General features: G+C 36.6%; 1 protein-coding gene and 1 pseudogene across 1 annotated transcript; one reads left to right on the forward strand and one right to left on the reverse strand.

The window, feature by feature from the left end:
- Nucleotides 1–18,949: 18,949 nt before the first annotated feature.
- On the forward strand, nucleotides 18,950–97,853 carry LOC105739567 (annotated as a pseudogene).
- An 11,789-nt stretch (nucleotides 97,854–109,642) lies between these two features.
- On the reverse strand, nucleotides 109,643–123,201 carry NMBR (neuromedin B receptor). Its single transcript, XM_003255801.4, has 3 exons — nucleotides 122,641–123,201; nucleotides 112,860–113,208; nucleotides 109,643–110,348 (listed from the first exon to the last, which is right to left on the reverse strand). The coding sequence occupies exons 1-3, from the start codon at nucleotides 123,060–123,062 to the stop codon at nucleotides 109,947–109,949; spliced, it is 1,173 nt and encodes a 390-aa protein (XP_003255849.1). The 5' UTR covers nucleotides 123,063–123,201; the 3' UTR covers nucleotides 109,643–109,946.
- Between the last annotated feature and the right edge of the window lie 20,978 nt (nucleotides 123,202–144,179).

Genomic DNA, 144,179 nt, shown 5'->3' on the forward strand with positions numbered 1-144,179 from the left:
GGAGAGCAAAGTGCTCTAGATTTACTTTAAAATGACTCCTATTCCTCTTCTCTTACCAGAAAGTGTGAGGCATTTTTTCCCTGATCTTCACAAGGCCTTAATGTGAGGTGTTGTATTTATCTGTCTAGAAGTTAGTCTATGTTTACTATTTTCTGTAGCTGTCATGTTAGAGGCTACATTCCCTCTAGTGTCCTTGTTTTTGTCTCCACTGTTGTCTTTGGGTTTCTGAGAACACTTCTGAGAACCTGATGGGGTTCCTAGAGTCAAAACTTATGAAAGGGCACTCTGCCTTCCCAAGTGAAAAGCTCAGGCCTCCAGGAGATTTTCTTCTCCCAAGCTAATCTAGACTCAGTCTTGTAGCCATTAGTCAATTACCCTTTAAGCATTACTATCAGGTCTGGCAGTGTATTCCGCAACCTGTAAACAGTATTCCCTGCGTTTGCTTGCCTCTCTTGTTTTGCAGGCAGTGGTTTTCCCTGTAATATCAATTCTCTAATGAATCTTAGAAGAGTTATTAACTTTCAGTTTGTTCAGCTTATATTATTGCGAGGATTTCTACAACCAAGCAGCTTGGCTTTAAAATCTATTTTGAAACTTGTTTTACCTTCTCTCTCATCTTAGACTTAAAATGTACTTTGAAACTCTTTGTTTCCCTCCCTTCCCACCAGGCACTCTTTTGCACTGCACTTGCTTATCTAAATATATGCTTGCTTGGAAATTTCAGGGGATAACCTTGAAATAAACCATGCAGGAAGACCAAGCAGCAGAATTCTCCCCAGCTAAGGATTACTTCAAGGCAATTAATCTACAACCTGGCCATTGTTAAGATGGTGCCAGCCCACACTCTAGTTGGACAATAACTCAAGGTAGCCATCGGAACAAGACACAGAAACCCTGTACCCTGCCCCACTCCCACATACTTCTGATGCCAAGTTTCTCTTCTTAAACCCACTCACTTGCCTACAATTTTGAAATTGTTTTGGACAATTTCAAAGACAATGGAAATGGCATGAGCCTGGCCATTTCCCAACTGCTAGCATTTGAATAAAGTTGCATTACTTTCACCACACCTCACTTTTTGTATTTTGCATTTCAAGCAGCAAGCAGCCAGACCTGAGTTCAACTACAAATTTGGTGACCTGTGTGAAGAGCTGTGCTTTCAGAATGGTTTAGCCTCCCCATGTGAAGAACTGTCTGCCTGGTTTCCAACAAATAGAGTAACTGGCTATGGCAGTGTGCCAGGGCTTACCCACTCATGCTACCAGGCGGAGTGACAGTTGCTCATAAATTCCAGCTACTTGTGGCTAGCTGATTCCGTGGCTGAAACTCCATGGAGCTCCTCAGCAGCTACCAAGAGGCTTTTGTCTTGGGGATCTTCCCATCTTCCTCCTTCACCCTACCCCCAGTGGCATCAGCTGCATATAATGCTGTACTGGTGCAGGAAAAATGACATCTGGGAAATCGATGGGCTTCAAGGCTTGGTAAGTCACCCAATGCACCTAGGAATCCTCTATCTCTGCCATGTGAACTTTTTTTGCTGTTTGGACCTAGTGTGGGTCATTCATAGTGCCATTTTTGGCTTGTATGCCACTTGGATTTTGCATGAGTCATCTGTCATGCCTTTTGGGCTTGGGACAAGATTTTAGAACTTCTCTCAATTTTTCCCTTTGTGGGAATTGGTTTAGGAGTACTCTAATTGAATTTAATTGTGTTTGTGTCTGCATTTGGATTTATGTCTGTTTCTATTTCTCTTTCTAAAAGTGATTGGTATGATCTTTATCCCATCTGCAGGTTCAGGTCCCATCAGAAAAAAATGAGCCTGATTTTCTGAAAGCAGCAAGGTAGGTCATGCCTCTCCTTGTTAGGAAAAGAACAGGTCTTACCATCCTGGCTCCTGATTTTGTTACCCTCTTTAGGACTTCAAAGTATTCCCCACACTTGTGTTACAGTTGGTGGGAGAGGAAGAGGAAATGTGTGAGCTTTCCTGCAGGCAATCTAGATGGGCCTGGAATCCTGCTGGTTGCTCTCTGTGTCACTTTAGGTAAGAAAACAGGATCCATAGCACCTGGGTCCAGTCCCTGCATGATCCTCACTCTAACCCATTTTCTTTTTGTTTGCTTAATTTGTCACCTTGTCTGTTGTCACTCTGTCTCATTTCACTGGGATTGCCAGGTCCGTAGGACTTAGACCTGGTATAAGACTGAATTATTAGGAAGGGCTGTGCAGACCATTGCTAACCCCTGGCCTACTTAAGGAACTCTGTCTTTGAAGTCTCTGGCTGTTGAGGCCATGTGGCAAAGCTTATACAAGCATTGCCCACTGAGACTGCAAATGGCATTATATACACAAGGAGTTCCAGACTAGGGGAGTTCATCCAGCCCCTGGGCCTTTGATTGAGGAGGAACTCAATATAGAGACAAAATTCGTGGCAACGTTTCCACTCCAACTGAAAACTCCCTGGGGCATATCCTGGCCAATTGGAAGGCCTGTAAAAATAAGCCTATGACTAGAAAGAAAATGATTTCTTATTATAATACCATCTGGCCTCTGTATAGGCTAGATGATGATGTGTATTGGCCTCTAAACTGAAGACTTCAATATTGTACCCTATTACAATTGGAGTTGTTCTGTCAGAGGTTTGAGAAATGGGAAGAAATATCTTATGTCCAGGCTTTCGTGTTATTACATAACCAGGACACATGTCATGAGAGGTGAGAGCAGATTGCTAGCTATCCAAAGAGACGAGAAGAAAGCCCTTTTCAAGTCAAACACAGAAATCAGGAAAAGGATGGTGAGGAGATGGGCCTCTTAAATGCTTTCAATCCCCTTCCTCCAGCCCAAGCCACTTAAGCAGCCACTCCAGCCTAAGCTGCCTTGGTGCCACCACTGGAGGCCCTGGACTAGGAAGGAGGGGCAACTGCCCTACCTCAGTAGAATGAAGGAATTGGAATGTTCTTCCCCTCCAAGACCTGACAGGGCATCCAATGGGCCTTACTGTGACTAGGGCAGGGCAATATCCAATGAAAGAATACCCACCCAACCACTCATTGGTGGAATAAAACAACAGGGCAGGCTGCTGGATATTATTGGACTTACAGCTTGTTCTCTGCCTCTGACTTGCTAAATTAGAAAAGCTCCAATCCACCCTCTAGAGATGACCCAGAGAAAATAACTAATCTCTTTGCCTGTGTCTTTGCTACCCACCAGCCCCCATTACAGGCCCTGTTAAACATGCTTTTGACTGTGGATGAGAGAAGGCTGGTGATAGATAAGGTAAATGAGGAGGCTCAGCACCTATATCAGAAAAATTCCAACAGAATTCCCAACCCCACATGGACAACTCCATTTTTGGATCTCAATTGGGACCCCAAAAATGGGGACATGGCCTAGCTGGATCATTATAAGACATGTATCCTGGAAGGACTTAAAAAGGAGGTGTCAAAACAGAAGAATCTGAGTAAAACTCTGGCAGCTATCCAAAAGAAAAATGAAGACCCATCTGATTTCTTACAGCTCATTTACAAAGCTTACAGTAAATATACAGATATTATATACAGATATAAACTAAGAGGCTCCCAAAAATTTGAGAATGATAAACATGACTTTCATTCAACAGAGTACCTCTGTCATAAAGAAGAAACTAGGGAAACAAGACAGGGCACTTGGAATAAACCCTCTGCATTAGGTTGCTCTTGCATTGCTATGAAGGAATACCTGAGACTGGGTAATTTACAAAGAAAAGAGGTTTCATTGGCTCATCCTTCCGTAGGCTGTACGAGCATGGCACTGGCATCTGCTGGCTTCTGGGGAGGCCTCAGGGAGCTTTTACTCATGGCACAAGGTGAAGCAGCAGCAGGCACATCAACACAGTGAAAGCAGGAGCAAGAGAGAGGTGGTAACTGCCACACACTTTAAACAACCAGATTATGTAAGAGCTCATTCTCTACCACAAGGACAGCACCAAGCCATGAAGGATTCGCTCCCATGACCCAAGCACCTCCCAATAGGCCCCACTTCCAACACTGTGGATTACATCTCTATATGAGATTTGGAGGGGACATCCAAGCCACATCACTCTCCTAGTTGCTTGATATTGCCTTCAGGGTATACAATACCAGGGAAACTAAAAGGCTAAAGCCAGCCACAATATATTTGAAAACTTTGGAGAAAAACTCATGCCAGACAAAAGAAGGGAGATGAAGTGGTCAGAGCATGGCCTTGGGTAGCAACCAATGTGCCAATTGTAAGGAAGGAGGCCACTGGAGATCTGACTGCCCCTAAACTAAAGAAAAGACAAAAGAAGGGGTTGCTAAGAATGCAGTTTGAAGTAGATGGTAGAACAGTACTATGCTTCCAATAATTAATGACAGTGCCTCTAAATCTTTCAGAGCCAGTTAAAATTTCCCCAAAGGATCCCTGGGTACAACAACAGTGGGGCACAAGCTGATTGATTTTCTTGTTGTTATGGGCACATATTATTCAGTTTTAAACACCCCAGAAGGAAAAAGCACAAAAGCAACAGTACTTGTGATGGGGGTTGCAAGCAGAATGCAGCAAAAGGTTTTCTTACAACCATTAGAATGCTAACTGGGGGATTTGCAGTTGAGGCACAGCTTCCTTTCTATGCTGGAATCCCCTATGCCATTGCTGGAATGAAACTTGCTTTGTAAATCAAATTCTTAAGTGACTTTTTCCCCAGAAAAGCAGCAGTTACACCTACAGGTCCCACCAAAACAAGCATTGCAGCTGCAGATACTACTCACTAATCCCAACAAAGAGAAGAAATCATTCCTCTGGAAAGCAACAAATGAGTGAGTAACTGCATATGGGCAGACAAAACCCTTGGCCAAGCTAAGAATGTGCTGCCTGTACATATAGAAATAAAAGAAGGAGTCAAAATACCTTGGAAAAAACAATATCCATTAAAATGAGAAGGCTTTGATGAGATTCAGCCTGTATTGCAAAAATTTATTTAAAAATGGGCTGATTCAACCCTGCAGATCTCCATATAACACTCCTCTACTGCCTATGAAAAATCCCCGCTTGAATGAATACCCTTTTATACAGAATTTAAGAGCTATTAATGAAATTGTCCAGTATATTCATCTGACTGCACCTAATACATACACCCTATTCACTGCCATTCCCAGAAACTATGGATGGTTTTCAGAATTGGACTTAAAGGATGCCTTCTTTGCATCCCATTTGAAGAAAAGGCCCAACAGCTATTTATATTTAAATGACAAGACCCAGAAACTAAAGCAACTTTTCAGCACTGTTGGATGGTGTTACTTCAAGGTTTTAAAAACCTGCCCACTCTTTCTAGTGAAATACTGGCAAGAAACTTAAAAAATTTGCAATTAGATGAGGAAGTTCTGCTACAGTATATAGATGGCTTGCTGCTAAAGCTCAAGCTATGATAAATGCCTGGCCAACACCATCTTGGTTTTAAACCACCTGGCACAATGTAGATATAAAGTGTCTCCTCAGAAGGCCCAAATCTGTAAACAAAAAGTGACATACCTAGGGTTTCCATTAAAACAGGGAAAAAGAAGCCTGATTTCAGACAGGAAACCAGGCAATAGCAGCCATAAAGGCCCCTGAAAACAGGAGGCAATTGTGGGGATTCTTGGGTATGGCAGGCTTTTGCCAAATTTTGATCCCCAGCTTCAGACTTGTGGCTAAGCCCCTCTATGAAACCCTGAAAAGATTAGACTTGAAAACCCTGCACTGGATAGCAGAATGTCAACAGACATTCAACACTGTATTAAAGAAAATCTAGTGTCAGCCCTGGATCTGGGATTGCCAAATCCCCAGAAGCCATTCAAGCTTTATGTACATGAAAAGCAGAATATAGGGCTAGGAATGCTATTCCAAATGTTGGGGGATACCTCACAACCTAGAGCACATTTTTCTAAACAATTGGATCAAATGACTGAAGAATGGGTCCCTTATCTCTGGGCAGTGGCTGCCACCTGTAAAATTCCACAGGAAGCAGAAAAGTTTACCCTAGGACAGTCCATCACCATATTTGTGCCTCATCAGGTGCTAACTTTGCTAGAAAAGAAGTGAGGCTACTGGCTTACTGCAGAGGAAATGGGTAAATAAATTAGGTCATCTTCTGGATGACCTAAATGTCACCTTATAAACCACCACAGCCTTAAACCCAGCCACCTTGCTTCCAGCCACTGATCCTGATCAAGAATTGAAACACAATTGTCTAGAAATCCTTAATGTGGCTTACTCTAAGAGGTGGACCTGTCAGATCGATTGATGATCACTCCAGACTGGGAGCTCTACACTGGTGGAAGCAGCTTCATAGAAGATAGACACCAAGCCAGGTATGTGATGGTGACCACAGGTAAGGTAATAGAGGCTCATGCCCTTCCTGCTAGCACTACAGCACAAAAAGCTGAGCTGATTGCTCTCACCAGAGCTTTAGAATTGTCCCAGAGGAAGTGAGTAAACACTTACATTGGCCCCAAATAGGTCTTTATGATGGTATATGCCCATGGGCTATTTGGAAAGAACAAGTCCTCTTGGCCTCAGGAAATAAGAACATTAAGCATCTAGTGGAAATCCTTGCCCTGCTGGAAGCAGTCACTCCACCTGCTCAAGTCACCATAATGCAATGCCCAGGGCATCAAAAAGGGAACCAAGCAGCCAACAAAGACACATATTTGGCTGCCTGGGAAGCACAGGTGCTTGAGGGCTGTCATACCTCTTTGGACTTACCAGACTCGAGCCTTGCTATACTGAGGAGGATGAAGAGTGTGCCCACGATTGAGGGTTAACTAATGCAGACCCTAGTTCATCTTGGAAGACTACACTCATGGGATCTTTGGCTCCAGAGACTTTGGTTTGTTCAATTCTCAAACATTTACATGAAGGAACCCACTATGATACCCTAGTTGACTTAATACAGCCCTACCTCAGAGGGCCACACATTTGGAGAACCATCCAGAAAATCACACAAGGATTCTACCTGTGTGCAAAAAGTAATCCCAAAACTGAACATAGTCCACCCAAGAAAGGAGTACAACACCAAAGGCTGAGTCCATATAAAGACTGGCAGGTTGACTTCACACAGAGGCCCAGAGCCAGTGAAAACTATAAATTTCTACTTAGTATTTGTAGACATGTTCTCAGGATAGATTGAAGGATACTCCCACTGAGTCTGTAAAGGCCATAGAAGTAGCAAAAGCTTTGCTAAATGAAATAACTCCTCGTTTTGCACTTCCTTGCTCTGTACAAAGTGACAGTGGTTCTTCTTTTGTTTCCGAGGTTACCGGGAAGACAAGTCAAGCATTACAGATGAAATGGAAATTGCATTCATCATGGTGTCCATAGTCAATAGGAACGACAGAAAAAATAAACCAAACTTTGAAAAAGGTAGTGGCTAATCTCCATCAGGAAATGGATTTAAGTTGGGAAAGGGTCATACCCATTGCCTTTATCAGAGTAGTGCCCTGAAGCAGTCTAGGGTTAACCCCTTTAAAAATTATTTATAGGTGATCCTTCCAAAACTCCTCCCTGGGAATCCCACCTTCAGTCTAGTAGGTGAACCAAGAATGAAACAACATAAACAACAATTAGGGCAGACATTACTAACTATGCATCAGTTTTCCCTTTCCAGGTCCGCATATCCCACAGACAAGCCTCTTCACCCTTTCTACCCAGGAGATAAAGTGCTGCTGAAGTCTTGGGAAAACAAAGGACAAGACCAACAGCTGCTGAAAAGTGGACAGGATATCAATGAACTGCTAACCACCCACTCATTAGTGAAGCTGTCTGGCGTTAAGCCATGGATATATCATACTCAGGTGAAGGCTGTCCCTTCTCCACCTCAGATAACCAACCTGCCTGGACCTGTGAATCAGAGAGAGACCTAAATTGTTTCTTTAAAAGAATCTTGACAATAAGTAGAAACTTCTTTCTTTGCTCTCATAATATAGAGCTCTTATTAGTTTTTATCATAATAAATACGTTTTTTGTGCTCACTAAAACTAATAATTTTTTTGCTGTAGTAGGCACAGCACTATGCACAGTTTACAATAAGAAAATTTGCTGAATCTGTGGTCAATAACTTTTTTCCAACACCTCTGGCCTGCCTTAGTAGGTTTTACCTATGCAGGGAAATGACTGGCAGTATCTGAAAACATTCATTAAAATTCTGAAACAATATGCCGGGCACTGTAGCTCACGCTTATAATCCCAACACTTTGGGAGGACAAGGTGGGAAAACTGCTTGAGCCCCAGAGTTCAAGTGCAGCCTGTGCAACATGGCAAGACCCCGTCTCCACAAAAAAAATTTAAAAATTAGCCAGGCAAGGTGGTGCATGCCAGCTGTTGTCCCAGCTACTCAGGAACCTAAGGCAGGAGCCTAAGGCTCCCTGAGCCAGGGAGGTTGAGGTTTCAGTGAGCTATAGTCACATCACTGCACTTCAGCCTAGGTGACAGAGTGAGACCCTGACTCAAAAAACAAAAATTTTTAAACAATAGGGTGGTGTGATGGCTTACACAACCAGGAGCAATGTGATCAACTGGCCAATTAATAAAACTCTCAGTGATTCCAGACATGGGAAGCCTTGCTCAATGAATATCACATGAGAATATGTGAATAGCTATAACCAATCTGCAACTAAGTCCTAAGATAAAATCTAGCAATTCTCACTGTAAAGAAGTTTTTCTTCATATTTGGGATGGTTTCATTTGGTTGACATCAACTGCAGGGCAGTTGAGTCAAGTAGCTCCTCTATACTGGAAGCATCAAAATGACACTTGTGGCTCCTCACCCAATCTTATTTGAATAATGAGCTTGATTTCCCAAGAACACTGTCAGCATACCATAGTTTTGCAAGCCATAGATTTGTTTGCCACAGATTGGTCTCAGTGTTCCGGCTTAAACTGGTATTATTCCAACAGCACTGAATGGCTGTGTGGCCCTAATCTCTCACCTTGCTTGCCAATTGGAATGACTAGAACAGTGTACTTTAGGTTTCCCATGGGTGCAAGGGCAATGGAAAAAGTACATTCACAAATTTGCTAATCCCCCACACCTAATTAAGACATGGACCAGATCCATTTCTCACTGGCATGACTATTTGGCTTCAATCCTTATGCCATTAGCAGGGATTGAAGATGTCATCCAATATGTAGAAACCCTTGCAAATTATACCCAGTGGGTTCTCAATGACAGCCTCCAAAGTATCTCCTTAGTAAACTCTGGGATGACCTACATGCAAGAAGCTGTTCTGAAGAACTGCACGGCTTTGGATATCTTTGCTGCACAAAGGGGACCTTGTGTCTTGTGCCATTATTAAAACTGAATATTGTATATATATTCCAGGTAACTAAGGGAACATTTCTATCCTTCTAGGATACACACAAACAGATTAATGCTATGTCTGACCCTATGATGTCACTAGACCAATGGCTATCTTATTTGTTTGGGCCTGGAACTTCTTGGTGGAAAAAGCTGCTCATAATTCTAGCGATGATTTTAGAAATAGGTGTGCTTCTTTGCCGGGGATTATACTATTGCCATACATTCTGTATGAATGTGAGGGCTCCTGAGCCCTCCAACAGATCTCTCCTATAAGTCCAGGTATTCAGGAATATTTTCAAATCCACGTAGACTGGTTACATTCCCTGAACATCTCCATCCAGGAGGAAGTAGCTAGATTGAATACATCACCCACCTTCTAAAGAAATAAAATGGAAGTTGACAGTGGGGAGTTGTAATTGAGTGGCTTGACTTTAAAATGCATTTTAAAAATTATTTTTCCTTCTCTCTAATCTTAGCCTTCAAATGTACTTTGAAACTGTTTCTCTCCTTTCTCACCAGGCAGTCCCTTGCACTGCATTCATGTATCTAATTAAGTGCTTGCTTAGAAATTCCAGGAGCTAATCTTGAAATAAAACAGGCAGGAAGAGCCAGCAGCAGAATTCTCTCTCCCCATCTAAGGGTTACCCATAGCAATTAATCTACAACCTGGCCATTGTTAAGATGGTGCCAGCCCACACTCCAGGTGGACAATTTCCTACGATAGCCATCAGAACCAGACACAGACACCCTGTACGCTGCCCCACACCTGCATACCTCTCATGCCAAGTTTCTCTTCTGAAACTCACTCGCTTACCTACAGTTTTGAAATGGCTTATGGAGGCATAAGCCCGGCCATTTCCCAACTTCCAGCATTTGAATAAAGTTGCTTTCCCTTCACCACATCTCACTTCTTGTATTTTGGCTTTCCAGTGATGGGCAGCTGGACTTGAGTTCAGTTACATTTCTATTTCTGGCTCAGACCTCTCTCCACCCTCTTTCACTGACATCTCAAATTGAACATGCTTCAAACTTAACTCTTGATATTTCTCCCCAGAATCTGTTCTGCCCACAGTGTTCTCCATTTAATTTATTTTTGTTGTTCCAACCAAAAACTCTGAAACCATTCTTTACTCTTTTATTTTTCTCAGATATCACACAAATTAATCAAGAAATCTTTCGGATTATTTTAAAAAACATATCCAAAATGGACCATTTATCACGTCTGTTGCCACTAGCCTGATGTGAGTGGCCAGTATCAGTCTTGTTGACATTTCTTTAGTAGCCTCTTAACTGATATATCTGACTATATTTTTGCCACCTTCCCCACCCTCATCACCATACTCTCATAGAGTCTATTCTTGACACTGTAGCCAGGTTCCTGTATAAAAACATTTCATATGGTAAAGATGGCTGTATTAGTTTCTTTTCACACTGCTGATAAAGACATACCTAAGACTGGGCAATTTACAAAAGAAAGAGGTTTAATGGACTCACAGTTCCACGTGGCTAGGGAGGCCTCACAATTCATGGCAGAAGGCAAAAGGCACTTTTTCCATGGCAGCAGCAAGAGACAGAATGACAGCCAAGTGAAGCAGGTTTCCCCCTCTCAAACCATCAAATCTCATGGACATATTCACTAGCAGGAGAACAGTATGGGAGAATCCTCCCACATGGTTCAATTATCTCCCCATGGGTCCATCCCACAGTATGTGAGAATTATGGGAGTAAAATTCAAGATGTTATTTCGGTGTGGACACAGCCAAACCGTATGATTCTGCCCCTGGCCCCTCCCAAATCTCATGTCCTCACATTCCGAAACCAATCATGCCTTTCCAACGGTCCCCCAAAGTCTTAACTCATTTCAGCATTAACTTAAAAGTCCACAGTCCAAAGTCTCACCTGAAACAAGGCAAGTCCCTTCTGCCTATGAGCTGTAAAATCAAAAGCAAGTTACTTCCTAGATACAATATGGGGCTACAGGCATTGGGTAAACACACCAGTTCCAAATGGGAGAAACTGGCCAAGACAAAGGGACTACAGGCCTCATGCAAGTCCAAAATCCAATGGGGCAGTCACATCTTTTCTTTTTTTTTTTTTTTTTTTTTTTTTAGAGACGGAGTCTTGCTCTGTCGCCCAGGCTGGCTGGAGTGCAGTGGAGCAATCTCGGCTCACTGCAAGCTCTGCCTCCCAGGTTCACGCCATTCTCCTGCTTCAGCCTCCCGAGTAGCTGGGACTACAGGTAGATGCCACCTTGCCTGGCTAATTTTTTGTATTTTTAGTAGAGACGGGGTTTCACCGTATTAGCCAGGATGGCCTCGATCTCCTGACCTTGTGATCCACCCGCCTCAGCCTCCCAAAGTGCTAGGATTACAGGCATGAGCCACCACTCCCGGCCATGGGGCAGTCAAATCTTAATGCTCCAAAATGATCTTCTTTGACTCCATGTCTCACATCCAGGTCACACTGATTCAAGAGGTAGGCTCCCATGGTCTTGGGCAGCTCTGCCTCTGTGGCTTCACATGGTACAGCCTCCCTCCTGGCTGCGTTCACAGGCTGGTGTTGAGTGTCTGTAGCTTTTCCAGGCACACAGTGCAAGCTGTCAGTGGATCTACCATTCTGGGGTCTAGAGGATGGTGGCCCTCTTCTCACAGCTCCACTAGGCAGTGCCCCAGTAGACACTCTGTGTGGGGGCTCTGACCCCACATTTCCCTTCTGCACTGCCCTAGCACAGGTTCTCCATGAGAGCCCTGCCCCTGTGGCAAACTTCTGCCTGAACATCCAGGCATTTCCATATATCCTCTGAAATCTAGGCGGAAGTTCCCAAACCTCAATTCTTGACTTCTGTGCACCTGCAGGCTCAACACCATATGGAAGCTGCAAGGCTTGTTGCTTGAACCCTCTGACATCATGGCCCCAGCTACACCTTGGCCACTTTTAGACTGGAGTGGCTGAGATAAAGGCATCAAGTCCCTGTACTGCACATAGCACAGGGACCCTGGGCCAGGTCCACGAAACGACTTTTCCCTCCTATTTTCCAGGCTGTGATGGGAAGGGCTGCAATGAAGACCTCTAATATGTCCTGGAGACTTTTTCCCCATTGTCTTGGGAATTAACATTCAGCTTCTTGTTACTTATGCAAATTTCTGCTGCTGGCTTGAATTTCTGCTCAGAAAATGGTATTTTCTTTTCTATTGCGTTGTCAGGCTGCAAATTTTCCAAACTTTTATACTCTGCTTCCTTTATAAACCTGAATGCTTTTAACAGCACCCAAGTCACATCTTGAATCCCTTGATGCTTAGAACTTTCTTCTCCTGCATACCCTAAATCATCTCTCTCAAATTCAGCTTCCAGAAATCTAGGACAGGGGCAAAATGCCACCAGTCTCTGTGCTAAAACATAACAAGTGTCACATTTGCTCCAGTTCCCAACAAGTTCCTCGTCTCCATCTGAGATGACCTCAGCCTTGACCTTATCGTTCATATCACTATCAGCATTTTGGTCAAGGCCATTCAACAAGTCTCTAGGAAGTTCCAAACTTTCCCACATTTTCCCATCATCTTCTGAGCCCTCCAAACTATTCCAACCTCTGTCTGTTACCCAGTTCCAAAGTTGTTTCCACATTTTCAGGTATCTTTTCAGCAGCACCCCACTGTACTGGTACCAGTTTACTGTATTAGTCTGCTTTCACTCTGGTGATAAAGACATATCTGGGACTGGGCAATTTACGAAAGAAAGAGATTTAATGGACTTACAGGCTAGGGAGGCCTCACAATCATGGTGGAAGGCAAAAGGTACTTCTTACATGATGGAGGCAGGAGAGACAATGAGAGCTGAGCAAAACAGACTTCATATTTCCCATTATCAAACCATCAGATCTCATGAGACTTATTCATGACCAGGAGAACAGTATGAGAAAAACCACCCCCATGATTCAATTATCTCCCACAGGGTCCCTCCCACAACACATGGGAATTATGGGAATACAATTCAAAATGAGATTTGAGTGAGGATACAGCCAACCCAAATCAATGGCAATTCTTCACAAAATAATCTATGAATTTAATGCAATTTTAGTTAAAATTTCACATAGCTTATTTATGGAAAGCTTATCAAAAAATTTCATAGAAATATAAAATTCCCAAGAATAGCTGAGATGGTTAATACTAGATGTCAATTTGATTGGATTGAAGGATGCCTAGATAGCCGGAAAAGTATTGTTTATGGGTGTATCTGTTAGGATTTTGTCAGAGAAGATTGACATTTGAGTCAGTGGACTAGGAGAGGGAGACCAACTCTCAATGTGGGTGGGCATCATCCAATCAACTGCTAGCACAGCTAGAACAAAGCAGACAGAAGAAGGTGGAATGAGCTGGCTTGCTGAGTCTTCTGGCTTTCATCTTTCTCCCATGCTGGCTGCTTCCTTCCTGCCCTTGGACATCAGACTCCAGGTTCTTCTAACTTTGAACTCTTGGACTTACACCAGTGGTTTGTCAAGGGCTCTCGGACCTTTGCTCACAGACTGAAAGCTGCCCTGTTGGCTTCCCTGTTTACGAATCTTTTGGACTTGGACTATGCCACTCCCAACTTCTTTCTTCCTCAGCTTGCAGACAGTCTAATGTGGGACTTCACCTTATGATCGTGTTAGCCAATTCTCCCTAATAAACTCCCTTTTATATATACATATATCCCATTTGTTCTGTCCCTCTAGAGAACCCTGACTAATACAGATTTTAGCCAAGGATATCTTGAAGAAACAGAAAGAGGAAGAGAAGGGGGAGGACAAAGAGGTGGAGGAAAAGTAGGGGGCAGGGGAATGCAGCAATGATTGAGGAGAAAAAAATGGGAAAGAAGGAAGGAAGGAAGGAAGGAAGGAAGGAAGGAAGGAAGGAAGGAAGGAAGGGAAGGAAGATTGCCAGCCATCATTCCAGAGGTCACAAGATATGCTACTTCCCCAATTACTCCTGCAGAATACATCACTATTACAGAACCTAAAATTGGCTTTTGAGATATCTTTTCAGATTTTTTGCATGCCTGACACATATGATGACTCAACCTGGACCCACCTGCTGCTTCTGAGGCCCCACCCAGAAGTGATTCAGAGCAAAGGAGAATCATTTCCCATACTCCTATGATTGCACCCCCCAACCAATCAGCAACAGGCATCCATTGTCTAGCCATCCCCACCCCGTTCCACAAACTACCTTTGAAAAACTCCTAACCTACAAGCTTTCAATGAGATTGATTTGAGTAATAACTCCATCTCCCATATGGTGTAGCCAGAGTCATGTCTATTAAATTATTTATTTACTGCAATGCCATGGTCTTTGTGCAGTGTGCAGCAAGAACCTGTTGGGCAGTTACATTATATAGATCAATAAAAAAGATAAGTGTTTCTGTCAAAAACAACTTTCTGAAAGTTTAGGAGAGACCTCAAAAACTCAAGTCCCTGAAATGTACTGTCAAATTGAACATAAAATACAGCAAAAAAAAAAAAAAACACTGAGATAATTCTGCAATAATTTCTACATGTGCACATTTTCAGGAAATTTCTTACAAAAGTCAAACTGAATGCAAAAAACCAGTGGCTTATGCAAAAGACGATGGCATAGGAATTTGATTAGTGTTGGCCCAATGTATTAAGTGACTTTGCATTTACAAATTAGTGTCTTTATGCTATATTCTTATAATTCTTCAATTTAACTATCTTTGGATTATCCAACCTCAAATTCTAACTGTATTGGGTAAAACCATTGCACTTACATGCACAAGTATTTATCGTACCATAGTCGTAACAAGAAGCTGGATTCAAAATTAATGAAATGCCTCTATACCATAACAGTAAAAAGGATCAGAGTTATATGCAGTATGAGGAAAATATATCCAAAATAAATTGCTAATTAGAAGCCAAAAAACTTTGTAAAATATTATATAGAACATGTCTCCAATTTTTTATTTGGAGAAAATGGTGTTCAAATATAGAAGGAACAAAAGAAAATTAAATAGAATAAAAGATTGAAAAAATGAATCGAACTATAAATAGTGGTTTGTCTTGTTCCTATTTCTTTTCTTTTGATGTGCTTTACTCTGTAAATATAGCCTGAGTACCCCTTATCCAAAATGTATGGGAACAGAAATGTTTTGGATTTCAGATGTTTTCAGATTTTGGAATTTTTGCATTATACGTACTCACTGGTGGAACAAAAGCAAGCAGTATTTTCTCTGGACATTATGTTGAAGCTCAAAAAATTTTGGATTTTGCAGCATTTTGGATTCTCAGTTTTGGAATGATAATCTAGTGTATGATTTATTTTTAAAAAATTACTATTTGTTTTTAAATAATCCACACCCATTTATAATCCAACTTGCCCTTTTTGGTTTTTCTAAAAATGCTTTATACAACAGATATTCTATTTGTGTCAAACTAATGAAATACATTTCAAATAAATGATATTTTCTTTCTCTACCCTCTTTGCCTCTGGAGACTAATCCCAGAGCACTAAGTTGTATGGCAGGGATTTAGACTTTAAACAACCTGTCAGTCATTTAAATTGCTGATTAATTTTGGCTTGGCACCACTTATGATCTTAGATCAAGTGTTTGATGAAATAATCAGTCATCTGTGCCTGCTTTGAAAAATTAGCACGCATGTTTATTTGTCAAAATGTCAAAGTGAGTCTAATTTTTAAGTACTGTCCTGTGCAGCATATGTCAACATTTCTCAACATGAAGAGGGTAATTCTCTCCAGGCAACAACCATGACTCTTGTAGCAAGACCACCTCTGTAAACTTTCCTCACATATTTTTCATTAGAAAAGCTACGTAGAGCTAGAGCTACAGACTGGGGAAATTAGTTCTTCAAAGTTTTTTTGTTTTTTTTTGAGACGGAGTCTCTCGCTCTGTCGCCCAGGCTGGAGTGCAGTGGCGCGATCTTGGCTCACTGCAAGCTCCGCCTCCCGGGTTCGCGCCATTCTCCTGTAGGCGCCTGCCACCACGCCCTGCTAATTTTTGTATTTTTAGTAGAGATGGGGTTTCAGCGTGTTAGCCAGGATGGTCTCGATCTCCTGACCTCGTGATCCACCCGCCTCGGCCTCCCAAAGTGCTGGGATTACAGGCATGAGCCACCGCGCCCGGCCCAAAGTTTTTATCAGTACCCATATTAAAACTAAACTTTTTTTCCTTTTTTGTTTAAAGAAAGAGCTATGGACTTTCATTTATTTCATAGAGTTATTAAATGGAAAGCAAAGTCTATTCTAGGTGTTGGGAAAATAATCCAGGAGTTATTCCTATGGGAAAGGGTGCTGAGAAATTTGATATCATACCAATTCAGTATTTATGCATTAATATTTATTGAGATCACTATGTGTGTAAAACTTTATCTCTAAAATTACAGAGAACGACAATGACAGAAGAACACAGAATTGGCAGTCACAAATTACAGTCAATCAATGTCAAACATCAAGGTATTATTACTTGAAAAGAATGAGGTCATTAACCCAAAAACAGTAGAATCTAGGGCTCCATTCACACTTTTCTAATAGAAGATAGAATCTATGTTGATACAATGCATTCTTCTAAGAATAGTTCTATCATAAAACTTATATTTTTATTCAACTATATGTCTGTGGTAAACTAGTAAAAATTTACTATTCTCTTAATTTTGTTACCTGTGTCTTAAATATCCTTTTCTTTTACTTTTTTAAATTTTATTTATTTATTTATTTTATTTTTATTTATTTATTTTTTTTGAGATGGAGTCTTTCTCCCCCAGGCTGGAGTGCAGTGGCACGATCTCGGCTCACTTCAAGCTCCGCCTCCCGGGTTCACGCCATTCTCCTGCCTCAGCCTCTCCGAGTAGCTGGGACTACAGACGCCCGCCAACACGCCCGGCTAATTTTTTGTATTTTTAGTAGAGACAGGGTTTCACCGTGTTAGCCAGGATGGTCTCGATCTCCTGACCTCGTGATTCACCCGCCTCGGCCTCCCAAAGTGCTGGGATTACAGGTGTGAGGCACTACACCCTGCCTTAAATACTCTTTTCATAATAATATATGTAGATAATGTAAAAATGAAGCTAAACAGGAATCGTTAATAATTATTTGAAAATAAATTAATATGCTTCTGTAGAGGAAAACAAAAAGAAATACACTTGAAAAGAAATTATCACTCTCTTGATTGGGAAATGTAATGTCAATCCCAAAAATAAGAGATAGCCATTTCATAGTTTCTAACTTTTGCACATTTTATAAGGAAAATAAACAGGAAAAAGTTGGCTAAGAATGAATATAAAGAGTTGTAAAGTGTCAGCAAGAAGTGACACATAAAGAAGGTTGATTCCATAAATAAATATTTATTAAACACCTATTATGTTGCAGATACCTGAATGACCAGTGAATAAGATAGACACTTTCATGAAATTCACTAACGTAAGCATCAAAAATTACAAATATTCGTCTATGAATATTTGTAATGGCTATCTCTTATTTTGGGGATTGACATTATATTTCCCAATCAAGAGAGTGATAATTTCTTTTCAAGCGTATTTCTTTTTGTTTTCCTCTACAGAAGCATATTAATTTATTTTCAAATAATTATTAACAATTCCTGTTTAGCTTCATTTTTACATTATCTACATATATTATTATGAAAAGGGTATGTTAAATATGTTTTAGCTATATTCCAAAATTTAATGTGTATTTTTATTATCATCTAGTTTAAATATTTTTAGCTTTCCATGTAACTTATTACTTTACCCATGATTCTTTAGAAATAATCTGCTTAATTTCCAAATATTTATAAGTATGTAAATATATGTAATTTTTAATTTTACATATATATGATTTCATAGTGATCAGAAAATATATTTTGCATAATTTCAATCCTTTTAAATTTGTTTAGATATTTGTATGGCCCATACCATGGTCTATCTATCTTCATAAATGAACCATATACCTTGAACTGCAGTTGCTGAGTGAAAGAATTTGATTGTTAATTGGTTGAAGAGGGTGAGGATGAACCAGGGAAATACCACATTTCTTTTCCTGGATGAGATTGCCACTCACAAAAGTAAAAAACAAACAAATAAAAAACATGCAGAAGTAAGATCAAAAGTGTGAGGTGTGGGTGTTAGTGAATTTATGGGGCACATAGGCAAGCATGCTAGAGAAGACAAGATGGTGAGCAGAGATCATACATGTCTTGGATATGCTGAATATCAGCCAACTAAGAAACCCAAGTATGGCCAGTGATAATTCACTATATATTATAGATACATCATTCAGATGAGAAGTTTAAAACAGCAATATTATAAAAAGTAAAGTCAAGCATATCCAAATGGGGCTATACATGTTTAAAACAAAACAAAAACTAAAGCAAGGGAAAGGTTATGTTTTCTGGCTCAAATTTAAAAGTTTTGTTTTTACAATTTATATGACACTGAGCCGTTCTGGCATAATTTTTCTGATCTTTGTCAGTATTGGCATAGAATAGTAAACCACTAAGGGAAAAGAGTTAATGTCAAGTAAACTCTAATAAATTTACAATTTAAACTCAGACAATTATCTGAGTTTAAAAATGTACCTCCAACCTACACACGTACACACACACAAACACACTTTAAAAAAAATGGCAAATCTATTTAGCCAGAGCATCATACTTCCAAAGGCTTTCCATTCTAGAGGTATCAAAAAGCAGAACTCCTCTAATGGAGAAGGTCTTTACTCTCAGAAGAAACAAATAGGGGACTCTGTGAAGGAAGGAGATGTCCACATAGCCATCCAGATGAGTCAATCAGCTCGGTGCTCAGCGGAGCACAGAGGCCACAGGTACACATCTCCAAGTCCCTTACACAAAGGTTATAGAAACTTATCTCTTTAAAATCATGGCTATGAATAATTTTTCCAGGAAAATAAGAAGCATTAGTCATAGCCTACTTAAGCAAATATGCTTAAAGGCCTTGAAATCACAAGGCAATTACTCTGGGCTTGGGAATAGTGACATCTAATTAAAATGTTAAATTAAGTTCAGTAGTGATACCAACTTGTTTACACATTCAAACTAATTTCAGTAAAGTAAATTTAGCCTACAGAGATCATTTACTTTGGCACCATCCATTATAATAAAATTATGAATGAGATTTTGAGATTAAATGATGGCTAGATAACTCCTCAAATTTCCCATTGAAAGATTCATTGAGGGGGAGGAGGAAAGGAGGAGGGGGAAGAGGAGAGGAGGAGAGGAGAGGGGAGAGGAAGGAGAAGAGAAGGAAAGGGAGGATGGACAGGTGGATGAAAACCTGTACACCAAGAAATTGAAACTTTTAACTTCCTTGGCAGGCAGCAATATTCATCAATGCCTTGTCAGGCCTCAGAAAAAATTTCCACTAAACAAAGAATAGTTGAGTTCCTGAAAACAACCTAGCAGAGCCTTACACATACTCCTACCACAGTGATAGAGAACACTCACAGTCCAAAAAGTCCTGGTAGTCAACCTTCATGTACCGCATGCCCCTTTCTAAAGAATTTTTTTTTCTTATCTTCATGGCGAGAGACCTATGCATGCACCAGCTTGAATGTGCTAATCAGTACTAATACTTCGTACTTTTACAACATAGACAGGGCTTATCTTGATCTTTTTGCAAAGGGAACACCAAAATGTGAATTAAAGAATAAATTAAAAACAAAAGAAAACTCAGTACCATTTTAGTGTGGAGATTAAGATACTTGGTAAGAGTGTGAAATTGAATATATTTCTGGGAACTCTGAGGTTGGCGTACTATGTAAAGCGGAGTCACGTGAATCAATGTAGGTAATTCCCAAACACAGAAATAAGTAAACCCAAGGAGGGATATTGTGCTGAGTTCTCCCCACTAGTATTTACCAGTGGAGGAAAATAGTACTGCTGATTCCTGAAAAGAAATCAGAGAGCCCTAGGGCAGTATTAAAGGAAGCTCCATTGAGAGGTTTTTCAATGAGCTAGGATTCTAAGATTGGTAATGCACTGAGGCCAAAGAGACATCATGTGACCAGCTATTTGTAATGAGCTGGTGTGTTGAGTTGAAGACTACACCTCCAAGGTTGAATGGTCCCCAAGATTTCTCTATCCACTGCCTAAGTTAGAGTCTTTACTGGAAAAACTACTACCATCATGCAATCTTACCATATTAACCTCACCTAAAAGTGTGCTTTCCTGTCTGTAGCAGCTGAACTCAGGAAATGCAAATTCCAGTGAGCAATCTCCGCCTTCTTCAGTCCTCAAGTCTGGGAGAAATCCCGTTTCCACTATGGAAAAGAAGAAATTTTAACAAGTTTGGTTCAGGCAGTTACTTGTCAATTCCCTTACTCCATTTAAATATGATTATCTAACTACATAGTGATAGAATGTTCACTCTTTATATAGTATTTATATCTCTTCGAAGATAAATGCATACTCAGTGAAAGATGACTTCTTGGTCTCTGGATATTACCATTCTCCTTAATCAACAGGACTGTATAGCAGGATTGTGTGACTTTTCCGAGTTCAAAATGTTGGTAAGTGGTAGAACTGGTATACAAATTCAGATGCAAAAACCCAAATTCTCAACTACAACTTCAATTATCTTGGTTACCATAGGAATTGGAGTTACAAATAATTCTAATATAGTGTTGCATTTTAATCATTTTGGGGCCTTACAAATTTTACATGTTTTCCTACTTGATGCTTTCTTGATCTTAACAAAAACTGTGATAAGCCTTTTTTTATATATATTTCCACCTTATCTACTACCTTTTTAAAAGTCTCCACATAGAATACTGAGACTAAGAGGGTCTTCAAGTGATACTATTTATCAATATATCCTAAAATATAAGAATATGTTTCATTTTTAAACAGATTCAGATACAGAGACTGAATCTTTTCCTATTCAGCAGAAAGTCATATTATTATTATGTAAGTAAAGTATACTTGTGTATTTCTTCTTATACCAGTATCAATACAAAATACTTGGTCGATGTCAATGCCATCTACACAATACTGTAATCATATGAGAGCCCAACCTTAAGTAAATTTATGGTGTTTATGGGGTTTGTTTTAGGTTATCAAGTTCCTTAATTCTACACAACTTTCACAGATTTACCTTGCAGGTTGCAACACTCTCCTTTATCCTCACTGAAACTTATTTGTTCAGGGCATCCTAACAAACATCCTAAAATTCCAGCCTTTTAGGACAGTCAACTGCCAAGAATGAAATGACTTCATTGTAGAGTAATTAATGTATATCATTCCTTGTCGAAGATATCCTAAGGGATAGTATTATATAAGGTAGACACAATGAGTATGGCCACAATGAGCCACGGAGAATGTTTAGAAGACAGAGTGAAATGTTATGGCTGAATTTTGACAGAGGGATGAAGTTAAGAAAATCCAAAGAATTAATCCCTACCTACAAGTGCAAGCTTTGGAGGACCTCAGATCTCAAAGACAGAGCATAAAAAATCCAAAGAAGCAATAAGAAAATGAATCCATGACTCATTGAAACAGAACTTTAGAAAGGAAAATAGTTCTACTATAAATATGGTCAAATTGTGATACAGTGATAAATATATAGGCCACCACAATCTTTAAATGTTTTACTATTACTTGGCAAAGCAAGATATTCTCATCTTCTTTATTGAGTTTGTTTCCCCCCTCCCTAATTGTAACATTCTTAATTGTACCCACCCATGTTAAATTCTGACCATTGGTTTGATTACTGAAAGAACACTATACTTTTTCTTCCTTCTGTCTTGCACCATGATCTTATTCATCAGGAAAAGTGATTAGATCTCAGGCAAGTGCAGAAGCGCTCTCAAAAGCAAGAAAAAATTACTCTTTGGCTGGATTTTTTTCTCTTCCTCTAAGTCACTTTATGTGTCTGAAAAACAAAACAAGTTTTATTGTTAATAAAACACTGGTCAATAAATTCTCCTCTCTCACTTAAGACTTCCTTGCCCTACTGTGAAAACTATTTTTAATAAGAAGAAGTAAAAACTTGATGTTGGGTTAAACATGTTATTTCCTTTTATTACCAATAGAAGTAATATTGGAAGTGAAACTAAACAGCAAATAGCATGATTTCTACTTTTTTATTCCCTTGTAATTCTGAAGACAATTGTCACACAAGTGGTGTTTTTTCTACTAAGCAAAACATCTTGACTTGTATAAACTCACTAAGAGGCTGTGAATGATTCAAATAAATTATGTTTTTCAGTGCTAAAAAAACATCAATAGCGGGTGAAAGAGGGAAATAAATGGTTGAGGGTATGCACAAGACTGTCCTGTTCAGGAGGCTGGTGGGTGGTTAGACTCATCATAGAGCATCAGAACTAGAAACAAGGCTATGAATAGAGTCAGTAAGTATTTGAATAATATCAAGGGGAAAGGAAAGTAAATCTGTTGTGACAAAGAAAATTCTCTCCAGCCACAGCAGGGATTCATGCATATGTAGGGATAGTTCATACTTGGCATGGTTTACTAGAGAACTGCCTCAATTTCATATCCTCCAAGGGATAAACCCCTTGAGAATCCATGGGTTATTGGAACCTCCTAGGTTTTTCTAGGTATTTTTTTCTCAGCCTGCTGCTGGCCTTTTGCTTCTCTGGTACAGATCAGTTCATTCCATCTGTCTCTCTTCTGTCCTGTATTCAAGCCTTACCTATTTCTCCCAGGGAATGTTCTCCCAGGACAAAGCTTATGAAATCTCAATGACTAAATATTAAAAGTGCCTTTAACCAAAGAAAAGGTTTAAAAAGGTGAGGGAGGAGAGGAGGGAAGGGTGAGAAGGAATATAGAAATGAACCATCTGGGGAAAGAAAGAATTTGGAGAATAAAAAGAAAAAAAGAATAAGAAGTTGTGTAGATACCATGATACACCTTCCCCAAGGGGTATGGGGATGAGGATATGGCCAAAAGTAATTAACCTTTAGGTTTGAGACTGAATTCTTTTTTTTTTTTTTTTTTTTTTTTTTTTTGAGACGGAGTCTCGCTCTGTCGCCCAGGCTGGAGTGCAGTGGCGCGATCTCGGCTCACTGCAAGCTCCGCCTCCCGGGTTCACGCCATTCTCCTGCCTCAGCCTCTCCGAGTAGCTGGGACTACAGGCGCCCGCCACTACGCCCGGCTAATTTTTTGTATTTTTAGTAGAGACAGGGTTTCACCGTGGTCTCGATCTCCTGACCTCGTGATCCGCCCGCCTCGGCCTCCCAAAGTGCTGGGATTACAAGCGTGAGCCACCGCGCCCGGCCGAGACTGAATTCTACTAGTAACCTATTTCTTATCTAAAAGTTTAGAATCACTTCATCAAATCTCGTTGGCATTTTTATTAGAATTTCCATATGAAGTAATATATTTCATTGTTTAAGACCATTTGAGTGGAGTCTTTAGCTCACTGCAGCTGAATAAAGGAACAAAAAAATGTTTTTAAATATATTACAATTTTCCTAACCATTAGTTAGCAAAAGCAAATCCTACATACAAAAGAATCAGTGGGTAGCCTGTCAGGCTTCCAGATCGATTCTTTGAAATTCACTTTTTCCTACTTTTTCCTAATTTCTTCTTCATGGTTGAAGAAAAGAAAAGCTACAATTGTGTCTGTTTAGAGCCTTCTTCACAATTTTAATTGTCCTTCTGACTTGAAGTTTTGCATGGAGAGAGAGAAAATTGACCTACTGCCCCGACAAACGTACTGCTGTGAAATGCTATCTCCTTGGCATGCTCTGGTCATTCTCAATGCTGTTGACAGTTTCTCTTAACTGTTTTCATTGCAAAATAAACTTCAGTAAACCAGCTGTAGTGCCTCCTCTTTGCTGGACCCAAGTGTTCTTAATCCCTAAATTGATACCTTGCTTTCCCCAAGATCTCCCTAATCAGGTGCCCTCCCGATCAGATTTGGTGATAATTTATACTTTGTAATTTCACTTGACTTACTTTTCCCCATCCCAATCCTCTTAAACCACTTCTCCAAATGGATCAAGGTCAGTTCCAAACCTGCACCAGAAGCAGCTTCTTCACTGTCCCTTCAGGATCATCTGTTTCCACTATTTTTTCTACAGCAGTTTGAAAATATATAATAGTTTAAATCTATACTATCTCCATTCTTTACTTCAAGACATGTAATATTCTATGGTAACTATGTTAATGACCATCTAGTATATTAAAATGAGACCCCAACTCAATCTTTCAGCAAATATGTATTGAATACTTTCTGTGTTTTAGACCTTATGTTGAAAAGCACTAAATGTTGAAAATACTATTATCTAAAATTATGCAAAAAATCTACCTTTTCATGACAATAATATGGAATGTCATAGCTTCAACTATGTGTTATTACCTATATTCAACATAAGACTTGTTAAAATGTGCAGACATTACTTGCTTCAGTCATACCTTACTTTCTCTAGTTTGAGATAATTTATTCAATAATTAATGTATTATATTGTGCATAGTTACATATTATTTAGAGCTAATATTTTTCTTTTCTTAGGAAAGTAGAACACTTTACCTATTAATTTAATGATACATGTACCTGTTAAAAAGAAGTAAATATTAATCCTATGATAAGCTAATCTTCTAAAATATACCAACAAGTATTACATCTCTATAAATATATTATCATCTCTAATATCTGGAGTTTTTTCTTTAAAGATTACAAATTATGTGTTTGCTGTCTGGACTGCAGAATTTCTAGTATCATAAAAAGTAAAAGCATCGTTTTATCTCTGCAAATTAGTATCCCTTATTTCTCTGTAAAGGAATTAGGGAAAAATGATTAAAGCATGAGAGTGATCAGCATTCAAATGTGAAAAAGAAAATATCCCATAGCATTTTCCCTTTCTTTCCAATTAATCCTTTAACCTAAATTCCTAGGTTCCATTATGAGAAAACCTTTTCTTGTTCTCTTCTAAGGTCACTTATATAAGCCATCCCACACCCTATCTTTTTTTTGGGGGGGGGAGCGGGACAACAAAGTCTTACTCTGTCACCAGGCTGGAATGCAGTGGCCCAATCTTGGCTCACTACAACCTCCACCTCCCAGGTTCAAGCTATTCTCCTGCCTCAGCCTCCCGAGTAGCTGGGACTACAGGCAGGAACCACCACGCCCAGCTAATTTTTGTATTTTTAGTAGAGACGTGGTTCCACCATGTTGACCAGGATGGTCTCGATCTCCTGACCTTGTGATCCGCCCACCTAAGCCTACCAAAGTGCTGCGATTACAGGCATGAGCCACTGTGCCCGGCCCCACACCACATCTTAATTCCTTGGTCAAGGAAATTATGAGTCACACATGCATTTAAAGCAAAATTCAAGGAATCAAAAGAGAAAAGTTTTTATTTTTCTATTACCTACAACTAAGAATGTAGTAGCTCCTGGTTGTGAGATGTCACATGTTTCTTTGTGGATAGATAATTACAAAAATTATCACTTTGCTTCTGCTGAGAGCTGCCTGCTACCTTAATACACAGTGAAGTGAAAATTTTGTAATTGTCGCTATTTTAAAAGGTGATAATTTAAATAGCTACCCAGAGGCATCATGTGATCCTATCACTTGGCAAGATGTGATACCAGTGCACACCTCAGGATGAATACAGAGGTTGTCATGGCAACACTGAAATTTGGGAACTGCTCAAAAAGCTCTAGTGTTCTTGTGAATCCCAGGAATGCATGTGAATGTGTGGTTTCTACTTGTACGCCTTACTGACGGACCGCCTGGTCAGAGTGTTGTAAGCAAGGTGCAATCAGGTTTACAGCTGTGCCTTTGGTTCTCCTGGCTTACAGCTCTCTGCTCCTTTGACCCACTGGGGCTTTGCATCACTCCCTTCACCACTACTGCTTTGAACACTTGGAAAATATGTACCATCCAGTCAATATCAAGATGGATTTTTAATTTAAGTTTTAGCAGTAGGAAATTTGAAAAAATATATAACAATTTAACCACCAATGCAGTAAAATCTGGAATGTATAAGGAATACAGAAATTGATTCCAAAGTTTACTCTAATTGAAAAATAATTGGCCTCCCCCCACCTTCCCCCAGAGAATGAGGAATACAGGTAAGACGTTTTATGTTGCCATCACATTTTAGAGCTGTGGCCAAAAATGTATTAATTGTTGATCTCACATCTAAACGAATGCATACTTACAAATCAATGTGAATGGCCCTGAAAAGCAAAGATTTAACTTTCTTTGCTCCAAAACAGAAGAGTAAAACACTTCATAGAGGTTCAATTAGCATGACAACATAGTTTATGCACCTTATTTAATAATTTCTAGCTGTTTCCAGAATAAAATTTTACAATGCTTATTTAGAGCTTTTGAGATTATTGATCATATTGAATTTTCTTATCAAACTATCTCCCCAAATACCTCCAAACAAGAAGCCCTGAATGTTGACTAAGAGTAAATGTGTGTGACTACCCTGTTTGATTTTGTTTTATTTATGTCTTCAGAAAACAAAATCAAACAGGGTAGTCACACACATTCATTCCAACAAATCTTGTGGCATACAAAGGTATTATACTAAAATATTTGTATTTTACTACATTGTGCAGTAGTTGATCCTTATTTGGAGAAGGGAAGGCAAGATGCAGACAAATTGGGAAACGTGAACATAAAGGCAAAATAGAGGAGGAGCAATGCTTGAGAAACAGCCTGCTAAGGAGTACAGGGCTGTTGACCATAAGGCCTGGGTGGGGAGTTTCTGGAAATGAGCATAGCGACAGAGGTTTCAACCATGTAATGAAAGGCATGGAAGGTTTTAAGAAAATATGTGATATAATAATATTCATATCTCTGATGTTTATGTGAAAATAGATTGAAATACAGAAGATCAGAGCTGAGGAGACCAGGCAAAAGAAAATGAATAAGGTCAGAGCCAATAGGGATGAAGAAAAGGAAACTTGACTATTACAACTTTGATGAACACTATTTTCCAGGAGCCTAGTGCACAGTTTCAAGCCAACTGCTTTTCAAAACAATGTCTTATTTCACCTGCCCTAGATGCTCCTCAAGCTCTATTATACTCCCCTATTTATAGACGAGAAAACTGAGCATGAAAAGTAAAAGAATTTCCTCCAAGGTCACACAACAGATAAAGAGATTTTGAATCAAATCTAATTTTGGAGGCACACTCATTGAATAACGATAAAGAGGGAGAAGAGGAAAATGAGTTAATGGTTTTCTTAGCTGCAAATCTATCCTCTAAATCTCTACTTTCTATATTCAGTACCACTTTCATTAAAGTAAAAAAAGGTAATGAATTCTTTGCATTGCTTTTAATTAACTTCATAGGATAATAAAGAAATCACGATGCAGTAAAATGGAGATTCATTAACAAGTATTATAATATTATACCATTTTAGAGTCTGAGAAAGATTCATAAAGTATAATGTTTCTTTCTAATTTTATCTTCTCATTCCAAATACCTAGTACAGTGGACCAGGTGAACGCACAATATATTGCTTAATGGAGAGGCTTAAATATCAACTATGCCAATCTCCTCATTTATAAATGAGTAACCTGAGATCCAGCTAAATCCTGTGACTTGATAAAGCAGGCATAAAAATCACATCTTCTGACTTCAGTGAGTCCAATATCATTTTTATAAATAGTTGATTTATCTTAATAGAATCATTACTGGGATAGCATAATCAACATTACAAATATGTACTTTCATGTATAAGAACTCAATTAGAAAAGTATAGTCAATGGATAAAATGTACTTGATAATAAGTCTGTAAAAACCATTTAGTTGCCACTATAAGAAATTTGCTTGGTTTTAAAATATCCAAAAGCAGGCATTATCCAGAACAATTGAACAAATTTATTTATACTTCATTTAATGTATAATTTCCGACACCTGTTTACTGAAACATTTTAACTTGCCTTAGTTCTTTATGGTCATATATGTATATTAAAATTCACACACATGTGAAAATGGAAAAAGGAAATGACTTGCCGCTATCTGATTCTGCGGCCCATGTTTCCATTAATTATCATATAATTAGATAGCTTCTAACCCCATTGGGCCATAATGGGAACTACCAAGTTCCAACAGGAAGAATTCTGTTGTTTATTTGAGAATGAAATGTTCCCTCTCAGAGGATTTCAACACGTTCTCCACACAGAAAATATGCTAGTAGGAGACCTTTGAGCATAATTTTTACGCATTTACCTTAAGTAGCATATGGTTTGGTGTCTTTAAAGGGACCAACCAGACCCAGCCTCACCTTCCTCCTGTGTGGAGCTCCAACAGCAGTGTTCTACAAGCACAACTATAAAGCCCAAGCAATGTTTTTGCACCAGACCCCAGAAGTAAAGTTTATTAGTCAGTGGAATTCAGGTATTAGATTCCAGAAAACGCCGAACTACCAAACAAGAATGAGGTTCCTCCACCATTCCAGCAGAGGGCACACTCTTGGCAGCTTTTGTAGCTGGTTGCTTCCTGGATGTTTGAATACCAGTTGATTTGTCAGCAATGAGCCATTGTAGCAATGCAGTCAAAGTCTGGATCCCAGACTGGTGACTGCAAACTGTTTATTAACAGCTTGAAGCTCATTAAGGACATTGAGCCAGAATATAAGTCAACTGTGTCAATAACTGTGCTATTTAGCATAGCTGGCATTATGTGTGTTGTGGGAGAGGCAAGACTCTCACTGAAAGAGGCAGTACATTGATTTTCATTCTGATGTAAGCCATTTCACTTTTGATTGGGACTTCACAGAATTCTTTTCATAGCTGGCCTCTCTCCTCATTCTGATGGAAATCTGCAAGCTAAAGGCAGTCCTGATGATAGGAAGCAAAACAGTGACCTCAGAAGGATTTCAAAATGATTCATTTTCTTTACAAAAGTATATATCATTAGCCTAACATAAGTGTTGAATATTATAATCTTGAGAATGAAAAAGATATACCTTTAGTGTTGCTGTAACTGAAGATGACATTTGACCCTTTAAAATGCATTAAATTTCTTTCTATTGGCCTTTTATATCTTATTATTTCATCAATATTCATATGAAGAATTGAAAGTTAAGAATGTTCCACAGCTCCAAGAAGTTGCTATTAGGTGTGCGTACCAAGATGTTTTAAGGAGCTGATTATTATTGACTACATGTTCATGATTTCCAAGCCTGAAATTAACCTTTATATTACATGAGTAAAGGACATTTTGTTTTCAGATTTTCCATGGATATTAACCTTTGAGGAAAACCAAATTTTTCTTTCTTAATCTGGGCACAGTGGTAATTTTTTAATTATTCAATGTTCTAGATTGTCACTGATGCTAGCTATTTCAATACAACAGAGATGCAAGGCTTTAATGACCCTTATAAAATGAATTACATTTGCTTGGCCATTTCTTGGGTCTCAGACATATTTATTTTTATTTTCATGTTTATTTTCAAAAAGCAATTTAAAAACTAAAGTTAACATAGTATAAATAGTTTGCTTTCACATCAATTTCAAAGATAAAAGGGACCGTTCAATGGAGCGTGAGAAACAGCATCAGTTTTATAAAGACTTTTATTATCAGTGTGGAAGCTTTTAAGAACATTCCCTTGTAAAAAGAAAACAATATAAGAAAAATATTACAGTCAACACTTTTTCTGTTGTTTTAAAACTATTTGGCTGTCATGTTTTCCATACTATTCTAGATTAATCAACCATCTCAAAGGGCTATAAAATTGAAACAGAATACTAGCACCATTTTAGGACTCAGGAAGAACATTATGAAGTAATAACTTATTACACTTTGTGGTTATGTAGGTAAAGCTAGTTTTCCTCAAAAAGGCATGGGACTTCAAACTAATAAGCATGTTTCTTGTAGATTCTCTCAACCTTTCAATCAGATGCTAAACGGCTTGAAAGCAGAATGTTATTAATCAGAGAATAATATGCCAGCTCCTAAAAATGCAATCTATTTGAAACAGTAGTTTCTGTGGTTGGTTGCAGATCAACCATAGTGAGTTATGCAAATTCTAGAAGATTCTTAACATCAACTAAAATAATCAAATACACATTTGAGCAAGTTTCACACATTGACTACGTACACCACTGTAGAAATCATTAGCCACAGCATCTGTTAATAGTGGAAAACTAGCAATTTTATCTGTCTAAAGATAATAAAGTGTCTGAAAAATTTCTTCAATTAACAGTTGTTAATTAATTCCTCCAATTAACAGCAAATTATTTTATCTGTTGCATGTTGAGTTGCTTTGAATATTTTTTGAAATCTTTAAAATGAGCTTTTAATTGAGCAAAATAACAGTTTTTAATAACTTCACACATAAATAAATCTAGGTGGTATTACGATATGACTTGGAAAATGTATAAAGTCTAAAAAGAGCAACAATCAGTATCACAAGAGGCAAGGTTTTTACAGCTCTATCTAATTTTCATGAATATTTATTTATCAATTTTTTTCCTTTTATAGATTGTGCTTTTTGTGTCAAGCCTAAGAACACTTTGCCTAGCCTTAGATTCTGCATATTTTCTTCTCTGTTTTTTCTAAAAGTTTTATAGTTTTACATTTTACAACATTTCAGTTTAGAATTCATTCTGAGTTAATTTCTATATAAGGTATGACATTTAGGTCAAGATTTATTTTCTTGTCCATGGATATCCAATTGCTCTAGCACTATTTTTTCAATGTACTGTCCTTCCTCCATTGAATTGCTTTTGCAGTTTTGTCAAAAATCAGTTGAATATTTGTATGGGTCTATTTTGTGTTCTCCATTCTATTCTTTCTACCAATTTCACATATTTTGATTACTGTAGCTACATAGTAAGCCATAATATTGGGTAGAGTGATTCCTTGAGCTTTATTCTTCTTTGTCAGGATTGTATTATCAATTTCAGGATCTAAGCCTTTTGACATTATTTAAGAATAATTTTGTCTATGTCTACAAAAAAACCTTATGGAGATTTTGATGGGAATTACATTAAGCCTATAAATAAATTTAGGAAGAATAGATATCTTTATGATGTTAATCCTCCAATCCAAGAACACAGTCTGTCACTCCATTTATTTAGGGCTTCGATATTTTCCAACAACACTGGAAACTTTCAGCATGCATACCCTGTACATATTTTGTCTAAATGAATACCTTAATCCAATTTACCAGCTAATAGGCACTCATTCTTCAATTACTATATGGATTCTTTTTACATTTGCAATTATATATTTCATAATAATGACAACATTTCATAATCTGTTTGGAAATCTAAAATTCTACTTATTTCTGAGATATTCTCTCCTTTATTTTTGTTGACAAATCAGTTCTATATGGCGTGTTGCTCTCTAAAGCTTCAATTATGCTAAGATAAGCTATAAGACATGCTTTCTAAAATCATATTTTGATAGCCTGTGTTATTTTAAACAGACAAGGTTTCTAAACATGGTCATTTAGCAGAAATCATTTAAAGAATTAGCCAAAATGAGTTACTGTGCTTTAAGAAGATGGAATATAAATTTGTAATAACCATACTCAGAGAGGATAAATACAAAATAAAGTTTTGTGCTTATAGGTCTGATGTTTAATTGCTCTAGTCAAATAAATTAATAAAGAATGATATAGTCTGAAGATTCTTCCTGGATACTACCAATTTCAGCTAATCCTCTCTCCAAAGACATAAATTAATATATACATGCTTAATATTTGTACTGGCTTCAAAAAACTATATTTTTTGCTTTCCACTTTAAGTCAAGTCTCAACAGAATGTAAACATGACATTCCAGACTCTAGTTTCTTCCACTGATGTTTACTTTCCTTTCTTTTCAGTAGCTGATATAGTTTGGCTGTGTCCCCACCCAAGTTTCATCTTGAATTGTACTTCCATAATTTCCATGTGTTATGGGAGGGACCCAGTGGGAGATAATTTGAATCATGGGGGCAGTTTCCCCCATACTGTTCTCATGGTAGTGAATAAGTCTCACGAGATCTGATGGTTATATCAGGGGTTTCCGCTTTTGCATCTTTCTCGTTTTCTCTTGCCTCCTCCATGTAAGTAGTACCTTTCGCCTCCCACCATAATTCTGAGGCCTCCCCAGCCATGTGGAACTGTAAGTCAAATTAAACATTTTTTTCTTCCCAGTCTCGGGTATGTCTTTATCAGCAGCATGAAAACAGACTAATACAGTAAACTGGTACCAGTAGAGTGGGGCGTTGCTGAAAAAATACACCAAAATGTGGAAGCAACTTTGGTACTGGGTAACAGGCAGAGAATTGAACAGTTTGGAGGGCTCAGAAGAAGACAGGAAAATGTGGGCAAGTCTGGAACTTCCTAGAGACTTGTTGAATGGCTTTGACAAAAATGCTGATAATGATATGGATAATGAAATCCAGGCTGAAGTGGTCTTAGATGGAGATGAGGAACTTGGAAACTGGAGCAAAGGTGACTCTTGTTATGTTTATCAGGGGTTTCCACTTTTGCATCCTTCTGATTTTCTTTTGCCACCACCATGTAAGAAGTGCCTTTCACCTCCTGCCACGATTCTGAGGCTTCCCAAGACCTGTGGAACTATAAGTCCAATTAAACCTCTTTTTCTTCCCAGTCTCAGGTATGTCTTTATCAGCAGCGTGAAAACAGACTAATACAGTAGCATTCTTTTTTCTTGTCCTACAAGCAAGAAATATCTGATTTACCTTTATTTTTGGACTATTCTATGCTATCTAAATATGATTATGCTCCTTAGGAAGCTTCCTTAGGAGATTTCCAAAGTCTTCTTTTCTTTCTATAAACACATTGTCAACAAATAACCTATTTCACTGGCCTCCTGTGCTTCTGCCTCTTTCATTTGCACTTATTTCAAATATTATTGCTAGTTGTTAAAGTCCTCAAATTTGATTTGACCATTCTGTTATAATGAGATCTCATTGCCTTTAGGAGTTCTAATATGAATATCACTTATTCATTGATGGCATACTATGGATGCTGTGGCTTACACAAAGAAGTATACACAGGGGCTTCAAAATGGCTGACTAGAGGCATCTGGTACTTGCCTCCTCCACAAAGAAGAACCAAAATAGTGAGTAGATAAACACACTTCCAATAGATAATCTGAGGGAGAACACTAGACTTTCAACATAAAAGTGACAGGAAACACTTGAAGGGAAAATAAAGAGGAAAACAAGGTAGGCTACTTGGCCAGGATCAGCTGGGAGCCTACAAAGGCTCACCAATGTAGGGAAAGAGTAAGTGAGTGACTCCTGTAGTTCAAATTTCCACTATGACTCTTGCATGCTAACCACAGGAAAGACCCTAGAGCCTTAGGCCCCTAGACTAACATAGGGAGCGCCTGGGGACAGACCTGAAGAGAAAGCTCACAATGAGTGTCACACACACCTTGAGCCCTAACCATTTACAGCGAGGCACCATATTGAGAGACTAGATCACAACAGATTGCATCTTGTCTGGGTGCCCAACAGACCTTGCATATCCACATTTCTGGAGCCTCATTGACGTTTCCCACCAGCAGCCACTACCACGGCTGACTGCTGCCTCCATGACTGAAGCAAAAGCCACTGACAAAGGCCATAAGGCCTCCAGTAGAGAAGTTGCAGTACCTTTTCACAGGTTCCAAGGACAAACGTCCCTGCTCACAGCAGCTGCCACTTCAAGCTGCCACTTCAAGCTGCCACAACTGGGGCCAAAACACTTCTAAAGTGCTCACTCTCCAGCTGCTGCCTCCATGACTGAAGCACAAGTCATTGACAAAGGCCACACTGCCTCCAGTAGAGAAGCTGCAGTACATTTTCATGGGTTCCAAGGACAAACGTCCCTGCTCACAGTAGCTGCCACTTCAAGCTGCCACAACTGGGGCCAAAACACTTGTAAAGTGCTCACTGTCCAGCTGCCTGTATATGGTTGATGCCACTGAAAGCAACCCTTCCCTTCCCAGTAACATGGCTGGAGCACAGCCATTGCCATCTCCACCCAAGCATTACACTTTGGTCCTAGGAATTGTCCTACCCAAGCATACCACAGCCAATGCCTGAATTCACCACCAGTAGGCTTGAAAAAAAGTCTTCCCAGCCAAACTCTGGCTCTGCAGTGCCTGAACATACCTTCTGGGGGGGTCTGGGGAACATCCAGTCCAGGCAATCATTATTGGCACCAAAGAACTCCTCCCAGGGTTCTAGGTCAGGCCCACCCAACCTGCTACCACAACCACAGCAAGAACCCACCTGTAGGCCTGGGGACTGACCCATGCAACCTGTCACAGCCACTGCCAACACCAGTATGGACCACATGGGATGCAGAGGTTAGTCCCATCACTGCTACTACCATCTCCCATGCTACCCTCACTGCCCAGAGGATTGAACCCACCCACCTACTTGGCTTATTGCTGACACTACCAGCACCTGAGCAAGTCTCCAGGAGGTCCAAGCCTGCCTGCACCCTCTAACACTGGTGTACCCACCCTTGAGCCCAAGAACAGTCATGTTCAGCCCACTGCTGCCACAACTGGAGCCCAAGGACAGGCCCATCTGTCATCCCCATCTTCAGCAAAACTTCTCCACTGCCCCCACTAACAAATAAGAGAGAAAATAAGAAGGATGCAATAACCTAACCTACTGAGGAAATCACAAACAGCACTGATGCTGTGTACAGCAAAAAATTATATGGAGAGTATACTACTGCATGCACCCAGTATCAAAGCCAAAGTGTCCTGCCTAACATGATAGATACATCTTCAGTCCTTCCATACAAAAGCAAATCCAAAAAATTGAAACAAGCCACCATTATACCAGATGTGCAGATATCAATGTAAAGACACAGCATAAAAAACAAGGTAATATGACACCTCCAAAGGAATACAATAATACTCCAGCAATAGATTTCAATAAAAAATAAATTTATAAAATCCTAAATAAAGAATTCAAAATAATGATATTAAGGAAGCTCAGTGAGATACAAGAGAATACAAAAAAACAATAAAATTTAGCATATGAAAGAAAAATTTACCAAAGAGCTAGACATTATTTTTTTAAAAGAACCAAATAGAAATTCTGGAGCTGAAGAAGTCATTGAATGAAAAACAAAATACTTGCAAAAGTTTCAATAATAGACTAGATCAAGCAGAAGAAAGAATATCAGAACTTAAAGACAGGTCTTTCAAAATAACACAGTCAGAAACAAATAAACTTAAAAATAAATATATAAGAATAATAAAGTATATGTAACATAGGGGACATCTTAAAGCAACGAAATATCCAAACTATTGGTGTCCCAGAAGGCAAAGATAAATGAAGGGGTTAAAAAACCTATTTAACAAAATAATGGCTGAAAACTTCACAAATCTAGCAAGAGATTTAGACATCCAGATTCAGAAAGTTTAGAGATGTCCAAACAGATATACTACAAAAAGGGATTTTTCATGGTACATTATAGTCAAACTATCAAATGTTAAAGACAAAGATAATGCTAAAACAACAAGAGAAAAATATCTAGTCATTTATAAGGAACCCCCCTCAGACTAATAGTGGTTTCTCAGCAAAAACCTTACAGGCCAGGAAAGAATGTGATGATATATTCAAAGTGCTGGAAATAAAAACCAAAACTGCCACCCAACGATAGCATACCCAGCAAAGTTATCCTTTATAAATGAAGAAGAAATAAAATCTTTCCAAGAGAAGCAAAAGCTGAGGAAATTCATCACTAGTAGATCAATCCTACAATAAATGCTTTAAGAAGTCTTACATCTGAAAGTGAAAAGATTATATCTATTATCATGAAAACACATGAATGTTTAAAACCCACTGGTAGTGCAAACACATAAATAAAGAAGAGAAAGGATTCATATGTTACCACTACAGAAAACCACCAAGCCATAATGATAAACAATGAGAGAAGAAAGGAACAAAGGATATACGAACAACCAGAAATAAATTAATAAAATGACAGGAATAAGTCTTCAGATATCAATTATAACCTTAAATGTAAATGAATTAAAATTTCCACTTAAAAGATACAGGCTAGTTAAATTGAATAAAAATACATAACCCAACTATATGCTGCCTTCAAGAAACTAATCTCAGCTGTAAAGATACATATAGAGCAGGGGTGTCCAATCTTTTGGCTTCCCCAAGCCACATTGGAAGAAGAAGAATTGTCTTGGACCACACATAAAATACACTAACACTAATGATAGCTAATGAGCTTTAAAAAGAAAATCTCATAATGTTTTAAGAAAGCTTACAAATTTGTGCTGGGCCACATTCAAAGCCATCCTGGGCTGCATGCAGCCCACAGACTGTGGATTGGACAAGCTTGATATAGACTGAAAGTAAAGGGATGAAACAAAATATTCTATGCAAACAAAAGCCAAAAGCAAACAGAAGCAGCTATACTTATATCATATAAAACAGACTTTAAGTCAAAAATAGTAGAAAACAAAGGTAATTATATAACGATAAAGGAGTAAATTCAGCAAGATAATATGACTATTTTTTAAATATACACACCTAACACCAGAGCACCCAGATTACAAATCAAATCTTATTAGATCTAAAGGGAGAGGTAGACTCCAATACAATAATAGTTGGGTTGGAACTCTACCACTCCACTTTCAGCATTAGACAGATCATCTAGACAGAAAATCAACAAAGAAACATTAGATTCAAACTGCACATTAGACCAAAGGGACCTAAAAGACATTTACGCTTATAGAACATTTTATTTAACAGCTTTAGTATACACATTCTTCTTATCAGCACATGGAACATTCTCCAGAACAGACCATATGTTAGGACATAAATAAATTTTAACACATTTTTATATATTGAAATCATATTAAGTGTCTTCTCAGACCACAACAAATTAAAATTAGAAATTAACAACAAGAAGAACCTTGGACACTTAAAATTAAACAACATGCTCCTGCATGACCACTGGGTCAAGGAGGAAATTAAGGAGGTAATAAAAAATATTCTTAAAACAAATGAAAATAAAAAATACCTTGAAACCCAGCATACCAAGCCCTATGGGATACAGCAAAAGCAGTGCTATAAGGTAAATTCATAGCAATAAATGCCTACATCAAAAAAGAAGAAAGCTTCTAAACAAATAATCCAGGGATGGCGGCACCTTAAGGAGCTGGAAGAACATCAAGAAACCAAACCCAAAATAAGCAGATGGAAAGAAATAATAATAATCAGAGCAGAACTGAACAAAATCAAAATTTAAAAACTAATTCAAAAGATCAACAAAATGAAAAGTTTTTTTGAAAAAAACAAGCACAGTCAACAAACCTCTAGCTAGAATAACCCAGAAAAAAATGAGAAAAGACTCAAAACATAAAAACCAAAGTCAGAAATGAAAAAGGAAATATTAAAACTGATATCACAGAAATACCAAAGATCATCACAGACCATTATGATCAACTATATCATATGCTAACAAACTGGAAAACTTAGAGAAAATGGATAATTTCCTAGACACATACAACCTACTAAGATTGAATCAGAAAGAACTAGAAAGCCTGAACAGACCAATAATGAATAACAAGATTGAATTAGTAATAAAATGTCTCCCCAAAAAGAAAAGACCAGATGTCTTCACTGCTGAATTCTACCAAGCTTTCAAAGAAGAACACACACAGATTTTCCTCAAACTATTCCAAACAATTGAAGAGAAGGAAATTTCCCCTAACTCATTCTGTAAGCATTACCCTGATACCAAAGTCAGACAAGTATGAAACAAAAAAGAAAACTAAAGGCCAATATGCCTGATGAACACAGATGCAAAAATTGTCAACAACATACTAGCAAACCAAATTCAACATCACATAAAAAAAAAATGCACCATGATCAAGTAGAATTTATCCAAAGAATGTAAGGATGGCTGAAAATATAAAAATCAACAGATGTGACAGATTATATTAACAGACTAATGGGAAAAAAGCATATGATCATTCTAGGTGACATAAAAAAAGCATTTGATAAAATTCAACACTTCTTTATAATAAAAACTCTCCACAAGAGTGTTAAAGGAAAAATACCTCAATACGATAAAGACCATCTATGCCAAACCCACAGTTAACATGATACTGAATGGTAAAGCTGAAAGCCCTTCCTTTAAGAGCTGGAACAAGACAAGAATGTCTACTTTCATGACTCCTAAGCAACAGAGAACTGGAAGTCCTAGCCAGAGCAATTAGGCAAGAAAAAGAAATAGAAGGCATCCAAGAGGAAAGTCAAATTGTTTGACTTTACAGATCTAGAATGTTACATCTAGAAAAACTAAAGACTTCAACAAAACATTCTTAGATCTAATAAATAAATTCAGTAAAGTTGCAGGATATAAAATCAACCTGCAAAAATCAATGATAAAAATCAGTAATGTTTCTGTACACCAATAACAAACTAGCTGAGAAACATATCAAGAAAACAATTCCATTTACAATAGCTATAAAAAATAGCTAAGAATAAATTTAACCAAGGTGGCGAAAGATCTCTATAAGGAAAACTATGAAACACTGAGCAAAGAAAGTTAAGAGGACACAAAAAATGGAAAGATAGCCCATGATCGTGGATTAGAATAATTAATATAATTAAAATGATCATATGGCCCAAAGAAATCTGCAGATTCAATCTAATTTCTATCAAGTTGGCAATGTCATTTTTCACTGCAATAGAAAAAAAAAAAGCCCTAAAATTCATTTGATATGAAAAAAAGAGACTGAATAGCCAAAGCAATCCTAACAGTGGTAACGAAAACAATAATAGTATGGACATAAAAATAGTAATGAAAACAGCATGGTATTGGTATAAAAACAGACGCATGCAACAATGAAACAAAATGGAAAACCTAGTTATAAATCCATGCATTTATGATTAACCCATTTTCAATAAAGTCACCAAGAATGGACGCTGAGGAAAGGACACCCTCTTCAATAAATGGTTCTGAAAAACGTTGATATCCATATGCAGAAGAATGAACCTAGAGCCCGACTTCTCACTATATTCAAAAATCAAATCAAAATGGATTAAAAATTAAGCTGCAAGACCTGAAGCTGTAAAACTAGTAGAAGAAAACATAGGGAAAACACTTCAGGACATTGGTCTAGGCAAAGATTTTATGACTAAGATACCAAAAGCACACATGACAAAAATAAAAATAGACAAAAAGGAATACATTAAACTGAAAAGCTTCTGTATAAACAAAGAAAACAGTTCATAGAGTGAAGAGGCACCCTGATGAATGGGAGCAAGTATTTGCAAACTGTTCTTCCAGAATATACAAGGAATGCAAACAACTGAACAGTAAGAAAACAAATAATCTTATTAAAAGGTAGGAAAAGACATGAATAGGCATTTCTCAAAAGAAGAGATACAATGGGTACCAGACATATAAAAAACAAATCACTAATTATCAAGAAAATGCAAATCAAAACCAGTTAGATATCATCTTACCATAGTTAGAATGGCTATTACTAAAAAGACAAAAAAAAATCAGCCACTAGCAAGTATGTGGAAAAATGGGAATTCTTACAGAAAATCAACAAAGAAACATTAGATTCAAACAGCACATTAGACCAAAGGCACCTAAAAGACATTTACACTTATAGAACATTTTATTTAACAGCTATAGTATACATATTCTTCTTAGCACATGGAACATTCTCCAAAATAGACCATATGTTAGGACATAAAATAAATTTCAACAAATTTTTATAAATTGAAATCATATTGTCTTCTCATACCAAGACAAAATCAAATTAGAAATTAATAACGAGAGGAACTTGTTACTGTTGGTAAGAATGAAAATTAGTACAACACTATGAAAATAGCATGGAGATTTCTCAAAAACTTAAAAGTTGAAATGCCATATGCTCCAGCATTCCCACTATTGAATACAAGGGAAAAAAGATCAGTATATAAAAGGAATACCTGCACTCCCTTGTTTATTGCAGCACTATTTAATATAGCAAAGATATGGAATCAACCTAAGTGTCTATCGCCTGACAAATAGATAAGGAAAATGTGGTATACATACACAAAGGCACACTATTCAGCAATTAAAAAGAATGAAACCATGTCATTTGCAGCAACATGAGCAGAACTGGAGATCACTGAGTTATGTGACATAAGCCAGGCACGGAAAGACGAATATCGTATGTTCTCACTCATTTGCAGAAGCTAAAAGTTTGATTTCACGGAGGTAAAGAATAGAATGATAGATACCAGAAGCTGGGAAAGATGTATAGGTGACTGTGGAGTATAAAGAGAGGTGGGTTAGTGGGTATAAACATACATTAGACAGAGAAGATAAGTTCTAATGTTTGATAGTAAAGTAGGGTGACTATAGTTAACAACAATGTATTATATTTTTCAAAACAACTGGATAAGAGAACTCAAAATGTTCCCAATATATAGAAATAATAAATACTCAAGGCCATGGACACCTCAGTTACCCAGACTTCATCATTATATAGTCTGTGCATGTAAAAAATTATCACACGTACCCCATAAATAGCACAAATATTTGTATCTATTTTTAAAAGCATATAAGTGCACCTCTGTTATCAGAAATTACATTAATCTTAAGTGTCACATTATTTGGAATGGAAAAGTCAAATGACATCAAAATGTAAGATGTGATCTGAACAAAATGTGTATTGCCAGTTGCGCCCTGTACAAAGGTATCTGGCCAAATGCAGAGGGAGCTGCTAGAAGCGAAAATTTAGTTCGTGTTACACTTACTAAACCACAGGCTCTAGTTGCATTTGCCAAGGAGGGTACTGTTTTCTAATTCTCACAAGGTGCAATACAAGCAAATACTTGCTCTATGTAGCACATAAGACGTGGTGACAGTTCCTAGGTTTCCTTCTCTCAAAAAGTCTGAAATTCAGAGGAGGCAGCTATCATTGGAGATTCATGTGTTGGAACAAGGCTCCATGTATCATACAGAATGTGAACTGGGCCTCAAAAAATTGGTAAAATTTGGTTCAAAAGATTAGGTGGAAAACTGCTAATGAAAGAAGCATGAACATTTAATACCCAAAGATGAGAATGAACGTAATGTATTTAAGAAATGTAATTGTTCCTAGAAATCTGTAAATCCATATTTACATGGATATTTTTGTTACCCAGACATAAACATTAATTTATTGGTGTCCTTCTTCTTGGCCCTTTTTTGTGTGTGTACATGCATGGGACGTGCATGTGCACCTCTGGTTACTGTACTTGGGAAGAGAATAATGAAACCAAGAGAGGCTATAAAGATGGGAGAAGACCAGCCTGGCCAACATGGTGAAATACCGTCTCTACTAAAAAAAATACAAATATTAGCCAGGCGTTATGACAGGCGCCTATAATCCCAGCTATCCCAGAGGCTGAGGCAGGAGAATTGCTTGAACCTGGGTGGCAGAGGTTGCAGTGAGCCGAGATTGCTCCATTGCACTCCAGCCTGGGCAACAAGAGAGAAACTCCATCAAATAAATAAATAAATAAATGAGAAATACATTTATGGAGTTAACTTCTGTTTGACAAAAATAAAGATACAAAAGTAATATGATGGAAATACATACGAAGGAGATAGAAAGTGAAGGAGATAGACATCACAGAATAGCCAGCAAATTAGAAATAAAACCATGAGAATGATTTTCAGCAGTCCATAGTAAGAGAAAAGATTCGGTCAACAGTTCAATCAAGAAACATTTATTATTATTTACCCTATGCCAAACAGAGAGCTGAGGGTGAGAAAATATAAAGATGAGGAAAGGAAAGCTCCTGTTCTCAAGAAGCCCACAATCCAACAAAGACATAAGACAAGTGTATTAGTTCGTTTTCATGCTGCTGATAAAGACATACTCAAGACTGGGTAATTTATAAAGAAAAATAGGTTTAATGGACTCACAGTTTCACGTGGCTGGGGAGGCTTTACAATCACGGTGGAAGGTAAAAGGCATGTCTTACATTGGCGGCAGGCAAGAGAGAGAATGAAAACCAAGCAAAAGAGGTTTCCCCTTATAAAACCATCAGCTCTCATGAGACTTATTCACTACTATGAGAACAGTATGGGGAAACCACCCCCATGATTCAATTATCTCCCACTGGGTTCCTCCTACAACATGTGGGAATTAGGGGAGCTACAATTCAAGATGAGATTTGGGTGGGGACACAGCCAAACCATATCAAGGAGCATATCGATTGTGGTATTTCAAATCTAATAACCAGAGCCCTGATTAAGGAACATGATAAGACATCAGAGCCAGCTGGGAAATTAGAGCAGATTTCAGAGAAGACAGGGAAAGCACACTTTGAAGGATACACTGGACTCATGTATGTATAGATTAAGAGATAGGAAAGTAAACAGAATGCCTTAGAAATGGCTGAGAGTAAAAAGTTGGAGCCTGCCCAGATGGCAGCAAGCAAAGGAGGTAAGAAGACTAAAAGGGACAACTAAAACAAAGATGTTTTGGAAAGTTGAGTCAATGGAAGTACTATTTCCTTTGTAGATCTTTAAGCAGCAATATTTTTGTTTGTATATATACATACAAATAAATTTATATATTTATTTATATTACATATAAATATATATTTAGAATATATAAAGAATATATATTCTTAGAATGTCTTAGAAATAATATATATTCTTTCTAATAATATATATTTATATATTACCTATATATTCTTAGAATATAAAAGAAAGAATATATATAGAAATAGAGAAAGAATATATATTCTAAGACCACATATATGTTATATATGATATATATGTTTTATATAGAGAGATATAGAAAATGTATATGTTATATATAATATATACATGTTATATATATGATACATATGCTATTTATATATTATTTTATCTGCTAATCCTCCATGGGTGCTGATGTTTCCATTACTGATGTTATGAAGAAATTGCTATTCACACACACAAATAAATCAGCAATTATGGCATTTTCTGCTCAAGCACAGTTGATAATTTATGGAAAAAAATTAAAAATAAAAATTATGAGCATACTGCCTACCATGTTTGGCAACAATCCACAAGATTAACACCATTTTATGCTTCAGAGTTTTTTGCAAATATAAATGAATTTTTAGGCAAGAAACAATTTGAGAAACCACAGTATTCCCTAGCTCATCACTGGAAATGGTAATTAGCACATCAGTAAATCACCTGTAGAATTTTATTTCCATGAACAAGAAAATAATGTTATCTCACTCAGTGCAGCAGGCTGATGTGAGTTATGACTTTCAGAAAAATGACGCCTTATGATTAGCCACCAAAGGTGCAAATTTATGAAGATGATGTTGCTAGTACAACAACATATTATTCTGAAGCACAGAGTAATGCTCACAGAACATTCTAAAGAATTCCCTAGAATAGCTTAAGAGCACAAGTATGTCCTGCCCCATTTCCTTCCCCCTGAAATCAGAGTGCTGAACCTTTTTATTAATTATCTTTGTTTGGTTTGGTGCTCTTAAATACTCCAAGAAAGTTTCTTTGAATGTAGTATCTATAGCAAGTTGCTTTGTACTACAAATTCATTTCAGTAGTTACAATTTTAAGAAGAAAGCTGGTTAAAAGCTGATAAAATGATCTAGGCTATTATATAAATAACCGCTACCTGCACAGTATTTACGCATCACTTTAAAGCGCAATGTAGCTTGTAAGTTTTTTAACCTACTCGTTCCTTCATTTTTCAGTGATTACTTTTATTTTTGCATTATTACACAGTTCATAGAAAAAAGATGTGTGTTTCTTCTGTTTTTTGCTGAAAATTACTTAAGAGAAAATGTCTTATTAGATTGCTTTGAATTACTCATTTACTAATCTAGAACTCCCTATGACTAACAACATCACGAAAAAGAAATAATAAAATAATAGAATAAAAGCATGGAAATGGGACCTTGTAGATAATCTATGGATAATCTAAAGCAGCAATCTACAAGAATCCCACCAAAATATCTGTCCTGTGCATCCATAGCTTATTCATGGGGAACTTATCACCAGTGCATATTTAATCTTCATACACCGTGGCAGTTACTCTTTACATCTCCCATGGGTCTTCTCTGTTATTCTGCATTATACCTGTGTAAGATGAAATAAAATAAAGTCTGTTTGTATATTAGATTGCTTACATATTTTCAGAGAAAGATGGTAGAGTAAAATTGATTTTACCCTAATCCCTCTCAGCAATCAACTAAAAGCAATATTTAAATAATGAAAACAATTAAAAAGACAACTTCCATGGTGAAACCCCGTCTCTACTAAAAAAAAATACAAAAAATTAGCCGGGCGTGGTGGCGGGCGCCTGTAGTCCCAGCTACTCGGAGAGGCTGAGGCAGGAGAATGGCGTGAACCTGGGAGGCGGAGCTTGCAGTGAGCCGAGATTGCGCCACTGCACTCCAGCCTGGGCGACAGAGCGAGACTCTGTCTCAAAAAAAAAAAAAAAAAAGACAACTTCATCTCTAATAAAACAAAGAAGTAGTGACTACCTGATATCACAAATTATGATGATATATATCAAGTAAAGTAAATTTGGGTCAAATCATGAGATGATGGAGAAAGTAAATATAGATTTCAGGCAACAGTCTGAATTCTTCAAAACTGATGGAATTTTTTTAAGAACCCAAAAAAGGTTGTTATGTAGAAAAGCAGAGCCTGGGAGAGGATTTGAGTTATGACAGCAACCTGTGCCCACTTCATACTTGAGAGGGGAAAGAGAAATAGGGCTTATGAACAATCACCAAAAGGCACCACAATAAAAGTAACAAGGATAAACTATATAATAAAAAACCAAAGAATACCTAAGCAACTTTTCTGAAAAAAAAAAAAAAAAAAAAAAAAAAAAGAGAATCTATTGCCTATCAGAGTTTCTTAGAATAACATGTTGGAATAAGTGGATATTTGCTGAAGAAAATATGAGTTCTAATAACATCTCTACACTTCTAATTTTTCAGATAAATAGCAATATATTTGAAATATTCAATTATTAACACAATTTCTGACTGGTCATATCTTAAGGTATTATCATTTCAAATCCAATTTATTTCTAAATAATCTCTTATTTATCAAAAAAAGACAAAAGGGACACAGATTCTTCTTATGAACTAATGAAGAAGCAGAAAGAAATACTTAAATATAATAATGTTATGGTGATAAATGTCTTTAAAAATAAATAAGGTTCTATAAAATTCAACTAATAAGATTACATTCTATTTTTAAAACATCAAAATAAAGGCAGGAGTTTTCCTCGTTTCCTAAAAAAATCACCATCAAGCAGCAAAAATAAGAACCAGAAGCAATTATAATCATAAAAATGATAAATTCATTAAACAAACGTATATTATGTCCCTATATGGTACACATGTTGTACGAAGTACCCTGACATAAGTACAAAGACAGGTAAAGTAAACATAACTTTTGTTCACATGGAATTTACAGTCTACTGAGATATTCAAATCTACTAATATGTTCTACTGCTTTATCTTCAAATAATGAGAGAATTTAAGAATTGAGAAGAAATAACTAATTATGATAGGTGAAAATTAGTTAATGTTACTTCTAGTTTGATTGTGACAAAATAAATAAATGTGACAATGTTGATTTGGAGATGATTAAAATATAAACTAACATTTTTCCTAATTATTGTCACTGTCTTATTATGTGGAATGAATATTTTCCAAAGTCTAATTAACAAAATGTGTTTTGTGTCACATATAAAACAGAAAAATGTATTGTTATGATGCCAATTCCTTTCAATAAAAAATATTTGGCACTATAAATATATAATAACAAATAAAATGTATAAGTATTAAAGAAAATTATTAAAAATTATTATTTTATTCTTAATTACATATATGGGAAAAATATATTTATCACAAAATAGCTATTATGAGCCTACTATGCATAAAATCTCAATGTGCTATTATATATTTTAAGTCCAGCATTTTTACTTTTAAATAATCTCTATCAATTAAGAGAAAAAAGACAGTCTGCTTATTACTTAATAAAAAGTGAGATACTTCACTATAACGATTCATATAGTGACAAGTATCTTTAAAAGTGGATGAAATGCTGTAGGAATCTGAGTCATAAAATTAAATTTATAGTTATAAAAGGTGAGATAGAAGACAGGTGTTCTCCTTATCCCCTCAGCAAATCATCATTCCTTGGCAAAACCAAGAATCAGAAGCACAAACTCCAACCCTTTGGATTTCAGAAAAAGTTTACAGAGCACCTTTCTTGAAAATAAGTGGTATATGCAATTCTACATGCCATATTTATCTTGGAGGAAGACATACATCTCTTCAAGGAGCATTCTATTGGTGAAACTCAAAAAGGAAAAAAGCTGCATTGAGAGACATAACACTCTGTATTGAGATGTAAAACTCCAGTTATTCTGGTTAGCCTCTCATATAACTCTGGCCGCACTCCAGTCCTGTGAATCACTTACAAATGGCTGATCTAGGGGAAACTCATGTTATCAAATCCAAGTGAAAATTTTTAAATGGCCATTGTGTGTATCCAAGGATATTTAAAGAAAAAAAAAAGTTGAACACAGAGAACTTGGAAAAACAAATAGCAAATTAGGAGTATTCACTAGAAAAATATTGCCACAAAAACAGATAAAAAGATTGATTAACTATATTGCCACTAATGAGCAGCATTAATGAAGAAATCTTCTATATAGATCAAGAGCACAATGTCACAATACAAGAGTTTGGAAATAACAAGTCAAGACCTAAGATGTGATCATTTTGTTTACTCTTTGTTTACACTTTGTTTACTCTTCTACATTTCTTGAGAAGAAAGTACCCTATTTGTATTAGGGTGTTAATTTCAAAAATATCTGTGAAATCTGTATTTTTTATATTATACAGGTCTAGATCTTTATTATTTTTTATACACTTGACTTGACTTGGACTGAAAGTGATATATTTAAATATCTTACCATTCCAGTTTATCTGTAAATTTTATTTTGCATCTCATGTAGTTCCTGCCTTATGATGGATATTTGTTATAATATTTGGTATGCAGGTATTTAAAACTTCTGTATCTTCATGGTAAGTTGTAAACCTTCACATCATTAGTGTCCTACCTACCTACTTTTCAAGTTGAATTTTTCACTTTAGTACTCCTTAACCCTATGTATCCGCCATACCAAATATCTTACAGTTTCATTAATGAGTCATTCATTGTATCTCTCTCTGTCTCAGTGGAACAGGCTACCCCAATTAATTAGTTTACCTGGCACTTCAACAAGACTTTTTTGAAGGTTATGCTCTTTCCTTTTTCTCACTAGACCATATAAATATCTCTGTTACAGTATTAAAAATATAAGGCCAACTATTATTTTCCATTTATGTCCTCTTCTTCACTATAAACTTTTTAAGAATAGTTGCTCTGTGGATTTATCTCTGTGCCCTCAGGGCCTGCAGTGTAGCCAATGCTCAATGGGTGTTTATGATTTTAGTCAGTGTGATAAGATTAAAGCTTTATTCCAGGCATCAGTTAAAGTTATAAGAAAAAATATTTAGTTCTATGCAGAACAGCATTCAAGGTAAAGCTCTGGGCAAAATGTCATAGCCACAGCCAGATAGCCTGGGCTGATGGAGAGAAAAGATAAACGTATGACCTGGCACAACTTTTGGTTAAATAAAGTAGAGTTTAAGAGGAAAGATGGCTCCCATAAGTGTGGCATATAGATACACAGAAGGCCACCTCAGATACTGGAATCTGGACAAGTGTAGCAGGCAGAGTTTTGAGAAGATACTAAGACCCTTGGTTCCCGATATCTACTTGCCTTCCTCTAATTATTCAAACCAAATCTATGTGCTTCTGTGAAGGAATTTTGCGGTGTAGTTAGATCCTAGATCAGATGACTTTAATAAAGTTGACACAGGGAGTCTGATCTATTTATGTGAGCCATTAAAGGGGATGAGACTCTTCTTAACCAAAGAGATTTAAAGTATAAGAGGGACTCAATAAGGGCAATTGTTCATTGCTGGCTTCAAAGTTGGAGGGAAACATGTGCCAAAAGATTGAGAGTGGCCTCTTCCAGCTGAGATAAACTTTGACTGACAACCAGCAAGAGAGCCAGCCTCAGTCCTAAAATCACAAGAACTGAATTCTCCAACATGAATGAGCTTGAAATAGGACCCTAGGCTCCAGATATAAACACATCCAGCAGAAACCTTGATCTAGTATGTTCTCGACAGATGGGTTATATTATGCTTAAAGTTCTCACCTACAGAACTGTGAGCTATTAAGTGGCAGACTTAAGGTAACTTAAACATAAGGTATTAAATTTGTGGTAATACATTGTGTAGCAATGGAAAACTAATACAATAAGTAACTAATTGTATGTCCCAACCCCTTACTAATGAATGTAGTCAGAATTGTGTCAAAAGCCATGGGTGGGACTTAGCGCCTAGCTTGAAAGTCTTTGCCATATACTTCTAGACCACATTTAGGAGGGCAAGAGTGACGTTAGCAAGCTTTCTAGAGACTGGGTTCATCCCCCTGAAACTCAGTCCCCACTACTGGAATATAACTTTCTACTGCGGGAATGCTTGCTGCCTCCTGTGGCCTGCAACCAGAAAGCAATCTACTCAGATGGCTTTCAGATCCTACTCTACCATTTAATTGTTGAATAATCTTGGACAATATATTGAACTTAAATAAGCCTCTGTTTCCTCATCTATAAAATGGAGATTGGAGTAACCATTTTATAAGGTTATCGTGAGGATCAAATAACACTCTTAAGCTTTTAGCGCATTTTTGAGAATATAGTAAACACTCATACATATTAGTATTAATTCACTATCTCAGACAGATTTCTTTCCTTCTCTAATGTTCTTCCCTGGCCTAAAAAAACCACATATGCATGTATAACAGGTATAACGGCCAAGAATAAATACCCATATGTTCAGGATATAATATACAAAATTTTGTAAATAATGTCTCTTTGTAAATGTTAGAATATAAATGCAAATAAACACTTATCTGACTTCAACAGCAGGTGGATTTACATAAGCAGCACATAGTTAAATAGCTGGGACCATGTCAATTTTACCAATACATTTTGTAATATGCTGTCTACATTTTAATTGCAACACCTGCTCCTGATTCTGAAAGAAAAAAAGTTTGTTTATTTATCCTTTAATTAGGTTAGGTGAATAAATATTGCCATGTTTTAACCCATCATATATTATATAATTATTTATTATTCCTAGCAAAATATTTTCATTTTGAGTTCCAATAGTAAAAATTATCTGAAAAATTCTATCAAGCACTCTACGGATTCATGGTTAGTTAGTCTGTCTGAAGATATTAAAATGAAAAATCATTGCCCTGACTTGAAACTCAGGAGATACCAGAGTAAGAGAGACTGAATATAAAGCTACTGTAATAATTACTAACAGGAATAAGGAGGTGAAATAAGGAAATGTGAGCTGAAAGGAAAGGGAGATACTGATGTGAAAAGGAGATACTATTGCTGAGATAAAACAAAAGCATCTGGAAACTGACCAGTTGTGGAGAATGAAAAAGAATGAAGAGAGAAAATGTTTCTTTTTCATTTCTTAGTCCATAAACAATGAGTAAGCAAACCTTGTCAAGCCTATGTCCACGATTCTGAAATCAGAGATTAAAAAAAAAAACTACATTCCTTTTTAAGTTAGACAAACCCGAGTTTGAGTCTCAGTTCTATCATTTATTTTATTTTTATTTTATTATTATTAGTATTAGTATTAGTATTAGGTATTGCTCTGTCACCCAGTGCAGTGGCAGTGCAGTGGCACAATTACAGCTCACTGCAGCCTCTACCTCCTGGGCACCAGTGATCCACCAGCCTCAGCCTCCCAAATAGCCGGGATTACAGGCATCCACCATCATGCCCAGCTAATTTATTTAATTTTTTGTAGAGACAGAGCATCCCTATGTTGCCCAGGCTGGTCTCAAACTCCTGGACTCAAATAATCCTCCTGCCTCAGCCTCCCAAAATACTGGGATTACAGGCATGAGCCACCATGCCTGTCCAGTTCTTCCATTTATAACCACCATGACTGTTGGCAAATGTCTTAATTTCCTTGAGATTTGATCTTGTTGATGGTAAAATAGCAATGGTAAATGTCTTTGCTTATCTGTATCACTCAACTCTCTTGAAACTCAAACGAATGTGTGCAAAAGTCTCCTTAAGTTTTCTAAGACGATGATGTCATTGACTATGGTAGTTATCAGAGGTAGCAAAGCAGATTTCTGTTAGGCTCTGAGGAAGATAGGGAGTTCAGACCATAGCATTTTATAGATGAGAAAGCAGCAGCACATGCAAGTGTAAATTTCAAAATAGACATTTGGAGATACCTCTGGAACTTAGGAAAACAGTGAGGGCTAAACAAAAATACAAAAACAAAATTTATTTAAGAATCATCTCTGTAGTACTTACGGTTCAAACTGTGGGAGTATATCAGATGGTCAAAGAAGTTTAAAGATTTTACCATAGTATGAAAGAAGAGAATAAAGAAGTCACAACTACAGAGTTAAGCCATACATACAAAAGATGATTAGGATGCATTCTTTGCCTTTAAGAAGCTTATATTTTAAAGGCAGAATCACACCTGAGCACATATAATTTTAATTCAATACGGGTACTAATAGAGTATAGAGGCCTTATTTCTGAAGTTCCTTAGAGGCAAGAGAGGTCATCAGGGAAGTTACATGTCTGATGCTTGGGAAATTGAGGAGATTTGAATGAAATGAAAATGAAAAGAATATTGTGTTTCATACTTCGTTGACTCAAGTGGATTTTCCTCTTATTTGGTTTAAATTAGTAAAATGTTTCTGATATTTGCCAATCAATTCTCTGACAGGCAGCCACACAAAAAAGTGATCTTTTCTTTGTGTCCAAAAATATAAATCTGGCTCCGGATTTGTATCTTAGCCTCTTGCATTTGTTTAAACCAAATACTTTAATGACTGTCTTCCAACATCAAGCTCATAATTTGAGTTCACCATTCCGTGACCATATTCTTCCATCTAATCTGTTAGAAGGGTAGGCCTAGTGGCTACAACTATGAACTGCAAAATCTAGATAGAAAGGAAAATAAATACTAGAGGAAGATTTTTGAACACTTGACCCTCTAACATGGCACTTTATAATATAGAGAGTAGTATTTACTTTTTAAAACAAATCTTTCAAACCTTCTTTATAGTATGCATTCCACAACAATGTCTGTGAATTTCTATTTTGCTGTGCCCTCTACTATATGAAGAAACATCATTGTTGAAACTGTTGCTGATTTCTTAAAGAACACATTAAAAACTGGAATTTTATTATGTCTTTAATGCATTTATTATTGAGTTCAAATATATTTTCATATATTTATTTAAATTTTCTCTTTTGCCATTATCTAGTTGCATCCTTTGATGATACCTCAAATTATTAGGTATTATTTTACCTCTGATCCTCTCTCATCTCTCTCCTTGCTTCCCTCTTTTTTCTCTCTCTTTCTATCCTTTCTCTTCATATTCTTTTCTTATACTTTCCTTTAAACACTGGTTTCATAATAATAAGCAAAAAATATAATTACAGAAGAAGTAGTAGTAGAGTGAAAACATATACCACAAACAGGAAAATTTAGAAACTTTCTTCCCCCAAGCTAACCTTTCAGAAGTCACACACAGATTTGCCAAGCCCCAAGAATGTATTACTCACCCCTATTAAAGATTACTTTTGAAGAATATTCATTCTGGGAAACCACAAAACAACGAATAATGACTCAGAACTATAATTCTATTTGTGCAGATGACTCAACTGGCTTACTGAAATTTTCTTACTTCCTGTACTCTTTTATATAAAGAGCTGAGTATTTCAGAATCCCAGACTACTATATATGTGTGTGTGTATATATATGTATATATATATACACACACACACACAAATGCAAGATATATATATATATATATATATATATATATATATATATATATCTATGCACCAGGAATCAAGATTCTAAAGGAAATGGTAGAAGGGAGAACATGCAGAAAATGACAGAGGAAGCAGTTATTCAGTCTTCCACCAATAATTCCCAGAAAGTGGTAGGCAAATCCTCAGGTCCTATCTCCAAAAAAACTTAATCCTAATCCTGAAATCTGTGTTCAACATGTCCTCCAGAAGATGCTGATGCTTGCTCAAGTATAAGGGCTGTTGGTTTTGAGGACCATGTGACGACATGCCTACCCTGCCACCAAAATATTATTTACAGGTTACTCCAGTTTTTTCTTGGATCCCTTCACATTGCAGTTAGTTCATGCTCACCACTATGACTATGACACCTTCCGAGGGTGGGCATACAACTTAACAAGATTTTCAAAACAACATTTCTGCTGGAAGCTCAACTAAGTTTTAAGATTCACATTGGGCTTCCTGAGTCTTATCAGGCATTGGAACTTTAAAAGAAGGGAATGACTTTTTTTTCTTACCTCCACATCATTATCCACAGCCCTTCCCAGACAGATTCTCAGAGACCATTCACTCATGCATTCATTTGTGTGTTCATTCATGCTTGTGCTTTGTGCCTGGGCACATGCCTGCCGCTGGGATACAAAAGTTAACCAACAGATATGGGCCATGACCTCACAGGAGTTAGAAAAATGTCTTTTAAAATGTCTTAAAAAGATAATTGATGTGTATTATAAAGTCCCATGGGTATTTAATTTTAAACTCTGATCACAAAAGTACAGGAAACTATGAAAGAAAGAGGTTATAATTGTTAAATTCATAAAAAATTTTCCCAAAGAAATGACAACATAGGAAAATATCAAGGCCTTCCTTGTCCAAATGTTTGTCCATCCCCTCAGGGAATAATAGGACACTCAGCTGGAAAACTGGGTGTGGTAGTGAAAGGAGGGGCCAGCTGAGCTTCCTGGGTCCAGTAAGGACTCAGAAATCTGTGAAACTCACTCATTTCCTGCAGCAGGACTTACTTCGGTCCTGGATGAATAATACTGAACATACGTGCTTAAAATATTCCTAACACGAGGATTTGTGCATGTGTCTTCTTCCCCAAGAAAGCTATAAAGAGCGAAAATTTTGCTGTAAGCTTCCCTGTGTCCTCTCTCCCTTCCTCTTCCCCTAAAACTAAAAGGAATGTTAAAAGCCCCTTTTTCTGTGACTAGCAGACCTTATCTATGCTCCTCATTCCAATTCCTTGTAAACATCCTTTCTAAAGTCCTGTAAGATCCTGTCTCCTTTGCCATGCCATTGTAAGGTCATACAGTAGATAAAACCTAAGTTGCAATTCCGGTTTTCCTCAAGATCTAAAACGTGTCACAATGGTTAATTGTCTTTGTTTCTCCCTCTAGTAACATCTTCCCTCCACAGGTATTTCCCACCTTAAAGAGTTTAAAAGGCAACTGCATAATCTAACCCTGGCTACCCGTTCTGGCCCCCTTCTATGCTGTGGAAGCTTTGTACTGTCACTCTGTTCAATAAAGCCTACAGCTTTTTTTTTTATATATATATACTTTAAGTTTTAGGGTACATGTGCACAACGTGCAGGTTTGTTACACATGTATACATGTGCCATGTTGGTTTGCTGCACCCATTAACTCGTCATTTAGCATTAGGTATATCTCCTAATGCTATCCCTCCCCCTTCCCCCCACCCCACAACAGGCCCCGGTGTGTGATGTTCCACTTCCTGTGTCCATGTGTTCTCATTGTTCAATTCCCACCTATGAGTGAGAACATGCAGTGTTTGGTTTTTTGTCCTTGCAATAGTTTGCTGAGAATAATGGTTTCCAGCTTCATCCATGTCCCTACAAAGGACATGAACTCATCCTTTTTTATGGATGCATAGTATTCCATGGTGTATATGTGCCACATTTTCTTAATCCAGTCTATCGTTGTTGGACATTTGGGTTGGTTCCAAGTCTTTGCTATTGTGAATAGTGCCGCTATAAACATATGTGTGCATGTGTCTTCATAGAAGCATGATTTATAATCCTTTGGGTATATACCCAGTAATGGGATGGCTGGGTCAAATGGTAATTCTAGTTCTAAATCCCTGAGGAATCACCACACTGACTTCCACAATGGTTGAACTAGTTTACAGTCCCACCAACAGTGTAAAAGTGTTCCTATTTCTCCACATCCTCTCCAGCACCTGTTGTTTCCTGACTTTTTAATGATGGCCATTCTAACTGGTGTGAGATGGTATCCCCTTGTGGTTTTGATTTGCATTTCTCTGATGGCCAGTGATGATGAGCATTTTTGCATGTGTTTTTTGGCTGCATAAATGTCTTCTTTTGAGAAGTGTCTGTTCATATCCTTTGCCCACTTTTTGATGGGGTTGTTTGTTTTTTTCTTGTAAATTTGTTTGAGTTCATTGTAGATTCTGGATATTAGCCCTTTGTCAGATGAGTAGGTTGCAAAAATTTTCTCCCATTCTGTAGGTTGCCTGTTCACTCTGATGGTAGTTTCTTTTGCTGTGCAGAAGCTCTTTAGTTTAATTAGCTCCCATTTGTCAATTTTGGCTTTTGTTGTCATTGCTTTTGGTGTTTTAGACATGAAGTCCCTGCCCATGCCTATGTCCTGAATGGTATTGCCTAGGTTTTCTTCTAGGGTTTTTTATGGTTTTAGGTCTAACATTTAAGTCTTTAATCCATCTTGAATTAATTTTTGTATAAGGTGTAAGGAAGGGACCCAGTTTCAGCTTTCTACATATGGCTAGCCAGTTTTCCCAGCACCATTTATTAAATAGGGAATCCTTTCCCCATTTCTTGTTTTTGTCAGGTTTGTCAAAGATCAGATAGTTGTAGATATGCGGCATTATTTCTGAGGGCTCTGTTCTGTTCCATTGGTCTATATCTCTTCTTGGTACCAGTACCATGCTGTTTTGTTTACTGTAGCCTTGTAGTATAGTTTGAAGTCAGGTAGCATGATGCCTCCAGCTTTGTTCTTTTGGCTTAGGATTGACTTGGCAATGCAGGCTCTTTTTTGGTTCCATATGAACTTTAAAGTAGTTTTTTCCAATTCTGTGAAGAAAGTCATTGGTAGCTTGATGGGGATGGCATTGAATCTATAAATTACCCTGGGCAGTATGGCCATTTTCATGATATTGATTCTTCCTACCCATGAGCATGGAATGTTCTTCCATTTGTTTGTATCCTCTTTTATTTCATTGAGCAGTGGTTTATAGTTCTCCTTGAAGAGGTCCTTCACATCCCTTGTAAGTTGGATTCCTAGGTATTTTATTCTCTTTGAAGCACTTGTGAATGGGAGTTCACTCATGATTGGCTGTTTGTCTGTTACTGGTGAATAAGAATGCTTGTGATTTTTGCACATTGATTTTGTATCCTGAGACTTTGCTGAAGTTGCCTATCAGCTTAAGGAGATTTTGGGCTGAGACGATGGGGTTTTCTAGATATACAATCATGTCATCTACAAACAGGGACAATTTGACTTCCTCTTTTCCTGATTGAATACCCTTTATTTCTTTCTCCTGCCTGATTGCCCTGGCCAGAACTTCCAACACTAGGTTGAATAGGAGTGGTGAGAGAGGGCATCCCTGTCTTGTGCCAGTTTTTAAAGGGAATGCTTCCAGTTTTTGCCCATTCAGTATGATATTGGCTGTGGGTTTGTCATAGATAGCTCTTATTATTTTGAGATACGTCCCATCAATACCTAATTTATTGAGAGTTTTTAGCATGAAGCATTGTTGAATTTTGTCAAAGACCTTTTCTGCATCTATTGAGATAATCATGTGGTTTTTGTCATTGGTTCTGTTTATATGCTGGATTATGTTTATTGATTTGCGTATGTTGAACCAATCTTGCATCCCAGGGATGAAGCCCACTTGATCATGGTGGATAAGCTTTTTGATGTGCTACTGGATTTGATTTGCCAGTATTTTATTGAGGATTTTTGCATCAATGTTCGTCAGGGACATTGGTCTAAAATTCTCCTTTTTTGTTGTGTCTCTGCCAGGCTTTGGTATCAGGATGATGCTGGCCTCATAAAATGAGTTAGGGAGGATTCTCTCTTTTTCTATTGATTGGAATAGTTTCAGAAGGAATGGTACCAGTTCCTCCTTGTACCTCTGGTAGAATTTGGCTGTGAATCCATCTGGTCCTGGACTTTTTTTGGTTGGTAAGCTATTAATTATTGGCTGAATTTCAGAGCCTGTTATTGGTCTATTCAGAGATTCAACTTCTTCCTGGTTTGGTCTTGGGAGGGTGTGTGTGTCGAGGTATTTACCCATTTCTTCTAGATTTTCTAGTTTATTTGCATAGAGGTGGATTGCTTGAGCCCAGGGGTTCAAGACCAGCTTGGGCAATATGGCAAAACCCTCTCTCCCTGTCTCTGCCTGGCTAAAAAATTAGCTAGGGATGGTGGCATGTGCCTGTAGTTCCAGCTAATTAAAAGGCTGAACTGGGAGGGTCCCTTGTGCCTGAAAGGTTGACTCTACAGTGAGCCGTGATCAGATCACTACACTCCAGCTTGGGCAACAGAGGGAGACACTGTCTTCAAAACAAAAACAAAAACAAACAAACAAACAAAAAGTGGGTCTTCCCATTAAAGGTAAGCTCAAATGTTCAAGCATCCCAATGAATGCTTCGATGATCAATGATGACGATTAAGAATCCCAGGTGTCAAGAAAAAACATGATCATTAATTCCTAGGGACTGGTGAAGAAAGAAAGAACTCTAGGTCAACAGCCAGAGAGAATGGTCAGGAAGCAAAGGTGATCAACAATGATGAAATCCAATAAAGCAAGCTGTAGGAAGAGGAGCCTGAAATTATGACATAACAAGTGAATGGAACACAACCAAATTTTGATACCCAGTTCCTGCAGTTAGTTGAAGTGGAAGAACATGTTCAGAGTGGTTACAAATATCAAAATATTTATAGGGAAAGATTAACATGAGGATAAGAAAATGCCTTTTACTAGTCTATAATCGCTCTATGGTTTGTACAAAGGAAAGATTCTTCTGTGACCAGAGGGAAAAGAGTAATCTCACTCCGTGGAAAAATTTAGATGAAAGCCAGGGCTAATCTTATGAGCAAGCAAAATAGATTGCAATCTCTGCAGTGAGATATATTTGTCTACTTCTTCAATAGTTATAGTTTTATTCCATATTCTTCTTATTTTTTCACTTAATAATTAAATAGCTAGTGCATTTCACATGTTTCTAAAAATTAAAAATGTAAAGAAAAGTTATGAATAGGAAGGAATTCTCCCTGCCACTACTCTGCTCTGTTTGTTCAGCGCACCTCCCCCAACCATCCTCACCAGGTAACCACTTTATTGTGTATCTTTCCAAATTTCTTTCAAGCATATAAAATAAAAAAGCATACATTATTTTCTATATTTGTCTACCATTTATACACCAGGTCAGCATGCCACGCACACTGTTCTATGACTTATACTTTTCATTTAACAAAGTATTTGAATAATCTTTCCATAATATTACAGAAATTTGTTATATTTTACAGTTGGACAGCATTGCATTGTATTGAAAACTTATATTTCATAACTAGTACCCTTTTAGGGGACAATTAGGTTGTTCCCAAGCTTTTCCAACTACAAATAATTATCCAATTAATAGCCTTGTTTAAGAATGATATTTGGATGTGCAAGTATATCAGAGCAATAAAGTCCCAGAAGCCAATGAGTTAGTCAAATTCTATTTGTCTTTGTAATTTTGACAAGTATTAGCAAATTGCCATCCACAGAAATCGAACCAAGTTACACCCTCACCAGAAATGGATGAGAGAACCCATGTTCCCAGAGCCCAGCTCAAAATATCTCAGATTTTTCCATTTTTTGCTCACATGATAGATTAAAAATAGGCATTCAACAAACATTTGTTATGAAAGAGGTTGAGAATTTTCCTGTATGTTAAATATCCACTTTGCATTATTTTCTGTGAACTGTCTGTTCATATTATTTGTCCTTTTCTCTGCTGAGTTATTAGAAAGTTTGATATTCAAAAATTTTAACAATCAATTTGGCACGATTCCCAGCCAGTGGCAAAAGATGCCAGTGCAATTAGAAGGAGTGCCAGATGTAAACACCTGGCATGTCCAGAGCAACACATTCCAGTGGAAAATTAGGCCTGATGGTTGGTCTTTCTCTAGGTGTTTTCAGCATAGAAGAGCTGAAAATACTTTTTCCAAATTAATCATTTATATTTTGACTTTGCTTATGTTATTTTTTGAAAGGCAATTCACGTGTTTTAAATTTTAGATAATTAAATTTTCAAACCTCTTTTATGCCATCTGCATTTTCAATTAAAGTTTTCCACTCCAAATATTTTTAGCAAATTCTTTTATTTTGAGTACATATGATTTCAAATTTTTGCATGTAGTCTCTTAAGACATTTGGATGTCATCCTAGTAGACATTGTGAGATATAAATCCATCATTATTTTTATCAGATAGTTATTAGTTGTCCAGCTATCTCTATTATTAACCCTTCTTCTTCCCTAATGAAAACAATCTTACCCATATTCTAAATTTCCTTAAGTATTTTAACTTATTTCTGCACTTTCTATTCTATTTCATGGATCTCTATCACATTAATTTAATTAGTAAGTCTTTATAACGTTTTAAATCTTTTTTTTTTTTTTTTTTGAGACAGTGTCTCCCTCTGTCGCCCAGGCTGGAGTGCAGTGGCGCAATCTCGGCTCACTGCAAGCTCCGCCTCCCGGGTCACGCCATTCTCCTGCCTCAGCCTCTCCGAGTAGCTGGGACTACAGGCGTCCGCCACCACGCCCGGCTAATTTTTTGTATTTTTTTAGTATAGACAGGGTTTCACCGTGGTCTCGATCTCCTGACCTCGTGATCCGCCCGCCTCGGCCTCCCAAAGTGCTGGGATTACAAGCGTGAGCCACCGCGCCTGGCCGTTTTAAATCTTATATGTCTTATTCTATCCTTATTGCTCTTCTTTTACAAAGTTTTTCTATTTATTCTTCTTTATTTTCTTACATTAGATTTAGAGTCAGTTGGTATAGTTTCTTTCTTCAAAAAAGATGTAGGTGTCATTTTCACATACTTCGCATGAAAACAAAAAAATTTAGAGGGGAACTTAGTAATATCTAGCAAAATTGCATGTGCATTTTGCCTTTTGAACATGTCATTCTAATTCTAGAGACCTAGTCCAGATATTTATTAGCAAAAACATAAAAAGACATACGCACAAAACAATTCATTGTAGCACTGTTTATAATAGCAAAAAGCTGGAAAGCCTAAACTACTGTTGGTAGGAGGCCAGTTGAATAAAATATGTCTACTTACACAATGGAGTAAAGAGTAGTTGTTTGTATTGAGGATTATCTCTCTCTACTATTATGGAGTGATCTGAGTTAAGTGGTATCTAATGAGTTTTTAAATTTTCCTGTTTCTCTGAGCTTTACCTATTGTCACTTGTTTTTAGTGCATTTTGTTTTTTATTAGTGGATTAAATAGTGATTAATACCATTTTTTCTCAAAACAAACAGCTTTCATATTTATTTTACATTTTTCTGTATTTGAATGCATTTTGGGGTTATTTTATAATCTCTAGATTCAGATGCTTCATAACTTCATTTAAATTTTCTTTATTGTTATATAACTATTTAAGTCTGTGCATTTCTTTTTAGCACTCCTTCAGTGAATTCCATAGTTATTCATTGTAATGTTTTTATTGTTTTCTAGAAATTCTAGAGTTCCAGGTTGCATTGTATATTAATTCCAGAGAAGTTTAAAAGTTATTGCTTTGTTTGTTTGCTTATTTTAATTTCCAGACAGAAGTACCTTTTTATTTTCTGGTTTTGTTATATTTTCTATTTTTACCACGTATCAATCAGAGAAATTTTCTATACTATTTACATTTTCTGGAATGTCTTGAGGTTGCTTCATGAGCTTTTAAATGGTTAATTTTCATAAATGCAACAAGGACACTTAAAAAAATCCATTATTCTTATTTTTCAGGGATCAAAGTTTAGTACATACCAATCAAAGGAACTTTTAAAATTATGTTATTTCATCATAGCCTTAAATTTTGTCCAGTTTGGTCTGTCATAGACTAAGAAAAGTAAATTCATTCGCTTGCAGTAAGTGGATATTTTCTCCTTTCATCTTCTATATTTTCTCAGCTACGTCTGTGTATTTCCATTTTAAACTCCTCATATTAGCATTATAAAGGGGCCTTCTCTTCTTCTTTGAATAATTGATGGACTAAATTGCATTTTGTTTAATATCTTAAAGTCAAGATCTCCACATTATTTTTATTTGCATTTGGCCTGGAAATACATTTGCCCATTTCTCTCCCAGATTTTCTAGATTGCCTTGCTCACTGATCTGATTTTCAACCTAGAGTTAGTTTCGTTTATGGTCTAATGTGAAAATCCATTTCTTTTAATGGATGGAAAAGCCCATTAATATTTGCTGTTTGTAAGAATAAAATACCTAGGAATACAGGTAACTAGGCAGGCAAAAGATCTCTACAATGAGAACTACAAAACACTGCTCAAAGAAATCAGAGATGACACAAACAAATAGAAAAACATTCCATGCCCATGGATAGAAAGAATCAATATTGTTAAAGTGGCCATACTGTTCAAAGCAATTTATAGATTCAATGCTATTCCTATCAAACTACCACTGACATTTTTCACAGAACTAGAAAAAAAAATTTTTAATTCATATGTAACAAAAAAGGAGCCCAAATAGCCAATGCAATCCTAAGCAAAAAGAACAAAGCTGGAGGCATCATGCTACCCAACTTTAAACTGTACTACAGTGTTACGTTAACTAAAATAGCATGCTACTGGTACAAAAACAGGCACATAGACCAATGCAACAAAATACAGAGCCCAGAAATAAGGCTGCAAACCTACAGCCATCTGATCTTCAACAAAGCGGACAAAAACAAGCAATGGGAAAAGGACTCCTGATTTAATAAGTGGTGCTACGATAACTTCTTAGCCATATGCAGAAGATTGAAAATGGACCCCTTCCTTATGTTACAGAAAAGGGGTCCCAATCCAGAGCCCGCGGGAGGGTTCTCGGATCTGGCGCAAGAAAGAATTCAGGGTGAGTCCACAGTGCAAAGGAAAAGCAAGTTTATTAAGAAAGTAAAGTGGTGAAAGAACAGCTACTCCATAGAAAGAGTAGGGTGTTCTTGAAAGTAAGAGGAGAAATGCGTCCACCCAAAGTACACTACTCGTATATGTAGGATAAAAAAAAGATCGTGGAGAGATGTGCTGTGATACAAGCCTTTGTGATAAAGGATTAATTTTCTTAATACTATATTTTGCAAGAATTAATATTATTATCTTTAAAGCAAAATTAGGAATGCCTTTGTTCTTAAGATATTGGGATATTAGGACACTCCTAAGTCTGGATCTGTTTAGTAAACATTATCCATCTGCTCCCTTAACCATAAACACCTAGAGGCTAGGAATACCTAACTTTCTGGGAATGTAGCCTAGCAAGTCCCAGCCTCATTTTCCTGGCCCTCACTCAAGATAGAGTCATTCTGGTTTGAATGCCTCTGACACTTACGCCATATCCAAAAATCAACTGAAGATGAATGAAAGACTTAAATGTAAAATCCAAAGCTATAAAGTCCCTGGAAGCCAATCTAGACAGTACCACTCTAGACATAGGACCTGGCAAAGATTTCAAGTTGAAAACACCAAAAGCAATTGTAACAGAAGCAAAAATTGACAAATGGGATCTAATTAAACTAAAGAGCTTCTGCACAGTAAAAGAAACTATCACATAGTAAACAGAGACAACCTACAGAATGGGAGAAAATTTCTGCAAACTATGCATCTGATAATAGTCTAATATCCAGCATCTATAAGGAACTTAAATGTGCAAGAAAAAAAAAAACAACTAAGAAAAAAACAAACAACTCCGATATGGTTTGGCTGTGTCCCCACCCAAATCTCATATTGAATTCCCACGTGTTGTGGGAGAGACCTAGTGGGAGGTAATTGAATCATGGGGGCAGGACTTTCCCGTGCTGTTCTCATGCTGTTCTCATGATAGTGAATGAGTCTCATGAGACTTATGTTTTAAAGAGTCCCCCTGCACAAGCTGTCTTCTCTTGTCTGCTGCCATGCGAGATGTGCCTTTCACCTTCTGCCATGATTGTGAGACCTCTCCAGTCACATGAAACCCTAAGTCTAATAAACCTTTCTTTTGTAAATTGCCCAGTCTCAGGTATGTCTTTATAGCAGCATGAAAATGAACTAATACAAACCCCATTAAAAAATGGTAAAAGGACATGAACTTTTCAAAAGAAGACATATATGTGGCCAAGAAGCATAGGAAAAGAGCTCAACATCACTGATCATTAGAGAAATACAGATCAAAACCACAATGAGATACCATCTCATACCAGTCAGAATGGCTATTACTAAAAAGTCAAAAAATAACAGATGCTGGCAAGGTTGTTGAGATAAGGGAATACTTATATCCTGCTAGTGGGAGTGTAAATTAGTTCAACCATTGTGGAAAGCAGTGTGGTAATTCCTCAAAGAATTAAAAAGGGAACTACTATTTGACCCAGCAATCCCATTACTAGGTATATACCCAAAGGAATATAAATTGTTCTACCATAAAGATACATGCATGTGTATGCTCATTACAGCACTATTCACAATACAAAAGACATGGAATCAACCTAAATGACCATCAATGGTAGACTGGATAAAGAAACCGTGGTACACATACACAATGGAATACTATGCAGCCATAAAAATGAATGAGATCACGTGCCTTGCAAGGACGTGAATGGAGCTGGAAACCATTATCCTTAGCAAACTAATGCATGAACAGAAAACCAGCTACTTCATGTTCTCACTCATAAGTGGGCGCTAAAGGATAAGAACATATGGACACATAGAGGGAAACAACAGACACTGGGGCCGGAGGGTGAAGGGTGGGAGGAGGAAAAGGATCAGGAAAAATATCTAATGGGTACTAGGCTTAACACCTGGGTGACAAAATAATCTGTACAACAACCCCATGACATGAGTTTACCTATGTAAGAAACCTGTACATGTACCCCTGAACTTAAATATGTGTGTGTGTGTGCACGCGCGCATGTGTGTGTGTAATAGTTGCAATAAGTTATTTGGGCTTTTTAAATAGTTTCAACTATTATTTTAAATTTGGGGGTGCATATGCAGGTTTGTTACATGTGTGTATTGCATGATGCTGAGTTTTAGGGTACAAATGATCCCATCACCCAAGTAGTGAGCATAATACTTAGACAGGTCATTTTTCAGCCCTTGCCACCCTCCCTCTCTCCCCCTGCTAATTGTCCCCAGTGCCTATTATTTCCATCTTTAGCTCCATGTTTGCTCAGTGCTTAGCTCCCACTTGTAAGTAAGAACATGTGGTATTTGGTTTTCTGTTCTTGCATTACTTTGCATAGAATAATGGACTCCAGCTGCATTCATGTTGCAACAAAGGACATGGTTCCACTCTTTTTTTATGGCTGTGTAGTATTCCATGGTGTATATATACATTTTCTTTATCCAGTGCATCATTGATGGGCACCTAGGTTGATTCCATGTCTTTGCTATTGTTAACAGTGTTGTGATGAACATAGAAGTGCAGAGGTCTTTTTGGTAGAACGATTAAATTTCCTTTGGATATATATCCAGCAATGGGATTCCTAGGTCAAATGCTAGTCCTGTTTTAAGTTCTTTGAACAAATTTACATTCCCTCCAACAGTGTATAAGTGTTCCCTTTCTCCACAGCCTCACCACCATGTTACTTTTTGACATTTTAATAATGTCGATTCTGACTGATGTGACATTATTTGTTGACATGCAGATGCCAATAAACATTACCCTGCCAGAAATATCTATCTGTTGCACCACTTGGATGTGTGCTTTTAAGGGGATTTCCTCTCAAGTTGGAGATATTAGCTCTTCACCATGTCTTTATCTTTTCTGAGTATCTCTGTTGTACTCTGTACATCGTTCTCCCTGTGAGATCACATACACTGTCAGTAATTTGTTCCATAAAAATGCTTTTTAAATCTATGTAAGGTGTACATCAATCAGGTAATGAAACACATTCCTGTTTGATTTGTGAAATCACACTCAATGCTACATGGGACATTTACCCCTCTAATACTGGCCTCAAGGATACAGTCTTACATTTCCACTTTCCTTGGAGATATATTGAATATTCTGCCTTCGAATATAGCCAAAATAGAATTCAAAAATTTCTGCCAAATCACTGTTCTCCAATATGAACTCCATATTATCCTCAAAAAAATATGTAGTAAATTGACAGACCACTGTCCTTTTTCTCATTTCATTCCCCTTGCCTAGAAGGCTATATTCATGTATGGAGAGTTCACTCATCCTTTAAGATCCACCTTCAATTTGCCTCCCAGTTGAGCATATTCTCACCTTCTTTAGAACAAAATTTGTTTGGGATATACCACTGAGTTTTGCGTTTATAAAATTCATCATCGTCTTGTGAATTACTTTCCTACATGAACATTATTTTTGCAATTAAATTGAAATTATCTCAGAAAAATGGAACTTCCTTATAATTCTATAGACACATACTTGGCAGTACTATTCAACTGCAGAGATTAGACCTCATTAAGAGTTTGTTTATAATTATAGCATCTTAGTGTAATTCACCTATTCAGTTCACTGGTTTTAGAGTAATTCTGAAAGAAATCTTAATGGAGATATTCAGTGATGAGCAAAAAGCTCGTACGTACCTAGAAGCAAAGAAGAGGCAGAAAGAAAAGTGTATTAGGGTTCTCTAGAGGGACAGAACTAATAGGATAGATGTATATATGAAAGGGAGTTTTTAAGGAGAATTGACTCACACGCTCACAAGGTGAAGTCCCTCGATAGGCCGCGTGCAAGCTGAGGAGCAGGGAAGCCAGTAGTGGCTCTCAGTCCGAGTCCCAAAACCTCAAAAGCAGGGAAGCTGACAGTATAGCCTCCAGTCTGTGGCGGAAGACCTGAGAGCCCCAACAAACCACTGGTGTAAGTCCAAGAGTCCAGAAGCCAAAGAACTTGGAGTCTGATGTTCAAAGGCAGGAAGCAACCAGCACGGGAGAAAGATAAACGCCGGAAAACTCAGCAAGTCAGCTTCTTCCGCGTTCTTCTGTCTTAAAGCCAAGGTGACAGCTGATTGGATGGTGCCCACCCACATTGTGGGTGGGTCTTCCTCCCCCAGTCCACTGCCTGAAATGTTAGTCTCCTCTGGCAACACCCAGAAACACCCAGATACACCCAGAAACAATACTTTGCATCCTTTAATCCAAAGGATTAACCATCACAAAGAGCAAGAAAGAAAGAATGGTAGAAAAGAGAAGACAACATACTTTGTTTCACTCATATTTTTATTGGGGCAATCCCTTTTCCTGGGTCAAAATTTTTAGTAATAGAACATTTAATAAATCTTTGCACTTACAGATTTTTCCAAAATCTTATAAAAATCTTCAAATATGCAGCAAAGTTGAAAGAATTTTTTTTTTTTTTTTTTTCTTGAGACGCAGTCTCCTTCTGTCACGCAGGCTGGAGTGCAGTGGCGCAATCTCGGCTCACTGCAAGCTCCGCCTCCCAGGCTCACGCCATTCTCCTGCCTCAGCTTCTCCGAGTAGCTGGGACTACAGGCGCCCGCCACCACGCCCGGCTAATTTTTTGTATTTTTTAGTAGAGACGGGGTTTCACCGTGGTCTCGATCTCCTGACCTCGTGATCCGCCTGCCTCGGCCTCCCAAAGTTCTGGGATTACAAGCGTGAGCCACCGCGCCTGGCCAGTTGAAAGAATTTAAAATAAACACCAGCACATTCACTTCCTAAATTTACCACTAGTATTTTATTTATTTTTAACCCTGTATTTACTCATCTCCCCATCATCAAGCTCTGTTCGTTTTAAAGTAAATCACAGAATCTCTATTCTTCTGCTTAAGTACTTCAGAATGCATATTATAAACAAGAGTGCAATTTTTTTTTACAGTTTCTTTTCTTTTGATTTAAAATTTACTGCATACCATTATCTGACCATACCATTATGTGACAGCTACACTGGGACAGCTCTGTGCTTAACAACTGGAGATGCCTAGAAAAGTCTGTTACCAAGATAAAACAAGTGGGTTAACTAAAGATTAATAATGTGCTGTTTAATTTTCCCATTTTATACTTTACACCCAAGACCAACTTGTTTACTGATCACTTACACCTGGTGTAACTGGTTAAATGTTTACTAGCTTGGCAATGTGACTATCGGCATAAAAGATCTTGCTGGAAAGTTTTTCCTGGTCTCATGAAACTCATATTCTTCATTCCATATTGGTGGCTTATAATCCACAGACTAAGAGTGTTAGCTGTGCCCAGGAGTCTCTCTGGCCCCCAGGCTTGCATATACTTTATTTCTCCGGTTGTGCCATTCTTTTCGCCTTGATTCACGCCTTATATGAATATTCTCCATGAGGGTTTTTTAAAAATCTAATCTTGTAAACTTTTTGCATTTATATAGTATGAAATAAATAAAGTGAAGGAGAGATTTGAGTTTCAATAAATGGATATAGCTGGATAACCCAACTCCTTTCGAGACATAGGATATTATTTTTACCCCAGAATGTTCCCTTATGCCCCTTCCCAATCAATCTCTTAAATACTCCCAGAGACAACTCCTGTTCTCTTGGTTTGCTTTTTCTCGCTATACATTAGGTTTGCCTATTGCAGGACTTCATATACACGGAACAGTATGTGCTTTTATGGTTAGCTTCTTATGCTGAGCATAATGTTTTTGAGATTCATTCTTGTTGCTGTATCACTACGTTGCTGCTTTTCATTGTGGAAAAATATTTTCATGTATTAATATACCACATATTCATTCTTCTATTCATGTACTGCAAGGTTTTTTTTTTTTTTTTAACAGTTTAAAGCAATTCAGAAAAGAGCAGAATGATCATAATTATAAATTTCTTTGGGGTAAATACCAACGATAAAAAATGCTGGGTCTCATGGTAAGTATATGTAGAGTTTTATAAGAAACTGCCAATACTTTCTCCAAGTGGCTGCTGCATTTTACATTCCCATCAGTAATGTATGGGTTTCACTTACTCAATATCCTTATCCATATTTAATATTATCAGTCTATTTACTTTAGCCACTCACATGGATGTATAATGGTATCCTAGCATAGTTTTAATTTGTATTTTCTGATGACTAATGATACTGAGAAGTGTGACATATGCTAAAAGGACATTTGTACATGTTCTTTTGTCATATATATTTAAAATATTTTGCCAATTTTTAATTGAATTGTTTGCCTTTTCATTATTGAGTTATAGCATTTTATTATGTATTCTAGGTAACAGTCCTTTTGCAGTTATATGTTTTACAAACCTTGTCATCCATGCTGTGGCTTGCCTATACATATATTTAACTACAATGCCTTTTGGTGAACATAAGTATTTAACAATTTTTTAAAGCCTAGTTTATCAATTTAACCTGCAGAAGCATAAAAAGTAATAAATCATTGTTGTTTTAAACTGTAATTTTTGGGGTGGTTTGATATACAATAATAACACACTTGTCTGTATACATAGGTTAAAGGTAAAATTTAAAAAATAAGTTTAAAAAATGAGAGATTTGATTCAGTCTCACCCATCTAAAGGGTACTGAACTGATAAAAGCTGAACATTTTTATTACAGTAAATATAAATCATGACTTTCTTATATATTCCCCCATTCAGTCATGAATACTAAGGAATTCAAATTCTTCATGCATTATGCAAAGACTGACACAGAAACTCTTGAAATCTCACAAGAATGGAGCTCCACTTTAAAATTTTGATTGGTACTTTTTTTAAGTGCTAGCTCTTGATAATTTGTTTGATGTAGCCATTAACACTTCTTCAATGTGAAAAATCAGTCAACTAAAATTATTTGAACCACAAAAAATTGGAGATGAGATTTATATAGTTATGGTTGTCCTGGTTATAATGTAAAACAATCAATTAAAAAGATTGTAACAGTGCCTGTCCTCATTTACAGCAGGGGATAATAATAATATGATATGCTCTTCTTGAGGGTATTAACTAACTAATGTCAATAAGGATTGTGGGTGTCTTTTTTTTCTTGAGAAGACAATTACAAACTTTAAAGCTGTGTTTGACTCACTTATATTTTAATGCAAAGAGATTAACAAAATCAAAAATATTTTGTAAATAAATTATATTATTTTGTGTTTTAAAATTTCATGTGTCTCTGGAAAAGAGTAGTTTTAAAACCTTAAGAACAGTATAGCCATCTAAATTTGGGGGAGATACGGAAAAAGTACATTCTCTAAAATATTTTCTTTAATTTGAAATCACAAAAATGTACAGCCTAATAATGAAATGATTATATTATGTTTGGGATAAGTTATTAAAGAATATTCCTTTACTCGGGTTATATTGGGTTAAGACTTGGTTTTTATCTGAAAGTGTATACTAGGATCCATGTCCATTCATTCACTCCACAAATATTTATTAAATACCCAACTTTATGCCAGGTGTTGTTAAGAGCTCTGCAAATACAAAAATGAGCAAAATTAAAAAGTTTTTACCCTCATGGAGCTGACTTTATAATGAGAAGAAGGAATTCTTAACTAAATTATATAGTGGAAATAAGTACTCTCGAGACAAATAAAACAGGTTAAAGTGTTGGTGAGTGGTGAAAGAAGAGGGAACACTATGTGCTAGGGAAAGACCTATTTGATAGATGATGCTCAAGGAGATAATTGAAGGGCATGAGAGAGCCAGCCATTTAGCTTGCTGGAGGAGGAAAAGTGGTCCAAGAAAAGGAAGAGAAAGGGCAAAAACCTCGGAACAAAACTATGTGCCTATCTTCCAGAAATCCAATATGGCTGGCACAGAGTGACATTGGGGATATGTAGCTGGGGTCAAACTGTATCATATCTCTTAGGGTACTGTGGACTTCTTTTTTTTTTTTTTCCCTGACTGAGAAGGTAAACCACTGGATGACTTTGAGTAGAGAAGCGACATAATCTAACTCTTTTATAATTCACCCTTTCTGCTCCATAGAGCAAACATCAAGGTTAAGAGTGGAAAGTGTCACAGCAATTAGGAGACTAGACAGTTACCCACTTAAGAGATGTTTGTGCCTTGGACCAGCAGGGCTAGCACTGGACATGACCGTAATGTGGCTGGATAAACAAGTCTGGAGTTCAAGAGAGAAGACTTGGTTGGAGTTCTAAATTTGAGGGACCATACCATGTAAGTGGTATTTAAAGCTCAAAATTGGATGATACCTCTTTCTAAGTGGATATGGTTAGAAAATAAAGTGTTGAGGGAGACAGAGGAAGAACAAGTTAAGAAACTGTGAAATAAAACCAGGGAGGTTGGAGGTAAAACAGGCAAATGCTATGTATCCGAAACTAAGTAAAGAAAGTGTACTAAGAAGGAAGGAGAGTCATCTACTGTGTCAAATGATGCTAGTAGATTTAGCAAGGTGAGGTCTGAGAAATGACTGTTGGATTTGTCAATATGAGTGAAAGGCACTGGTGAAAGGAAAAATTTTGATTGTGTTGGGGTAAATGCTTAGGGGATAGACCATTCTTCCTTAGACTTTTGGGTAAGAGGGGACTGAGAAATGGAGATGACAATTGTAGCAGAAAAATTGGCCAGAAGAAGGATTTTTTAATGTAAGAAATCACAACACCTTTATAAGCAGCTAGAAATGATGCAATGGAGAAAAAGAAAAACTGATGACCTATGTAAGAAGAACCTGATAGTAAAACATCATGGAACGTTTCTTTAGATTCACCCAATCCCTATGTTCTGTCTTTGGAGCTAACTCTTGCTCTTCCTTCTGCTGCCACTTTCGTGGAATTACTTCTTTTTAAATTTTATTTAATTTTATTTATTTTTTGAGACAGAGTCTTGCTCTGTCACCAAGGCTGAAGTGCAGTGGCACAATCTCAGCTCACTGCAACCTCCGCCTCCCGGGTTCAAGCAATTCTCCTGCCTCATCCTCCCCAAGTAGCTGGGACTACAGGCATGCACCACCACACTCAGCTAATTTTTGTATTTTTAGTGCAGATGGGGTTTTGCCATGTTGGCCAGGCTGGTCTGGAACTCCTCACCTCAGGCGATCCACTCGCCTCAGCCTCCAAAAGTGCTGGGATTACAGGCATGAGCTACTGCGCCAGGCCCTGTGGAATGACTTCTGAAGCCTCATTAGTTGCTTCTAGCTCTTCATCTCTGGTTCCATTCTCCAGAAATCTATGCCTCAGTCCTCCTCTCTTGTCTCAGTAAAGCATGCCCTCATCCTTCATTAGACAAGTTTAAAATGTTTTCACTTTACTTTCCGAATGTATCCTACACCTATTTTGAATCTAATAGTCTTAAATAGTTTAGCAAGAGGCATTTGGTATGTGGGTGCATACTTTTGCAATATTTATAAGAAAATGTTCAGTTTTATTCCCGCTAACTTTAGAGCCAAGCAAAGAACATTTATTTCTTTATTAGAAAATTCTGAAACGTGGGGATATAGTTTGGATATTTGTCCCTGCCTAAATCTCATGTTGAAATGTAGCACCCAGTATTAGAGATAGGGCCTGGTGGAAGGTATTTGGCTCTAGGAGCAGATCCTTCATGAATGGCTTAGGCTATCCCCTTGGTGATGAGTGAGCTCTCGCTCTGAATTCACAGGAGATCTAGTCATTTAAAAGTCTGTGGCACCTCCCCCACTTCTGCTCAGTCTCCCTCATTTGCTCCTACTTTCATCATGTGAGATGTCTGCTCCTCCTTCACTTTCCACCATGATTGGAAGCTTCCTGAGACTTCCCTAAAAGCCTAGCAGATGCCAGCACCATGCTTCCTGTAAAACTTGCAGAACCACGAGCCAATTAAACCTTTTTTCTTTATAAATTACCCAGTTTTAGGTACTTAATTATACCAATGCAAGAACAGACTAAGGCACCTAGTATATCATCTTTGGGAATACTCACTAGATTGCTCAAGTTTCCTTGATACAATTTCTCCAACAGGAGGTAATCATTCCCATGAGGAGGTAATATTCACTTCTCTCCATTTTGTCACCCACTCCATCCCTTGTTTTCTAACCTACTTCTCCTCCTCTCCTCTCACTTCCTTTTTTAAAACAGCAATCTTTTCTGAGTAGAAAAGGAATAGTCCTTAATTGCAAAAAAGATATACTAAAAAATATAAGGAAAAAATTTAAAAAGAAGAAAATTACTGAAATTTTAACCACTCACCATAGTATTTCTGATTCATTTCTCTGTTACTTTGCAACTTATTTTACAAATAAGAAATCACACATAAAATTTGCACTTAAAATGATTAGAAAATGACCACCATTTTCTAACTATAATAAAAATACTGTTTTACATAACTGTAGATTTTGTAGTATTTCATTGTGTAGACACACCATAGTTAAGTTTGAAACAGTTAAGTAGTTGCTGGTATTTTGTCATTATAAAACATGCGTTGTAAATTGTTATTCTGTAAATGTTTATCTATGTTCTTTGGAGTGTTCCTTAACGCATATATCCAGAAACACAAATTCTGAGTCAAAGCGTGTCAACCTAGGCTTTGGGTCATATGTTCACACATTATAGTTTCCAAAAATTCATGTTTTACATCTTTAGTAATTTGCTAAAAATGGTATACTACAGTTATGATTTATATACTAATTATTAGTAAGCATAATCTCTTTCAATTTTGATTAAACATTTGCCTTTCTGGTTTTGTGAATAGTTTGAGTGCCTTGTCCAGTTATCTGTGGCTTACTTTAAAGTATTTCCCCCTCTATAAAGTGGTTTAATGTCCTTTTTATTAAGAAAGCCAACAATCTTTCACGTTTATTTTAAATACATTCCTGTGTTTTTTCTTTTAATTCTATTTTGGGGTTTTTAAATTTGTTTGCTTCTGGGGTTTTTGGAGGTTTGTTTGTTTCTGGGTGTTTGTTTTTGTTTTGTTTTGTTTTGCTTTTACTTTAGTGTCTTGAAGGTGTTTACAAACAGTAAGATAGAGTGGTTATTTTTAGCTGTTTGGTTTTATTCCAATTCATAAAGCTTGTCTCCACTCACAAGTTAGATAAATACCTATCTATATTTTCTGCTGTTTTAAAGTTTTGTTTTCTATGTTTGGCTTTTTCATCCTTTTATAATCTATTTTGATAAAATGGAGTGAAGTGAAATCAAAATGGATTTTTAAAACTATCTCATCAACACTGTCAGCAATATATTTTGAAAGATCTATCTCTTTCACCTGATTCATGAGGATTTATTTATCATGCATTTTGTTATAGGGTCTGGTTCCATGATAGCTATTCTACCCCATTGATCTGCCGGTCTATTTTTCACCACTAAGTACAACAGTTTAATCATTTAAATTACACAGTTAATTATTCTAGTTTTATATAATATTTTATTATCTTCTAGGACTAGATCCTATATATTCTTTCCTTCAAAATTTTCAAAATGTTTTACACTTGCTTGTTTGTTCAGATAACAATGAAGTATATTTTTATTGTAGTTTTGTATAGTGATTGAGAAAATCCACTCTAAATCCAGTTTGCATAGGTTCAAATATCCCAGCTTCATTAAACACTAGCTTTATAACCTTGGGCAAGTTATGTGAACCCTCTTTGCCTCAGTTTTGCTTCTGTAACATGAGTATAGTAATATACATACCACATATAGCTGCTGTGATGATAGAGTGAATTATTAAATATATGTAAGGCTCTTAGAATAGTACCTGGCAACATAATATAGAATATTATGTAGAGATATTTTCTATTATTATTTAGTGACAACCACTTTGCTAAGTTTTATATGCATCCTATCACTGAATCTATGTTTGATCCCAGTTCTCAGGACTCTCCCCATATGACTTAGTGATCTTCTGAAAACTAATCAAGTTAAAATAATTTCACATTTTTTCGTGGGCAAGGAGTTCCACAGGGAAAAATCCTGAAATTCATTTTTCCATTTGTTTCAATTATTTTTATAGGCTACTGATTCTCTTGACTTTCCAACCAACAGAATGGGAAGAAGAAAAAAACAAATGCTAGTGTAAATATGCTTGTTAACATCATTCCTAGCTTATTTTTATTGAAACATTGCATTATTATGTGTCTTTTGTTGTGGTTTTATTCAGTCTATAAAACAGAATTGTAGAAATGACTTTGCACTTTCTAGTTTGTCTGAAATAGACACCCAGATATCAATGATATTCTCTTAGTTGGTCCTTTGTGATACAGTCTGGGCTCTCACTTGTTAAGATACAGAAGATTTACCAAGAGGGCAGATTAAAATTCTGACTCAGTAGGTCTGCACATTTAATAAGCCCTCTTCCCCAGGTGAGAGGAAACCAGTGATCCCGAAGGAGGGTCACGAAGGCAAGCATCTGGCACTGCCTATAACCATGGCTGCTTCCTTATTAAAAAACAAAGAGGACAGACTTCTCAGATTAAGAGAGATGTTGTCAGATTACAGTGTGAAACAGAATGAGTCAGGGATGGAAAGAAAATACAGACACAGCTACATATGCTACTGGTGCTCCGATAACATCTGCTTAAAATCAACAGCTGCATTGTCAAGCAGGGTCTGAAGATACTTCTCCATGATGCAGAATCCCTACTGCAGAGATACAGTCTACTTCCTTAATGCCACCTCTTCTCTGGTGTCCACTTATACACACACACACACACACACACACACACACACACCCCCGCACAGGCTCAAGAAACAGTGGCCTGTTAAAAGGCCATATAAAACCTCAGTCTCCACTTTACAGTGGGCTCTCAACAGATTCCCTATTTGAGTCAAGCCCTTCCCTAATCACCCCAGAACTCTGGATTGTAGCTTCCATGCTTTTCCTTCCCATGGCTGACTCTTCATTCAACTATAGTCATTTCAAGAGGAAGAGAGGAAAATCATTAGATCTTTCTACATTTCAGTGTAAGTATGAGAACAATCTCTTTCAAAAACATATCCAGGATTATACAGTCAATGATGCCACACTGAGATTTTACCTCTGGAAATGTCATCACCAATATGTTATTAAATATGAATTAAACTGTGCAGTTTTCCAGTAGGTCAGCATAAATGCATTCTCTTTCATACACGGTATTTCCTTTCTCTCTCCAGTCTCTTCTCCTACCATCAGCACTATGTTGTAATGAATTCCACATATCAGTGAGAGCCACAGTATTTTGAGAACCAGTCTAGGGCTTAATGTTTCAGAGAGTTCAGAAATAGTGCAACATTTGAATAAGAATTATGAGTGAAATGGGTTCTCAGAGAAGTATCAATCATGTTTAACTTGCAAGTTAATATTTCCATAGTCTGACATGTTTCAAGTGTATGATAAGCTTGTATAGGGAGAAAATGAGGCTGGGGATTTTCCCAAAAATTGGTTATCACTCATTGAATTTTTTTAATGGTTTAATATTTGCTTAGAGTTTTACAGTGCATTCATTGTGTTCTGCTAAAAATATTCACTAATAGATGATGCTTAAGGATAGTAGGTTTTAACACAGTCAGTTTTCCGGGCAGTGATAAAATAGTCATAGGTAATAGAACTCATCATTTTCAACTCACTGAAGGCTAATGGTTTTAGTGCATGAGTTATAAGTTTCACTGACCAATTTGCTTCACTTAAGAATCTAAGTAATAGCACAAAACCCTGTGGAGCAAAACTTCAAAGAAATACGAATGGGTAAAAAGGATTACATGAACAAACAATGAACTAACACTCAAGCACAAAAAGTGGAATTCAACGAACACTAAAACTCTTAGGTGTGAAAACAATTAGCTCCAAACAGAATGAAGCAGAAACGGACTCCCTTTTTCTTAGGCCATTTTAAAAACACTCGTGTGATATTAACTACCCTTGCAAATTCCACCAACTCAGGTAAACAGTTAGGAACCAGCAACTGACAACATTTTTACATTTCTGGAGTACCATTTAGGGAACATAAATGGAGCTTAATATGACATTTTAATATCCTGTAAACTATTATTATATGCAAGAATCTTCCCTTTGATGCTTGCCATAGTCTAGTCATTTATATACACAATAATAATTTACTCTTAGTGACTACGGCTTTTCCTCATCCTCGTCTTCATTCCATAGACTGATTTCATGTCAATGAATACCATGAGGCTGGAAAGTCACTATCCTAGAATTCCAGGAGAACTTCAGAGCTGAAACAGAAAGTCGCTAGCATGTTGTGACAAGTTCAACTTCCAGCTGGTTGTGGTACAGTGGGCGGAATCTTGGACTTTGCAGTCAGAAATTTTGAGTTCAAATCCAGGTTCTTCTGATTTCTACGTGTGCGGTCTTGAGCAAATCACACCACTCTCCTACCCTGTTTCTTCACTGTGAAGTAATGATGGTAATTCCTATCCTGTAGAATTAAATATGACATTATATGCAAAATATTTGTGCTTGTCTAGCACTTGACATATAGCAAGTACTCATAATTGTGGCCTAAATCTAAATGTTGCAGAGATTCCAGAACCTTCACTTAATTTCTACTCTCAATCAAACCTAAGAATTCATGTAGACACAAACAGAGAGAGCACCACTCTTCCACTGCATGCACAGCTTTAGTAAATGTTCTATTCATTACACATTGGGGGTCCGCAAAGACCTGGCATGTATTTGATGTGCAGGCCACTTACTGCTAGAAGTAATTTCATAAATGTTACTGATTTGAATAACAATAATAACAAACACAATGTGCAAGGCACTGTTCTGAATGTATTACCTGCATTAATTTATTTAACCCACACAGTAAGTTCACACAAAAAAGAATTAATTTATTTTCTGTGTCTAAAGGCACAAGCAACAAAAAGAATAGAATCCCTTATGTCATAAAAATGCTTCTACAATAATGAGAAGCCTGATTTTGTGCAGCTGTTCTTTTTGCATCCCCTTCAGCTCCAGTTTGTTTTAAGAATACGGGAATCACTCCAAATCCAGGATGCAGAGTTCCATAGAAATGGTCCAGGTGGCCAGCTGTTTAAAAGAGGTGCATACAGCTAGAACTATAAGCTTCTCAGCTAAGGAAGAGGAAACGTCAACCTAATTTAATCACAATATCATTAATCAAAACAACTTTTCCATAAATCATTGGAAATTATAAACGAAAAAAGAAAATTTCCTTCCTTTCACTTTTTACTCTTTCTTGATTTTATATATACTGCTAATACAGGACTTATTTTTTACATTGATGACCGGAATAGTATTTTCTTGAATTCTGCCAGATGGTTGAAAATATTAAGATCTCAGTCTAAGATATCAAAGAAAGAGACTGAACAAAGACAGGCTCATATTGAGAGCATTTAGTGGCATTCAGCGATATTTTCACCCTCTAAGTAACTGTGATTCTTATTATTCTTTCTTCCCCACTAAACTTTCAGCTCTTATATAAATGTTTCCTGAGATTCAAAATTTTTTGTTTTAAGTATAAAGTTTTAAAAAATATTATTAAATAATATTCCAGCAAACAGCAGCATTTTCTGTATTTGTACATTTTGAAACATAATGAAACAAGAACTTCATAACAGAAATAAGACATTAACCAAAACTTAAAATGATTTTATAGATCAACAAATTTGGAAAGGCTTATATATTAAATGTTGCAATAGGATAATAAGACAATGCTTCTTTCTCATAATACTCCTTGTTTCTTCATATCAAAATTTTCAGTGCATGGTTATTCTATTTTTGAAAGTGTGAGGTTCATTTTTTGTTTTCTTTTTAACTGTGATAACTTAATCCAAATTCAATAACTCTGTAACTGTATTGCCACTGCCTACATTTCCACATAAATTGGATTCTCTTTCATTACATAATTAATTTTTAGAAAGGACATTGTGTTTCCACATCTCAAAGTTTATCCATTATTGCTAAGAATATTTTGCATCCATCAAGTTTTAAATCATTTTAGTTAAATATTATTTTAGTTTGGAATGAAGCAATTCTTAGCTGTTTAAGTTATTCTGCATTATATATTAATACAGTTACAATTTATTTGAAATATATAATCAAGAGTGTAAAGGTTATGCTAAATAAGATAAAACTGAGTCATATTCTACCTTGCTACATTTGGACATGCAATTGTCTTTAAAGCCCTGAATTATAGAAATTGATTAAGGTTACCCTGATTTAAAAATGGATAATACTTAAGCATAAAGGAAAAATGTTTAGGCAGAGGAAGATGGGGTGGGGTAGTGGCACTAACTACTGGGCTCGGCAAAGGTCCAATGACAAGAGAACTTGGGGAAAGAAAACATGACCCCAAATAGAGGGACTGAAAGTATTTCTGGATTACCAAAGAAAAGAGTTCAAGTTTCAGAGAAATAAATGAAAGATTAGGGGAGAGGTAGACAAAAGCAGACTTTTAGATACTCTGTAACCATTCAAGGACATTGAACTTCATCCCAAATCAGTGGTTCTCAAGCTTGAGTGTGCATTGAAATCAACTGAAAGGTCTGTTAAGGCAGTGTGGGTACCCGCCTCCAGAGTTCCTGATACAGTAGGCTTTGGGTGGGGGCAGAGTATCTGCAGGTTTAATTGATTCCCAGGAAATGTTGATGCTATTGATTCAAAGACACACACTTTGAGAACCTGTTCTAAGAGAAACTTCTGAAGAACTTTCAAGAGGGGAGAGTCTTGCTCTTTGGAAAACTCACTTTTGCTATGGAGTAGAAAATAGATTCAAGAAGAGGAAATGTGGAGGATGCCAAGAAGCAGTTGCTATAGTAAAGACAAGACAGCAGAGAAGGAAAAAAGCAGAGTCTAGAACTCTTGACAGATGGATGTCACAGATTGTTCTCAAGGTTCTGGCTTGAACACCTGAGTAAATGGTTGACATTATCTGCAATAACACTGGCAAACGGACCACTTCCAGGGAGAGGACAGTGTAGGACACGTAAAGGTTGAGTGCTAGTGGTATTCTGGTAAGGGTTTCACACCTGTTCTCTGTGAGGAGAGGAAAGCCCCGGTTTGTAGACCTTGCTAATTTACATGGGGTAAACACTCCCTCTGTGGCCAATGTGATGTGGCAGAAGAGGGAAGAGATGTGCAGTAACACACCATTATGTAGCATTCCCACCACAAAGATGCAAAGCCAAATTCTGGATAGGAGTGCTGCATAGGAGTTGTGGGTAGACTTAAGAGCATAGTAAGTCACGGGTACAATGGTAATTTTCAGTAAATAAGCAAACCACAGGCAAGCGTCTATTTGTGACACCAGATCACAGTCTAAGTGAGCCCATGAGTAACTAAGGTGGTAGGAGCATCAGTCTCAAAAGATGTGCAAGGAGAGGTGTGGACAGGGGCAGTCCTCAAAGAAAAGGCAGTCACAATGGATATAGAGGAGATCAGTCATCAGATAGCAGGCTCTTGGCAACCCATTATGGTTCAAGGCCAAGGTTCTTGTCTCCCTAGAAAAGCAGTAGCTAGATTTATGCAGTGACTTAGTATTAAGGAATAGACATATTAGCTCACCTAAAAAAGAGCTATGGTATGAGGCAGGAGCTCAAGTAAGATAAGAAGGGCATTCAATGAATATGGGTTTTAAGAAAAGTCGAAACCTAGTTGCCCAGACTGTTGTCCAAGGGATATCACCAGCAAGGACAAAAATGCCCAGCTGGATAACACTGGTATGAATCCAGGCATTGGATCAGGGGTTATGCTTTCCAGGTAAGGCTAAAAGAGGTTTTTAGAGGCTGGGAATCAAGCAGAATGTAATAATTTTACAGGTCATTTAAACTAGTCTGTCTTGATTATCCTGCAGAACATCTCGTCCTCATGTATTAGCACTGTTCATGGGCAAATAGTTTTTACTCCTAGGAGAGAGAAGAAGTGTGCTTTATTTAAATGCAGTTTTTGAATGTGTTGCTTATGCTCACTGGTTAGTAGATTTCATGTATAACTAAAATATAATAAACCATAGGCACCATCAAGTCCTAAATAAAAAGAGAGAGTTTGAGTGCCCTAATGTTTTTGAAACTATTTATTTGAGTAGTCAAAAACATCAGTCTACCTTGTAGATGCCAGAATAAATAAATTCAATGAAATCAATTGCAAATTTATCTGAATTGATAGGAAGGAAGAAGCAGGACAATGTTGTTTTCTATATACTGCAGTCTTTTAGACTATTTTGCATTAAAATCCTGTATACTCAACTAAAAAGCATAAAAAATATCTTAGTCTAGTTCATGTACTGAAACAAATCATTTTAGCTTCCTATTACTTGGATATTTATTGCATTTACATCAGTACAAATTAATTTAATTTGTTTTAAAGCAATAGGAAATTTCAAAAACCAACTTTATATATTTCTATTAAGAAAAAACTAATAGAAGGAACTGTCTATCCAAAATAACATAACAGACTCAAGGATTTCAGAATGCAGCCATAAGCAGAAAAAAAATGTTTTGTTTTCCCCAGCACTTATTTTCTCTTTCTTTCTTTCTTTCTTTTCTAATTTTTAATTTCTGGGGTACATGTGTAGGATGTGCACATTTGTTACATAAGTAAACGTGTGCCATGGTGCTTTGCTGCACCTATCAACCCATCACTTAAGGATTAAGCCCAACATGCATTAGCTATTTTTCCTGATGCTCTCCCTCCCTCCACCGCCCCCTTCCCTGGAGAGGCCCCAGTATGTGTTATTCCCCTCCCTGTGTCCACATGTTCTCATTGTTCAGCTCCCACTTTTGAGTGAGAACATGCGGTGTTTCATCTTCTGTTCCTGCGTTACTTACTAGCGCTTCTTTTCTAGCACCCTTTGTTGTTTTTACCTAATTTTGGAGACCGTTTCTTTAAAAAGAAAAAAAAATCAGTTATTCCATTTGGTTTCTATAGTAACAAAAACTAATTTCTGGGTTTCTTCATGATCTATGATCATGTTGAAACCAAAGAGCACTCATGGGTCTTGCAAAATTCATAAAGTCCTGAACAAATAGGACTGCCATCTTCTGGCATTTGTCTGAAATGACTGATAATTGTACCAATTCTACATTGTAATCATAAGATTTTTATCCTCATTTTTTCACCTGCTATTTTTTAACAAAGCATGACATAGTACATGATCAGACAGTTCTTGGGTGACATCATCAACTTGCATATAAGCCATTTGTCCCAAAGGGAACATGCAGAAGTGAGGATATCTTAATAAAAATGTTTATTCCAGAAAGTTGGAAGAGAAATACACTGGGTACTGAAAGGATCAAAATCTTTCTGCTTCTTTCAAGGGGTTATTTAATCGTTTTAGAATCAAAACAATTCAAAACATGGGTTGTGCAGTTCAAGGGAGATTTCACCAGTGATTACTATTACAGTGTTTTTCTCTTGTAGGAAAGAACAGAAATAAGACTAATGGAAGAGGGCATATAAGATCTGTAGACTTCCTCCCACCCTTTACAGCTGACAGCAGTGAGTTATGAGGTGTTACAGAGTAAAACAGAGTTACCATAAGAGCTGTCCAAATAACTTATGGCCTTGAATCACAACACCATCTTCAGAAGATAATTCATGTCACGAGTGAATGTTCAGTAATATGGATTTTCTCCAAAACACCATATTTAACAGGCAACATCATTGAGAGGTGAATTTAATGGCAGAGTGAATTATTTAATAGAATTGAACTATACTCTAACATTGAACAAGAGCTGATTAAAATGTATGCATAGTTGATAAAGAAACTTAAATACTGGATATGAATAGCAAATAATAATCAGAATAAAATGTTAAGATCCAGCCAAATCAAAGATTAAAAAGAGTTAACATTAATATAATTAGAATTTGGATATATTTCAACACTATCTTATTATTACAGACATAATATTACATTAAATTTTAAATGTATAATGCAGATGTTTATTCTACCAGAATAGTTTATTGTAGCAGTATCTATTCTTTACAAAATTAGGCACACAAATAATTACTTGAATAAATGAAAGGTTTTGTGAAAACCTTAATTTATAAATTAAAGACTATGTGTAGCCTGCCCCTAAAAGTGAGCTATAATCTGCTTAATAATTGATTAACTTAAGTAACTGTGTAACATTATAATATGCAAAGATAGTAGTAATACATCATTATTGATTCTATTTCAACAATATTACTACAATTTGTCTCAAATCTGAAAAAGACCAAAATGGATCTTTAAAGTCTTCTTCCCGAATTATTGCCTCCACAAGAGGAGAGCTGGAATATTATAATCAGCCATTGATCTTGGCTCTATGATCAGTGTGACATTCTGTCGTAGAATAAATCCCCAACTCTGATCCATTGTTAAGTGTATCTGGTTTGTTTACCCTCCATGTCTAAAGATATTTCTCTGCAATTGGTTATGTTACCATATTTCTCTGTACTCTGTTGATTTCAAGTTTCTCCTTCTCTGAAATTTGAGAATTGGTCAGAGTGCCCTTGCTCTCTTTCCAGCTCAAGCAATTTTCCACCTCACAGATTTTCTCAATAAAAGAGTTAACTGTACCAGCCACAAATTTTATAGACAAGCAATTATTAAAGTAAAAAATAAGCACCTAGTACAATTCTATATATCATATTGAATACTCTGTGTGTTCAATTTATTGCTAAATTATCCTTTGCATTCACCATCTTCTTTCAGTTCTCACTCCAGTATCCTAGTTCAGGTTCTTCCAGCTTTCATCTGTATTGTTCCAGGCAATAATCTCTAACTTGTTTTCCTCACAACTTCTTCCTTCTACAAACCACTGTACATGCTACTTTCACAGTAGTCACCTAAAGAAACAACTCTGATTAGTCAACAATTGTACTTAACTTGCAGCACAGAATCTTGTCTTACTGTCCCTTTCAAAGCACACATTCTGCCACCAACTTACCTTCTAAGTCTTATTTCCTCAATTCCATTTGGGAAGTCTATGCTCCAGCCAAAACAGACTCATCACCATTCCCAAGGCTTAACAATTACATATCTCCCATATCTCCACTTATTAAATTCTAACTATCCTTAAAGGCCTTACTTAAATACAACCAGCTCTTCATGCCTCTTCTAATCACTCAGCATCAGGGAACACTCAATCCCTGCCCTCTCATTATTTGTATATTTCTTGAGATTTCTAATGCATTTCTCAAAATATTACAACTCTCGGTTTAATTCAAGTCAGCTACCTAATTTATTTTATTTACCCTTTCATTCACAAATTCTATAAACACTTGAGCAGCTACTAAATCTCAGTCCGCATATCAGGCACTGGTTATAGAGCTATGCATATACTAGAACAGATTTGTGCCCACATGGAACTCACATTGCAGAGGAAAACAGACCATAGACAAGGTAATAGATAAATAAACAAAAATCCTAGATACTGAGACAAGTTTTATAAAGGAAATAAACTTGGTTATATGAATGTGAAAGTTTCTTTTACCTTGGGCAGAAGAGATGATTCATCTGAGACTTGAAAAATGAGGATTTAAAGTGGAGGATGGCTCTGGATTAGATGCTGTCAGAAAGTAAAAGTAATTGTATGATTGGATATGTTAATAAACTGGACCCAGAATGGGAGGTGGAGCAAGATGGTGGAATAAAAAGCTCCACCCCCATCCTTCCCTCTACAAGGACGCCAAGTTAACAATTATCTACACAGAAAAAAAACACCTTTATAAGAACCAAAAATCAGGTGAACACTTATAGTACCTGGTTTTAACTTCATATCACTGAAAAAATGCACTGGAGAGATAGAAAAAAACAGTCTTGAGTCACCAACACCACCTATCCCCCACCCTCATCAGTGGTGGCATGATGCGGAGAGCCTCTCTAGGTGCTGCGGGAGGGAGAACACAAGAATTATGAATCACTGAACTCCGTGCTGTTGTCAGAGCAGAAAGGAAAATCAGACCAAACTCAGCTGATGCGAGCTCATGGAGGGAGCATTTAAATCAGTCCTAGCCAGGGTGAATTGCCGATCCCAGTGGTCCGAACTCGAGTGCTCACAAATGTCACCACTCAGGGCAAAAAGGTTTTTGGTCTCTAAGTAAACTTGAAAGGTAGTCTAGATTATATGGACTGGAACTCTGAACTACGCCCAGAGACAGTGAACTGGGAAGGCAAGAAATGTACTGAGACACCAGCTGGGAAGGCTAAGGGAGTGCTGGCATGAACCCTCCCCTAGCCCCAGGCTACACAGTTAATTACTCCAAAAGAGACTTCTTCCCTCCACTTGAGGAGAGGAGAGGAAAGAGTGAGGAGGACTTTATTTTGGATACCAGCTGAGCCACACCAGGATAGGTCAAGAGTCAGAGTCATAAGGCCCCTTTGCAGGCCGTAGGTCCCAGATGACATTTTAGACACACCCTGGGCCAGAAAGGAACCCACTGCCTTAAAGGAAAGGACCCAGTCCTTCCAGCATTCATCACCTGCTAACTGAAGAGCCGTTGGTCCCTGAATGCCAGCAGTGATACCCAGGTACTGCATCAAGGGCATAGGTGAGCCTCTGAGACTTGCTGGCTTTAGGTGACACTCAGTACATTACCAGCTACAGGGCAAAGCTCCTTCTGCTTGAGAAAAGCAGAGGGAAAGTAAAGGAGATTAGTCTTGCACCTTAGGTACCAACAATGCCACTGGGGTATAGAGCACCAAGTGGGCTCTTGGGGTCCCTGATTCCAGAACATGACATTGGATGGCATTTCTGGACTACCCTGGGCCAGAGAGAGGAGCTGCCTTGAAGGATGAGTCCCAGGCCAGGCAGCATTCACAACAAGCCGACTTAAAAGACCTTGATCCTTAAGAGAACATTTATGGTGGTCTGGCAGTACTCTCAAGGCCAGGACTGGTAGTAGCTGTGGGGTAAGTCTCCTCTGCATTTGAAAGGGGAGGGAAGAGTGGGAAGGACTGCATCTTGTGGTTTCAGTACCATCTCAGCCACAAGATAATAGAATACACTTCTAAGGTTTTTAACTCTAGTACCAGACTCCTGAGTGGCACTTCTGAACCCACCCAGGGCCTAGGGAATCATGCCACCCAGAAGGGAAGGACACACACCTGGTTGGCTTTGCCACCTGCTGATTGTAGAGCCCAGGGCTTTGAGTAAACATAGGCATTAACCAGGAAGTGGTTACAGCAGGCATTGGGTGAGACACAGCAGTGTCCTGGCTTCAGTCTATCCCAGTGCAGTCATAGTGGTGGTAGTCACAGGGGTGTATGTGTTACTCAATCTCCACCGTTAGAGGCTCAGAACAGAGACAGATATTTTGTATGTTTGGGAGAAAATAAAAGATGAGAACAAAAGTCTCTGCCTGGTAATTCAGAGAATTCTCCTGGATCTTGCCCAAGACCATCAAGGTGGTACCTCTAGGAGTCTGCAAGAACCAAAGTGTTATTGTGTTTGCAGTACCACCTAAACCAGAAAAAACTTAGATCATAATACCCAAGTACTTTCAAATATTTGGAAGACCTTCCCAAAAAAGACAGCTACAAATAAGCCCAGATAGTGAATACTACAATAAATACCTAACTCTTCAACGCCCAGACACTAAAGAACATCTACTAGCATCAACACCATCAAGGAAAACATGACCTCAACAAATGAACTAAATAAGGCAACAACGATCAATCTTGGAGAAACAGAGTTACGTGCCCTTTCAGACAGAGAATTCAAAATAGCTGTGTTGAGGAAATGCAGAGAAATTCAAGATAACACAGAGAAGGAATTCAGAATGCTATTGAATAATACATTTAAGAAAAAGAGTTTGAAATAATTAAAAAGATTCGAGCAGAAATTCTGGAGCTGAAAAGTGCAATAGGCACACTGAAGAATGCATCAGAGTCCCTTAATAGCAGAATGGATTAAGAAGAAGAGAGAATTGACGAGCTTCAAGACAAGCTATTTCAGTATACACAGAAGAGAAAAAAAAAACAGTGAAGCACACCCACAAGATCTACTAAATAGCATCCACAGGGCAAATCTAAGAGTTATTGGCCTTAAAGAGGAGGTAGAGAAAGAGATAGGGGTAAAGTGTTTATTCAAAGGGATAATAACTGAGAACTTCCCAAACCTAGAGAAAGATATTAATCTGCAAGTACTAGAAGGTTATAGAACACCAAGCAGATTTAACCCAAAGTGATTACCTCAAGGCATTTAATAATCAAATTCCCAAAGGTCAAGGATAAAGAATTATAAAAGCAGCAAGAAAAAAGAAACAAATAACATAAAATGAAGCTCTAATACATCTGACAGTAGACTTTTTAGTAGAAACCTTACAGGCCAAGACAGTGGCATGACATATTTAAAGGTTGAAGGAAAATAACTTTTACCCTAAAATAGTATGTCTGGCAAAAATGTCCTTCAAACATGAAAGAGAAATAAAGACTTTCCCAGACAAGCAAAACCTGAGGGATTTCATCAATACCAGACCTGTCCAACAACAAATACTAAAGGAAATACTTCAATCAGAAAGAAAATGACATTAATGAGTAATAAAGAATCACCTGAAAGTACAAAACTTACTGGTAATAGTAAGTACACAGAAAAACAGAATATTATAACACTGCAACTGTGATATGTAAACTACCCTTTTCCCAAGTAGAAAGACTAAATGACGAACCAATCAAAAATGACAACTACAACTTTTCAAGATGCAGTCGGTGCAATAATATATAAGCAAAAACAACAAAAAAGTTAAAAAACAGAGAGATGAAGTTGAGGTGGGTTTTTATTAGTTTTCATTTGTTTTATTTGTGCAAATAGTGTTAAGTTGTTATCAAGTTAAAATAACGGATCACAAGATAGTATTTGCAAGCCTCATGGTAACCTCAAACCAATAAACATACAACGGATACACAAAAAACAAAAAGCAAGAAACTAAGTTATATCATCAGAGAAAATCATCTTTACTAGAGGCAGACAGGAATAAAAGAAAGAACAGAAGGCCACAAGACAACCAGAAAACAAACAATAAAATGGTAGGAGTAAGTCCTTACTTATCAATAATAACATTAAATATAAATGGAATAAACTCTCCAATCAAAAGACATAGAGTGGCTGAATGGATGAAAAAAACAAGACCCATTGATCCATTGCCTACAAGAAACACACTTCACATATAAAGACACAGATAGACTGAAAATAAAGGGATAGAAAAAGATATTTCATGCCAATGGAAACCATAAAAGAGTAGGAGTCACTATACTTACATCAGACAAAATAGATCTCAATACAAAAACTATAAAAAGAGGCAATGATGGTCACTATATAATGATAAAGAGGTCAATTCAGCAAGAGGATATAGCAATTTTCAATACATATGCACCCAACACTGGGGCATCAGTAAAGGAAATATTATTAGAGCTAAAGAGAGTGATAGGCCCTGATATAATAATAGCTAGAGACTTCAACACCTGACTTTAAGCATTGGACAGATCATCCAGAAAGAAAATCAAAAAGAAAAAACATCAGACTCAATCTGCACTATAGACCAAATAAATCTAATGGATATTTACAGAATATTTATCTGACAACTGTAGAATACATAGTCTTTTCCTCAGCACATGGATCATTCTCAAGGATAGACCATATGTTATGTTGCAAAACAAGTCTTAAAACATTCAAAAAATTGAAATAATATCAGGTATCTTCTATGACCACAATGGAATAAACCCAGAAATTAATAACAAGAGGAATTTTGGAAACTATACAAATACAAGAAAATTAAACAATATGCTTCTGATGACTAGTCAGTCAATGAAGAAATTAAAAAGGAAATTAAAAATTTTCTTGAAACAAATGATAATGGAAACAATTGAGAAATGTCTAGATACATAACCTACTAAGATTGAACCAGGAAGAAATCCAAAATCTGAACACACCAATAACAAGTAACAAGATCAAAGCCTCCCAGTAAAGAAAAGCCATCATGATGGCTTTACTGCTGAATTTTACCAAACATTTAAAGAAGAATTAATACCAATACTACTCAACCTATTCTGGAGGGAATACTTCCAAACTCTTTCTATGAGGCCAGTGTTACCCTGATACCAAAGCCAGAAAAAGACACATCAAATAAGAAAACTACAAGCCAATATCTCTGATGAATATTGATGCAGAAATCCTCAAAAAATACCAGCAAATTAAATTCAACAATACAATGGAAAGATCATTCATCACAATCAAGTGGGATTTATTCCTGGGATGCAAGGATGGTTCAATATATGCAAATCAATCAATGTAATACATCATATCAACCAAATGAAGGGTAAAAACCATATGGTCTTTCAATTGATGCTGAAAAAGCAGTTAATGAAATTCAACATCCCTTCATGATAAAAATCCTCAAAAAACCGGGAATAGAAGAAACATAATAAAAACCATGTATGATAGACCCAGAGCTAGTGTCACACTGAATGGGGAAAAACTGAAAGCCTTCCCTCTAAAATCTGGAACATGACAGGATGCCCACTTTCACCACTGTTATTCAACATAGTACTGGAAGTCCTAGCTAGAGAAGCCAGAGAAGACAAAGAAATAAAGGGACTTCAAAGGGAAGGAAAGAAGTAAAATTATCTTTGTTTACTTATGATAAGATCTTATATTTGGAAAAACCTAAAGACTATATAAAAACTATTAGAACTGATAAACAAATTTAGGAAATTTGCAGGATACAAAATTAATATACGGAAATCAGTACCATTTTTATATGCCAACAGTAAGCAATCTGAAGAAGAAATCAAAGCAATCTCGTGTACAGTAGTCACACATAAAACTGAATACTTAGGAATTAACTTAACCAAAAAAGAGAAAAACCTCTATAATGGAAATTTGAAAACATTGATGAAAGAAATTGAAATGGACAACAAAAAATGGAAAAATATTCCATGTTTATGGTTTGGAAAAATCAATATTGTTAACATATCCACACTCCCCAAAGCAATCTACAGATTCAAAGCAATCCCTACCTAAATACCAATGACATTATTCACAGAAATAGAAAACAATCCTAAAATTTACATGTACCCACAAAAGACCCAGAATAGCCAAAGCTATCTTGAGCAAAAAGCACTAAACTGGAGGAATCACATTACCTGACTTCAAATTATACTATACAGCTATAGTAACCAAAACAGGATGATATTGGCATAAAAACAGACACATAGACCAAGAGAACAGAATAGAGTACCCCCAAACAAATCTGCACACCTATGAACTCATTTTCTGCACACCTATGAATTCACACACCTGTGAGCTCATTTTCAACAAAAGTGCCAAGGACATACATTGGGATAAAGACCATCTCTTCAATAAATGGTGCTGGGAAAACTGGATATTCAAATGCAGACGAATGAAACTAGACCCCTATCTGTCACTATATACAAAAGTCAAATAAAAATGGATTAAAGACTTAAATCTAAGGCCTCAGAATATAAAACTACTATCCAAAAACATTGGGGAAAATCTCTAGGACATTAGTCTGGGCAAAATATTTTTGAGTAATATCTCATAAGCACAGGCAACCAAAGCAAAAATGGACAAATGGGATCACATCAAGTTAAAAAAACTTCAGCACAGCAAAGGAAACAATCAACAAAGTGAAGAGACAGCCCACAGAATGCAGGAAAATATTTGTTTATTTCAAACTACCCATCTGGCAAGAGACTAATGACCAAAACATATAAGGAACTCAAACTCCAAAGGAAAAAAATCAAATACTCTGATCAAAAAATACACAAATGATTTGGATAGACATTTCTCAAAAGAAGACAAACAGATGGCAAATACGTATATGAAAAGGTACACAACATCATTGATTATCAGAGAAATGTAAATCAAAACTACAGTGAGATATCATTTCATGCCAGTTAAAATGGCTTATATCCAAAAGACAGGCAATACCAAATGAACAGATGCTGGCAAGGATGTGAAGAGAAGGGACCCCTCACACACTGTTGACAAAAATGTAAATTAGTACAACCACTATGGAGAACAGTTTGGAGGTTCCTCAAAAAACTAAAAGTAGAGCTACCGTACGATCCAGCAAACCTACTGCTGGGTATATACCCAAAAATAAACACATCAATATATTGAAGAGATATATGCACTCCTGTGTTTGTTGCAGCACTCTTTACAACAGCTAAGATTTAGAAGCAACCTAGGTGTCCATCAACAGATGAATGGATAAAGAAAATATAGTACATATACACAATGAAGTACTATTCAGCCATAAGAAAAGAATGAGATCATGTCATTTGCAACAACTTGTTTGGAACTAGACATCATTATGTTACATGAAATAAGCCAGGGACAGAAAGACAAACATTGCATGTTCTCTCTTATTTCTGGGATCTAAAAATCAGAACAATTGAACTCACGGACATAGAGAGTAGAAGGATGGTTACCAGAGGCTGGGAAGGGTAGCAGGGTGTGGTGGGGGAGGGGTAGGGATGGTTAATGTATACAAAAAAGAGTTAGAATGAATAAGACCTGCTATTTGATACTGCAACATGGTAACTATAGTCAATAATAACTTAATTGTACATTTTTTAAAAAGAATGTATTTAGGTTTTTTGTAATTCAAAGTATAAATGCCTGAGGAGATGGATATACCCCATTCTCCATGATGTGCTCATTTCACATTGCATGCCTGTATCAAAACATCTCATGTATCCCATAAATATATATACCTACTATGTACCCACAAAAATTAAAAATCAAAAAAATAAATTAATTAAAAAATAAAAATAAACAAGAACCAGGCAAACACTGTAATTGGTAAAGAAGAAGCAGCTACTCATTTTAGCCTGGATAGAGGGCTTTGGAGTAATTTCTGTGGCTTAGACAATGTGCATGCTTTGTGTTCAGATATGACTACACCGTGGTATTGTTTTCTCTCTATTCATCACAGTCACAGCACTGCCTTGTCTGATGTTAATGTTCTGCCAAATTGTTTATGTTCAACAGAAGAACACTGAGGTCTAGCTAAGGGCACCTCCTGGATGTCAGGCAATATTTTTGTCTTTCTCACAGGTTATTCTATATAGTTGCAGTGGATTTCCATGGCTTAGTTAGTTAATTTGAATATATGCAGTAAGTTTTCCCCCACACCTTTGTTAGGACAACAGCGGCTTCCCCCTTAGAGGTAGGTATATGCACCAAGCCTTAGACATAATGTTTAATCGCTGTTGCATAATTGACACCCAAGAAGGACTTATCAGAGCCCTTCTCAGAGACTACGTCTGGGTGAGAAAATCTCTCTCATTCCTCTGGTGTTTTTAACCTAGGGCTACCTGAGATTGTGTGAACTGACACTTGAAAAAAGGATAGAAGTACATTTTTCTTAAAAGAAACAGAGGTAAGAAGTTAATACTAAGTTCAGAAGTCATCTATAGGCTTGGATACGGCTTTTCCTAAAGTCCTAACCCACCCTTGGATTTCCCAATCTTATGAGACAATATGATTTATGAGTAAATTCTTTATAAAATTGCATTTTAATTAAATTTCTGTCATTTGTAGATTTGTAGTCAAACACATCTAGAATAATGTATAAATACTGCATACATAAGTAAAAATTCCCCATTCAAGAACTGAAGGTTAGCTATTAACGCTAGTATGTAATCCATCAACAAGTCCTGGCATGTATACTCCCATTTATATCTTATATTTGACCACTTCTCCCTGCATAGCTCCCACGCAGATAAAAGACATTAATGATACATCATTTTCATGTGCAATAGCAGTAGGCTCCTTACTTCTCTATTTCTTTCTACTCTATTCTCCACACAGCAGTCAAAATAATCTTTAATAAATATAAATAATAAAAATCCATTGGCTTGGTTGAAATTCTTCAAAACTTCCAGCTTCACCTCAAATAGATTCCAAAGTCTGTCATGACCAGACCACTCTTCACCTCCCAAACCTCATTTCGTTTTACCCTTCACCTCTTCCACTGTCTCAGCCACACTGGCCTCCTTTTGGCCCATCAAATATATCCTAGTGTTTTTTGCCATCAAGACTTTATATGAACTACTTCTTCTGCCTGTAACATTTTCCTAGCTACTACAGTTCCCTCATCCCCATCTCTAACTCCCTAGGAATCAGTCAGATCTCCTTAAGGTGCAAGTGATGTACAAAGCAATATTGATAATAAAAGAATTTTCAAAGCAGCCATACTGTAAGCCTTCTTCTCATGCTTCCTCTCAATTTAAACAAAGGCATTTTTCCCATCCCCACTCCTACATTGTCACTCTCTTTCTCAGCACTCTATTTTTTTTTAAAAAAGCACCAGTCTCATGTTATAATTATAAATGATATTTTGGGAGTTGTTTTGGTAATAGTATCTCTCCCACACTTGTTTATAAGGTCTGTGAAGACTGGACACTTTAGCTATTTAACATTTGCTTCTGTCTATATTTCTTACCTAGTGCTCCAGTTTCCATTTAGTATAGAAATTCTTAAAGTTCTTCCCCAAGATTTTCCTTCTGCTTCAGCTTGCCAGGGTGTGTGGTGACAACTAAAGATTCTCATACCAAGTCTATTTTTTTTACACCGTATACCCAAACTTAATAGAGCACCTATTGTAGACTTTTTATTCCATAGTATTTGTTAAAATGAGATTTTTATGCTGTTTCTTATAGAAAGTGTAAATCTAAGAGCTGTTGCTATAATACTTCACCAAAGAAAACCTAGAAAAGTAATCAAATCAACATAGTTGAAGACAGACTCTATGCACAAGTTCAGGCAAAGAAACTCATTATAAGACTTTTTTTTTAATCTGAGGCAGAGAGAGATTTTGAAATCCAGGAAACTAGTGATTTTGCATCTAGTCAGACCTCTTATCATCTGGAGATTTTGAGATTAAAATCAACATGATCAAACATAAGTAGTCATTGTAGGCCACTGTGCAGAGTAATAATCGGTTTTCAAGAATTTCACAGGCTTACATTGTTTGGTTTGTACATGCTTTCCTTATTATTTGAGTCTCCTGAGTAGTATAATGTAAAAAATGTTGTCTTAAGAAATTTAACCTTGGAGTTCCAAAATACAGTGTTCTTAATCTCTAACATGGATCATAACAAAAGAAAAGGAAGGATGAGCTAAGAAAAATGTTCTGGGCACTGAAGGTGTACACTACAACATATTGTTAAGAAAGCTGTACAGTTGTTTCTCATGGAGACTTTAAGGGTGAGATGCCACAGTTCTCCTACTAGTGGTTTAGGTGTCACCTAACACTAGATAAAGCCTCACACAGATTATGATTATAGTAAACTACGGTTGTTGAAAACCTAATGCAATGAATCTGTAAGGAACCACTGTGCTCAAAATTGGTCGTCAAAGCTGCAATTTAAATGCCATTTTACCATGCAAGATTTAGGGATCTGAAGAGAAGAACCTAAGTTAAACTTGCAAAGGACAGTCCCTAGTTATCCTGATGTGTTCTATTTCACATTTATCCCAAGGTTGATTATTTCTCCCCTTACTGGTATTTTGCCAATGTCTACATCTGGGAAACTTTATTTTTGTTTTTTTTATTACTTAACATAAGAAAGTAAAAAAGAATAACAGACCAGCCATGTTTATCTTCACCTTCATTTTCTGTGAGTTAATGAAACAGTCTCTCTAGATCAAGAACACATCTGGTAACCATCTGTTAAAAAGCAAGAATTATAATTTTAGCTGTTCTCACTGCTGTCACTTTATTATCCCCCAGTATTTTTAAGTAATATGCATCCTAGTGACTAAGAGAACCACATTTCAGTGACAAAAAGTGGTAAATAGTGCAAAGTATGAAACTTATAGCATTCAGAATTTCCAATTTTTGATACAAGAACTAGATCAGATAGCCAAGTAATCACAACAACAAATGCCACAGCTGATCTAAGTCTCTGGCTTATGTATTCTAATCAGTCAACAATATTCAACAATAAAACATTTGAATTGGAAAATATATGACGGGTTTTTTATAAATTCTATATATTACTTAGCAGATTTATCAATTTATGAGTACCTTAACACTATCTAAGATTATATTGCATACTAACACTTTTTTCCTTTTTTTTCACTTTGTGGAACTATCAGAAGAGAATATAGTCATTTTTTAGTTATAAATCCACAGAAAGGGAAGGAAACCTTCATGTAGGTATAATGGGAATCAGTGGATTGCCTTCCAGCTACAGTAGAAGCATAGTTCCCACATCATAAAGTGACTGCTTTAACCTACAACAAGGACTTTCAGGGGCATAAAAAATTGCTTCCTGATGAGCAACTGTGAGCTTTCTTCTCATTATAAACCACAAAGTATTTAAGAATAAGGCAAATCTAAAGGCACAAGCGTCTCATGTGGTTTTCAGGACAAAGATTCCAGTTGCACTTTATGCTCTTATTGTTTCTCCTAAAAGATATCATCCAAGTGATATATTCTAAGAAACTTTAAGCTTTGAGAGGCCAAAAAAAAAAAAAAAACAAATCTGTCAAATTCTATGGATTCCTGACCTGGAGGAATCCATGTTTCTATCTGCATAGTACTGAAGAGGATACAGGCAGGGTATAAAACAATGATAAAGTCAATACTTCATAGAATTGGATCAATTAAATCTAATTTCTATTCAAAAGAAGTGCTGCTGTTTTACATCAGGTAAGAAAGAAGGTTGTAGAATAATCCCTTGAGACATTCCACAAAATGTTTCCATCTTTTATTTTCAGGTTCTCTCTTTATCTCCCAACCCAGTACCATTCAACACTTTATTTATATCATTTACAACTACTTGGTGAGCACCAACTACATTAAACTACATTCCAGGAACTACTTAAGCCTTGAGGATATAGTATACACAGACAAGTCCCTGCTCTTATAGGATTTATATTTAAGATAAAGGAGAAAGACCATACAAGTAAGTAAAGAGACTAGATAAGTGCTATAAGTACATAAATCAGGGCAAAATACTATGATGAAATAATCTGGTTGGGCACAGTGGCTCACACCTGTAATCCTAGCATTTTGGGAAGCCAAAGTGGATAGATAACTTGAGCCCAGTAGTTTGAGTCCAGCCTGGGCAATATGGCAAAACCCTGTCTTCACAAAAATTTCCCAAGGGTGATGGCATGCACCTGTAGTCCCAGGTACTCAGGAAGCTGAGGTGCGAGGATCACCTGAGCCTGGGGAGGTCAAGGCTGCACTGAGTCAAGATCATACCACTGCACTTCAGCCTGGGTAACAGAATTATACCTGTCTCAATAAAATACACATATATATTTTACAGCTGATCTGAGAGTGCTACTATAGATTGATCATGGATAGCCTTTTTCGCAAGAGTTAGCCATGTGCATATCTGAGAAAACACAGCTATAGACACAAGACACAAGTGTAAAGGCATTGAAGTGAGAACCTTTTTATGTGCTTAAGGAATATAAAACAGTGCTGGCGAGACTGCAGTCCAGTGAGCTAAGTAGGAGATGAATTTGAAAAGAGAGTCAGGGATCAAAATGTGTAGACTAAGCAAATAGTTTTCACTTTATTCTAAGTGTATTGAAAAGCAAGGATGTGACATGCTCTAATTTAGGCTTATCATGATTTTTGTTTGCAGTGTGGAATGTGGATTTAATTTGGGACTGGGTGAAAGCAGGGAGATTAGTTAAAAGGTTGTTGCATTAATCTAGGCCAAAAAAAAATGGTCACTTGTGTGTGACAACCATGGCAATGAGGAGATAGTGAAAATCTCAGGATACACATACTTTGGAAGTAGAGTCAATCAACAGGACTTGCTGATAAATTAGATGTGGAGAGGCAGAAAATGAGGAACTAAAAATGACACTTTTGAACTGAGTTTGTGTTCCTTTAGTAAAGGGTAGAAGTCATGACATTTACTAAAATACAGAAGAAAGTATCAAGTTTGAGAACAATGAGTTAGCTGCAGACACATTAACTTTGAGATGACTGACTGAAATATTCAGAGCAGATGTCCCAGTAGACAGAGGAATTTGCAGGTCTAAACCATAGCTGTGCCCTCTTCAAGGCTCCACCCAACACCCTTGCCCATTACCTCTTGGGCAAATTGGCCTCTGAGCTATAATTTGAAAATGAGTGTTACAATAACTCAACAACTGCAACTCTTTTTTTCTCTTCTATTTTCTTACCCTTTAGTGGAAATCCTCCTTTCCTTACTCCCAAAGACTTGGACTGTTCAGCTCAGGACACTAGAACGTATTTCAGCATAGCTTTGAGACTTCAAATGATTCATTAGTTGATCCTAAACATACCAACACTATGAAAAAGAGTTCACTCCTATCTCTGTTGTCTTGGTTGGTAATGACTAATGGTGAGTGCACTTCCATTGGACTCCCTTAGTTTATACACTGACTTTGAGAGACACAAACACAACTCATCTCTAGTTGGTTAATTCTACTTAAGTCTTAGGTTCCTCTTCAAAGTCTTCACTACAAATAAAAACAGTAAACAATGTCCCGTTTATTTGTTTCATAAGTTTTGAGCCATTTTATGAACAACTTATTGACTGCAATGATAAAGAACGGTTTCTAAAGTTCTCTAGAACCTTCATAAAAGAATGCATCAAACACAGCTAACAGTCTATACTAAAACAAGAGAATGCTCTTTGAAATACATAAAAGCTATCATATATAACATTTTTCATATACTTCCCTGATAAAGAAAAACACCCAATAAAATAAGCTCTCATTAGTTACATTTCTGATTTTTTCACTCTATGATTTTTTTTTATTTCTTTAAAAAAGCCAATTTCTGCCTTTTCACAAGGAATTATATATATGGAGGCAATTCCTTTGCTATACCTGTTCTTGTTTTTGTCTCTTACCTTCTATATCTAGTTAGCAGATCTACAAAAGCTTCACTGACTATTATTTGCAGTGGTTATTATTATTCCTAAGAGCTCAGTGAAGAAATCTTAATTATTTAGATTTTTTAAAATGTATTCTTTATTTTTCTTTAATGATTATTAGCAAGTGACAGAGACATTAAGAAAAATATTGATTTCATATACTTTGAGGTAACTGACTCAATTAAGAAAAGAATATAAAACCTGTACTAATAAAATAATTTATTTGTATTTAACCTAGCCACTAGGATCTAATAGGAGACTTTAACCTGTATCAACAAGAAAATATTCAGATAAGATGAAAGTTTCAAATAATCATATAGTGGTTTCATATAAACACCAAATATTAAGAAACAGATGATATGTGAATATTTTGTTTTCTATGCAAGTGTTTTGACACTCCGCCAAAACACTATTGTTTTTAAGTCTCTAGAGAACAAGAATGCTATCATACCATAAAGTATGTGTGCAAAAAGGAATGAAACATTGTCTTTAAAGATCAATCAAGTGCAGCAATTTTTGCTTCAAGATTCCAGACCCATCTTTTACTTTGCCAAGCAATAATTACATCATGAAACTTGAGTTAAGACACATTTGTCACCACTTTTGCAGCCTTTCTGTTAGAATAGCTTGAGAGTGATTATACTAATATATATTAAATCCTATAATATAGTTTTTAAAAATTATGCTCCAAGAAATACCTTATCTAACAATAGTTTAATCATTTCAGAAGACAGTTACATCAACATAAAATCATGCAAGTAATTCCTATAATCGACAAAACATGATACATCAATTAAACTGTTAAAACAGAGTAGACTTCACACATTGAATTAAAAACTCTCTCAAAAAAGTAGGCTGAAAGGACAAGATTTTCTGTTTTCATAAAATAAGCAGTTGAAATCAAACCCAGGATTTTTTCAGTCAAAACATTTGTGTCTGAAAAGAGCACCTTCAATTTATTTCATTTCTCTCTAATCTTTACAGATTTCAATTTTCCTAAATGTGACTTTTCTCCTGTTTGTAAACAAATAAAAATTTACATTCAAATACAATTATCAATATCCTTCATAGTGAAGACCCAGGAAAGGATGTTGAATTTGAAGTTGGTGATGCCCCAGAAAAAGTGGGGCCCAAACAAGCTGAAGATGCTGCCAAAAGCATAACCAATGGCAGTGATGATGGAGCTCAGCCCTCCACCTCCACAGCTCAAGAGCAAGATGACGTTCTCATAATTGATTAGGATGAAGAAGATTCTTCAAATAATGCTGATGTCAGTGAAGAAGAGAGAAGCCGCAAGAGGAAATTAGATGAGAAAGAGAATCTCAGTGCAAAGAGGTCACGTATAGAACAGAAGGAAGAGCTTGATGATGTCATAGCATTAGATTGAACAGAAATGCCTCTAAACAGAACCCTCTTACTATTTAGGTTATCTGAGCAGAACCAGATTGTTAGGTCCTTTGTTCCAAAGGGAAAAAATTGACACCAGTGACTTGAAAATGATTCTGCTCCCTTTGAAAGCATTCATTTTGCTAGAACTGTTAGACACATTGCAATATGCTGTATTGAAAGTGGGAATATAGTTTTAAAAACCCTTTGAACAAAGTGTGTGCATAACCAGTCATGAGATAAAACAACACAATGCATGTTGCCTTTTTAACGTAAATACCCTTAGGTATCATTAATAGTTTCAAAATATTGTGGTTTTGTAAAGTTGATACCTGGTTAAAAATATTATGCCTTTATTTTTGGCTAGAAGAATAATTATTTTTAGCCTAGATCTAACCATTTTCATACTCTTAACTGACTGAAACAGATTCAAAGAAGTATCAAGTGCTATGCATTAAAACTTGTTTTTAAATGTTAAATGGCACTATGTATATTAATGTAAAACAATGTTAATTTACTCAAGTTTTCAGTTTGTACTGCCTTGTATGTCTGTGTAAGAAGCCAATTTTTGTGTATTGTTGCAGTTTCAGGTTATTTATATTCGATGTTTTGTAAAACTCAACGACTATATTTATGGACCAAATAAACGGCATCTGCATTCTTGTTTAAAAAAATACAATTTTTTTGTAGGTGCTTCTCAGATTATATGCCCGTAATGAAGTTTTATAAACTAATATTTATAAACTAATGTTTATTACAAGAAAAAAAATTATTCATGCTACACTAAGATTTTTTATTTATTAAATTAAGAAATACAAAATACGTGTGATTTAAATAAATAGAATAAGTGCAATGAATAACTTCTATTTTATCAGTGAGGATTCACTCATAAAAAGGCACAACGTCAAAATAAATTCAAGAATATTCATTTCATAAATTTTGGGATGGAAAGGAAAACATGATTCTGAGATAGAAAGGGGGAAAACTCCTGTTGGAATTGCTTCTAATTTTATTTGAATTAAACTTATTATTTCTTTAAAATAAGAGGAGACAGCAATGCCAATACATCAAATACAATTATTAATTCCACAATTTCACACAATCCTACAATCCATATGTTGCCAAATAGTAAGTCAAAGATTTAAAGAAATTTATCATCAAGTCCCATACTTATAAAATCTAATTATTTAAGGCTTAAAATAATGAAATGAATATTAATTAAAAACAGAAAATAAAATCATGTTAGTTTTAAAAATTCTAACAATCACAACATGGGTTTGGTTATTATTTATGGTATTGTTTTCCCTCATACATACTTCAGTTGGCATTCATCTACCACCATCAACCTGAAAAACATACAATAAAGGAAGAGCTACCATTTTAGAACCAAAGGCTCAAGTCTTTGGCAAATTGTTCTCGTGCGTACTTTAGAAATCTAATTGGCAGAATATAGTTGAGACGATAATATTAATGCTCTAAATAATTCTACGATAGGATGGTATGTCAATGAATTGAAATACACCTGACTTTGTAAATTTGAAAACTTGTTTTCTAATAAAAGAAAATTATTTTTATTTTTAATTTTTGTGGGTACATATTAGGAGTATACGTTCATGGGATACATGAGATAGTATGATATAATCATACAATGCTTAATAATCCCATCAGGGTATATGGGGTGTCTATCACCTCAAGCATTTATCCTTTCTTTCTTTTGCAAACAATCCGATTATACTCTTTTAGTCATTTTTAAATGTACAATAAATTATCATTTACTGTAGTCAGCCTGTAATGCTATCAAATAACAGATCCCTTTCATTCTAATTTTATTTTGCACCTATTAATCATCCTCACTTCCCCCTCCCCTTCTGCTACCCTTCCCAGTCTCTGGTAACCAACATTCTACTCTCTAACTCCGTAAGTTCAAATATTTTAACTTTTAGCTCCCACAGATAAGTAAGAACATGTGAAGTTTGTCTTTCTGTGCCTGGCTTATTTCATGTAACATAATGACCTCCAGTTCCACCCATGTTGTTAGAAATGACAGAATCTCATTCTTTTATAAGGCTGAATAGTACTCCATTGTGTACATGTGCCACATTTTGTTTATCCATTTCATCTGTCGATGGACACTTAGGTTGCTTCCAAATCTCAGCTATTGTGAACAGTGTTGCAATAAACATGACAGAGCAGACATCTCTTCAACATACTGATTGCCTTTCTTTAGGGTATATACCAAGAAGTGGGATTGCTGGATCATATAGTAGCTCTAGTTTTAGTTTTTTGAGGACCCTCCAAACTGTTTTCCATACTAGTTGTGCTAATTTACATTCCCACCAATAGTGTACCAGGGTTCCCTTTTCTCCACATTCTTGCCAGCATTTGCTGTCTTTTGGATATAAGCCATTTTAACTGGCGTGAGATGATACCTCGTTACAGTTTTGATTTACATTTCTCTGATGATCATTGATGTTGAGCACCTTTTCATATGCCTGTTTGCCATTTGTATGTCTTCATTTAAGAAATGTGTATTCATATCTTTTGCTCATTTTTAATCAGATTTCTAAATTTTTTTCCTCTGGAGTTGTTTGAACTCCTTATATATTCTGGTTATTAATTCCTTGTCAGATGAGTAGTTTGCAAATATTTTCTCCCATTCTGTGGGTTGCCTCTTCACTTTGTGGGTTGTATCCTTTGCTGTGCAGAAGCTTTTTAACTTGATGTGATACCATTTGTCCATTTTTGCTTTGGTTGCTTGTGCTTGTGGGGTATTACTCAAGAAATCTTTGCCCACTCCAAGGTCCTAGAGTTTCCCCAATGTTTTCTTATAGTAGTTCCATAGTTTGAGGTCTTACATTTAAGTCTGTAATCCATTTTTATTGGATTTTTATATATGGTGAGAGATATTTGATTTTTATATGTGGTGAGAGTCTAGTTTCATTTTTCTGCATATGGATATTCAGTTTTCCCATCACCATTTATTGAAGAGACTATCTTTTCCCCAATGTATGTTCTTGGCACCTTTGTCAAAAATGGACTCATTATAGATGTATGAATTCTGGGTTCTGTATTCTGTTCCATTAGCCTAAGTGTCTGTTTTTATGGAAGTACCATGCTGTTTTGGTTTCTATAGCTCTGTAGTATAATTTGAAGCCAGGTATTGTGATTCTTCCAGTTTTGTTATTTCTACACAGGACAGCTGTGGCTATTGTGGTTCCATATAAATTTTAGGATTTTTTTTCTGTTTCTGTGAATAATGTCATTGGTATTTTGATAGGGATTGCATTGAATGTATATATTGCTTTGGTTAGGTTGAACATTTTGATAATATTGATTCTTTCAATCTATGAATGTGGAATATCTTCCCATTTTGTGTGTGTGTTCTTTTCAATTTCATCAATGTTTTATAGTTTTCATTGTAGAGGTCATTTATTTGGTTAATTTCTCGGTATTCTATTATAACTGTAGCTATTGTAAATGGGATTACTTTCTTGATTTCTTTCTCAGCTAGTTCATTACTGGTGTACAGAAATGCTACTGATTTTTGTATATTGATTTTGTATCCTGCAAATTAACTGAATTTGTTCATCACTTCTCATAGTTTTTTGGTGGTGTCTTTAGGTTTATCCAAATATAAGATCATCATCTGTAAACAAGGATAATTTGACTTCTTCCCTTCCAATTTGGGACTTGCTTTCTTTCTTTCTCTCTTTTTCTTTCTTTCTTTCTTTCTTTCTTTCTTTCTTTCTTTCTTTCTTTCTTTCTCCTTTCTCTTTCTTTCTTTCTTTCTTTCTTTCTTTCTTTCTTTCTTTCTTTCTCTTTTCTGATTGCTCTAGCTAGGGCTTACAGTACTATATTGAGTAACAGTCATGAAAATGGGCATCCTTGTAGTGTTCCAAATCTAAGAGAAAGGTTTTTCACTTTTCTTCATTCAGTATAATACTAGCTGTGGGTCTGTCATATATGGTGAAAATTGTTCTTTATTTGAAGCTAAAAAAGAAAAAAGTGGGCTTGAGGGTAGTAAAATTGGGTCATCTGTGACTTTATTGCTGATTTGGTATTTTGAATTATTGCACAGGTGAAATAAAATATTCCTCACAAATATTTAGTGGGATACTAGCTTAGACTAAAAAAAAATTATATAATTACTTTGTGTTAGTAAATGGAAAGGATATAATTATGAGATAATTTAAATAGAAGCTTTTCTACCTGACACCAAAATGGTGCTCTAAGAGTACTGTAGAACTTGCCTCCAGAATTTTGTGATTTTTGGCCTCTAGTGTGTAGCTTTCCACCCTGATTTTATTAAGTAATATTTTATTAATTAAAAGAAGCCAATGTAGTATACTAAAACTGAGTTCAATGTAAAGTGAATAACTAAAAATCATTTAAAGTGTTCAAACATTTATCCCTGTTTTCTATTTCTTGAATTCATTCTCTAATAATAAATTCTCTTGGGATAAAATGTGCTCTCTTGTCCTGTGCAATGAGTTATGTCAAATCATTCTATTCAAACAGTACTACGTTTTATTAATATGCTTCTAGGCAAACTGCCAAAGAAGAAAAACAGTTCTAATTTTTAAATACTCCAGACAGCTTATTATAGCTTAGGCTGAAATACAAAACTAAGGCAGGCAGATCAAGCACACCTGCATTCCAGCGTGCACTTTTATATGGCTTTTCTTAATTCCAAGAGATGTATTTGATTAAACACATTAGCAGAAATAATAACACTGCTATTAGTAATTTGCTATTTGGATAAATCTGCCTTTAAAATAAGCTAGACATGCATACTAAATTCAATTCGCCATTGAATTTGGTTATTTATATACCTAATGCCATATTGCTGTTTGACCAGGCTCTTTCTGCTTTGCAAAGAAGAATCTTTACCCATCGAAAAACATGAACTTACGAGGATAAGAAAGTCTAACGGAGACAACAGGGTCATATTAAAATGATTTGTGGGTTTTTTTCTCCTGCTTCTTTATTCTCATAGGACCATGATTATATAGTCTTCCTTTTAATACATGCACATAAATAAACATATTCCAAATGGTATAAGATGGATTATACTGCTGAGAACTTTCTTACACTTTTTAGCTTGAAGAATCCAGGAGAATACCACATACGAGATGCAAATAGATAGATTTCTAACACCCAGCAGAGAACTAAAAGTTTTAAGATACCCATGTTTCTCAATTAAATTTTATCAGCATATGAAAAAAAAACAATTTGAAGATTCTCATACTTGTTTTTTCAGATTTGATTATCTACAATACCAAAATACCTCAAATGGTTACGAATTTCCCCTTTCAAATAGTTCTGTTAAGTATCATTAAATATTTTGTAAAATACATTTTAGGTTCCTAAGTGGGTTAAATTTACATTATTCATCCACCACGAAGAATAATGAGTAATTATTATCTCTTTCTTGCCCGAAAGGAGAGTTAGTTCCCAGAAATGAAATCTTAGTTAAGTTTTGCTGTATACCACTTCCAACACAAATTGCCCACCACAGATTGAAACTTGGCTCTGTATGTAAGAACATGTCCTGTTTGAAATTGCAGTAAGATACAACATATGGGAAAAAATGGAGCACTTGGAATAACTTGGCAAAATAATTTAGAAAATGAAATGTTATAAAATGCAATGTATAAGTAATGTTTTCTCTAATGATCATTTAAAGATGCAGTTATAACAAGACATTCTTTTGCTCTCTTCTTTTTATTCTCTTATAGATTTACAAAAATGACTTTCTGCACAGAAGCTGACCTATTTGCTCATGCCTTTCCCACCTGTTTTGAAAAAGTCTAAGAAAAACATACATGTATATATATTAATTTACTCAAAGTTGAAATACACATGCTTACTCTTTCTTAAGAGAGGTCTAATTGTTGAAATATTTCATTTCTCAGAAACTTAGTGTAAATATTTTCTGAGTGAGCAATGAAGCCAGTAATAAAATATTCATAAATGGAAATATTATACTTATTCAAAACCCATTAATTATTTTAAAGCTGTATAGGATCATATAAACATGTAAAACTTGTTCTAATAAGCAAATAGTCAAATGAAATATGTTTCAATATCTAAAAAGCTCCACTAATTTTTATTATCTTCCTCCTTTTTTAATATAGCATGCACAAAAGGGAGAAAGAAATTTAGGAGCAAAAATTATGCTCCCACCTTTTATATATGAAATTTATTTTTATAAAGTTATTCACATGACCTGGAATTTAAGCTGCTATCTTTCCCTAGAAAAGACAAAGGCAAACTGAGAGAACCATTCCTTTTTGTCCTCCACTGTCAGGTAACCTGTGCATTTCAGTGAGGAAAATGTTGACATGCATGCTCCTGTCTTTTAATGAATTACTTGAATTCCAGACTCCTGAAAGCATTGACTATAGATAAAATACATGAATTTAAAGTCAAACAGATAAAAGTTCAACAGCAAGTTCTTCCATCCCTATCTGCCTCAAACATAGGATGGGAACCAGAATAGCTTCTGCCTTATAAGCTATTATGATGCATCCCTATAAAATTATATGGCACAGCGTCTGCCACATAGGACATGTTTAATCAATGTTTGTTATTACTTTGTTACACGAGAACAATAACTTTAAAATATAATGATAAATGCTATCTTCACTGAACACTTACTTCAGGCTTTGGGTAAGTACCTTACATGTGTTACATAATTTAATTCTACAATGTTATTAATCCATTTTACAAATGCCATGATTGACAGGTATCAGTCCCTGATTCAAAGTATTCCAAGGATACTTTTTTTTGTATTTTTTTAACAACTCCTGGTTTAAAGAGGAGATTCACATAAAAGGGCATATATATCTTGTATGCACATTAAAAATAATATTTTGTGGATATTTCTCTTTGTTATGGCAGATATTACCACATTAGACATTTTTTCTGAAATATTTTCTTGAATTAAGATATTACTAGATTGAGTTACAAAAATCAATAAATTAATTGTATTTTTCAAAAGGCTATTTCAATTTATGTATGTTTAACAGATCTGGTATTTGGCATTTCTTTCTACTTCTGACTAACAGGCATCATCAGTTTGATTCATTTCTGTAGTGTGATTTCATAAATAAATGTCGAGATTTATTTCTTTTAATAATAATATTCCTAAGTAGCTGGGACTATAGGTGTGCACCACCATGCTGGGCTAATTTTTTTTTTTTTTTTTGTATTTTTGTAGAGACGAGGTTTCATCATGTTTGCCAGGATGGTCTCAATCTCCTGACCTCGTGATCTGCCTGCCTCAGCCTTCCAAAGTGCTGGGATTACAGGCATGAGCCACCACATCCAGCCTTAAGATTATTATTTGATAATAAGAACAATGAAATCTTCAAATATCCAGAAACAAATATAAATATTTATAAAAATAAAAGTGTAAGTGTATACAAATTAAATATATGTAAAATTCAACAAATGCAGAAGTTTAAAATCTAATTTTAGTATGAACCAAATATTACACTGTGTGTGTGTGGGTATGTGATAGTTTTCACAGCAAAGGACTAATGATACGGTTTGTCTGTGCCCCACCCAAATCTCATCTAGAAGTCCCATGTGTTGTGGGAGGTACCAGGTGAGAGGAAATTGAATCATGGGGGCAGGTCTTTCCCATACTGTTCACATGGTAGTGAATAAGTCTCACGACATCTGATGGTTTCATAAGGAGGAGTTTCCCTGCATATGCTCTCTTCTCTTGTCTGCCACCATTTGAGACATGCCTTTTACCTTCCACATGATTGCAGGGGCTCACCAGCCATCTAGAATTATAAGTCCATTCAACCTCCTTCTTTTGTAAATTGCCCAGTCTTGAGTATGTCTTTATCAGCATTGTGAAAATGGATTAATACAGTAAATTGGTACCAGTAGAGTAGAGTAGTGCTGAAAAGATATCTGAAAATGTGGAAGCAACTTTGGAACTGGATAACAGGCAGAGGTTGGAATAATTTGGAGGGCTCAGAAGAAAACAGGAAAATGTGGGAAAGTTTGGAACTCCCTAGAGACTTGTTGAACGGCTTTGACAAAAATGCTGATAATGATATATATGGACAATGAAATCCAGGCTGAGGTGGTCTCAGATGGAGATGAGGAACTAGTTGGGAACTGGAGCAAAGATGACTCTTGTTATGTTTTAGCAAAGAGATTGGTGGCATTTTGCCCCTGCCCTAGAGATTCGTGGATTTAGGGTATCTAGTGGAAGAAATTTCTAAGCAGCAAAGCATTCAAGAGGTAATTTGGGTGCTGATGAAGGCATTCAGCTTTAAAAAGGTAACAGAGCATAAAAGTTTGGAAAATTTGCAGCCCGACAATGTGACAGAACAGATAATCCCATTTTCTGAGGAGAAATTCAAGCTGGCAGCAGAAATTTGCATAGGTAACAAGGTGCCGAATGTTAGTCACTAAGACAGTGGGCAAAATGTCCCCAGGGCATGTCAGAGACCTCTGAGGCAGCCCTTCCCATGACAGACCAGAGGCTTAGGTGGAAAAAAATGGTTTTGTGGGCCAGGCCCAGGGTCTCTCTGCTGTGTACAGTCCAGGGACTTGGTGCCCTGCATCCTAGATGCTCCAGCCATGACTAAAAGGGGACAAGGTACAGCTCAGGCTGTTGCTTCAAAGGGTGGGAGCCTAAAGCCTTGGCAGGTCCCACGTGGTGTTGAGCCTGCGGGTGCACAGAAGTCAAGAATTAAGGTTTGGGAACCTCCACCTAGACTTCAGATGATGTATGGATATGCCTGGATGCTCAGGCAAAAGTTTGCTGCAGGAGTGAGACCCTCATGGAGTACTTCTGCTAGGGCAGTGCAGAAAGGAAATGTGGGGTCAGAGCCCCACACAGAGTCCCTACTGGAGCACCGCCTAGTGGAGCTGTGAGAAGAGGGCCACTATCCTCCAGACTCCAGAATGGTAGATCTACAAATATCTTGTAACATGCACCTGGAAAAGCCGGAGATACTCAACACCGGCCCATGAAAGCAGCCAGTAGAGGGCTATACTGGCAAAGCCACAGAGGCAGAGCTGCCCAAGGTTGTGGGAGCACACCTCTGGTATCGGCATGACCTAGATGGGAGACATAGAGTCAAAAGAGATCATTTTGGAGCTTTAAGTTTTGACTGCTCTGCTGGATTTTGGACTTGCACGGGGCCTGTAGCCCACCACTTTGTTTTGGTCAATTTCTCCCATCTGGAATAGCTGTATTTACCCAATGCCTGATCCGCATTGTATCTAGGAAGTAACTAACTTACTTTTAATTTTACAGGCTCATAGGCAGAAGGCACTCGCCTTGTCTCAGATGAGACTTTGAACCGTGGACTTTTGAGTTAATGCTGAAATGAATTAAGACTTTGGGGGACTGTTGGGAAGGCATGATTGGTTTTGAAATGTGAGGACATGAGATTTGGGAAGGGCTGGGGCAGAATGATATGGTTTGGCTCTGTCCCCACCTAAATCTCATCTTGAATTCCCACGTGCTGTGGGAGGGACCTGGTGGGAAGTAATTGAATCGTGAGGGCAGGTCTTTCCCATGCTATTCTCATGATAGTGAATAAGTCTCATGAGATCTGTTGGTTTTATAAGGGGGAGTTTCCCTGCACGAGTTCTCTTCTTGTCTGCCACCATGTGAGATGTGTCTTTCACTTTACATGTGATTGTGAGGCCTCCCCAGCTATGTGAAACTGTAAGTCCATTAAACCTTTCTTTTGTACATTGTCCAGTCTCAGATATATCTTTATCAGCAGTGTGAAAACAGACTAATACAACTAATATGCAGAATCTATAAGGAACTTAAACAAATCAATAAGAAGAAAACAACCCCATTAAAAAAGTGGGCAAAGACATGAACACACATTTCTCAAAAGAAGACATACAGGTAACCAAAAAACATGAGCAAATGTTCAACATCACTAATCATCAGAGAGAGGCAAATCAAAACCATAATGAGATACCATCTCACACCAGTCAGAATGGCTATTATTTAAAAAGTCAGAACATAACATGTCAGAGAGGTTGCAGAGAAAGGCAACGCTTATAGACTATTGTTGGGAATGCAAATTAGTTCAGCCACTATGAAAAGCAGTTTACAGATTTCCCAAAGAATTGAAAATAAAATTGCCACTTGACACTGCAATCTCATTACTAGGGATATAGCTAAAGGAAACTAAATTGTTCTAAGAAAAAGATACCTGCAATCATATGTTTATCACAACAATGTTCACAATAACAAAGACATAGAATCAACCCAGGTACCCATCTATGGTGGACTAATGACAATGTGGTACATATACACGATGGAATACTACACAGCCATGAAAAAAGAATGAAATAACATCCTTTTGTAGCAACATGGATGCAGCTGGGGCCATTATCTTAAGCAAATTAATGTAGAAACAGAAAAACAAATAATTCATGTTCTCACTTACAAGCAGGAACTCAACATCGGGTAAACATGAACACAACCATGGGAAAAACAGACACTGGGGACTCCAACAGTGGGGAAGGAGGTGGACAAGGGTTGAAAAACTACCTATTGGATACTATGTTCACTACTTGGGTGATGAGATCATTATGAGCCCAAACCCAGCATTATGCAGTATACTGATGTAACAAGCCTACACATGTACCCTCTGAATCTAAAGTTAAAAAATAATAATAATTTGCACAGATAATCCTCTACCTGCTTAGTTTGTTAACAGAGCTATTAAGTGTTGACTGGATCTCCAAAAAGAAAAGCTCGATATTTTTAAGTTATTTAATATCTCTGAGCCTCAATTTCCCAATCTATAGAGATAATAAGAAGACCTTCTTCAGAGGTAAATTTACAATTAAATTAATAAAGCCTAAGTTCAGGGGTCTGACAATGTGTTCACATGATCTGCTGTTTCTGCAAAATTTTCAAAATCGTGTACTCCTTCAAATAAAGATGCCTTACCCACAATTGCATAACTTCATAGCTTGCCAAATTAGATCCTTCTCTTGTTCACCTCAGTGATTATATTGATGATTAAATTAGATAGTAAATGTAAAGCTTTAGGACTATGCCTGTAACATAGAAAATACTTGATTAGTGTTCACTATCATTATTATCATCAAATATTTTAGTTTGTATTTATTCTTCTAATTGTTATATGCAATTGAATATGTTACATCTTAAATAGCATGAGTTATAGGGATGGGTGTTTAAGGAAAAGCTTAGTATACTAATAGAGTCTTCTCAAATCTAGAAAAAGAAATAGGATGAAATATATTGATTTAAATATTAGATTTATTGATACATGCTTTTAAAAATGGTAGCTTTTAAAATGTAATCAATACATTTGCATTTTCCTAAAAAAAGAAGACATTTATTCAGAGAAAACTGTGGTATCATGCAGGAAAAGCAGAAAAAAATTGCCTAAATGTGATCCCACATACTTGTCAGTTGGGTATTGCAAGAGAGGATGAGTAAATGGTTGAACTCACTGGAATTACACAAATCTTATCACATCTATACACAATCATCCAAATATTCAAGGATTTAGCAATGTATACTAAGATGGCCATGCAAACTCGTGAGTTGTAGTTTTGCAATTTGGGACATATGATACCTATTTTACATTCATAATGTAAATCATATTCATATCATACCTTTTTTATAATTCATAATATTAATTTCATTATCTCTGTTAATCACATACTTAGAAGTTACAGATACGAATTATTTCTATAAATTATGTTTAATCACAGAATCACAATAAATACCGATGTGATTAAGCTCCACCTTTGAATTTTTTATTATTTTCTTAAAATGAAGGACGTGTGGGTGTGTGTGTGTACATATATACATATATATACACACACACATACATGCAATAGTTGTGAATTGAATGAAATTCACCAGGACAATCTGACTTGTATTTCAAATAATAGGAGTTTGAATATTACCCTCACTGAATCATTGAGTCAATATAGAAATTTATTTCATGCTTCGAGATAAAACAAAACCTAAGAAAAATATGCTAGAATTGGCTTTAGCAACAGCCTAAATACTAAAGCAATGTTAAATTATACATATTGCATTGGTTTGGGGATCATCTTTAATGTGAAATACATATAATGTACATGTGTGTACGTGCATGTGTGCAAATACATATATATACATATATGTATTATATGTAGTGATTTAAAGTCTTTTCTCATATTCTAATTATTAGGAAATGAAAAGAGAAAAAATAAAGTCTAGTGTAGAGAAAAAATGTCTTGCATTTTCTGAGTCAATCGTGCAATTGCCTAATAAATTCGCTAAGTAACAGCAAGAATACGATAATTATTTAGTTCTGATCTGCTGAATAGGAATTTTAACAGTTACTAAGTTCTCTCCAGGTAGTGAGTTGAATGGCCAAAATCACAGTGCCGTTTCCTGCTTCATGCTGTGCCCATTTAGTAAAACAGAATTGGTCACCATGTTCTTAGCATTGCTTTTCAGAGATGTCATACGCACCGCTGAAGAGCTGAGTAGGTAGCTGGTTCCTCTCTCTTGATAGGACTTCCTCCCACAGCAGAGTTGGCTGTTGAAATGCCTCCTGAAGCTTTCACTGAGTAGGTAAAGAGCAAATGGGTTGACACAAGAATTGCCAAAACTGAGAACCCGGGCAACTAAGGTGACAATCATGTGGCCTAGAGATGGATCAATCTCATTATAATTGAAAGACCGATACATGTAAAGGATGTGGTTTGGAAACCAACAGAAGATGAAGCAGCCCACAAAGACAAGCACAATTTTAGCCAGGCGTTTCCGTGTTTCCATCTGCAAATATAAGAAATTGATCCCATTGGTTAAAGTGAAAATGGAACCAGCCACATCCCAACTTTATCAAGTCAGGAAAGAGCAAAATTTACAGCATGATAATACATCCAAAATACACAAATTATTTATTTTCCTCACCAAAGTGATAATGGATTTTAACAGTTTGATAAAGCTTATTTTGGTCTCTACATTATTTGCATTAAAAAGTATTTGACAACTTATACAAAACTAGGTGGTAAATTACTAAATGCTGTCTTCATATTATTTATTTATTTTCGTTTTGCTTAATGCCTCATTGTGTGTAACATAAATATAAATCATTTCTGTTTGTATTAAATCCACTAAATTAAGAAATCATAGAATATATTCAAGCTTAGGTGTTTCAAAAAAAATTAGGGTGTTTTAAATAGGAAAAATTGATCTAATGAAGCAGGGCTTGACTTTTTAAAACTACCACTCCACAGGAAAACAAAATGACAACTTGAAATTTAAACTCCTGACTTACACAAATCAAAAGCATCTGATATAACTATGAGTCTTATAAACATTATTATATTGTCACATTCACAAATAAAAATAAACTTTCCTTCTCCATAAAATTTACATATTATGTTTACTGTTTCTAAGAGGGTATTCAAGAGTATAATAAATAGATAAAATTCAAATATTGGACATCAATATTTTTAATCTAAAAACTATTTCTTAACATCAGTAGTTCAAGGGGTACCTTATATTTGTCTAATTTGTTTAAATATTTAATTAAGGCAACATGGACGTGGAATACTAATTTATTGAAAGACATTGGTAGTAGGTATCATAATATTTTCTGAGTGAATACTATTGGTCGTCAACTAGAATATTCCAAAGAAGACTGGAAAGGTTTGGGATTGGAACATATCTGATGGTAGGTAGCAGTAGAGTGGTGATGGAGGAAGCAAAGAATGGTGCAACTGAAGAGAAGCCCAGGCCAGGAAGCAGAATGTGATATTCCACACGGATCCCAGTGGCATAAGTTAGGCAACCCAACAATCAATCCTAAGAAAGTCAAATGTGAAATTTATCTTTCTAAGCAGTGTCATCCCTTCCAGGTGGACCATGAATGCAAGAATGTCACAGCAGTCTATACTTGGAGATTCACGTGCACAGGCAGGCTGTTGGCATTGCGGTTATTTCTCAGCAGATGTCAAGACCCAGTTGCCCTGCCAGGGTTTATAGGTCCCAATAGGGAAATTCACAAAAACAAGGCAGGCAGGCCAAGGCCATTAAAAATTTAAAAAGTGAATCAAGGGCAGTGTCTATGAGAAAAACTCAACTTTAGAAACCAAAAGCAAATACTCAAATACCTAATTGAGATACACAGGGCTCACATTGGATCACAGGGCTCAAATAAAAGAACTAATTATATAAAATAGAAAGCACAGTGAGCCAATGATGTGAACACATTGCCTCACTGATGCCAAATATTTAGATAAAGTCTATGAATTTATCTAACAATGCCTTCAATAATTGGGTGATTTTTTTAAGTCTTTAAAGCCGATGTGGATCTTTGATGCTGATGGCCACCAATTCATAAAGGTTACCTTCCATGCAAGAAACCTTTACTAGTTTCTGCTGTTTCTAACATGCCCAATGCCCCAGCCTAATGCTCCATCTATGTTCCAGTAAATTTTAAATGATCTGCGATTCAATTTCTTTGCCTTTAATTTGGAAACAAGCATCGGTAACTACTCTGTACCTGCAAAACCCGTTAGAAGTTCTTTTCTAGCTGTACACAAATGTACAACCAGAAACTCTTTCTCACAAGAACACTATTTCTGTCTCTTTGTGTATTAACACAGTTGATTTTTACCTTAAATTAGTACTGCGTATTCTTGAGGAAGAAAAAGTACATAAGGTTCATGATGTAATTTTTAAATAAGCATATTATCTTTGTAGGGAAAGTTACAAATTTGAGTTGGGTCACGTACTGCTTCAGCACCAGCCCACCTTTGGATTGCACTTTTGGGTTCCTTTTCTGCTGCTCTTGCTATTCCCCTCATCTCTCATTCTGACTTCCACCTAAATCCCATCCCCAGATCCCAGGCAGTGTCCTATAGTCCTTTCCTGATGCATCCTTCTTCTAGACTCCCTGCCATCCTTAGTGGGTTAATGGGAGAAGAGACAATAATCAAATTAATGTATGCTCATACGTGAAATTTTTCTGGTTTATTATGTTGTTTGTTAAATAAAAATCTGCATGTAAAACAGGCCTTTCAATACATTAATTTCTAATGGTGGAATGTCCGGTCTTATCACAGATCCAGGTAAATGATAAACTGAACCTAAGTGGGCCTTTCCAGGGCTCTGATATGACCATATATTAGAGATCCCCACATATCCGTTCTAGTTAAGGCCTATGAAGGCCCAACTCTATTCTCATCAGTCATAGGATTAAAAGCCCACAAAATAAACCAATAAATAGCAGTTACTTGTTCTGACCACACACCACCAACCCATACCTACAAAGCTTACCTGTTTTTTGGTATGTTCATTGTATTCTCCAGGAAGATTGTGTGCACTTTTAATTAAGGTCTTTGCAATATGATAATAATAAATGCTAATAATAGCAAGTGGTATGAGGAAATAGACCAAGAAAATGAGCACTGAATGAATCTTTGGATGTAATTCATCTGTTTGAGGGTATGGGATACATGCTGTGAAGCTGCTATTATCCAAGCTGCTGATGCGCGCCACTTCTGAAAACACCGCTTCGGGAACTGCCAACAACACGGAGACCACCCAAATACCCACGGCCTTCACACAGGTCCACAGCAATGCCCCTGAGGTCTGCATGTCCATGGGGTTAACGATGGCTCTGTACCTGGGAAAATGATACATCTCAAGTTATTCCAGAAAGAAAGAAAGGAAAGAAAAAAGAGAAAGAAAGAAAAAGGAAGAAGGGGGGGAAGAAAGAAAGATAAAAGGAAAGAAAGAAAGAAAGAGAGAAAGAAAGAGAAAGAGGAAAGAAAAGAAAAAGAAAGAAAGAAAGAAAGAAGAGAGAGAGGGAGGGAGGGAGGAAGGAAGGAAAGAAAGAAAGAAAAAGAAAGGAAGAAAGAAAGAAAGAAAGAAAGAAAGAAAGAAAGAAAGAAAGAAAGAAAAAGAAAGGAAGGAAGGAAAGAAAGAAAGAAAGAAAAGAAAGAAGAAGAGAGGAGAGGAAAGGAAAGCAAAGGAAAGGAAAGGGAAGGAGAAAAGAAAAGGGAAGGAAGGAAGGAAGGAAGGAAGGAAGGAAGGAAGGAAGGAAGGAAGGAGAGAAAGACATCCTGCTTAGTAAGAGAGATGCCAACAATATTCTGTCTTTATAGCTCAAATTTATTTATTCCCTGGCTGCTTAAAAGTGTATGGAAGACCTAAGGTTCCTGGTGTCTCTCAGTCTACAAGTCATTCCACTACTTATTAGCACAGAAAACAGGAAAGGAGAGAAAAATATTTTAAATTGGCATTTCCTAAATCCTAGTCATTTCATTTCCAAAATCCTGGACATTCATTTACCTCTTAAATTCTTCTAAATCTATATATGTTACATCTATCATAATGTATTGAATACCAAAATATAAGATGTTCACAAAATAATATTATTCAATTCTTCCTTGATACTTTTCCATAGCTTCTGAGTATGAGCCCCTTCACTCTTTTTCTAAGGACATTAATGAATTTTAGAAATTAATCTAGATTGGTCATACTACATTTTGACAAAATAAAATAAATAAAAGACTAATCTAGATTGGGATTTTCTCCGTAATCCAATAATAAGGACTGAAAAACTTGAAAGCAAAATAATATTCTGCCTTTATAGCTCAAATTTATTTCATGTCAAGATCCCATAAAATTATTTTCTCCTCCAACCTAAAATATTAATGGCAATATACTAGTAGTGTACTAGTGATAAAGGAATCACACTCCAGGACACAGTAAACAATCCAAAACTTTCTACAGCTAACTCAAACACACATATTAAGTGAGGCAATGATGATGCAAACAATTCAAAATGGTATGTAAACCTCAAATTTTTTATATTTCTCTTTAAAGTATTTCAGGTGACACTATACCTAGCAAATAAGATTCAGTGCCACATGATTTTAGTTAGACAAATCTCAATTATTACCCCATCTCTGACATTTTTTGGAAAATCACATTTATCAAGCACATCTCCACCTTCTTCTTGATTTTAATTTCTAAGATATTATGTTAGCTTTACTTTCCATCATTTTTTCTGAATTTTAAAATTTCTGCTATCATCTTTTGTTTCCTTTAAGTTTTTTATGTTTTCAAATTATTTCTTTTTTATAGTGTCCTATTCCTATGTTATATGTGCACATTCTTGCCATGTATCTCTTTTTTTTTTTTTGACAGGGTCTCACTCTGTCACCCAGGCTGGAGTGCAGTTGCCTGATCTCAGCTCACTGCAATCTCCACCTCCCAGGTTCAAGCAATCCTCCCACCTTAGCCTCCCAAGTAGCTAGGACTACAGGTGTGTGCCACCAAGCCTAGTTAATTTTTGTATTTTTGTATTTTTGTAGAGAGCAGGTTTTGCCATGCTGCTCAGGCTGGTCTCATACTCCTCCTGGGCTCAAGTGATCTGCCCACCTCAGCCTCCCAAAGTGCTGGGGTTATAGGTATGAGCTACTGCAGCCAGCTCTTGCTATGTATCTATAAAACTAATACAAACATAAAAATTTAATCTCTTTCCAGGTTGTTTGGTCTCTTTGTGCTGTAATCTCTCCTAATAAATTTGCATTATTGACTGACAATTCATATTTAAGAGCAAAGTAACAAAAACCTGATTGCAATTTTTTTTCTGTGGAAGAAGACAAGGAAAGGGCAGAGAGGTTATCACTACAAAAAGATCAAGCCTTCTTTTTAGATTCTCAAAAACCAGGAAGGGTATTCTGAACTTTCCTCTACGTATTTAAAAAGGAGAAGAAAATGTCACTTCTCTACCTCATATCTAAGCACATATACAATTGTAGAGGTACTGTTGTAGTTTACTTGGGCTGCTATAATAAAGTACCATATACTGGGCGCTTATAAACAACAGAAATTTGTCACAATTCTGAAGACTAGGAAATCTAGGATAAGGGAATTGAGAGATTCAGTGTCTGGTGAGGGTCTCCCTTTTTTACACAGATGGATCTTCTTGCTGTTTATTCAAATGGTGGAAAGGTCAAGCATCCCTTTGGAGTCTTTTATAAGGGAATGAATCCCATTCATGTGAGCCCCACTCTCATGACCTAATCACTCCTAATGGCCCACCTCTTAATGCCATCGTCTTGGGGAGTAGGATTTCAACATATGAATTTTGGCCAACATAAACATTCATATCATAGCAGGCATTATAACCATAAAAGATACAGAGAAACTTTAAATAGAAATTAAAATAATAAATCTCTCATTTTGATAAGATTGCTAGAAACAGGTACAGAAATGTCAGTTTAGGGAAAGCAAGAAACCTAGCAGAAATGCTGGCCTTTCCAACAAGGAGGATTATGAGCCACCTCCTGCAAGAAAAGATAGACCCCAACGATAGTCTCTAAATGATACACATTTGAATAAAAGGGCAGAATTGAAAATCCTACAAAAATAGAATTACAGTCGAAAATACAGATTACCAAAGTGTTATTAGTACTGAGACATAGCTTACAATTGTCGAAGAAAAATGTTGTATACCAACTGTGTGTATCTTTGAAAGGATAAAAAGCAAAAAATAAAATGAGATTGTGCAAATTAATGTGGACATGTTTTATCATGCTTCCTTCAAATATTTATAGACATGGGCAAAAGTATCTCTTAGTATAAAAAGTGTTTCACTGTGTATATTAGCATAGAGGTATGTGTAAAAAGGTACATTTTCCCTTATAAATGGTCTCAGGAGGATATCCCTAACTGAAAACTAAATACTAGAGAATGTTGATCAAAAGGCATATAAAGAGAAAAATCATCACTATTCATGTATTAAACCTCAATAAGTAAATAGATTTCTTCATCAATTCTTATTTTGGATCTCGCTTGTAACATCTGTATAGTTTAAATTTTAATGTAAAGAGATAATTAAGTTTAATCATAAAACAAAATACATAATAAAAATAGGATCTTTTTTTACCTCTTATAGAGTCATCATAGCATCTCAAAAATCTCCAGCTACACTAATCTTTCTAATGACACTACCCAAAATTTCTTTCTTTCTTTTTTTTCTTATTAAACTTTCATTTATCAGGCAAAGAATAGGTCCACAAAAAGTCTGAGTGTGAACTGCACGGTAAGAGAAAGGTCTTGCTCACTGTTATATCTCTAATACATAACACAATGCCTGGCCTGGCCAGTAGAGTCCATAGGGTCTCAATAAATGGTTGAAACTATAGCCTGAGCAACAAGGAGATCCTCATTAGGAGCAATTGTGGTAAAGTGGGTGGGAGTTGTTGGGTATTATGTTGAAGTGGGAATGGTGATGACAAATGGAGACTGAGTCTAATCTAGTGATGTCTAAGATGCATCAATATTCAGAAACACCTAGAGAAGTAAAAAAAGAGAGAATATGATTAGGCTTCTCTGTAGACTTACTAATGCAGAGTCCCTAGAATGTGAAGTGTGGGATTCTGCATATTACTGACATTTCCAGGTGATTCTGATGATAAGCCAGGTTTAGAAACCATGTTTTAAGAGAATTGTGTGCAGCAGTGAGCATCTTTGCCACAGGCTTCCTGCAAGGTTGTCCAGTGCAATGGGTGCACATTCAGCAACAGAATGGATAGTATCTGGAATCCAGCAGAAATTCAGCATTTGAAGAATCAGATGCCTGCTCTTTAATTATGATATGTCACATCATGAGGAAGACATTATTCTTCTTTTGCAAATAAGGAAAACACCACCTTATGGCCATGAGTTTTGTGCTGTTTTATCCTTTTTCTCCAAGTAAAACATTTGGATGTAATGGATACATGGTTAGCAGCACCCAGGAACCATAGACCCAAGCCTGATGCAATCTCTCCTTATTTATAGTGTGTCCCAAAAGTTTCAGATCAAGATAGATGAATAATCTTCAAAAGCTATAAGTAACATATAAATTATGGCAATATTATGAATCTTGTGAGAATTATACAGTTCCTTTCTAATTCAATGTGTGAAATTACTTCTAAGTATAAAAGAAAGAGATAAACTAGAAGTGTTCAAGATCAATGAATAAAAGATATCTAATTTATTGGAGTCAAATAACGTTTATTTAACAATAAGCCCTGTAAATTCAAATTAAAAACTAATAAATTATGTGCAGAAACTACAATTGATTCTGCTTCTATGGGTATATAAAAATAACAGAGCATTTGTTATGGAAAGCAAATTTTTCTTTTTGAAAATGCTACAAGAAAGCTCTCAGAAAAACCTATGACTCACACTTTGTGAAAATATGGGTCATTTTATATTTTCCAACTTTTCTTTTCCCTGCCCTTGGTTTCCTCCCTTTTTAGTCCTGTGGTGTGTTGTTTGTATTCTTATTTTTAGGCTGCCTTAAATTCTCCTGTCGCAAGTCTGATATGGTTTGGCTCTGTATCCCCAACAAAATCTCATGTAGAATTGTAATCCCCAGTGTTTGAGAGAGGGACCTGATGGGAGGTGACTGGATCTTGGGGGCAAATTTCCCCTTTCTGTTCTTGTGGTAGTGAGTGAGTTCTCATGAGATCTGGTTGTTTGAAAGCATGTAGCACTTCCCTCTTAGCTCTCTCTCTCCTGCCACCATGTGAAGACATGCTTGCTTCCCCTTCACCCTTCTGCCATGTTTCTAAGTCTCCTGAGGCCTCCCCAGCCACGCCTCCTGTACAGCCTGTGGAACTGTGAGTCAATTAAACCTCTTTTCTTTATAAGTTACCCAATTTCAGGTAGTTCTTTATAGCTGTGTGAGTAATACAAAGTTGAACAAAAATAAGTTGAACATAAATAAGTCATCACTCTAGCATTATAGGGTGAGTGTGGACTATTATTCTAAAGTGTTAGAAGCACACTCTTGGTGCCAATCTCACTACCAATTAAGAGACTGAGAGGCAAGGGCTATGGAGCAAAAAAGAAAGTATCATCTCCAGTCAGGGGCAGCTGGTTAACATGAACCTGAGCTTCAGTCAGGAGTTATTTGATGAGAAAGCAGCAAACAATTAACAGCACTGCCTCCCACCACTGGACAAAGACTGACGGAAAAGTCCTATGAAGCCTAGGGAGTGTTAGAACCAGGGCCTGTATCCAATCTATTTCAGTATCTTAACAAATAATTGCACTCAATAGAATATCTGTTTGCATTGATATAATATACAAATAATATTAATGATTCAAGACTTTGTCTACTGACCTAGTTAAGGAATGAAATCTGATTATCCTAATCAGCACACAAAAACTTGGATTTTGTATTAACAATTATTAATGCATTAGAAACTTAATCAGATTTAGCACAACATTATTTTTGCGTTTAATCCAACATTGGCTATTTGGTAGCAGAAGAAAGTATCACCTAATACATTAAACTAATATTAGTTTATTTTTATAGTTTTTATAGTTTTATTTTTTAAATTTAATTTATAAATGCATTTTGGTTAACAGTTATATAAGAAGCCAGAATAAAGAATTGATATCTAGTTTTATATTTGTTAATACATGAAATTATGAAGTTTACAGTCTAGCACTAGGAATCTGTGAGAATTTTTCCTATGAAGGAAAAAGGAAAACTCCATTCCTCAAAGTTATTTGCATTTTAATAATGTGCCATCAGAGGCCAAAAGGTCTTCAAGAATCAAAGAAATAACATTCCAAATTTGGAAATGCAGCTACTCATATATAGAGAAGGAGATAACTATAACACCAACCATGAGCAAAATATGGCTTATGGGGCGCCACCAACCCGATGTCACAGCACACACGTCCCAATACTCCACGGTGGGAGGTGAGAATATGTGTATGTTTGTGTGTATGTGTGTATGTATGAAAGTGTTAGAAACATGACAGAATATAGAAATACTTTTAATCAACTACTTTATGTAAGCAAGCAAGCAATATACATTTTCAAAATTGTAACAAAAATGTCTATCAAGTTAACAGTAAAAAAAAATAATAAATTAAGACTACCACTATCACCACTTCATACCATGCACTGTCTCTCCTCCAGCCATACTGGTTATGATGATGTGCCTCTGAGGCATGACTGCAGTGGGCACAAAAGCTGTTGCCTAGGGATGTGTCTGCTGAAACTCCTCGGAAGAGTTTGGAAAGTTGAGGATTAATAGTCACAGACACCAGCCGGGAGCGGTGGCTCACACTTGTAATCCCAACACTTTGAGAGGCTGAGGTGGGCAGATCGCTTGAGGTCAGCAGTTCGAGACCAGCCTGGCCAACATGGTGAAACCCTGTCTCTACTAAAAATACAAAAATTAGCCAGGCATAGTGGTGTGTGCCTGTAATCTCAGCTACTCAGAAGACTGAGGCAGGAGATTTGCTTGAACCTGGGAGGCAGACGTTGCAGTGAGCCGAGATCGCACCCCTACACTCCATCCTGAGTGACAGAGCAAGATTCTGTCTCAAAAAAATGAAATATAATAATAATCACAGATACCAGTGTCATCTGACCACCCTTTGGCCATATCAAACAAGGTGATTCAGGCCTCAAGGTAGATTCAAAATATTTGTGTTTTTCATTGTAGTCTCTGCAATCTAATGATGCTGACATCAATGAAGTGTAGAACATGAGTCTCCACTTCACATTGGAATATACCTTCTGAAATCTCATTATCTTCCTGGGTTTTTTCTATGTACTGTGATCTCTATTTTTTAACTCTCTACTGTTACTTTATTAGGCAAAGACACTTAGGCCATCTGTGAAGACAGGATATATGATACAAATAATTGAATTTGTTGTTTAAAGACTCTAATAACAGAATTTTTGTTTGTTTATTATAGTTTTTACTGCTGCAACTACTACTTAATTTTGAATTCAAGGCGCTTCTTTTATTTTGCAGTTACATTTTATGATGTTTTTTCACTGTAATAAATCTAATGAATCAGCTCCTGTACTTTTTTTTTTTTTTTATGCTTAGGTGCTTTGTTTTAAACTCAGCTTTTAAGTCTGCTGGCAAATAAAAAATACTATTAGTAATTTCTTATACCAAGAATTGTAATAATGTGGATTAATGGTGAAGAGTTCAGACTTTAAATGGCATTCAAACATGTTGGCACCATCAGTGGCTAGCTGTGAGATCATAAAAATGTTGCTGAATTTCTAATCTGTTTTTTTAGCTTTAAAGATTTTAATTTAAATATAATAATGCCTATCTCACAGCATTGTGAGGATTGAAAAATCACACACACAAAAAATTAACACTGTGCTAAGTGCAATTAATCCTACAATTGATTCCACATCCACAAGAAATCATAGCGTTTGGTGAGATATAGTAAGAGGTCATCAAGTACTAATCAACTATTGATTGCTATGCTCCAGAAGAAAAATAGAAGTGTAGACAATATATAACAAACCATTTCCAACCCGTTTTAAGTGAATCATGGAATATATTGCATAACTTCATCAACAGTTACTCAGGTTTCTTAGTTTATATTTCCTAAACACACACTGGTAGACAAGGGTAGCCTACAGACCAAGTAGAAGAGGCATCTCACCTTTCCTTATCGTTATTTCTAAAGTATTCATTCCGTATTCACAGAATATATGATGCACAAATGAAACAGAGAAAGTCAGTAAATATGTGAGGATTATTATTTTCTCTGATCTTGGCCAGGGCAAATTTACCTGTGTAAATAGTCATGTGTCGCCATGACAATAGATTGTAAAAAGTGGTGTGAAATAAACTCCAACCCCGGGTCTTGCTACCAATGCCACGTCTTTAGAATAAAAGCATAATGATAGTAATTTAAACTACTGTGGTTGCTAATCATTAAGTTTTATTCTAATCACTAAGTAGGTTTTTTAAACTTTCTAGGTAAAATAAGATTGCATAAAGAGGCGCAGCTAAACTAGTCACATTTTTGCTTTGAAATTCAGAGAAAATATTTTAAAAGATAATAGAAATGCTGCCACATAAACAAAATTAAGTACATAATCTATGCAAAAGGCACCTAAATTTCCAAGAGTGTGGTTTTTAAGAAAGTGAATCATTTTCAGTTTCTCAAGTCTCTGTTGAATGTTGTGTTTCCCTCAGTCAGGATTAACTCTTCAGTGCCAAAGTAGTATTCCAGTATTATTGCAAATACCAGGAAATTCAGATACAGACTTATTTTTCATTAGCAACTGAATACGTAAATTAAAGAGGAGAGTGAATACCACCTTAATTATCCAAGTTAATTGTTTATCTAAATAGCTTAAGTCAGTCCTCCAGTCCCACCAAGGGAATTAAACCACAGCTCCATGAAAAGATAACTAATTTTGCATTTTTCCCCACCCCTATCCAAACATTCACTTCTGCTTAAATGGACCCTGAGTCAGGAGACTTGGATTTTCCTCCCTGGTCTTCCATTAGAAATTACATTCCCTGGGCCTCAATATGCACGTCTGAAAAATGACAGAGTTGAACTAGTTGATCTGCAAAATAGAATAATGGACACTTCACACCCTTAACATATGTCGAAAGCAGATTTAATATCAAAGATGTATTTCGGGTACCTATCTGTGGAAAAAAAATGTCTCTTAGCTTCAGGTATTAAACAAGAAGAATGTGAAAAGTCATCTGCCTAAAGAACATTTATTAATCTAATTGGTTTTACTTCTAAGAAATAGTAAAATTCAGTTAATAAATTTAAGTAAGTTCTCCTCTTACTTGAAAAAAATCAAAATTAAATATTTGCCTAATATTAAGCAGACATTCTTACCTATTAGATTCTTATTCTACTGCATAAAGGAAAGTACACTTATAAGATTTTAAGCACACACAAAACGCTTAAACAAGATACTCGCTCTTTTGCATGTTTATTCCATAGCTTTTCTATGAAATAATATTCCCTAAGTGTCGGAGGTGGGACTAGGAGATGCGATTTTAAAAGCAATTTTAATTGTTTTTTTAAAACATAGTAATTTTCTTGTATTTTTCCAAGCCTCACATGTCAGTCCATTTTAATTCTGTTTACTCTACTTCCCAGGTACACACTCTCTCCCTCTCTTCCTCTCCACACCCAACCTTTCCTTGCGTCCTTCTGCCAGTAGGTGCACTCCGGGTGAGTCTTCTCTACTCGCCCCTCTCCACGACTTTTCCAAGCCACCCACAGCTACCTGTGCTCTTACCTGTCGGCGCTGAGGGCAGTGAGAGTGAACACGGAAACTCCCACGGAAGTGAGCTGGATGACAGGGATCAGTTTGCAGCCCACCTTGCCGAACATCCACTCGTCGAAGAAGTAGCGCGAGGCGTCCACCGGGACGCAAGTGAGCAGCAGCAGCAAGTCCCCGGCCGCCAGGTTAGAGATGAAGATGTTGGGGACGCTCCTCATGGCGCTGTTGGTGATGAAGATCTTCACCAGCATGATGTTGCCCAGCAAGCCCACGGTGATGATGAGCAGGTAGAGGGACGGGATCACACAGCGGATCACCAACTCTGCGGTGGTCCCGTCCGAGGCCGGCAGGAAATCCCTTTCCCACCCCTCGGGAACGGAACCGCTCTCATTCTCGCCGGTGGTCACCGAGAGGTTGGAAGGAGACTTAGAGGGCATGATCTCCTCTCCAGAAGAGTCCGCTGGAGTTTTCACGCGCTCCGGTGCCCTGAGGACTGAACGCCCACGATTTGGGTTTAATCGATGTCCCTCCCTCTCGCCCCTGCAGGTTTACTGCCCACGGGGCGCGCCTCACAGCGCCAAGTCCTTAAGAGTTCAGGACCTGGGGAGGGGTCTGTCCACACACTCGGGCGCTCTGCTTCTAGAGGGGGGAAATGGCTCCGGCTAACTCTGAATTTAAATTTAAAAAAAAAAAAAAAAAAAGCAAAGCGGTTGCGTCTTTGTTCCGTATTCAGTGGTTTGTTCTCGCGGTTAGCTAGCGGAAAACAGCCTTTCAGGAACCAGGAGCTGTCCCCTGGGGATCAGTAGAAGCACCTGCCCGACAGTTCGCCCAGAGAAGCGGAAGTCATCCTGGCGCTGTCCAGCGGGCCGCCGCTGAAATCCTGGGTGCTAGCGCCGGGCCACCTGTAAACTGCTTTTCCCACAGCTTTGCTCTTGTTTGTGAAGTTCCTGTTGTATTGTGTGGAACTGGAGGGGAGGTCAGTCCTCCATGCATGTGTGTGTGCCCCTATATACATCCATCCTTACCCGCCTCCAAGCAGGAGGAGCCCCAGGTAAGAACTTTGGAATCTCTGAGAATTAAAGGGCTGAGCTGGCAAGTCCCTAATGCCGAAACACAGAATTTAGGGGAAAAAAATGAGTGCCAAAGAATGAAGCTCATAAATGAAATCCTCTCGCTACTCTTCTTCTGATCATCTACTGTTCTTACCTTAAATGTGAAAATTATTTCCTATAGTTGGCATATTATTTTTAAATTTATATTTTATTGAATTATAACATGTATAACGTACACATTTCTTAATCGTTCTGCTTAATCTAACCATCATTCAGAGCCCACAATCTAGCCACCATCTCCCAAAATAACTTGTTATTAAATAAGTGTGCGTCCTATTGAACATCGTATAAATGGACTCATTCAGCATACACTCTTGTGTCTAGGTTCTTTAACTCGACACCGTATCTGTGAGATCCACTCATGTTTTTTCTCAGGTGGCATTTTTCATTACTGTATACTACATCATTTTATAAATATACCAAAGTTTGTTTATCCATTCTATATTGATTAACATTTGGGTTCCTTACAATTTGAGTCAACCTGAGTAATGTTTCTATGAACATTCTTTTACATGTGTTCAGGTGCACATTTGAATAAATCCCAGGTGTGGATTTGCCAGGTCATAGTACTTGAGTATGTTCAGCTTTACTGGAAACTGACAATTTTTCAAAATAAATTACTAACTTATTTTTTCTTTTGGAACCTCGCTTGACAATTTTAATTGTCAATTCTTCTATTAAGGCAGAGTATATGTATGCTTATGATTGAGTAGTGCCACTCGTAGATATATATTCAATAAACATCTGATATGCTGTTCTAAATAGGTTGTCCCTAAGAACAAAACAGTTTCCCAAATCACCACCATCTGAGTCTAACATAAACTGACCAGAAATGGCGGCTCAGTTCTGGCGTTAGCTAAATAACACTCTTCATTAGGGAAAACATTTGACTAGTTATTCGTTATTAAAGGATAAAATTGAACAATTGAATAATAACCATGTAACTAGCCAAGGACTACCTATGATGATCTAGCCATAAACTGATAAAATGTGTATATATGCAACGTCATTTATAAATTAAGCAACTTTTCCAGATATTGCCCACCAAGAGCACTGTCACATCATAATTGAATTAGACAAGGTAAACATTTGCATTGTAATCAATTTTATGTTTTCTAACTCAAATAAAAGTCCTTATTGTACTCTTCTGGAATTTCACTACTTAAAATAATTCATTATAAAATTAAGATTAGTTAAATAGAATATTTATATATAAATATATTTGAATATATAAATATTTTATTTATATTTATAAAAATTATACACATATATAGAGGGAGAAGGAGCAAGAGAAAGAGGAAGAGAGAGTAAGGAAATTAATATTACATGTAAGTTGAGAAATGTCTCTAGGAATTTTATCTCCAAAGTTATTTGTTTTCTTTTTAACATCCAATCTTACTATACAGGATAAATTACTAAAGCAGTCTTCTAATTATGAAATGTCTAAAATTCAAACTGCAACTATGCCATTTTAATATATTTTATATAAAAATATATTGAAATCAAAATTACTGTATGAATTTTTATATTCTCCTCTGATTGTGTCTGTGTGTTCCTAATCATTTAGATGAGAAAAAAATGTTGAGTCTAAAAGCTGGATTAATAAATATCCAATTGACAAGCATTGTAGAAACAAGGCATCTGGATTGAATTTTCTTCATTTTAAGTAATTTTATATGTATTTACTTAAAGATTTATGTTCATTGTAGTGAAGAATATAATGAATATTTTAATAATTTTTTTGGTATTTTATTAAAATGTTATAAAGTTATTATAATAATGTATTATTTAGATTAATCACAAAATTACATATAAGAACACAATATTGTCTCATATTAATAGAATGCATACACATCAAAGGTAAACATCTACTGGAATGAAACACTATTTGTTTATTTATGTTTTGAGACAGGGTCTTGCTCTGTCACTCAGGCATGTGCAGTGGCATGAAGATGGCTCACTATAGCCTCAACCTCCTGCATTCAAACAATTCTCCTGCCTCACCTTCCCCATGTACCTGGGACTGCAAGTGTGCCCCACCATGCCTGGCTAACTTTTTAAATTTTTTGTAGATATGCGGTCTCACTTTGTTGCCCCAGCTGGTCTCAAATTCTTGGGCTCAACAATTCTCTTGCCTTAGCCTCCTAAATGTCTATGATTATATGCATGAGCCACAGCACCCAGCCATACAAACTTTTTTATTGTATTCAATATGTCATATACCATATTAGGTTCCTTAGACTCATATACTTAATGTTTATCAATATTCTTGGATAAAAATACTTGAGTCTTAATGTGATTCACAAAGACAAGATAAACTGTCTAATTTGAAAGAGACCTCATAAAACTGCATTTTGAAATTTATTGTATTTGAAATCAGTGTCTGTTATGTCTCTTTGTTTCTGGAGAAAACAATTGTGTCAAAAAAATGTGGTTTCTATATAAATGAAGTATACATTTTTAATCCTGAGTATTCGATGTTTATAAATACACATTGTATATTGTATTGCCCTAATACAGGAACTATTCAGAGCCATATTGATGCTGTTTCAAATTCATTGACATGAGTATTATTGTTGTAAGTGAACATGAAGAATTTGAAATTTAAGCCAATTTTGTAATCCTCATCTGCTTCAATGTATCTATCCTTCAGTGTATTCCGAAAAAATATAAAATATTATACTTAGGGAGACATTCTATAGATTTTTCTTAAGATCATGACAAAGGCAAGTATACCCGCTATTATCATTGGTATTTAACACACTAGAGGAGATTCCAACCAATGCTATTGCAACGGAAACGGAAATGAAAAGCATAAAATTTGAGAGAAAGGAGATACTAATACAAAGATATAATACTAAAATTAAAATGGAACTGGCAAAAGAGCAGAAAAAATATCAATGGAAGAGAACAGAAAGTTCAGTCAGGTGCATGCAGGTAAGGAAACAACACTCAAATGTGTATTGCAACAAATAAATACTTAGTAGATAATACTGGGAAAACTGTTTCACAGGCAAGAAGAATCAAACAGAGTCTCTATGTAATACTATATGTAGTATTATAATTCTAGTGCATTAAAGGTCCCAGTATGAAAAAGTAATTTGGGGAAGATCATAGATGAAAATCTTAAAGAATATATATGAGACCACGGGGGTGGGAAGTGATTCCTACTTCAAGTCAAGATGGAGTAACAGAGAATACACTGAAAACATAAAAACCAGACAAAACATATTAAACAGTAGTTTTTAGACATTGGCAGCACATGCACAAGGATAAGGAATCCACACTGAACCTGGAAGTCTCTCTTACTTGAGAAGATGGAATTGGAATCAGCAGAACAGAGAAAAGTGAGTCATACAGAGAAAGAACTCTGGAGATTCACAGAATTTCCCCTTGGGTTTTCAGCTAAATACATGTTTCTATCTGCATGTGGGAAAATTAACCAATTCTCAGGAAAACACTTACCCGAAAAGGGTCAATTAGCAATTTAAAGAAGCTATGTTCCTACCAGCCACGGTATAACAACCTTGTAAACACATAGTTTTAGGTACATTAGTTAGAAGTGTATTGTGTTTGTAGTTAGGAAAAATTAACCATAGACCAAAGGCTTCTCTGGTCTTGCCCTCAAAGCTTAAAAGCAAGGATTAAAATGGTAAAACTAGTTCTAAGAAACCTGATGGTATCTTAGAACAAACCTTAATAATTTTTTTCTTTTTTTTTAATTATACTTTAAGTTTTAGGGTACATGTGCACAACGTGCAGGTTTGTTACATATGTATACATGTGCCATGTTGGTGTGCTGCACCCATTAACTCATCATTCAGCATTAGGTATATCTCCTAATGCTATCCCTCCCCACTTCCCCCACCCCAAAACAGTCCCTGGTGTGTGATGTTCCCCTTCCTGTGTCCATGTGTTCTCATTGTTAAATTCCCACCTATGAGTGAGAACACATGGTGTTTGGTTTTTTGTCCTTGTGATAGTTTGCTGAGAATGATGGTTTCCAGCTTCAGCCATGTCCCTACAAAGGACATGAACTCATCCTTTTTTATGGCTGCATAGTATTCCATGGTGTATATATATGTGCCACATTTTCTTTTTTTTTTTTTTTGCGATGGAGTCTCGCTCTGTCGCCCAGGCTGGAGTGCAGTGGCACAATCTCGGCTCACTGCAAGCTCCGCCTCCTGGGTTCATGCCATTCTCCTGCCTCAGCCTCTCCAAGTAGCTGGGACTACAGGCACCCGCCACCACACCTGGCTAATTTTTTTTTTTGTATTTTTAGTAGAGACGGGGTTTCACCGTGGTCTCGATCTCCTGACCTCGTGATCCACCCGCCTCGGCCTCCCAAAGTGCTGGGATTACAAGCATGAGCCACCACACCCGGCCGTGCCACATTTTCTTAATCCAGTCTATCATTGTTGGACATTTGGGTTGGTTCCAAGTCTTTGCTGTTGTGAATAGTGCCACAATAAACATACATGTACATGTGTCTTTATAGCAGCATGATTTATAATCCTTTGGGTATATACCCAGTAATAGGATTGCTGGGTCAAATGGGAATTCTAGTTCTAGATCCCTGAGGAATTGCCACACTGACTTCAACAATGGTTGAACTAGTTTACAGTCCCACCAACAGTGTAAAAGTGTTCCTATTTCTCCACATCCTCTCCAGCACCTGCTGTTTCCTGACTTTTAATTAATGATCGCCATTCCAACTGGTGTGAGGTGGTATCACCTTGTGGTTTTGATTTGCATTTCTCTGATGGCCAGTGATGATGAGCATTTTTGCATGTGTCTTTTGGCTGCATAAATGTCTTCTTTTGAGAAGTGTCTGTTCATATCCTTTGCCCACTTTTTGATGGGGTTGTTTGTTTTTTTCTTGTAAATTTGTTTGAGTTCATCGTAGATTCTGGATATTAGCCCTTTGTCAGATGAGTAGATTGCAAAAATTTTCTCCCATTCTGTAGGTTGCCTGTTCACTCTGATGGTAGTTTCTTTTGCTGTGCAGAAGCTCTTTAGTTTAATTAGATCCCATTTGTCAATTTTGGCTTTTGTTGCATTGTTTTTGGTGTTTTAGACATGAAGTCCTTGCCCATGCCTGTATCCTGAATGGTATTGCCTAGGTTTTCTTCTAGGGTTTTTATGGTTTTAGGTCTAACATTTAAGTCTTTAATCCATCTTGAATTAATTTTTGTATAAGGTGTAAGGAAGGGATCCAGTTTCAGCTTTCTACATATGGCTAGCCAGCTTTCCCAGCACCATTTATTAAATACGGAATCCTTTCCCCATTTCTTGTTTTTGTCAGGTTTGTCAAAGATCAGATAGTTGTAGATATGCGGCATTATTTCTGAGGGCTCTGTACCATTCCATTGGTCTATATCTCTGTTTTGGTACCGGTACCATGCTGTTTTGTTTACCGTAGCCTTGTAGTATAGTTTGAAGTCAGGTAGCGTGATGCCTCCAGCTTTGTTCTTTTGGCTTAGGATTGACTTGGTGATGAGGGCTCTTTTTTGGTTCCATATGAACTTTAAAGTAGTTTTTTCCAATTCTTTGAAGAAAGTCATTGGTAGCTTGATGGGGATGGCATTGAATCTATAAATTACCTTGGGCAGTATGGCCATTTTCACAATATTGATTCTTCCTACCCATGAGCATGGAATGTTCTTCCATTTGTTTGTATCCTCTTTTATTTCACTGAGCAGTGGTTTGTAGTTCTCCTTGAAGAGGTCCTTCACATCCCTTGTAAGTTGCATTCCTAGGTATTTTATTCTCTTTGAAGCAATTGTGAGTAGGAGTGCACTCATGATTTGGCTCTCTGTCTGTTATTGGTGTATAAGAATGCTTGTGATTTTTGCACATTGATTTTGTATCCTGAGACTTTGCTGAAGTTGCCCATCAGCTTAAGGAGATTTTGGGCTGAGACGATGGGGTTTTCCAGATATACAATCATGTCATCTGCAAACAGGGACGATTTGACTTCCTCTTTTCCTAATTGAATACCCTTTATTTCCTTCTCCTGCCTGATTGCCCTGGCCAGAACTTCCAATACTATGTTGAATAGGAGTGGTGAGAGAGGGCATCCCTGTCTTGTGCCAGTTTTCAAAGGGAATGCTTCCAGTTTTTGCCCATTCAGTATGATATTGGCTGTGGGTTTGTCATAGATAGCTCTTATTATTTTGAGATATGTCCCATCAATACCTAATTTATTGAGATTTTTTAGCATGAAGGACTGTTGAATTTTGTGGAAGGCATTTTCTGCATCTATTGAGATAATCATGTGGTTTTTGTCTTTGGTTCTGTTTATATGCTGGATTACATTTATTGATTTGTGTATGTTGAACCAGCCTTGCATCCCAGGGATGAAGCCCACTTGATCATGGTGGTTAAGCTTTTTGATGTGCTGCTGGATTCGGTTTGCCAGTATTTTATTGAGGATTTTTGCATCAATGTTCATCAGGAATATTGGTCTAAAATTCTCTTTTTTTGTTGTATCTCTGCCAGATTTTGGTGTCAGGATGATGCTGGCCTCATAAAATGAGTTAGGGAGGATTCCCTCTTTTCCTATTGATTGGAATAGTTTCAGAAGGAATGGTACCAGCTCCTCCTTGTACCTCTGGTAGAATTTGGCTATGAATCCATCTGGTCCTGGAGTTTTTTGGTTGGTAAGCTATTAATTATTGCCTCAATTTCAGAACCTGTTATTGGTCTCTTCAGAGATTCAACTTCTTCCTGGTTTAGTCTTGGGAGGGTGTATGCGTCGAGGAATTTATCCATTTCTTCTAGATTTTCTAGTTTATTTGCATAGAGATGCTTATAGTATTCTCTGATGGTAGTTTGTATTTCTGTGGGATTGTGGTGATATCCCCTTTATCTTTTTTTTATTGAATCTATTTGATTCTTCTCTCTTTTCTTCTTTATTTGTCTTGCTACTGGTCTATCAATTTTGTTGATCTTTTCAAAAAACCAGCTCCTGGATTCATTAATTTTTGGAAGGGTTTTTTGTGTCTCTATTTCCTTCAGTTCTGCTCTGATCTTAGTTATTTCTTGCCTTCTGCTAGCTTTTGAATGTGTTTGCTCTTGCTTCTCTAGTTCTTTTAATTGTGATGTTAGGGTGTCAATTCTGGATCTTTCCTGCTTTCTCTTGTGGGCAATTAGTGCTATAAATTTCCCTCTACACACTGCTTTGAATGTGTCCCAGAGATTCTGGTATGTTGAGTCTTTGTTCTTGTTTGTTTCAAAGAACATCTTTATTTCTGCCTTCGTTTCGTTATGTCCCCAGTAGTCACTCAGGAGCAGGTTGTTCGGTTTCCATGTAGTTGAACGGTTTTGAGTGAGTTTCTTAATCCTGAGTTCTAGTTTGATTGCACTGTGGTTTGAGAGACAGTTTGTTATAATTTCCGTTCTTTTACATTTGCTGAGGAGTGCTTTACTTCCAACTATGTGGTCAATTTTGGAATAGGTGTGGTGTGGTGCTGAAAAGAATGTATATTCTGTTGATTTGGGGTGGAGAGTTCTGTAGATGTCTATTAGGTCCGCTTGTTGCAGAGCTGAGTTCAATTCCTGGATATCGTTGTTAACTTTCTGTCTCGTTGATCTGTCTAAGGTTGACAGTGGGGTGTTAAAGTCTCCCATTATTGTGTGGGAGTCTAAGTCTCTTTGTAGGTCTCTAAGGACTTGCTTTATGAGTCTGGGTGCTCCTGTATTGGGTGCATATATATTTAGGATAGTTAGCTCTTCTTGTTGAATTGATCCCTTTACCATTATGTAATGGCCTTGTCTCTATTGATCTTTGTTGGCTTAAAGTCTGTTTTATCAGAGACTAGGATTGCAACCCCTGCCCATTTTTGTTTTCCATTTGCTTTGTAGATCTTCCACCATCCCTTTATTTTGAGCCTATGTGTGTCTCTGCCCGTGAGATGGGTTTCCTGAATACAGCACATTGATGGGTCTTGACTCTTTATCCAATTTGCCAGTCTGTGTCTTTTAATTGGAGCATTTAGCCCATTTACATTTAATGTTAATATTGTTATGTGTGAATTTCATCCTGTCATTATGATGTTACCTGGTTATTTTGCTCGTTAGTTGATGCAGTTTCTTCCTAGCCTCAATGGTCTTTACAATTTGGCATGTTTTTGCAGTGGCTGGTACCAGTTTTTCCTTTCCATGTTTAGTGCTTCCTTCAGGAGCTCTTTTAGGGCAGGCCTTGTGGTGCTCCTCAATTTATATCTGGGCTACATCTCAGTAAACTCATCATAAGTTGAAAATATCCTAAGTGGAAAATGCATTTAATATTCTAACAAATCCATCATAAATAAAGTCAAAAAATCATAAGTCAAATCATTGTAAGTGCAGATGCTCCTCGACTTAGGATGGGGCTACGTCCTGATAAACCCATTGTTAAAGTCAAAATATTGTAAGTTGCACTATTGTAAACTGGGGGCTGTCTATGATGTTTAAACTATGTAGAACCCAACAAGGTAAAATTAAAATGTCTGGCTGACATGCACTTGGAAATTACCAACCATGAAAATCAGCAAGTAATTATATCTAAAAATAAGGACAAAAATCAGCTAATTGAAACTAAACCAATAATGGCACAGATGATATATAGGTAGATAAGAACATTAAAAATGTTAACAAGACTCTATTCCATGTGTTGAAGAAGGAAGTTGCATATTAAGGAGAGACATGAAAAATATAAAAAGGCATATATTAAATTTTACAGAAGAAAAAAGTCATAAAAATAAACTGCATAAAATTAACAGCAGAAAAAAACAGTGCAGGAGAAAAGGTAAGTGAATTTCTCAATGTAGTAGTAGAAAGTATCCAAAACAAAATATAGAGAGAAAATGACTGGGGAAAAAAATGAACAAAGTGTGCACTCTGGGAAACTTTAAGTGGGCCAAAGTGACTACAGTTGGATCTCCAAAGGACAGAAGAAAAAAAGAATAGAAGAAAAAATATTTAAAGAAAAACAGCCCCAATTTTTTCATAGTTAATGAAAGCTAAACCCTTCACATTTAAGAGGCTCAGCAAACCCCAGGCAGAAGAAACACAAAGAAAAATTTGCCAGGATGAGAAACTAGAAACTATTTTGCTAACATCAGGAATGAAGAAAGATGTGTACTCTCACCATTCCTTTTCAATTTTGTACTGGAAGTTCTCATCAATGCAATAAGACAATTAAAAGACATAGGGTGATATTGATTGTGAAGGAAGAAATAAAACTGTCTTTGTTAACAAATAACATGATTATCTATTAGAAAATCTGAAAGAATCAACAAAAGACTCTTGCAACTAATAAGTAACCATGGAGAGGTTGCCAAATAAAAATTAATATACAAAAGTAAATCACTTTCTTATATACCATTAATTACTAAGTGGAATTTGACATTGAAAACATTAAAAAATTTACAGTCACCCCCAAACATGAAGTACTTAGACTAAATCTAACAAAATTTGCATGATCCATGAAACGAAAATTGCAAAACTGAAGAAAATTGGAGAACTAAATAAATAAAAAGATATTCCATATTCATGAATTGGAAAACTCAAGTTTTCCTTGTCAAGTTGTAAGTTCTTTTCACCTTCATCTATAAATTCAAAGCTATCTTAATCATAATCCCAGAAAGGTAATTTGTGGATATCAGCAAAATGATGATAACAGGCACAAGATTCAGAATAGCAAACACAATTTTGAAGGAGAACAAAGTTGGAAGACTGACACTACCTTATTTCAAGACTCATTATAAAGCTGCAGTAATCAAAACAGTATGGATATTAATGAAAGAATAGACAAATAGATCAATGGAAGATACCAGAGAGCCCAGAAATTGACCCACATAAATACAGCCAACTGCTCTTTGACAAGGAACCAAAGAGCAAACATTGGAACCAAGATTAGTCCTTTCAACAAATGGTGCTGGAACAACAGGATGTTCTCATGCAAAAGAAATGAACCTAGACATACAGTTTACACCCTCCACAAAAATTCACAAAAAGTAGATCACAGACCTATATGTAAACCACAAAAATTATAAAATTCCTGGAAGATCACATGGAAAAAAATCTAGATGAATTTGTGTATTCGTCCATTTTCACACTGCTATAAAGAACTAACTAAGACTGGGTAATTTATAAAGAAAAGAAGTTTAATTGACTCATAGTTCCACAGGCTTAACAGGAAGCACGACTGGGAGGCCTCAGGAAACTTACAATCATGTCATAAGGAGAAGGGGAAGCAAGGACCTTCTTCACATGGTGGCCGAAAAGAGACAGAGTGTGAAGGGGAAGTGCCACACACTTTCAAATAAGCAGATCTTTTGAGAGCTCACTCACTATCACGAAAACAGCAAGGGGGATGTCTCCCCTGTGATTCAATCATCTCCCACCAGGCCCCTCCCCCGACATGTGCAGATTACAATTCGAGATGGGATTTTGCTGGGGACACAGAGACAAACCATATCAACTTGGGTATATGGATGACTCTTAAGATACAAAACTGAAGAGATAATCCATGAAAAAAAATAATTGATCAGCTATACTTAATAACTTATTCAAAACTAAAAATTCTGCTTTGCAAATGACACTGTGAAGACAATAAGCAGGCTAAAGACTAGGATTTATGATCCAACACATACAAGTATCACAAAGAACTCTTACAACTCAAGATACCCAAAATACACAAATAATTTTTAAAATTCATCAATAAAAAAATTAAAAAATTCAATGAAAAAGATGGACAAAACGCCTTAATAGACATCTCACCAAAGAAGATACGCAAGTGTAATTAAGCATATAAAAAGTTGCTTACATCATGCCATTAAGCAATTGCAAATTAAGACAACAAGATACCCCTATACATTTATTAAAATGGCACAACATTACAACTTTATTCAAAATACTGACAACTTTAAATGCTGAGCAGGATGTGGAACAATAGGAATTCTCATTCACTGATGGTGAAAATGCAAAATTTGGAAGACAGTTTGGCAGTTTCTTACAAAATTAAACATACTCTTACTATGCTATTCATCCATCGCACTCCTTCCTGTTTACCCAAAATATTTGAAAACATATGTCCACACATAAACCAACACATGGATGTTTATAACAGCTTTATTCATAATTGCTAAAAGTTGGAAGAAAAGATGTCCTCTAGTAGGTGAATGAATAAATAAACTGTGGTACAACCAGATGATTGGATGTTATTCAGCCCTAAGAAAAATGAGATATCCAGCCATAAAAAGACATTGCAGAAACTTAAATGTATGTTGCTGATTGAACTAAGTCAATCTGAAAAGGCTGCGTACTCTATGATTTCAACTATATGACATTCTGGGAAAGGTCAAACTACAGAGACAGTAAAATGTGCTTCCCAGGGGAAGGGAGGAGGAAAGGACAAATGTGTGGATCGCAGAGGATTTTGCAGTAGTAAAACTACTCTGTATGATACTATAATTGTAGAAATGTGTAATTATAGGTAGGTTCAAACCCAGAGAATGTACAACAGGAAAATTGAACCCTAATGTAATCTATGACTGAGTGATAATGATGTCTCAATATAGGTTCATCTAATTGTAACAAATGTGCCACTTTGATAAGGAAAATTGATAATGGGAGACTATGTATGTATGTTGGTAGAGGGTATATGAGACATAACTATACTTTCTTCTTAATTTTGCCATGTCAAGGCAGATTTTACTGTCTTAGTCTGTTCAGACTGCTATAATAAAATACTATAAATTGGGTAGCTTATAAAAAAGAGAATTGTATTTTCCACATTTCTGTTAAAACAGAATTATTAGCCAAATTAAATTTTACAGAGTTTAAATGAGCAGAGAACAATTCACAAATCAGACAGCCTCCTGAGTCAGAGTAGGCTCAAAGAGACTCCAGTGCAGCCATGTGGTGGAAGGAGATTTACAGACAGAAAAAGAAAAGTGATATACAGAAAACAGAAGTGAAGGAAAGAAACAACCAGATTGGTTATAGATCAGCATTTGCCTTATTTGAACATGGTTTGAATAATTGGGCCTCTTTGATTGGACCAGTCTCAATGATTAGCACAAGAGCAGGTTCCAGTCTGTTTACACTTCTATTCAGGTGATAGTTCACTAGGTACAGAGAAACCTTTATGTCAAACTTAAAATATATAAGGAAGCAGCTTTCAGCTAAACTCGATTTAACAATTCCCTGTTTTGGGTCATCCTCTGAAAATTGATCACTGATCAAAATTTTATCATTGATGTCACTAGCACCATGATAAATGTATTTATTTGGTCTCAAAACCCATTGGGAAATAGCAGAACAGTGGGTTTTTTAAGGTTAGAACAAGGACTTCAGATTATTTTCTTTGTAGGGGTTAGGTTAGAGGGTAGCTCTTTATGGTGGAATCTCCTGTTTACAGGAGAAAAACAAAACTTGGTTTGTTCTAGGATCTATCTTTTTCTTTAAGGTCTTAGTTTGATTATGTTAGATTTAGCATAAGTGACTCTAATTTGGTTTAAAATGGTCTGTTTGGGCCTAGGGCATGAGCTCAATCCAAAACAATGGCATCTCATAATTTTGCTTAAAAATAACCCTCTTTGGTCAAGTTCTCACTTAGGTGAGAGAATGACCAAAACTTCAGGCCTTAGCACCACTCTCAGTTACCATTACTTTGGGTTTCTGGTCTCAGCACGTCATTTATAGGCTACAGTGCCCTCATGGTCACAGATTTTTTTCAGCTCTTGTCAATCCAGTTGAAGAGAGACCATTTGACACTCTAAAGATGGCTGCATGCAAACATTTAAAACTTTTAAGCGAATACAGTGCGCCAGGGAGACTACTATTAAGACTATCAGGAGGTTAATACCGAGAGCTTGGAGTATGCTCCTTAGCCAGGGTTGTCATGAACCAAACCAACTGCAATCAAACAGATCAAAGAATGAGCTAAAGAGTCTACTTGCAGCTGGGCACGGTGGCTCACGCCTGTAATCCCAGTACTTTGGGAGGCTGAGGCAGGCGGATCACAAGGTCAATCATCGAGACCATCTTGGCTAACACAGTGAATCCCCGTCTCCACTAAAAAAATATAAAAAAATAGCCAGGAATGGTGGCGGGCACCTGTAGTCCCAGCTACTCAGGAGACTGACGCAGGATAATGGCGTGAACCCAGAAGGCAGGGCTTGCAAGGAGCCAAGATCGGGCCACTGCACTCCAGCCTGGGTGACAGAGCAAGACTGTCTCAAAAAAAAAAAAAGTCTACTTGCTTTAACAAAGCAGCCTGTTCATTGATCCCCTACAACTGAATATCTATAATACTCAATGTATTTCTCCATGAGAAACAAGAAGTACAAGCAACTGCACAGATACTTCTGTTTAGCCGGTAAGTAATTTAGAGCAATTCTATTATGTAGTATAACTTTCACAAGAGAATTTAAAGTCTGTTCTGCAACCATTAAAGCCTCCTAACAATGTTCTCTTTAACCTGTGATGTAGGTTAAGAGGAGTGGAACCTATAATGTAGGTTAAGAGGAGTGAATCAGTGTTTGCTTCTGACTAATTACGAGGCAACAAATGTACCATTAAAATTTCTCACCTGCATTGGCCCTTCATCTTCCATTTATCAAGGCATAAAGTTGTCCATGTATAAGGCTGGCTGCAAAATTCTTCACAAATAAAAGTAGACCCCATAAGTGTACACAACAGACCCCCTTTTCAGTTCTATTGTTCAAAGAGACATAAGCAAGGGAAAAATGGAAAGATAAGAGTCTCATGATAGCAGAGAAATCTTGATCCATGATCTTGGGGAAGAGCTGTCCATATTAAAGATGCCATCTGCTTCTGGGGAGGAACTTCCCTGGTTAGCTTTACCTTAAGGTTGTAAATGGGTGTACAGTTCCAAGAGTGCAGGGGACCTACGTGAGTTGCGGGATTATGAATCCAAGGTTCAAGGTGCCAAAGTTTTGCTGCAATGTGGATGGCACAATGGCAGCCTTTCTCTGATACTCTGAGAAGACCATGGAGTCTAATCCTTGGGTTCTAGATTATGAAAGAGTTGATTGTCCCCAGTCAGTAGACCATGAAATGCATTCATTACCTGGTGAAAATATACTTTGGTAAAATGAGCTACTATTATAACAACAGCCCTTTTGCATGTTAAAGCTTTTATACAACCAGAAAGCATGCATTAAAAATTGCAATTGAATGAAATCCTTTTATAAATGTTTGAATGGCTCATCAGGTAGCAGAAATGCACATAAAATTTTAAAACCCAGGAATGAGTTTGATAACAAAACATTGGTCAAAAACTATTTGAGCAATTTAGAACAGCCACCAAAATAATATATTTTTTAATTTGGATAATTTTATTTATTCCATGATGGGTCTTGGAATGCAGAGCTTCTAGTAACAAACACTTTAAGGACTCAGGATGAGGTGGCTGTCCAGAATCTCCATGAATCCATTCTTAACACTAGATTTACATTTTTTAAAATACCAGTTGTTTCTCCAATTTATATGCATAGCACTGATACTGATGGGTTATAAGCAATTTGACTTGCACCATGGAGTTTATTCAAATTGTATATCTAAGTATTTCAGTACTGCCTGATTTATCATGAAAATCTCACAAAGTATTTTCTTGGTATTCAGTTAATTTTTGCCCTGCTTGGGTTAGCAGTTTTATAAACCAATCAATCAATTTTTTCATTAAAGTGTTGAAAATTCTTACCCAGTCAAAATCATATAATCCTAAAGTTATCAGAAACTTGTATTCAAGAGTGCTTGTCAGGGTTCTTTCTATACTTTCACGAACCTCCTTAAAGATACGATACTCTAGGATTTTGTATGCTTATAAAGCTTTCAGAAACTGCATTAGAATTAGGCAATTAACTGTGGAAATAACTGACATGGAGTCTCACTATGTCGGCCATATTGGTTTGAACTACTGGCCTTAAGGTGTTCTCCCGCCTTTGCCTCCCAAAATGCTGGGTTTACAGGCATGAGCCACCACACCCAGCATAAATGGTCATAGTTAAAGACACAACTGACAAGGAAATGTGGTCATTTCTGTGGCTTGCAGTAACTAAACCATAATTATGGTTGATAGCACATAGCTAAACATATTAGAATTTTAGAAATTTTATACCATTTTGGAACATCTATTAATAATATATGCATTAAGATATAACTTGAAGGAGGTTGAAAATCATTTTTTATTTGGCAGTGGTTTCCATGTAATTTAACATGTCAAAAAATCGGCTTATCTCTCCTTTGGATGCTTTAGGGGTCTTCTGCAGCATCCCAAAGTTAGAGATCAAAAAAGACTTAACTTTGAAGCTGAAATTTGATTTTGGAAAGCTTGTCAAATATTTCAAAGTATTAAAACACTTGACCAAAATAGGATCACAGGTCACCATAAAATAATAGTCATTCATTTAGCCAAAGTGATAATTAAAAGATTTTTTAAAAATCAAAAACCTGTACTCTTTAGTAGAGAAGGCTGTTTTCCAAATAAGGAAAAGACTTAAGACAGTATGAGACAGAATCTGTCTCTTCTTCTCTCCTCTCTCTCTCTTTTACAGTTTACTCAAAAAGTAAGGAAAAATGTTTGAATGTGTCTGATTAATGTCACATGCATCGATGTGAAGAGACCACCAAACAGGCTTTGTGTGAGTAATAAAGCTTTTTAATCACCTGGGTGCAGGCAGGCTGAGTCTGAAAAGAGAGTCAGCAAAGGGTGATGGGATTATCAGTTCTTATAGGTTTGGGATAGGCAGTGGAGTTAGGAGCAATTTTTGCGGCAGGGGGTGGATCTTACAAAGTACATTCTCAAGGGCGGGAAGATTATTACAAAGCACCTTCTTAAGGGCAAGGGAGGATATTACAAAGTACCTTCTCAAGGGTGAGGAGGGTGTATTATACAAAGTACATTCATAAGGGCGGGGGAATATCACAAAGTACATTATCGAAAGGGTGGGGAGGGGGTATTGTCACAAAGTCAATTGGTCAGTTAGGGTGGGGCAGGAACAAATCACAATGGTGGAATGTCATCAGTTAAGGCAGGAACTGGCTATTTTCACTTCCTTTGTGGATCTTCAGTTGCTTCAGGCCATCTGGATGTATACGTGTAGATCACAGGCAATATGATAGCTTAGCTTGGGCTCAGAGGCCTCACAATTAATACTATGTAAAATTTTTGTTCAAAAGAGAAAACCAAATTCAGTTTTATGTTGTGTATTATCAATGCTAAAGCTTATTTTAATAAAACCCTGTAAATAAATTTATAAAATCTGTCATCTTTTACCTACACAAGATTTCCATAAACCATTTGTTTTACATTTTCTACAACTTTATATATTCATCTAGATTTATCTAGTTTTTTACTCCTTCAATTTGAAACCTGTAACTTCAAACTAGACAAAATTTTTAAATAAGCACACATTTTTATGCCTTTATATATTTTCTCATTAAAAGCATATTTTTATTTATACTTTTGTTTATATGATCTGTATACAGAATTGTTTCTCTCATATTCAGTAGTTTTAGTTACATATATTAACTACAATTTTAACTCTTAGTAATCCCAATTTGTAGTGAAAACTCTAGAAAGTAATTTTGAACTGTTTGTTTGATATCACCACTTGTAGATAAAAAACATTTTATAAATTTTTAGAAGGATGGTTCTTCAAATTATTGTTTATTAACAGCTTTTCTATAGCATTTAAAAATAGCATGTCAAGTTATATAGACTTAAACTCATGTTTAATAATTTATATTTCAGTATTTTAACTTACAAATGATTCAGACATTTTATGATTATCTATTACTTAATCTAATATGATATGACTTTAAGATTTTAAATTACTGAAAATAATTTGGAACTAAACACAAGAACCCTCCCTAATGTCTTCCCCAGTCATCCTAGGTCCCAAGTAGCCCTGTGGCACCCAGGAAGTTCAGGACTATGAAGGTTATGACCTGTCTGAGTCCTGAATTTACATGCTAGGTCTAAAGGGGTCAGAACAGAAGACAGAGCTGTGAAGACTGCAACTGGACAATCTAACTCTTCCCAAAATAGGAAGGAGGCAAAACAGGGAGAGCAGGGAAAAAGGGGCTCTATTGGGCTTGATTCTAGCTTGCAGTTGGTAGTCTGGGTACTGAGAACTTGTCTTGTCTCTAGACCTCATCATGTCCACCTATCCAGACCCCCAAACCCCGAGGCTCTAAAAACATAAACTCACAGTCAAATCAAGCAAGTTTCTAATTATATTTAACTGATAATTTTGAAACCATTCCTGTTTTACCAAAAACTTTTTAAGCAGCTTTATTTACTAAATAATATCACATACACATAACACATACAGACATACAAACACAGAGAAGCAATTCTTACAGCTTTTATAAAGGATTGTCATTTGCTGGCTTTTAAATAGCTTTTCTTTTCCCATTCAGACTATCAATCTTCCAATTACTTGTTTCATTGCCCTAAGCAATTGTTAACTAGACAAGAAATTTGCATTTCTAAAAAGACAACTCTTAGGTGAAACAAAAAGAATTATATTTTGTAAGCACAGGGCTAAAATTTTAGACCTAAATATTGTATTGTCATTTGCTCAAACTAAGGGAAAAATACAGTGCCCAAGTAAAAGTTAAGTCAAGACAAGATGGCCAGAAAAGCACCTTAAACAAAGGTATGGCTCGTGATGTAAATTTGAAACAATGGTAAGAGTTTCTGGCCAGGCGCGGTGGCTCATGCTTGTAATCCCAGCACTTTGGGAGGCCAAGGAGGGCAGATCACGAGGTCAGGAGTTCGAGACCATGGTGAAACCCCATCTCTACTAAAAATACAAAAAATTAGCTAGGCGTGGTGGCGGGCCCCTGTAGTCCCAGCTACTCGGAGAGGCTGAGGCAGGAGAATGGCGTGAACCCGGGAGGCGGAGCTTGCAGTGAGCCGAGATTGCGCCACTGCACTCCAGCCTGGGCGACGGAGCGGGACTCCGTCTCAAAAAAAAAAAAAATGGTAAGAGTTTCTAAGGTATACCAACACACATCCTTAAAAATGGAGACTTCCTTTATAGAAGTAAATTTCTTTTACAAAAGTGTTTCAAGATTGCCAGTTAAATTCCAGAAAGGTGCATTTTAGTTTCACAAGTGTTCTTGTTAACTTAGCTACTGTTTCTTAGCTAGAATTACGAGTTCAGGGCAGAGCTCATCAGGAATAGGGCAAAGTATTCTCTGCCTGAACTCAGCATGGATAGATCTGAAAAAGAAGCAAGCCTAGTTTACCTGAGGGCCTGTATTTTATAAACACTATCTAGGAGACCAGCCAAAGTCTACGGCATTTGAGACTTGACCCACTCTCTTTATTCCACAATAAAAAAACAAATGTCAAAGAAAGGCCTCAAAAACCAGTCTTGTAAAGGGGGCTGAATTTAATTGGATTACACCGTGGAACAATTAATGCCCCCAAGGCACTATTAAAAACTATGAAGCAATCAGCCAGCAATTCAAGGAGGCTAACAACTGCATGTAATACTTACAGTGGCAGACAAATTAATAATGAAATCAGAGAAAGAAAGAATGAAAGAGAATATTGCTAAAACCACTTTATCCCAGGGTGATGATGCACATACTCAAGGCTTCACCCTGAGTAGTGACATCAGAGGTTGAACATTGTGGGAAAAAATAGACTTCATTGAAATGGTACACCTTGTTACTAAAAAATCCAGCAAGTTCCATATACAGATTTACTACAGTATATTTTCTAAAATGTCTAGTTTTCAACAAAAAATTATGAAACATACAATGAAACTGAGTGTGACCCTTATACTGTGAAAAAGTAGGCAACAAAAACTGCCTTTCAGAGACTCCAAATGTCAAACAGCAGAAAAAACTTCAAAGCATCTAATATAAATATATTTAAAAAACTAAAGAAAACCATAAAGAAGGGAAGAAAGGTATGAGGACAATGTCTCAACAAATAGAGACACAATAAAAAAGTAAAAGTTTTATTTTTATTTTTATTTTTTTTTTTTGAGACGGAGTCTCGCTCTGTCGCCCAGGCTGGAGTGCAGTGGCACGATCTCGGCTCACTGCAAGCTCCGCCTCCCGGGTTCACACCATTCTCCTGCCTCAGCCTCTCCAAGTAGCTGGGACTACAGGCGCCCGCCACCACGCCCGGCTAGTTTTTTGTATTTTTAGTAGAGACGGGGTTTCACCGTGGTCTCGATCTCCTGACCTCGTGATTTGCCCGCCTCGGCCTCCCAAAGTGCTGGGATTACAAGCGTGAGCCACCGCGCCTGGCCAAAAAAGTAAAAGTTATTTTAAAAAAAAAAATGGAAATTCTGCAGTTTAAAAGTACAGTACTTGGAATGAAACATTTACTAGAGTGCTCAGCAGTAGATTTGAACTGGCAGAAGAATCAGTGAAATTAGAGATAGATTAACGGAGATTATATAATCTGTAAAACAGAGAAGGAAAAAGAAAAGAAAGAAAAATAAACAGAGCCTCATAGAAATGTAGGACATAATTAAGCAAACCAAAATACGCATAATGAAAGTAACAGAAGTAGAGGACAAAAAGGAATGAGCACAAAAGTTATTCAAAAAAGTAATGATTGAAAACCTTCCAAATTTGACTTAAAACCATCTATACATCAAAGAAACTCAATAAATTCCAAAAGGACAAACACAAAGAAACCTACACTTAGACATATCAAAGTAAAAATATTCACAGGCAATGATAAAATAATAAAAGCAGCATGATAAAAATGACTTTTTACATAAAAGGAAACACCAGTAAGGTTATGTACTAGTCTGTTCACACACTGCTATGAAGAAATATCTGAGATTAGGTAATTTATAAAGGAAAGAAGTTTAATTGACTCACAGTTGTGCATGGCTGGGGAGGCCTCAGAAAACTTACAATCATGAGAGAAAAGGAAGCAAACACATCCTTCTTCACCTAACAGCAGGAGAGAGGAGTGTCGAGCAAAGGAGGAAAAGCCCCTTATAAAACCATCAAATCTCGTGAGAAAAATTACAAGAACATGATTCAATTACCTCCCACCCGGTCTCTCCCACAACATGTGGAAATTATGGGAACTACAATTCGAGATGAGATTTGGGTGAGGACAGAGCCACACCATATCTTTCTGCCCCTGGCCCCTCCCAAATATCATGTCCTCACATTTCAAAACCAATCATGCCTTTCCAACAGTCCCTCAAATTCTTAGCTCATTCCAGCATTAACCAAAAAGTCTACAACCAAAGTCTCATCTGAGACAAGGCAAGTTCCTTTCTCCTATGAACCTGTAAAATCAAAAGCAAGTTAGTTACTTCCTAGATACAATGAGAGTACAGGCATTGGATAAACACACTCATTGCAAATGGCAGAAATTGACCAAAACAAAGGGGCTACAGGCCCCATGCAAGTCTGAAATCTAATAGGGCAGTC

The sequence above is a fragment of the Nomascus leucogenys genome, chromosome 3 (genome assembly GCF_006542625.1).
Source record: "Nomascus leucogenys isolate Asia chromosome 3, Asia_NLE_v1, whole genome shotgun sequence".
Classification (NCBI taxonomy): Eukaryota; Metazoa; Chordata; class Mammalia; order Primates; family Hylobatidae; genus Nomascus; species Nomascus leucogenys.

What these genes read in the sequence shown, in the direction of transcription:
- NMBR (XM_003255801.4), bottom strand. Translation starts at nt 123,062, where the DNA reads ATGCCCTCTAAGTCTCCTTCCAACCTCTCGGTGACCACCGGCGAGAAT. An exon ending in ACTGCCCTCAGCGCCGACAG is followed by an intron (nt 113,209 to 122,640) that starts GTAAGAGCACAG and finishes TCATTTTCCCAG; the next exon opens with GTACAGAGCCATCGTTAACC. An exon ending in ATGAACATACCAAAAAACAG is followed by an intron (nt 110,349 to 112,859) that starts GTAAGCTTTGTA and finishes TTATATTTGCAG; the next exon opens with ATGGAAACACGGAAACGCCT.